This window comes from Panthera tigris, chromosome B4, assembly GCF_018350195.1.
Source record: "Panthera tigris isolate Pti1 chromosome B4, P.tigris_Pti1_mat1.1, whole genome shotgun sequence".
Classification (NCBI taxonomy): Eukaryota; Metazoa; Chordata; class Mammalia; order Carnivora; family Felidae; genus Panthera; species Panthera tigris.
This window is the reverse complement of record NC_056666.1, coordinates 133,043,143-133,187,321: the sequence shown is the minus strand read 5'-3', so window position 1 is coordinate 133,187,321 and position 144,179 is coordinate 133,043,143. Positions and strand designations below refer to the sequence as shown.

Below are 144,179 nucleotides of genomic sequence, written 5' to 3'. Positions count from 1 at the left end.
AGATGGTGATGACTTTTTTAACTTTTTTCTTCTTGAGAGACAGTGAGAGAAGGTAAGAGCACATGAGGAGGGGAGGGGCAGAAAGAGAAGGAGAAGAGAGAATCCTAAGCAGGCTCTGCACTGATAGCAGAGGGGATCAATCTCACAACTGTGACATGTTCACTTGAGCCGAAATCAAGAGTCAGACACTTAACCAACTAAGCCACCTAGGCGCCCCAAGATTTTTATTTATTTATTAAAAGTAATCTCCACCCATTGTGGGGCTTGAACTTACAAGCCTGAGATTGAGTCCCACGCTCTACCCACTGAGCCAGGCGGGCGCCCCATGGTGATGACTTTCTAGATACAACGAAGGCGTGATCCATGAAAGAAAGAATTGAGAAATTGGACTTCATTAAAATTAAAAATTTTTGCTCTACAAAAGACATTGTCAAGAGAACGAAGAGCCAGACTGGGAGAAAATATTTGCAAAGGACATCTCTGATAAAGGACCAAGATCCACAACATAAAAAGAACTCTTAAAATGCAATGATGAGAAACTGACCTGATTTTTAAAATGGGCCAGAGATCTTAATAGACACAAGAGGGGCGCCTGGGTGGCTCAGTCGGTTAAGCGTCCAACTTCAGCTCAGGTCACGATCTCACGGTCCGTGAGTTCGAGCCCCGCGTCGGGCTCTGGGCTGATGGCTCAGAGCCTGGAGCCTGCTTCTGATTCTGTGTCTCCCTCTCTCTGCCCCTCCCCTGTTCATGCTCTGTCTCTCTCTGTCTCAAAAATAAATAAAAACGTTAAAAAAAAAAATAGACACAACAGATGGCAAGTAAGCATATGAAAAGATGCCCTACATCATGTAACAAACGAGGTGCCAGTATACACCTATTGGAATCGCCAAAATGTAGAATACTGACAGCAAATGCTGGCAGGGATACGGAACAGCAGGAACTTTCATTCACTGGTAGTGGGAATGCAAAATGGTACATTCAATTTGGAAGACAGTTTGACGGTTTCTAACAAAACTAAGCATAACCTAACCCTACCATCCGGCAATTGTACTTCTTGGTCTCTACTCAAAGGAGTTGAAAGCTTGTATCCACACAAAAACTTGCATATGGACGTTCATAAGTGTCTTTCTTAGTAGTTGCCAAAAGGCAAATGGAGAGTTAAACTGTGGTCCATCCAGACAATGGGATATTATTCAGTGCTAAAAAGAAACGATCTAGCAAGCCATGAAAAGACAATGGAGGAACCTTGAATGTGTATAACTAAGTGAAAGAAGCCAATCTGAAAAGACTACATGCTGTATGAGTCCACTTATATGACATTCTAGAATAGGTAAAACCATGGAGACCATAAAAGATCAGTGGTTGTTAGGGGGAGGGAGAGATGAAGAGACAAGGGCACAGAGGATTTTTAGGGCAGTGAAAGTATTCCATGTGATGCTGTAATGGTGGATGCGTGTCATACGTTTGCCTAAACTCACAGAATGTACAACACCAAGGGTAAGCCCTAAGTAAACTGTGGAGTTAGGGTGATAACGATGTGTCCATGTAGGTTCATCAGTTATAACAAATGTACTGCTCTGGTGGGACATGTTCACAATGGGGGAGGCCATGAATGTATGCGGGCCAGGGGCGTATAGGAAATCTCTGTACTTTCCACTCAATTTATTTATTTTTTATTAAAATTTTTTTTCACATTTATTTTTGAGAGACCGAGCGAGATAGAGTATGAGCGGGATAGGGACAGAGAGGGGGGGGGACACAGAGTCTGAAGCAGGCTCCAGGCTCTGAGCTAGCTGTCAACACAGAGCCTGACACGGGGCTCAAACTCGTGGACCATGAGATCATGATCTGAGCCGAAGTCGGATTCTTAACTGACTGAACCACCCAGGCACCCCTCTTTCCACTCAATTTAGCTTTGAACCTAAAACTCTAAAAATTAGAAGTCTAATAAAAAATTTTTGTAGATCCTTTTGTGGGTCATAGATGTGATGATTGAGAGTTCATGCTGTTATTGTGTGAGAAGTGCTTTCCTCAAACCTTACTGTGGCACTGGCACATTACCTGTCTGATGTGGAAACAAATGTATCTAGAAGCTCATAAACAAGTTTAAGTGTCCCCATTAGAGCTACCCATTTAGTGAAGTAAAAAGAGGGCTGTGGGAATTATACAACTCGAAGCAATCAAAAAATATTTTAATGAGTATTTACCATGTGCCTTTTGAAAGACACAGGGAACTATAAAAGAAATATAAAAGGTTGTTGCTGGGATATCTGGCTGTCTCCGTTGGTAGAGCATGCGACTCTTGATCTCAGGGTCGTGAGTTCAAGCCCCACATTGAACGTAGAGCCTATGAAAAAAGATAATAGAGGCACCTGGGTGATTGAGTTAGTTAAGTTTCTGACTCTTGATTTCTGTCCAGGTCATGATCTTGAGGTCCTGGGGTCAAGCCCCACATGGGGCTCTGCACTTACAATAGGAAGCCTGTTTGGTATTCTCTCTCTCTCTCTCTGCCCCTCCCCCCTCTCAAAATAAATAAACTTAGAAGAAATAAAATAAGAAATAAAATCTTGGAGCACCTGGATGGCCCAGTTAAGTGCCAAATCTTGATTTTGGCTCAGGTCATGATCTTATGGTCGTGGGATTGAGCCTCACTCTGGGCTCTGCTATGAGCATGGAATCTGCCTGATCTCTCTCCCTTTCTTTCTATCCCTTCCCCCTCACTCACTCTCTCTCTCTCTCTGTAAATAAATAAATAAACATTAAAATAATAAAATCTTGTTCCTGCAAAGTTAAAAGTCCAGTTCTTTGTCCTGAATTGTGATAATACAAATGAACTTTAAAACTACCGCCCCCACCCCCTGCCCCCACCGCTCTGTTCCAACTCTGTATCTGTAATTCAGAGGTCGAGAAAAAGTGTTCATTGTTAATGGTGTGTTCTCTAGCAGATGTGTGACATCTTGTTTGCCTCAAGTGACAGAAGGAATATAAAAAAAAAATACTCTGTAAACTATAAAGTGCTTTACAGAAACAGATTATTAGCGTTGCTTTGTGAGATGAACAGCTTAGTTCCAGTACCTGTTGAAATAATACAGTGAGGGGCGCCTGGGTGATTCAGTCGGTTAAGCGTCTGACTTCAGCTCAGGTCATGACCTCACAGTTCGAGGGTTCAAGCCCCGTGTCGGGCTCTGTGCTGACAGCTGAGCCTGGAGCCTGCTGCAGATTCTGTGTCTCCCTTGCTCTTTGCCTCTCCCCTGCTTGTGGTCTCTCTCTCTCCTTCTCTCTCTCTCTCAAAAATACGTAAGCATCAAAAAAAAAAGCATACAGTGAAATAAAAGATGGCATAGAATTTGAACAAAGATTAGAAAGGAACCATGAGGGTTTTCACTTCTGGTCACTTGAGAATTCCACTACTAACCAGATCTGAGGAGGCGGATGGGAGCCTTTAAGCCCCGTGGAGAAGAACAGAGATTAAAATGTTTTTGGAACATGGAACCCAAGAAGAAAGATGAAGGGATTAGGACTGTGAAGCCCAAAGAAGATAAGGTGTCGTTATTTATTGGGAAGATAAAACTAAGGGGTGTCTTGTGTTGAAATAGGTCTGGGGGATCTGGAAGATTTCTCTGCCGCCACCGCTGGGAACACTGGGAATCGTATTTGGGTTCTGGGGATAAGCCCAAGGCCCTCTGAGTTCTCCCGGGCACTTCTCTGATGTGTCTTCTGCTTGAGAATATGCTCAGACGGCCGTTCTGAATACAGAACTGCTCTGAGAGCCAGGCTTTTAAGGTGGGTTGTGTGGGGAGGAAGGTAGCCAGCTATGCCCCTGAGGCTTTTCACTAATAGTGGTCTCAGAAAGTGTTAAGAGTTGCTCCCTTGGCTAAGAGTTCTTCAGGAAAGTTAACTCAAGAGGCACGTGATTCCCTGATTCCCCGTCACCAGGCACTCCTGGCCCCTTAGGAAGCTGTGACATTGGTAGTTACACCCTCTCTTCGGTGGCAGATGAAAACATACAGCTTTGTTTGGAGCAGTTCCTAGTGGTTAGCGTTCCACAGAGATGCCACCGGGACTTGGGCAGGTGGCTGGTGACTATTTCACAAACACGCAGGGTTTCAGTGAAGGCGCCGCGCAGGGGTTGGGGTGGAGAAGGGCAGAAATAAAATGGTTTTGGCACATGGGAACCCAGGAGGAAAGCTGAAGGGCTCAGAACCGTCCCTGCCACCTAGTGAGTCCTGTGTGTTTGTGGGAGCTCTTAAGAGGGGGCGGATTCCATGTTTAAATTGGGTGGCGAGATTGGAATCGACTTGAAGAAGGCGAGGGAATCTGCTCGACTGGTCTCTGAGGAAAGAGTATTCCAGGCAAGATAAACGGCCGTAGGAAAAAGTCTGGCAAGTTCCACAGCATCACAGACACCCTGGGGCTGGGTTGGGTGAGAGACTAGAAAGGAAGTGTTCCTGCTTACATGAGGCCCGTGAGGCCCTGGTGAGGATTTGGGCTTGCACTCTCAGTGAGGTGGAACCACACGGGTGGGTGGTTCACGGAGGAACAGCAAGATTGGGTCTTTCTCTCTGGCAATAACCGGGGAGTAGTGAGGGGGCAAGGGTTGGAGTAGGAAGACCTGGCGAGAGGTTCTGGCAAAATTGGACGGGATGTAGTGAGGCCCGAGTAGTCAGAGGAGGTGTGAGGAGAGTCTGATTCTGGAAATGTTGAGAAGCCAGCATTCACTCCTGAGGGACTGGTACAGGGCCGTGAGAGCGTGCCCGGCAAAGTTTGCGGTCTGTCTTTATATGCGTGGTGACCCCGTGTTGTTTAGTCTGAGTTGGAGGGATGTGGTTGCCATCGAGTGGTTGTGGGAAATAACAGATTGTTCTCTCATTCAGAGTATTTGTTGAGCACCCACTACGTGTTAGGCATACGATGATGAAAAAGACAAGCTAAGGTCATTATCCACATGGAGCAGCCATTCCAGTCAGTAGAATTAGACAGTAAATGTGTAAACAGTGCCAACCAGGGGTAAGGGCTATGCGGAAAATAAAATGGGGTAATGTGACCACATCTTGGGTTGCTCAATGTCAGGGGCTGGAAGAGCCCTCTGTGGAGGTGACATCTGCCCTGATGCCATTCATCCCTGAATATCAAATGCTTGCCTTTAGAATGATCTAGACCATTAGAGATGTGTCACGACCTCTCATGGAACGGCTTGAACCGAATTTCATTTTGTTGTTACCTCACAAGACCTTTTAAACTATAGCCTAGGGGCGCCTGGGTGGCTCAGTCGGTTAAGCGGCCGACTTTGGCTCGGGTCATGATCTCTCGGTCCGTGAGTTCGAGCCCCGCGTCGGGCTCTGTGCTGACAGCTCAGAGCCTGGAGCCTGTTTCAGATTCTGTGTCTCCCTCTCTCTGACCCTCCCCCATTCATGCTCAGTCTCTCTGTGTCTCAAAAATAAATAAACGTTAAAAAAATTTAAAAAAAAAACAACAAAAAAACACTATAGCCTAATGAAACTCCATGTGTAAACTCAGGGTATTGTTGAGAATTTTGTCCACCATTGAGGATCAGTGAGTGAATTTTTCTCATATCCCTGTTCCAAAAATTGTGGAAATACTTTTTTTTCTGATCTTTTGGCTGCAGTCATGTAACCAATTGTTTTCTATTCTTTGCTTCTGTGGCTAACAAGCCAAAAATCAAATCTGTAACCCCTCCTCTTGCAAGCATATAGGAGTAATGGCATACGTTCATATACTAGCTTAATCCCTGTTTCAACTTACTTTATTTTACTCATTCATCCAATATATTTTTATTATTTTTTTAAACATACCATCTCTTTTTTGTTGTTGTTAATGTTGTATTTTATTTTTGAGAGAGAGGGCGCAAGCAGGGGAGGGGCAGAGAGAGAGGCAGACACAGAATCCCAAGCAGGCTCCAGGCTCTGAGCTGTCAGCACAGAGCCCCACGCAGGGCTCCAACCCACGAACTGTGAGATCATGACCTGAGCTGAAGTCAGACGCTTAACCAACTGAGCCACCCAGGTGCCCCCATCTTCTTTTTTTTAATGTTTGTTTATTTTTTGAGAGAGAGAGAGACAGAGAGTGAAAGAGAATCCTCAGCAGGCTCCGTGATTTTAGCACAGAGCCCGAATTGGAGCTTGAACTCACGAACCATGAGATCATGATCTGAGCTGAGATCAAGAGTCGGCCACTTAACCAACTGAGCCACACACATGCCCCAGCAGTATATTCACGTTTATTGTGTAGTATTCCATTGTATCAGTTTATTTATCCATTTACCTGTTGATGGACAATTGAATGGTTTCCAGGTTTGGCTACTATGAATAAAGCTCTGTGAACATTCTTTCTGTGGACAAATATTTTCATTTTCTTAAATAAATACCAGAGGTAGAGTTGCTGGGTCAGAAGAAAAGTATATGATTGACTTTATAAGAAATGGCCAGGGGCACCTGGCTTTCTCAGTTGGTGGAGCATGTGACTCTTGATCTTGGAATTGTGAGTTCAAGCCCCACGTTGGGTGTAGAGATTACTTAAAAATAAAATCTTTGGGGCGCCTGGGTGGCTCAGTCAGTTGAGCGTCCAACTTCAGCTCAGGTCACGATCTTGCGGTCCATGAGTTCGAGCCCCACGTCAGGCTCTGGGCCATCGGCGTCGAGCCTGCTTCCGATTCTGTGTCTCCCTCTCTCTCTGCCCCTCCCCCGTTCATGCTCTGTCTCTCTCTGTCTCAAAAATAAATAAATGTTAAAAAAAAAAATTAAAAAAAAAATTAAAAAAAATAAAATCTTTAGGGGCACCTGGGTGTCTCAGTTAATTGTCTGACTCTGATTTCAGCTCAGGTCATGGTCTCACAGTTTGTGAGTTCGAGTTCTACATCAGGCCAGTATATTGGAATTCTCTCTCTCTTCCTCTTTCTCTGCCTGTGCTCTCCCTGTGCTAGCTCTCTCTCAAAATAAATAAACTTAAAAAAAAAAAAAAGATAAAAAATAAAATCTTAAAAAAGCAAAGCAAGAAATGGCCAAGTTTTTTCAGGACGGTTTTACTCTGTGCCAGCATGGTATGAGAGTTTCCATTGCTTTATTTTCTTTATGTTCTTTTCTAGAATTTCATCCAGTATTTAGTCTTTTGCATCTGGCTTTTTCCACTTAGCATAACGATTTTGAGATTTGGTCATGTCATGTTTATCAGTAGTTTGTTTTTAACCCGCCCTACCTCTACCCCTCAGTAGTGTGTTTCTTTTTCTTTCTTTTTTTTTTTTTTTTAAGTTTATTTATTTTGATAGAGAGAGTGCACACCCGAGCAGGGGAGGGGCGGGGAGAGAGAGAGAGAGAGAGAGAGAGAGAGAGAGAGAGAGAGAGAGAGAATGAATGAATGAATATCCCAAGCAGGCTCTGTGCTGTCAGTGCATAGCCCAACTCTGGGCTCAAACTCACGAACCATGAGATCATGACCTGAGCCGAAATCAAGAGTCAGATGCTTAACTGACTGAGCCACCCAGGTGCTCCAGTAATGTACCATGTGCCTATGTCACAGATTGGTTATACACTCACCATTTGTTGGGCTATTTCCATGGTTTGGCTGTTATCAATAAAGCACATGAAGGTCTTTGTGCCAACATGGAGTTTTTTTTTTTTTCCTCTTGGGTAAATACAAGTGGGACTGCTGAGTGGTGTGTTAGGTACATTTTAGCTTTAGAAGAAACTGCCAAAGTGTTTATGCCATTTTGCACTCCCACCAGCAGCGGGTGGGGGTTCCCGTTCTCCGTGTCCTTGACAAAAACGTGGTCTTGTCAGTCTTTTTTATGTCAGCCACTCTAATAGGTATGTAGTGAGACCTCACAGTGGTTTGATCCGCATTTTCATAATGTTAACCTTAAAAATAAAGTAGTTATTTTCCCAGCGAAAATGGGTTTATTCAGAAATGGAGAGACTTGCAATCTGGAACACGCAAGCTAGAGCAAAACCATAGGCACATCCACCAAACAAAGGAGAGGAATGTTATTTTCTGGAGAAGGAGGTGGTTTGAAGGGGCTGTTTTGAATGAAAGTCCATTGGAGACAACAGTTTATCATTGGCTGAGTCGAAAGGGTAGTTGATTTCTTGTAGGAGACGCACTGTGCATCTTTCCCTGTTGGGGCCTGCAATTGACAGTTCTTTCCTGTTGACATTCTTCTGTTGGGTCTGTAATTGACAGTTTTTCCTGTAATTGATTTTGAGTGGTAGGTTCTTCTAGCCTCCCCTCCTAGCCTCCAAGACTACTGTAGTGAGATTTCTCTATTAATTTTCGCAATAATTACTAATGATGTTTAGTATCTTTTTTTTTTCCTGTTTTTACCTTTTTTTAAAAAATTTTTTTTCAATGTTTTTTATTTATTTTTGGGACAGAGACAGAGCATGAACGGGGGAGGGGCAGAGAGAGAGGGAGACGCAGAATCGGAAACAGCTCCAGGCTCCGAGCCATCAGCCCAGAGCCTGATGCGGGGCTCGAACTCACAGACCGCGAGATCATGACCTGGCTGAAGTCGGACGCTTAACCGACTGCGCCACCCAGGCGCCTGTTTTTACTTTTATTTGCATGTATTTCATGCAGAATTTACTCCCGGGCCATAAGTTTTTGTTTCTTCAGTTTCTTCTGGGATATCTTTTTCTTCTGTGCAACCTCCTCTTCTGGTTTGGGAACAGTCTGCTCTTTTTCAGTAAGGATCATCTCAGTGTGGCAGGGAGAGCTCATGTATGGGTTAATCCGACCATGAGCCCTGTAAGTTCTATGCCGCATTTTGGGGGCTCTGTTCACCTGGATGTGCTCAATGACCAGAGAATCTCCATCTGAACCCTTTAAGTTCAGCATTACTCTCTGCATTTTTAAGCATGTGCAGTAAAAAGTCAGCACTCTTTTTGGGCCACCGACCCTGTGTCCAGCCCCACTGTTTGGCCTGGGCCCACCTACCAGCTCCACCATTGTAGCGTCGGAATGGCACACATTGCTTCTGCAAAGTGACATCTTTCAGATACTTGGTGGCTTTTCGGATATGCATACCCTTGATGGCCTGGGCAGTTTCCCGTGTGTTCTTAAAGTGAACACGAAGATTTGAACTTCTTTATTTGCATGATTTTGTCGGGTTTTCCGGGTCAAGTGAATAGCAAACCATTTTCAGAGATCACCTCAGGCCGCTTACGGGAAGAGGCTAATGATGTTTAGTATCTTTTAATGTGGTCATTAGCCAGTTTTATACCTTCATTTGTGAAATGTCCACAACTTTTGCCCATGTTTATAAATTGGATTGAAAAAAAAAATTGGGGTGGTCTTTTTTTTTTCTTAATTGAGTTTTAGGAGTTTTTAAAAAATATAACCTGATTGTAAGTCCTTTGTCATCATGAATATCTTCTCACAATCTAAGACTTACCTTTTCAGTTTTTGATGAGCAGAAAATTTTAATTACAAATTTTTTTTTTAGTTTATTTTTGAGACAGGGAGAAAGCACGAGCTGGGGAGGGGCAGAGAGAGAGGGAGACAGGAACTGAAGCAGGCTCCATGCTGATAGCAGAGATCCCGATGTGGGGCTTAACCCACAAGCAATGAGGTCATGACCTGATCCAAAGTCAGACACTCAGCCAACTGAGCCACCCAGATGCTTCGGAAAAATTTAATTTTGATGAAGTCCAATTTATCAGCCTTTTTTTTTTTTTCCAGCTTTTTCTTTTATGATTAGTGTTTTTGTGTTCTAAGACATTGTTGGCCATTCTAAGGTTGCAAAGATTTTTCTCCTGTGTTGTCTTCTAGAAATTGTATGGTTTTAGATATTACATTTAGATATATGACCCATCCCAAAATAATTTTTATATTTGGTGTAAGGTAGGGATCAAGATTAATTCTTCATAATGTGTATATCCAGTTGTTCCAACAATACATATTGAAAAGAATGTTCTTTATTCATAGAATTAATTTGATGCTTTTATTGAAAATCAGTTGATTGTATATGTGAGAATTTTCGACCTTTTTGTTCCATTGATTTAACTTTACGTCAATACTATACTGTCTTGAGTATTTACTTTGTATCCTGCCACTTTGTTAAACTCATCTATCCCAGTAGCTTTTTTGTATATTCTTTAGGATTTCCTATTTACATAATCATGTAGTCTACAAATAAAGACAGCTTTACTTATTTATATCCAATCTTTATGCCTTTTATTTCTTTTCTTACATTATATAGACTGAGACCATCGCTACAATGTTGACTAGACTGTGTTTAGAGTGGACATCTTTGCATTGTTTTTAATCTTAGGGGGAGAGCACTGACTGTTTCATCAATTAGTATGATGTTGTTACTATAGATTCTTCATAGATGCTCTTTATTAGTTTGAAGTAATCACCTACCATTTTTACTTTGTGAGGAGTTTGATCTTGAATAAGTTTTATCTTAAATTTTGTCAAATACTTTTCTGTATTTATTGAAATGGTATCTGATTTTTCTCATTTATTACATTAATATGGTGGAGTACATTGATTTTTCTTTCCTTTCTTTCTTTTTTTTTTTTTTTTTTAGATTTTATTTTTATATAATATCTACACCCAATGTGGGACTCAAACTCACAACCGTGAGATCAAGAGTTGCACGCTCTACCAACTGAACCAGCCAGGTGCCCGTGATTTTCAAATGTTGAACCAACCTTGTATTACTAGTATAAACTCCACTTGGATATGACTATCATTTTTATATATTGCTGGATTTAATTTGCTAATATTTTGTTTTACGACTTGGTAGTGATATTTTTCAATTTGTGAATTTTTTGGTCTAAGTTCATGAATGATATTATCTGCAATTTCCTTTTACACAGTAGCAGACTTTGGTATCAGAGTTATACTGCCTCATAAGACAAGCTGGGAAGTATTCCCTTCTCTTCCTCTTTCTGAAGGAGTTTGTATAAGTACATTCCCATTGTTGTGCTACCATCACCACCATCCATCTCCAGAATTTTTTCGTCTTCCCAAACTGAAACTTTGTACTCATTAAACACTAACACTCAATAGAATAGGGAGCTCGGGGCGCCTGGGTGGCTCAGTCAGTTAAGTGTCCGACTTTGGCTCAAGTCATGATCTTGAGGTTTGTGAGTTCCAGCCCTGCGTCGGGCTCTGTGCTGACAGCTTGTAGCTTGGAGCCTGGAGCCTACTTTGGATTTTGTGTCTCCCTCTCTCTCTGCCCCTCCCCTACTCTCCTTCTGTCTCTTTCTCAAAAATTGATAAATAAATGTTAAAAAATATTAAAAAAAATAGAGAGCTCAAATGATTTTCAACAAGGGTGCTAAGACCATTTAATGGGGAAAGGAGTCATTTCAACAAGTAGTCCTGGGGAGCACCTGGGTGGCTCAGTCAGTTGAGCATCTGATTTTGGCTCAGATCATGATCTCACAGTTTGTGGGTTCGAGCCCCACATCTGGTTTTGTGCTGACAGTGCGGAGCCTGCTTTGGATTCTCTGTCTCCCTCTTTCTCTGTCCCTACCCCACTCACTCACTCTCTCAAAAATAAATACACATTAAAAATTTTTTTGAAGAAGGGGCACCTGGGTAGCTCAGTAGGTTAAGCATCTGACTTTGGCTCAGGTCATGATTTCACGGTTTGTGAGCTTGAGTCCCACTTCGGGTGAGCCCTACTTCTCTCTCTCCCTCTCTCTCTCTCTCTCTGCCCCTCATGGGATTCAATCTCCCTCTCCCTCTCTCTCTGCCCCTTGCTCACTTGTGCTCTTTCTCTCTCAAAAAATTAAAAAAAATAAAATGTAAAAACACTACAACAAGTAGTCCTGGGAAAACTAGATTATTCACATGTAAAAGAATTGCCTTATATGATGTACAAAATTTAACACAAAATGGATCAAAGACTTAAGAGACCCCAGAGACTGAACTTTAGAGACCTGTGAGCTAGGGGCACCTGGGTGGTGCAGTTGGTTGTGTCCAACTCTTGATTTTGGCTCAGGTCGTGATCTCATGGTTTGTGGGTTCAAGCCCCGCGTTGGGTGTGTGCTCTTGGGATTCTCTCTCTCACTCTCTCTCTCTGTCCCTCCCCTGCTCTCTCTCTCTCTCAAAATAAATAAACATTAAAAAAAAAAAAAAGACCTAAGAGCTAAAACTATAAAACTCGTAGAAGGAAACATAGGGAAAAGCCTCAGAACAGTATATTTGTCAGTGATTTTTTTGACTCTGACACTAAAAGCACAGGAAACAATAGTAAAAATTGATCAATTGGACTATATAAAAATCAAGAATTTCTGTTTATCAAAGGACACAATCAACAGTGAAAAGGCAGGCAGCCCACATGGGCACTTGGCTGGCTTAGTCGGTAGGGCACGTGGCTCTTAATCTCGAGGCTGTGAGTTTGAGCCCCATGTTGGGTGTAGAGTTTACTTAAGAAAAAAAAAAAACAGCCTACAGAATGGGAGAAAATATTTTCAAATCCTGTATCTGATAAAGGGTTAACAACCAGTATATATAAAGAACTTGTAGGGGCGCCTGGGTGGCTTGGTCGGTTGAGCGTCCGACTTCAGCTCAGGTCATGATCTCACGGTCCGTGAGTTCGAGCCCCGCGTCGGGCTCTGGGCTGACCCCTCAGAGCCTGGAGCCTGTTTCGGATTCTGTGTCTCCCTCTCTCTCTGCCCCTCCCCTGTTCATGCTCTGTCTCTCTCTGTCTCAAAAATAAATAAACGTTAAAAAAAAAATTAAAAAAAAAAAAAGAACTTGTACATTCAAATGAAACAAAACCCAAATAACCCAATTGAAAAATGGGCAAAGTACTTGAATAGCTATTTCTCCAAAGAAGATATACAGATGGCCAACAAGCACGTGAAAAGATGCTCAACATCACTCATCATCACTCAGGGAAATGCGAGTCAGAACCACAACAGAAAATAACAAGTGTTGACAAGGATATGGAGAAATTGGAGTCCTTTTGTATTGCTGCTGGGAATGCAAAAAATTATGCAGCTGCTGCAGAAAACGGTATGGTGGTTCCTCAAAAAAACTAAAAATGGAAAAAATCCAGAAATTCTGCTTCTAAGTATATATCCAGGAGAATTGAAAGCAGGGTCGTAAAGATATGTATACGTATGTATACATATCCATGTGTGTGTGTGTGTATATATAATATATAATATATATATTAAAAATGTTTTTATTTATTTTTGAAACAGAGAGCATGAGCAGGGGAGGGGCAGAGAGAGAGGGAGACACAGAATCTGAAGGAGGCTCCAGGCTCTCAGCTGTCGGCACAGAGCCTGACACGGGGCTCAAACTCATGGAGTGTGAGATCATGACCTGAGCTGAAGTCGGATGCTTAACCGACTGAGCCACCTAGGCGCCCCTATATTTATATATATTTTTAAGAACTTATTTTTGTGGGGCACCTGGGTGACTCAGTCAATGCATTAAGTGTCTGACTTTTGATTTTGGCTCAGGTCATGATCTCACGGTTTGTTAGATCGAGTCCTGTGTTAGGCTCTGTGCGGACAGTGTGGAACCTGCTTGGGATTCTCTCTCTCTCTCCCTCTCTTTTTGCCCCTCCCCTGCTTGCTCTCAAAATAAATAAACTGTAAAGCAAAATTATTTTTGAGTAATCTCTACACCCTGTGTGGTGCTTGGACTCACAATCCTGAGATCAAGAATTGCACACTGTTTTTGTGTGTGTGTGTGTGTGTGTGTGTGTGTGTGTGTGTGTGTGTGTAGAGAGCAACAGAGCACAAGTGGGGAGAGGCAGAAAGGGAGACATAGAATCTGAAGCAGGCTCCAGGTTCTGAGCTGCCAGCACAGAGCCCAACCTGGGGCTCAAGCTCACAAACTGTGAGGTCATGACCTGAGCCAAAGTCAGGCGTTTAACCCACTGAGCCACCCAGGTGCCCTGCACAGTCTTCCAACTGAGCCATCCAGGTGCCCCCTGATGAGAGATTTATACACCCATATTTATAGCAGCATTATTCTCAGTAGCCCAAAGTAGAAACACCCAAATGTCCATTGACAGATGAATAAATTAAAAAATATGTGTATATAATGTGTCTGTATATATAACATTCCCACATGTGTATATATACACGTTTATATATGTCTATCATACGTATCTTACATATATATGTAAATGTGTGTGTGTGTGTATATATATATATGCAGAAGAATATTATTCAGCCTTAAAAAGGAAGGAAATTTTAACACATGCTACACTATGCATTAATCTTGAGGACATTTTACTAAATAAGCCAGTCAGGAAAAGACAAACTGTATTATTCCATTTATATGTGGTACCTGGAGTAGTCAACACATAGAGACAGAAATTAGGCTGTTGCCAGGGGCTGGTGGGAGGGGGGACGGGTTCGGGTTTAGTGGGTACAGAGTTGCAGATCTGCAGGATGAAATAAGTCCTGGGCATGGTTGCAAGATGATACGAATCTATCTAACACGACTGAACTACCCACGTGAAAATGGTTAAATGTTTAATTTTACCATATCCTGCCATGATTAAAAAAAATCTTTGGGAGAGAAAAAACACTAATTTCAGTTTCCTGTTTTTGATGATTATCAACAGTGCTGCTACAAACATTCTTGTACAGGTTTTATGTGAACGGAAGTTGTCCTCTCTCTAGGATAAATATCTAGGAGTACGATTGCTGAGTTATAAGGTGAGTAAGGGTATGTTTAACTCTATTTTTTTTTGCCCTCCCAACTCTTATTTTTTAATTTAAATTTTATTTTTTTTTAAGAGAGAGAGAGAGAGAGAGAGAGAGAGAGAAAGAATCCCAAGCAGCCTCCCTGCTCAGTGTGGAGCCCAAAGGAGGGCTGGATCTCACGACCCTGGTATCATGACCTGAGCCGAAATCAGGATTCCGATGCTCAACTGATTGAGTCACCCAGGAGCCCTATTTTTATTTATTTTAATTTATTATTTAAAAAAAAATCTTTTTTAACGTTTATTTATTTTTGAGACAGAGAGAGACAGAGCATGAATGGGGGAGGGTCAGAGGGAGGGAGACACAGAATCTGAAACAGGCTCCAGGCTCCGAGCTGTCAACACAGAGCCCGATGCGGGGCTTGAACTCACGGACCGTGAGATCATGACCTGAGCCGAAGTCGGCCGCTTAACCGACTGAGCCACCCAGGCGCCCCTTAATTTTATTATTATTATTTTAAAAATATGTGCTGTATTTTCTTTCTTTCTTTTTTTTAAAACTCTATTTCTTTATTTTGAGAGAGTGAATATGTGTAGGAGGGGCAGAGAGAGAGGGAGAGAGAGAGAGAGAGAGAGAGAATCCCAAGCAGGCTCTGCACTGTCAGTGCCAGGTGCCTGATGCAGAGCTCAAACTCCCGAACTGTGAGATCATGACCTGAGCCATGATCGAGGGTTAGACGCTTAACCAACTGAGCTGCCCAGGTGCCCCTATTTTTTATTTTTTTTAAGTAGACTTCATGCTCAGTGTGGAGCTCAACCATCAACTCTGAGATCAAAAACTGAGCTGAGATCAAGATTTGGACGCTTAACTGACTGAGCCACCGGGGCTCCTTGGGTATGTTTAACTTTATAAGAAACTGCCAAACTGTTTCACAGTGGTTGTACATTTGCATCCCCTAAGCATGAAAGTCCCTCATTCACATTCTCACTAGGACCCTATGGCCAGGGTCCCCTGCCCCCTCCATTCTAATAGGTGTGTTGTGATATCTCACTGTGGTTTTAATTTTCATTTCCCTAATGTCTAATAATAATGAGTCTCTTTTCCCCATGTTTATTTGCCATTTGTATGTCTTTTTTTGGCAAAGTGTCCAGATGTTTTGCTCATTTTGAAAAATTGGGTTTGGTTTGTCTTGTTGAGTTTTGAGATAGAAGTCCTTTATATGTTTTGGATACTAGGTTTGTTTTTTTTTTTTAATTGAGATATAATTGACATAGAACATTATACGTTCAACATGTGTACAACAGAATGATTTGATATAATTTATATATGGTGAAATAGTGAGAAATCATCACAATAAGTTGAGTTAATGTTCATTACCACACACAGTTACAATTGTTTTTCTTGCGATAAGAATTTTTAAGGTCTACAGTCTTAGGAATTTTTAAATAGGCAATATATTATTATTTTTTAATTTTTATTATTTAAAGTTTTTATTGAAGTAATCTCTGTGCCCACCGTGGGGCTTGAACTCATGACCCCGAGATCCAGATCAAGAGTTGCACGTTCTTCCAACTGAGCCAGCCAGGCGCCCCTTCAATACAGTATTATTAACTATAGTCACCATGCTGTGTGTTACATCCCCAGGACTTTAAAACTTCATAACTGGAAGTTTGTACCTTCTGACCCCCGTTACTCATTTTGCCTACACCCTCACCAACTCTATTAACCACCACTTTATTCTCTGTATCTGTGAGTTCAAGGTTTGTGTTTGTTTTTTTTAGGTTCCACACATAAGTGAGATCATATGGTATTTATCTTTTCCTGTCTGACTTCTTGCACATAGTATAAGGCCCTCAAGTTCTATCCAGGTCGTTGCAAATGGCAGGACTTCCTACTTTTTTATGCCTGAGTAAAATTCCATTGTGTGTGTGTGCGTGTAGGTATGTATACGGGTGGCTCAGTCGGTTGAGTGACTCTTAATGTCAGCTCAGGTCATGAGCTCACAGTTGGTGAAATTGAGCCCTGAGACGGGCTCTGTGCTGATAGCGTGGAGCCTGCATGGGATCCTGTCTCTCCCTCTCTCCCTCTCTCTCTCTGCCCCTCCCCCGCTTGCTTGTGTGCTCTCTCACTCAAAATAAAGTGGAATTGCTGGGTCATATGATAGTTCTATTTTTAGTTATTTCATAAAGTTTCCCAGAGTGGTGGTACCAGTTTACATTCCCGCCCACAGGACACAAAAGTGGTCTTCTTCCTCCACATCCTCACGAATACTTGTTATTTCTTGTCTTTTTGATGGTAGCTATTCTGAAAGGTGTGAGGGGATATCTCATTGTGGTTTTGACTTGCCATCTGTATGTATTTTTTGGGAAAATGTCTGTTTAGATGCTTTGCCTGTTTTTATTCGGATTTTTAAAAATGTAGTTGTAGGAGTTGTTCATCTATTTTGGATAATAACCCCTTATTGGACATAGGATTTGCAAATAATTTTTCCATTTAGTAGGTTGCTTTTAAAAAAAGTTTTTTGGGGGCACCTGGGTGGTTCAGTTGGTTAAACATCTGACTTTGGTTCAGGTCATGATCTCACGGTTCACAGGTTCGAGCCCTGCGTCGGGCTCTGTGCTGACAGTTCAGAGCCTGGAGCCTTCTTTGGATTCTGTCTCCCTCTCTCTCTGCCCTTCCCCCACTCACTCTGTCTCTCTCTTTCTCAAAAATAAACATTAAAACATTAAAAAAATTTTTTAAATACCTATTTATTTATTTCCAGAGAGAGCCAGGGAGGGGCAGAGAGAGAGGGAGAGAGAGAATCCCAAGTCGGCTCCACACTTAGTGGGCTTGATCTCACGAACCACAAGATCATGACCTGAGCCAAAGTCAAGAGTCAGCCACTTAACTAAGCTACCCAGGCGCCCCTGCTTTTTTAAAGTAAATCCTATGCCCAACGTGGGGCCCAAACTTATGACCCCAAGATCCAGCCTCACATGTTCTACCAAGTAGGCCAGCCAGTTGCCCCATAAGTTGCTTTTTCATTTTGTTGATGATTTCCTTTGCTGTGCAGAAACTTTTCACTTGGATGTAGTACATTTATTTACTTTTTAAAAAATATTTATTTAGTTTTGAGAGCATGCGAGTGAGCAGGGGAGGAGCAGAGACAGAGGGAGACAGAGGATCCAAAGTAGGCTTTGAACTGACAGCACAGAGCCCAGTGTGGGGCTTGAACCCATGAACTGCAAGATCATGACCTGAACCAAAGTCGGACGCTTAACTGACTGAGCCACCCAGGTGCTCCAAGTTTACTTTTGTTCTTGTTGCCTTTAATTTCTTGGATACCAGTTTTTGTTATAAATGTCATTTCCAGATATTTTCTCCCAGTCTGTGGTTTGTCTTTTTATTCTTTTTGCAAAGTGAAATCTTGATTAAGTCCACTTTATCATTGTTTTGAGGCCCGGTATAGAGTCCTATGTAAGAGTTCTTTGACTGACCCGTGTTTAGTTTTGTTTCTGTCCTATGTTTAGTTTTATTTATTTCTTAATTAAAAAAAATTTTTTTTTTAACGTTTATTTATTTTTGAGACAGAGAGAGACAGAGCATGAACTGGGGAGGGTCAGAGAGAGGGAGACACAGAATCCGAAACAGGCTCCAGGCTCTGAGCTGTCAGCACAGAGCCCGACGCGGGGCTTGAACTCACGGACCAAGAGATCATATCTGAGCTGAAGTCGGCCGCTTAACCGACTGAGCCACCCAGGCGCCCCTATTTCTTAATTTTTTAAAACGTTTATTCATTTTTTGAGAGACAGAGCATGAGCAAGGGAGGGGCAGAGAGAGAGGGAGATACAGAATCTGAAGCAGCCTCCAGGCTCTGAGCTGTCAGCAGCGAGCCCGATGAGCAGCTCGAACTCACGAGCTGTGAGATCATGACCTGAGCTGAAATTGGACACTTAACTGACTGAACCACCCAGGTGCCCCTATAGTTTTATTTTTTGCATTTACGTCTATGATCCACTTTGAGTTAATTTTTGTGGTTGATGTGAGGTGTAGGTTGAGGTTATTTGCATGTGGGTATCCAGATATTTCAGTACAACTTGTTGAAAAAAAAGTATACTTTGTCCTCTGAGTTACCCTTTGTGAAAAATCAATTGACCATATTTGTGTGGATCTATTTCTGGACTCTCTATTCTGTTCCTTTGATCTGTGTGTCTGTTCATTCTCCAGAAGCATGCCGTCTTGATTACTGAAGCTTTATAGTAAGTCTTAACATCAGGTGGCATTAGTTCTGACATTTTGTTTTTCTCTTTCAAAATTGTTGGCTCCTCTAGTTCCACATATAATTTAAATCTTTAAAAAATTTTTTTAATGTTTATTTTTTGAGAGAGAGGCAGAGTGTGAGCAGGGAAGGGGCAGAGATAGAGGGAGGGAGACACAGAATCCAAAGCAGGCTCCAGGCTCAGCTGTCAGCACAGAGCCTGATGTGGGGCTCGAACTCACAGACCGCAAGATCATGACCTTAGCTGAAGTCGGATGCTCAACCGACTGAGCCACCCACGCTGCTTTTTTTTTTCTTTTTCTTTTTTTAATGTTTACTTTCCACATATACTTTAGAATCAGCTTGTCTGTATCTACGGAAAGCAGTGCTGGAATAATCATTGGGGATGTGTTCAATCCACAGATCAGTTTGGAGTGAATTGACACCATTACTACGCTGCGTCTTCCAATCCGTAAGCCTGACATCTCTCTCCATTTGCTTAGGTTTTCTTTGATTTCTCTCACTGATGTTTTGTACTGGTGGCGCAGAGATCCTGCACACAGTTTATTAGATTTATATCTAGATCTTTCTCCTCCACCCCCTCCTCCTCCTCTTTCTTTTGGAGATATTATAAATGGTACTAGAAAAGATATTGTAGCTGTAAGATTGACTGCCACTTGAACTAATGTAACGATGTATATTAATTATACTTTTTTTTTTTTAACGTTTATTTATTTTTGAGACAGAGAGAGACAGAGCATGAATGGGGGAGGGTCAGAGAGAGGGAGACACAGAATCTGAAACAGGCTCCAGGCTCTGAGCTGTCAGCACAGGGGCCCGATGCGGGGCTCGAACTCACGGACCGCGAGATCATGACCTGAGCCGAAGTCGGCGCTCAACCGACTGAGCCACCCAGGCGCCCCTATTAATTATACTTTAATAAGGAAATAGTTTGATTGCCAGTTCCAGTATGGGTCTGTGTGCCTGTTTCTGTTGCCTGGCAGTCCTTTGCGGAGTGGATCACATTTTCCGATTTTTTTGTATGTCTCTTTAATTATTTAATTACATTTATTTAATTTTACATTTACATTTACATTTAATTACATTTATTTATGTATTTAATTATCTACTGGTCATTACGGATGACAGGTCATAGTGACTCCGGATGGGTGGTTGAATTCCTGGCGGGCCACTTTGATCTTGTGGCTTGTTTTTAGGGTTGACTGGGGCAGCCTATCATAGTTTTACCTTTAACGGCAGGATCAATCCCTTAGTCCTTGAGATGTTTTTACCCCTCCAGTGCAGCTCTTTTGGGGTGTCAGTAGAAAGCCAAGGTGTTTACTGAGCTGGCAGGGCTCCCACTCCAAACTGGTGTTCCCCTGCAGGGGGTGGCTGCTAAAACCTCTGTTTGGCCTTCCAGCCTCCCCCTGGGCATCTGGGGGTCTCACCAGCGAGTGTGTCGGGGCTCAGGAGTCACCCCGTGGCTGGAAGGGAGCCATTCCCAGACTCTAGGGCTCCTTCTGTGGCTCCCTCCTCCCAGCAGGGCATCCCCAGAGCTTGGTTGCCTTCCCCATCCCTTCTACCATTTTCTTATCATCCCCCGAAAACCTCTTTCCTGGGACTCAAGAGACGCTTAAGCAGTAATACCGTAGCAGTGGAGACGCAGATACACGATTTCTTCCGTAACCTCGTCCTGCAGCGAGCGGGCCACAGCGGTCGGATGTGTGCGGCTAGCTCCGTTCCCGTTCTTCCCCGACGGACGCCTCCCGCAGCAAGTCCGACTGATCTGTGGGCTTCCTCCTGCTTCCTGAGCTCTGTTTCTCCCCCATGGTCTTCTATTCCAGGCCAGCTTACTATCCCAGCACTCAGCAGGAGGAGTTGAGTTCACATCCCCCGAACTGATTTTCTCCCCAGGGGAGCATTACTGTACCTCCTTGTTCATGTAATAACTTTGCCTACAGAGGCACAGATTAAAATCCCATCTGCTCTAAACCCGAGAGGGCCGTGTGCCTCCGTCGTCCCTAAGCATGTGCTTTATGTGGTCCTCGCGTGTGCACAATCCCTGTCGCCAGCAGAGCGATGCCTCCACCAGCTGGGGCCCTCCCTGTACAGGTGGACATGTCGGCAGGCCCGCCACCAGCTCCCTGGCTTCCAGACAGCCCTGACATCCTGTACCTAGCGGGAAAGGAGAAGCGAATGGGAATTTTATGAGATACTGTCTTCTCTACTGTTATTCGTCTGAGAGGCGAGCTTCCCGTTCTGGGTGAGGGCACTGTGGTACAGAGGAATTTGTGTCATTCTATCACTGATTCTCTGCATGGCTTTGGGCACGTTCTTCAATCTTCCTGAGTCTCACTTTTCTCACGTGTAAAACTGGAGTCACAGTAGCACTTACGTCACTAGGGTTTGGGGAGTATTTTTAAAAAAAAATTTAAGTTTCTTTATTTTGAGAGAGAGCATGGGAGTGAGCAGGGGAGGGGCGGAGGGGTAGAGAGAGAGTGGGGGAGAAGAGGAGAGAATCCCAAGCAGGCTCCGCACCATCAGCACAGAGCCCTACGTGGGGCTCGAACCCACGAACCGCGAGATCATGACCTGAGCTGAAACCAAGAGTTGGGTGCTTAACTGACTGAGCCACCCAGGCGTCCCATGGTTTTGGGAGTATTAATGGAGGTTAGCAGTGCCTGGCAGGTCACAACTTCTCAGGAACTTTGAGCTATAATTTTTATTATTGGCGAAAATCACAGAGCCCAGTGGGTAGTAAGTAGAACCGGGACTTAATCCAGTCAACAGGATTGAAACAAACAATAAACAGGAAACATTTCAGTGACAGGGTTCTGGGGAGCTTGAACACGGGGCAATGTGCTGGGGGGCAAGAGCGTGCCTTCTGCAGCCTGAGTCAGAGAGCCTCTCTGGGCAGGTGAGACTTTAGCTGAGAGCTGATGACCAGGCGGAGCTTGTCACGCGACGGTCCTGGGCGAGGCAGGGCCAGTTTGTACACGCCTTGGCGTGGGTGAGCATGGTGAGCCCGGAAGACAGGCCAGCCTGGCGCAGGGTGACCAGGAATGTGGCAGCGTGTGTAGGGGGAACAGTGTGTGACCAGAGCTCAAGTGTGCTGTGAGAGTAAGGGTCTCTGTGAGTTGAAAGGAAAGGAGTCTGTGTGGGCCCGTGCTCAGGGCAGCTTTCTGGGAGAGGAGGGCCTCAAACCAGCACTGGGTGCTTCCTGCGCACCCTGGCTCAGTGCTAAGTGCCATGTACGGTTAACTGGAAACGAGACTGGCGGAAAAGCTGGGGAGTTGCCTGGGAAAGATCAGCTGGTCCTAGACAAATGGGCATCTCGCTAGCCAGCCAGCTGTAGTTGTCGGCCGGGATCTCCTGCAGGCTCAGAAACCCAGCTCAGCTCTGGGAGCGCACCTCCTGTCCTCAGAGCCCCCTCCCCCCACCCACGTGACCAGCAAGGGTGCAGAGGCCGCCAGAACAAGCACTAGGTTGTAGACTTACATGGAGAAACTGGGGAGAAATTGGGAGCTGATCGAGCACGCTCTTCTGGGAGACGGGCCAAGTGGGACACCTGATTATCATTAGGCCGTTGCTGGGGGATGTGGGATTTGTGCAGGGGGAATTGGTTAGCAATGCGTGTCCTTGAGCTCTGGGAGCCTGAAGACTTGTGGGCATGTCTGGGCTGACCCTTTGCCAGGGCTGGGATGTGTACATGTGGTGACTGCCCTTTGGTGATGGAGCAGGGTGCGTGTGTCTGACCATCCTTTTTCCTTATTGCCATTGTTGTCTGGCCCTTCTTCTGGTGTGTTAACATCAGTCATGGACGTCAGTGTAGACTTGGGACCTGCTTTTTTTCTTGTGGTGACCTTGTAGTGTTGAGCTCATCCATTAGGGGACCTTCCATTTCACGTTTCCGATGTCTCCCCTGAGTGGTTGGGAGAACCCTAATATTTCCCTTGCGTACCGATACAAAGACCTCACAAGAACCCTGGTTTATTCACTGGTTCAATGAGGATTATCATCCCCACTTCAGCGGCAGTTAGGGCTGTGCTGTGTGACACAGCAGCCACTAGCCACATATGACTATCCAAGTTTAAATAATTATAATTAAATAAAAAATCAGGGGGCGCCTGGGTGGTTCAGTCGGTTAAGCGGCCGACTTCGGCTCAGGTCATGATCTCGCGGTCCGTGAGTTCAAGCCCCGCGTCGGGCTCTGTGCTGACAGCTCGGAGCCTGGAGCCTGTTTCGGATTCTGTGTCTCCCTCTCTCTGACCCTCCCCCGTTCATGCTCTGTCTCTCTCTGTCTCAAAAATAAATAAACGTTAAAAAAAAAAAAATTAAAAAAAAAAAATCAGTTCCCTAGTTGCATCAGCCACCTTTCAACTGCTCAGTAGCCACCTGTGGCTGGTGGCTCTGTACTGGACAATGAAGAGCTAGAACATTTCCACCATCACACGTGTCCTCTCTGGAGAGTTCAGTGAAACGATGAATATAAAGCATAGTGCATGGTGCCAAGTTCAAGTGGTTGTTGGGATTGGTGGCCTGGTGCTGGGGCAGGGGGGAGGCTAGAGAAGGTGTGGCCCCTGGCCAGGAGGTTTGTCTAGATGAGATAAGATGGGACATGTCTATGAGTCAACTCATGATAAACTCTTAGCAGACTGGAGGGGCCTATGTGAGCTGAAAAATTCCTTCTAGGCTCACTGAATCTTGAAGAGAGCCAAGAAGGGCTAAGAATGTGTGCTGAGGGTTGGGGTAGGGGTAGGCTCCATGGGGACACTGAACCTTGAGCTGGGCCTTGCTTCACTCCCTTGAGAAGGAAACAATCCAGACTTGTCTTTGCACCGCCTCCTCTTCCTTTGTTGCTCCTTATGACTTCAGGATTTTTTTCCTAGAACTCATCAGTTGCAAGGAAAAATTAGGGTTCAAAGTTCTGAACCCCCCCCCCCACTGTGGGCTGCCCTCATTGATGTTCTCTGCACTCCTGCCAGCTGGGGGGAGGAGGAAGAAACAGCGATGATCTAAAGAGCATCAGGGGTCTCTAGAACTGCTTGTGCAGTAAGTCTCCTGTTTCCATGACAACTGCTTGACCAGGCCAACACTTCGTGATGGCTTGTATGAGAATTTTCAGTTTTTCATAAAATATAACAGGAAGGAAAAGAAAATCACAGGAATATTTAGAAGGAATGAATCGAAGATGGATGTGAACGTGTGCATATGGATGCATCATATGACAAAGTAGAAACCATTGGGCCAAAGAGCTTCCTTTTTTATTCATTTAGTCGTCCGTCCATCCATCCATCCATCCATCCATCCATCCATCCATCCATCCATCGGTCCAACATTTATTGAGCAGCTGCTCTGTGCTGAGCACTGTGCTGTGTGCCCTAGGCCCGGAGACAAAGATGGATGACAGTATCTAGGAGGTCAGTCTGGTGGGAGAGACACTCAAATGGAGAAAGTTATGATACAGTGTCATATGTGCTCATATGCTGGAGTCTAGGCAGAAATAGGGTTCTTTAGGGACATGGAGGGAGAGCCAGAGAATACTCATGGAGCAGGAATATGGAGCTGGGTCCTGCAGGATGAGTGGGAATTCCAGAGGAAACATCATGAGCCCAGGGAAGAGAGGACACGTCCAGAGCACGTTTTAATGAGAAATAATGTGACACCCTGCATGTCGGAGTTGTCACAACATGGTGTTGGAAGGTGGCGACATCGGAGAAGGGAGCGAGACTGGATTGTGAGTGTCATGCGAATTTGGAATTTGGAACCAGACCTATGGATAATTTATGTTCTAGAAAGTTTTTAGTCAAGAGGATGACACAGGTAATCTGGCTGTGGTTAGGGGGATGCATTTAGGGAGAAAAGCCAGACATTGGGAGACCAGTTTGGAAGCTACTGTGATAGAGTAGGAAAGAGTCTCTGAGGGCCTGACATATGCCAGTGGGGGTGGCCAAAAGGAAACAAGTTCTTGAATAACTTAGAGGATAGAGTAGCCAAGACTTGCACTGGATGGAAAATGAATAGGATGGAGGAACCAGGAAGACTCCATAGTTTCTTACTTGAGCTGGGGTTCAGTGGTCATCAAAGAGACACCGAAGTGTTTGGTGATGAGCCCAGTATAGGGCATGTGAAGTTGGAGGTGTCTAGTATATTCAAGGTGGAACTGTTTCCCTTGCCTTTGGGGAAAATGTGGGCCAGCGGCTTAGGGGGCAGATCTGGGCCCCAAATAGAGGTTATCAATTAATGTAAAACTTTGGGAGGTCAGCCAGGAAAGTGTGTAGAGAGAGCAGCAGAAATCTGAAAAAAAACAATACTCGAGAAATTGGCCAAAATTGTGAAACCTGTTTGGGAAAGGTTTAAGGTGTGTGGTTGGAGAAGGAGGAAGAAAATCAAGACAGATGATATTCAGGAAGTCAAAGACGGTGTTTTAGAAGCAAGGAGTGGGAACAGCATCACATCTTGCAGAAGGATGTGAAGAAATTAGGAAAAAAGTTAAATGTCTTTTAAATCAACTTTATTTCGATAGGACATATATATTATTAAGTGCATCCATTTTTTTTTTTTTAAGTAGGCTCCACATGCAACATGGAGCTTGAACTCGTGACCCTGAGATCAAGAGTCACACACTCTACCAACTGAGCCAGCCAGGTCCCCCTAAAATGCATCCATTTTGAGGATACAGTTTGACATGTAGCCACCAACCACCACAAAGAAGAGTTCTCACTTCTCACCTTGGCAGTCATTCCCACTCTCCCCCCAGTATCCTGGCCCTAGGCAACCACCATTTTGGTTTTTGCTACTGATAGATTAGCTTTGCCTTTTCTAGAATTCCACACACATGGAGTCATATAGTATATACTTTTATATCTGGCTTTTTCCACCCAGCATAAAGTTTTTGAGATTCATCCATGGTTTTTTTTGCACGTATTAGGTTATTTCTTTTCATTGCTGAGTAGTATTCCAGGGTATGGATATCTTTTTGCCTGGTGATGGACATTTAGGTTGTTTCCACTTTAGGGCTGTTGGAAACAAAGCTGCAGTGAACAGGCATACACAATGGACAGACGTGTGGGGTAAGTACCTCTGAGTAGAATTTCTGGGTTTCATGGTAAGGGTATCATCTACTTTATAAAAAACCATCATACTATTTTCCAAAGTTTGGTGTTTTACATGCCAAACAGAAATTTAGTTGCGCTTACATTTGGTATTGACCTTCTTTTTGATTGGAGCCATTTTAGTGGGCGTATAATATATCTCATTGTCATTTTAATTTGCATTCCCCTGAAGATGAATGCTGGTAAGCACTTTTCTTTCTTTCTTTTTAAGTTCATTTATTTTGAAAGCGAGCACGTGTGCATGCGCATGCAAGAGTGGGAGGAGCAGAGGAAGACCGTGCGGAGCCTGCTTGGGATTCTCTTTCTCCCTCTGTCTGCCCCTCCTCCTGCTCATTGTCTGTCCCTCTCTCTTTCTCTCTCTCTCTCTCAAAATAAATAAAGTCTGAGTTAATATTTTGTAGTTTGGTGTATAGATCAAAGGGGTTTTTGTTGTTTTGTTGATCTCTGTCTGTTGTTCCACTTATTCTAAAGATTATTCTGTCACTGTTGAATTACCTTGACGCCTGTGTTGCACATGAGTTGTCCATGAATGTGTGGTTCTCTTTTTGGACTGTATTCTGTTCCGTTGATCTGCCTGTTCATGCTTATGATAATGTCTTACTCTTTTGATTATTGTAACTTACGGTATGTCTTTATCAGGTAGAAGTCCTTGAACTTAGTCTTTCCTTCTCAAGATTGTTTGCTATTAAAATTTCAAAATTGGCTATCGTATCCTTTGCATCTCCATATACATTTCATAATCAGCCTATCAATTAAAAAACAACCCTGGGATTTTTACTGTGATTGCACTAAATCTATAATTCACGTGGGGGAAAGTATCATCTTAATAATATCGGATGGATATATTGGATAATATGGAGCATGGTATGTCACTCCATTTACTTAGGCTTTTAAAATTTCTTTTACTAGTGCTTAGTATTTTTCATTGTACAGCCATTTTACATGTTTTGTTAGATTTATTCTGAAGTACTTCATATTTTAATGCCATTATAAATATGAGTATTAAAAAAAACAGTTTCCTGGGTGTCTGTTTCCAGGAAGATGGAGTAGACATAGTTTTCCTTATTTTCCCTGCTAAGTACAGCTTAGAAAGCCCTGGGCATTCTATATACGGAGACTATACACTGAACAAACAAGAAAATTCTGAAAGGTGGAGAGAAGGTGGACCAGATAGGGATGTTTGGACACAAAGAATGACATGGCGGTGAGTTCCTGAATTTCCTTTTGCCTGACGCTTCCCAGACTGGATCTGGAGAAGCCTGGAACCTGGAACCATCAACAGACACAGACAGAAACAAATCCTCAAGTCAAAGGCCCAGGAAATGGGAAGCCTAGCAAGACAGGAATGAAGAGGAAATCCAGGCATTCTCAGATGAAGACTAAGAGAGTTTGTCTCCAGCAGCCCTAACCTAAAAGAATGACTAAAACAAGTTGTCTAAACAGAAAGGAAATAAAAGAAATTGAATTTTACAACATCAGAAAGGAAAAAAGAACACTGTAAGAGCAAAAATATGGGTAAATACATAGACTTCTCTTTCTGAGTTTTCTAAATTGTATTTGACAGTTGAAGCAAAACCTTTAGTATTACCTAATGTGGTCCTCAGCGTTTGTAGAAGATACTAGAATGAGGCAGGATAAAGGGGTGTGAAGATTTTAGTACTTAACTCAAACTGGTAGAATGTTTACACCAAGAGACTTTATAGGTTATGTGTAAATGATGAAATAGCTAGAGTAAACACTAAAAAACTTTACAAAGAAATGCACTAAACAACACTACACATAAATTCAAATGGAACTCTACAAATATTCAGGTAATGCACAGTAAGACAGGAAAAAGAAAACAGAAGTGAAAAGCTGAGAGAACAAACAAAAAAAAAATGGCAAACTGAGGCCTTAATATACTAATAATTACATTAGTGGAAATCTTCTAAACACACCAGTTAGAAGAGACTGGCAGAATGGATTTAAAAGCATGGCCCAATTAGGGGTGCCTAGCTGGCTCGGTCCATAGAGTGTGTGACTCTTGATCTTGTGGATGTGAGTTTGAGCCCAACATTGGGTGTAGAGATTACTGAGAAATATTTTTAAAAAAATTTTTAAAAATAGGGGCACCAGGGTGGCTCAGTTGGTTAAGCATCCAACCTCAGCTCAGGTCATGATCCCATGGTTCATGGGTTTGAGCCCTGCATCAGGCTCTGTGCTGACAGCTTGGAGCCTGCTTCAGATTCTGTGTCTCCCTCTCTCTCTATGCCCCACCTCCCCTTGTGTGCTTGCTCACTCTCTTTCTCTCAAAAATAAGTAAACATTAAAAAAATAACATAAAAACATGGCATAATTTTTAAAAATATGTCTTATTTATGTGTGTCTACATCTAGGCACTACTGGGGTAGCACAGAGTATTCTTTTTTTTTAATTTTTAAAAAATGTTTATTTATTTTTGAGAGACAGAGCACAAGCAGGGGAGGGGCAGAAAGAGAGGGAGGCACAGAATCCGAAGCAGGCTCCAGGCTCTGAGCTGTCAGCACAGAGCCCGAGGCGGGGCTTGAACTCACAAGCTGTGAGATCATGACCCGAGCTGAAGTCAGATGCCCAACTGACTGAGTCACCCAGGCACCCCAAAACATGACCTAATTATATGCTGTTTATAAGAAATACATTTTAAATATCACATAATGTTAAACATAATAATTATAGATTAAAAGTAAAATGATAGAAAAAAATATATGCAAACATTAATAAAAAGAAAGCAGGAGTGGCTATGTTAATATTAGACAAAGTTGACTTTATAACAAAGGAAATTACTAGGGACAGAGAGGGGTATTATATAATGGTGAAAGAATCAATATACCAAGAAGACAGAATCCTAAATGTGCACCAAATAACAAGATGCAAAATAGGTGAAGCGTAAACTGATAGACATCTCCACAGTTACAGTTGGGAGACTTCAACATCCTTTTCTCCCATCCAAGTACTAACCAGGCCCGACCCTGCTTAGCTTCTGAGATCAGACGAGATCGGGCGCGTTCAGGGTGGTATGGCTGTAGACAACACCCTTTTCTCAACAACTATAAACAATTAGACATAAAATCAGCAGGGATATACAATTCAATAACACCATCAACCAACAAGATCTGACGGACATTACAGATGTTCTAGAACAATCTACCCAACAACAGTGGAATACACATTCTGTTTTCAAGTGCCCATGGAACTAAGATAGATAATATTTGGGGCCATAAAGCAAATCTCAACAAGTTTGAAAGGATTGAAATCATATAAAGTAAAATCTCTGCCCACTGGAATAAATGGAACCAAACTAGAAATCAGTAACAGAAGGGTGATAGGAAAATCTCCCAACACCTGGAAATTAAACAAGACACTTCTAAATATTTCATGGCTCCAAGATGAATTCTCAAGGGAAATTAAAAAAAAGAAATGAACCGAATTTAGGTGAAATACAACATATCAAAATTTGTAGGATGCAGCTAAAGCAGAATGGAGAGGGAAATTTATAGCACTTACTGTTTATATTGGGAAAGAGGAAATGTCTCAAATCAATCAATGATCTTTACTCCCACTTCAGGAAATCAGAAAGAGATTTAAAAAGCCCTAAAGCAGGGGAGCCTGGGTGACTTCGACTTAGGTGATGATCTTGTAGTTTGTGAGCCTGAGCCACAAACAGCTCAGAGCCTGGAACCTTTTTCATTTTCTGTGCCTCTCTCTCTCTCTGCCCCCCATCCCACTTGTGCTCTCTCTCTGTCTCTCAAAAACAAACATAGAAAAATTTTTAAAAAATTCTAAAGCCAATAGAATGAAGGAAATAATGAAGCTAAAAAATTGAGATTGAAAACAGAAAAATAGAAAAAAATCAATGAAACCAAACCTGGTTCTTTGAAAAGATCAACAAAATTGACAAACCACATTACTAAGATCAGTAATGAAATAGGGAATATCACTACAGAATCTGCAGACATTAAAAGGATAATAGAATGCCACAAAATACTCTATGCACACAGATTTGATAATTTAGATGAAATGTATCAATTCTTTAAAAAGTATAAACTACCTCACTTCATCAAATATTAAAGTGATAATCTGAATAGCCCTAATAGCCCTATAACTATTAATGAAATTGAATTCATAAAATTTCCTGAAAAAGAAGTCTCCAGGTCCAGATGGTTTCATTGGAAAGTTCTAAAAAAATGTTTAAGGAATTAACACCAATTCTATACAATCTCTTTCAGAAAATAGAAGATGAGAGCTATTTCAGTCATTTCTCAATTCATTCTATGAAACCAGTATTGCCCTGATATTAAAACCAAAGACAGTAAAAAAATAAATAAAAAGTAAATAAAAGAAAAAAAGAAAATTACAGACCAATACCTCTCATGAATATAGATTCAAAAATACTTAACAAAATAATAGCAAATAGATTTCAGAAATGTATAAGAAGAATTGTACATCACACCCAAGTGAAGTTAATTCCAGAGATCCAAGGCTAGTTCAGTATTTGAAAATAAATCAGTGTAATTTACCAAGAAATACTGTATGATCGTATGAATTGATGGAAAGAATACTTGACAAACTTCAATACCCATTCATGATAAAAACTCAAGAGACTAGAAATGGAGGGGACTTCTTCAACTTGCTAAAAAACATCTACAGAAACCTACAACTGACATCATACTTAATGGAAATATTGAATACTTTTCCTCTAAGATCAGAAACAAGGCAAAAATGTCCCCTCTCACCACTGCTAGTCAACATGTACTGGAAGTTCATGCCAGTGCCATGAGGCAAGAGAAGGAAATAAAAGGGATATGGATCAGAAAGGAAGGAATAAAACATTTCTTTTTGCAGATGACATGATGGTCTATGTAGAAAATCCCGTGGCATCAACAGCAATAAAACTCAGTGGAACTAATAAATGAGTTCAGTAAGGTTATAGGATACAAGATGAACATATAGAAGTCAACTGTATTTCTGTATAACTATCAATGAGACTGAAATTAAAAAAAACACCTATATGCCAACTAATTTGGATGTAAATTAAAAAAGAAACACTTAAAAAATGAAAATCAAAATTAAAAGTAAAAATAGCATGTATAATTACAGGGGTGCCTGGGTGGCTCAGTCAGTTGAGTGTCCAACTCTTGGTTTCAGCTCAGGTCATGATCCCAGGGTCGTAGGATCGAGACCCGTGTCAGGCTCCACGGTGTGGAGCCTCCTTGGGATTCTCTTTCTCCCTCTGCTCCTCTCCTCTGCTCATGCACTCTCAATATTTTTCTCTCTCTAAAAATAAAAATGAAGAGGCACCTGGGTGGCTCAATCAGCTGAGTGGCTGACTTCAGCTCAGGTCATGATCTCTCGGTTTGTGAGTTTGAGCCCCGCATTGGGCTCTGTGCTGACAGCTCGGAGCCTGGAGCCTGCTTTGGATTCTGTGTCTCCCTCTCCTGCTTGCACTCTGTCTCTCTCTCTCTCAAAAATAATTAAACATTAAAAAAAATTCTTAAAAAATGAGATAAACAAAGTCATCACACACACACACACACACACACACACACACACAAAAGAAAAAAGAAAAAAAGAAAAAAGAAAAAAAATACTTAGGTGTAAATGTCACAAAACATGTACAGGACTTGCATGCTGAAAACTAAAAAACATTGATGAAATTAATCAAAGAGATATAAAGAAACATTCTGTGTTCCTGGACAAGAAGATACAATATAGTAAAGATGTCAGTTATCCCCCAGTTGATATATAGATTTAGCACAATTCCTATCAAAACTCCAGCAAGATTATTTTGTATATTTTGACAAGATTATTCCACACTTTCTATGGGGGAGACAAAGGAACCAAAATAGCTAAACATTTCTGAAGAAGAAAAACGGAAGAATCGCTCTGCTTGATTTTTAGACTTTGGGCTGCGTTGATCAGCACTATGGTGGTATTGGCAGAGGAACGCACATACGGTTCCATGGATCCAGAAATAGCCCCACACAAGTATGACCAATTTTTGTTCATTTGTTTGTTTTATTTTTGACAAAGGGATACGAGTCATTTGGGGGAGAAAGGATAGTTTTTGGAACCGAGGGTGCTGGAGTAACTGGATGGATATCTGTAGGCAAAAAAAAAACCAACAACAACAAAAAACAACAAAGCAAGCCTCAAGCCAAACCTCTCTGTACAAAAATAAACTCAAAATGGCTCTTAGATTTACTGTGAAACATAAAACTGTAAAATTTGAGATGATAACATAAGGGACAATCTCTAAGACCTAGGGTCTGATTGAAGAGTTCTTAAACATGATGCCAAAAGCATGATCCATAAAAGAAAAAATTGTATTACTGGACTTCATAAAAACCCTGTTAAGAGGATGGGGAAATAAGCTATAAGCTGGTAAAAACATTTACAAACCACGTATCTGACAAAAGACTCATATTTAGAATATATATTTTATTTATTTATGTATTTGCATGAATGGGAGAGGGGCAGAAGGAGAGAGAGAACGAATCTTAAGCAGGCTCCATGCTCAGCGAGGAGCCTGATGCAGGGCTTGATCCCTGGACCCTGGGATCATGACCTGAGCTGAAATCAATAGTCAGATGCTTAACTGAGTGAGCCACCCCACTTAGGCTCCCACAGAATATATGTTTCTTTTTTTTAAGTTTATTTATTTTTAAGAGAGAGAGAGAGAGAACATGGGGGAGAGGGAGAGAGAGAATCCCAAGGAAGCTCAGCACTGTGAGCACAGAGCCCAATGCGGGGTTTGATCCCACGAACTGTGGGATCATGACCTGTGCCGAGATCAAGAGTCTGAAGCTTACTCCATTGACCACCTAGATGCCCCTATAGATTTCATTTTCTAAGTGTTAATTGCTGATACATAGAAATGCTAATGATCTTTGTTTACTTTTATTGTGTCTTCTTTCCTTGATTAATTAACTTACTAGTTTGAATAGCTATTTTGTAGATTCCTAATGGGTTTTTTTATTTACACAATCATGACACTGAGAATAAAAACAGTTCACTTCTTTCTTGCTAACAATTTTGTCTTTGATTTATTTATTTATTTTTTTTTGTTTTATATTGCTGCCAAAAGCATCCAGTATAATGTTGAAAAGAATTCTTGAGAATGGAGATTACTGCCTCATTCCTGAGCTTAGGGAGAAATCCTTTGCTCTCATTATATTACACTTATAATGTAATAGCTATTCTTTTGGGTAGATGCTTAGGATTTTTACATCTATGTTCATGAGGGCTACTGGTCTTTTGTTTTCTTATAACTGAAAAAATTTTTGGTACCAGGGTAACATTGATTTCATAAAAATGGGTTGAGAAGTGTTCCTGCTATTTTCTAAAAGAATCATATATGACTTCTGTTATTTATTCCTTATATGTTTGATAGAATTCATCAGTGAAATAATCTTGGCCTGGAAGTTTGTTTGTGGGAAGGTTTGAATTATGAATTGAATTAAAAAAAATTTTTTTTCATGTATATTTATTTTTGAGAGAGACAGCAACAGAATGCGAGTGGGTTGGGGCAGAGAGAGAGGGAGGCACAGAATCCGAAGCAGGTCCAGGCTCCAAGCTGTCAGCACAGAGCCTGATGCAGGGCTTGAACTCACGAGCTGTGAGATCATGACCTGAGCCGAAGTCAGATGCTCAACCGACTGAGCCACCCGGGCACCCCTGAATTATCAGTTGAATTTCTTAAATAGATGTAGAGCTATTTAGACTTTTTATTTTTCTTGCTAGTTTTGGTAATTAAAAAAATTTTTTTAAACGTTTATTTGTTGTTGAGAGACAGAGAGAGACAGAACGTGAGCAGGGGAGGGGCAGAGAGAGAGGGAGACACAGAATCCCAAGCAGCTCCAGGCTCCAGGCCGTCAGCACAGAGCGCGATGCGGGGCTCGACTCACAAACCGCGAGATCATGACCTGAGCTGAAGTGAGTCGCTTAACTGACTGAGCCACTCAGGCACCCCAGTTTTGGTAATTTTTATGTTTCAAGGAATGTTTCCATTTTATATAAATGGTCAGATATATTGGCATACACATTAGGATTGCTACATCTTTTTGATGAACTGACACCTTTACCGTCAGGAAATCGCCCTCTTCATCCCTGTTGATGTTCCTTGTTCTGAAGTTTGCTTTTCCTGATATTAATATTGCCATTTCAGTTTTCTTTTAACATCTGTATGTCTATCTTTCTACATCCTTTCACTTTTAAACTATCTGTGTCTTTACATTTAAAATGGGTTTCTTATGGAGCGTATATAGCTGTGTTTTGGTTTTCTTAAAATATGAGCTAATAATGTGTATGTTTTAATTGGAGTGTTTGGAACATTTACATTTACTATAAATACTATGGTTGAGTTTAAATCTCACACCTTGCTTTTTTCTATCTGCTCTTTGTAATCTTTTGCATTAATTTAGTAACTTAAAAAAGTTTTTTTTAAGTTTATTTATTTTGAGAGAGAGAGAGAGAGAGAAAACAAGGAAGGGGCAGAGAGAGAGGGAGAGAGAGAATCCCAAGCTGACTCTGCACTACCAGCACAGAGCTTGACGTGGGGCTCAGTCCCACGAACCAAGAGAGCCGAAATCAAGTTGGACACTTAACCAACTGAGCCACCCAGGCGCCCCAAATTTAGTAACTTTTAAAAGTCTATTTGAGGGGCACCTGGCTGGATCAATCCGTAGAGCATGGAACTCTTGTTCTCGGAGTCATGAATTTGAGCCCAATGTTGGTTGTAGACTTTACTTTAAAAAACATGAGAAAGGGGCACCAAGGTGGCTCAGTTAAGTGTCCAACTCTTGGTTTCAGCTCAGGTCATGATCTCTTGGTTTTGTCTGAGCGCAGAGCCCACTTGGGATTCTCTCTCTTTCCCTCTCTTTCCAGCCCTCCCCTGCTCGTGCTGTCCCTGTTTCTCTCAAAACAAATAATAATAACTTTAAAAAAATACATGAAAAAAAGTCCATTTGAAAAAGTCTATTTATCTTTATATTTAAAGGTTATTTTCATTAGTTTTAGAAATCTAGGCTTAAACCTGTACATTATTTTTTTAAATGTTGATTTTTGAGAGAGAGAGAGAGAGAGAGAGAGAGTGAGCAAGCAGGGGAGACGCAGAGAGAGAGGAAACAGAGAATCCGAAGCAGGCTCCAGGCTCTGAGCTGTCAGCACAGAGCCCGACGCGGGGCTCAAACCCACAAACCGCGAGATCATGACCTGAGCTGAAGTTGGACACTTAACTGACTGAGCCACCCAAGAGCCCCTATTTATTTATCTTTGAGAGAGACAGAGAGCAAGAGAGAGAATCCCAAGCAGGCTCCGGGCTGTCCGCACAGAGCCTGACCAGGGCTCAAAGTCACGAAACCATGAGATCATGATCTGAGCAGAAATCGAGAGTCAGACGCTTAATGCTTAACTGACTGAACCACCCAGGCACCCTCTTCTGACTGTTTCTAGCATTTTTTTTTCTTTATTACTCATGGCTTTTTAGCAGTTTTGCTATTATGTGTCTTGGATTTATTTTCTATGTGTTTATCCTGTTTAGGGTTCATTGAGCTTCTTGGATCTGTGAACTTATGCTTTTCATCAAATTTGCAAATTTTTCTGTCATTTTTTTCAAAAACTATTTTTCCTGGGGAGCCTGGGTGACTCAGTTGGTTAAGCATCTGACTTTGGCTCAGGTCATGATCTCGCGGTTCCTGGTTTTGAGCCCTGCGTCGGGCTCTGTGCTGACAGCTCAGAGCCTGAAGCCTGCTTCGGATTCGTCGTATCCCTCTATCTGTCCCTCCCCTGCTCACACGCTGTGTTTCTTTCTCTCTCTCCCTCTCTCTCAAAAAAAAAAAAAAAAAAAAAAAAATTTTTTTCCCTACCCCCTTTTCTGGAACTTTAATTACACATATGCTTGATAGTGTTCTACAGAGGCTAGAAATACTGAAATACTGTTCAGTATTTTCGGTCTTTTTTCTCTCCTTTACATTTTAGACGGTTTGTATCGTTGTACCTTCTAAGTCACCAATCATAATTTTCTGTGATCTTAAATCTTTTGTTAAACCCATTCATTAACTTTCCCCTCCAGACACGGTGTTTTTCATCTCTGGAAGGGCCATCTGTTGGCATGAGTGCCCCCCCCCCCGCCCCCCGCCGGCTCCCCGCTCAGGACAGCACCCAAGTACTTGTTCTGTGTGTGTGTGTCCGATCCGATCGTACACTCCTTCTGTGGTGTGTCTTTTTTCTTCTTTTCCTCGACCACCTGGTAGTCCTGAGGATCGAGGGTACTGTTCTGTGCCTCGTATTCCAGGATGTCACCACCTACTGCTTCATTTCCTGTGGTTCTCATCACCAGGCCATATATGGAAAATCGTGCCTACCCTGTTGTTTTTGCCCCAAGGACGCAGCCGTCTTTCCCCTTCCTTTTGGCGGTGCTGTTCTGTCGGCCTGTGTTGCTTGTGTGAACTAGGAGGAGGGACTAGCATTCACGGCCAGAAATCTCGCCATCACAGGTAATAATATATAGTTGGCTCCTTTTTGGCTAATTGATTGACAGCATCCAGGAAGGAAAGAGAAAAATAGTATATGAGTCAGGGCTTTACAGTTTGCAGCATAGTTTCATTAACATGATTTTATGTAATCTTTTTATTGTGATGAACTATACAGAACGCAAAATTTACCATTTTAGCCATTTTTAAGTGTACAGTTCAGTGGCATCAGGCACATTCACGTTGTCGCACAACCCAAACTGAACTCCGTACCCATTAAACAATAATCTCCCAGTCCCGTGTCCCCAACGCCTGGCCATCACCGTCCTATTTGCCATCTCTATGAATTTGACTAGTTGGGTACCTCACACAGTGGAAGCATAGAATATTGGCCCTTTTGTGTCTAGTTTATTTCACTTGGCATCATGTCTTCATGGTTCGTCTATGGCGTAGCATTTGTCGATTTTCCTTTCTTTTTAAGGAATAATATTGCACTGTATGGATATACCCCGTTTTCTTTATCCATTACATCCATTGATGGACGCATGGGCTGTTTCCACCTCTTGGCTATTGTGAATAATGCATAATGCTGCCATGGACACGGGTGTCCAAATATTTGTTCAAGTCCCTGCCTTTAATTCTTTAGTGTATCTACTCAGAATTGGAATTCTTGGCTAATAGGATAATGTTATGTCTAATTTTTGAGGAACTGCTATCCCGTCTCCACAGTTGCCGTACCATTTTACGTCCCCACCACCAACACGCAAGAGTTCTGGTCTCTGCACATCCTCACCGGTACTCATTTATCTTTACAGCTGCTTGGTGAGGAGTGTGGACAACTTTCTCTCCATTTCACAGCTGAGACCATTGAGGTCGAGTTACTTGCCTAAGGTTACAGACTGGTGAGTTGTCTCCATAGTCATTAGTCCAAACCTTTTGATTTTTTTAAATGTTTATTTTTGAGAGAGACAGAGAGAGAGAGAAAGAGAGAGAGAGAGAGAGAGAGAGAGAGAGAGAGAGAGAGAGAGGGAGACCTTGAGTGGGGGAGGGGCAGTGAGAGGGGGACAGAGGATCTGAAGTGGGCTCTGTGCTGTCAGAGCAGAGCCCAATGCGAGTCTCGAACTCATGAACCGTGAGATCGTGATCTGAGCCGAAGTCGGACGCTTAACCAACTGAGCCAGCCAGTTGCCCCCAAACCTTTTGCTCTTTCTTTATTGAAATATAACTGGCATGTGGCACTGTGTCAGTTTGGGGTGGGCAATGCGTTGATTTGCTACACTTACTTATTGTGATATGATTACCACCATTTTAGCTCACACCTCTTATATCACGTAATTATTTGTTTCATTGTGGTGGGAGCAATTCAGAGCCAGCCTATCGGTACCTTTGAAGCTGATGATACAGAATTGTTGACTATAGTCACCGTGCTGTGCATCAGGTCTCCAGGACGCGTGCGTCTGCTAGTTCCAAGTTTATAGCCTTAAACAGCAGATGCCCCAAGTCTGTCCACCCCTGGGCTTCTGGTAACCATCATTTATTTGACTCTGTTTTTACACATTTGACTTTTTTTAGATTCCCCATATAACTGAGAGCCTGCGCTATTTGTCTCCCTCTGTGTGACTTACCTCACTCAGCATAACGCCCTTCAGGGCCACCGACGTTGTAACAAATGGCAGGACTTCCTTCTTTCTCAAGGCGGGATAGCACCCCGTTGGTACCTATCCCAGGCCTCCTCGACGCGTTCATCTGTTGGCACTTGTTTCCCAAACCTTTTGATTTTATGGTTTACTTTGGCTATCACTTCATTTGGGTTTTTTGTTTTGGTTCTTCCTTCTTCTGTCTCCAGGGGTTGTCACACACAGTAGGCCTTCAGTGCTTCATAAATGGGCAATGACTGAGCTGAGGTTTAGGGTTTTAGCTGGGAGATGTTATCTGCTGCTTTTTCTCCCTTTTGGGTTAATTTCTGCATAGCCAGGAAGAAGGATGACAAATTTCCCTCTCAAAAATGTCAGGCTTAGGTAAAATCATTTTATCACTATCGAGCATGTATGAAGTACATTATTCACTTTTTTCTACCCCTCTCTCTCTATTTTTAAGGATTGTATTATTAAGTTATCTCTGCACCCAGCGTGGGGCTCGAACTCACAACACTGAGATCAGGAGTCTTACACTCCACCGGCTGAGCCAGCCAGGAGCCCTTCTATCTGTATTTTTAATAAAAGACTCAGGCGATCTTAGAGGTCTGTTTCTTCCACTGAGTAGAAACTCACGTGCACCCCAAGGCAGCCCCGCTTCTCCTGGGACAGACTGCCCAAATCTGCACCTGACAACAGGTCTTCCTCTGAATGATCCCGCAGACCCACTCTTTCTGACTTTCCAGGCCTCCCGCCTGCCCACTGAACACCCCTGGAACTTCAGGTGGGGCTCTTGGGAGGCGGCTCGAAAGAGCACCGTCCCTCCGGCTGGTCTGTGGCCTCCTTTTTAATTGAGATCTAATTCACATATCGTAAAATTCACCCTTTGAAAGCTTACAATTCGGTGGTTTTTAGTACTTTCAGGGCTGTGCAGCCATCAGCACAGTCTAATTCCAGAACATTTTCATCACCCCAAAAAGAAGCCCTGTACCCCTCAAGAGTCTCCCCTCATTCTCCCCTTTCCTGAGCCCCTGGCAAGCACTGCTCTACTCTCTTTCTACGTGGATTTGCCCGTTTGAAACATCTCCTATAAATAGAACCATATAGTATGTCGTCTTTTGTGTCTGGCTCCTTTCACTGAGCACGATGTGTTCAACATTCAGCCAGGTTGTTGTGTAAATCCCTCCTTCCTTGCTTCCAGTGGCTGGATCCTATTCCGTTGGATGGACATTTGAATTGCTTATTTTTTCAGCCTTTATGAATAATGCTGCCGTGGACATTTGGGCACAAATTTTTGTGTGAACGTATGTTTTCAGTTTTCTTGGGTACATAACAAGGAGAGGAATTGCTAGGTCATATCGTAACTCTGTATGTAACTGCTTCTTAGGTTATGGACAGACATTTACTGAGATAAATTTTCTGCAGTGTATAAATCATTCCTACGCATACAGATATTTAACTTTTTAGAGGAACGGCTACAGTTTTCCAAAGTGGCTGCACCATTGTCCACCCCACCAGCGGTGGCTGAGATTCCACTTTCTCCACATCCTCGCCAGCACTGGTTATTGTCTATTTTCGATTATGGCCATTCTAGTGGGTGTGAAGCGGCATCTCATTGTAGTTTCGATTTATTTGTGTTTCCCTAATTACTAATGACGTTGAGTTTCTTTTTGTTGTCGAGAACTGACCTCTGTGCTCCTGCTCCGGAGCCGAAATAGAACACGAGGACAGTTTGGTGATAAAGAGCGACGATAATTGTATTACTTTGCCAGGCAGGAGAGGTTGCCACAGGCTGATGTCTTCAAAACTGTAGACCAGGGGCACCCGGCTGGCTCAGTCAGTGGTGGAACGGGCGACTCTTGATCTTGGGGTTGTGAGTTCAAGCCCCACAATGGGTATGGAAACTGCTTTAAAAAAAAGAAGAAAAAAGAAAAACTGTAGAGCCGCCTGGGGTGAAAGGCTGAAGGGTTTTATAGGAAAACACAGGATCTAGGCTGTTTTGATAAGAATCTGGTATGTGCTACCGGCCACGATCCTTCGTCATGTCTTCAAGGTGGTCTCATGACCAGCCCTGGCAACAGCTGTCTGAATCTTGTTACTAAGTATACACTGAGGTCACCGAGATGTCTATATTGATAAGGGGCTCCTGGAACAAAGGATTCTACAGAACAACAAGTGAAGGTGGAGGAGGAGGCTTCAAAAATGAAGAAGAGAACAATTCCTCAGTTTCAAGTCAGCCTTTTGCTGAAGCATTAGTGTGTCCATCTTTACGTCTATGCATCTGTACTTTTTAAAAAGTTTATTTTTAAGTACTCTCTACACCCAACATGGGGCTTGAACTCACAACCCTGAGATCAAGAGTTGCATGCTCCACTGACTGAGCCAGCCAGGCGCCCCAACACTTGTACTTTTATAGCCGTTTCATTTTCATGTGCTTATTACCCATTTGTATCTCATCTTTGGGGAAACATCTATTCAAATCTGGTGCCCATTTTTTCATTGGGTTATGTATCTTTTTTTTTTATTGTGGAGTATGAGAGGTTGTTTTTTTTTTTTTTTAAGATGATACATCATGATGATTCCATTTTTTATTTTTTTATTTTATTTTATTTTTTTAAACTTTTATTTATTTTTGAGACAGAGACAGAGCACGAACTGGGGAGGAGCAGAGAGAGAGGGAGACACAGAATCCGAAACAGGCTCCAGGCTCTGAGCTGTCAGCACAGAGCCCGACGCGGGGCTCGAACTCACGGACCGCGAGATCATGACCTGAGCCGAAGTCAGCCGCTTAACTGACTGAGCCACCCAGGCGCCCCTTTTCTTGTTTTTTTAAAAAATTTTTGAGAGACAGAGAGACAGAGAACGAGCAGGGGAGGTGAAGAGAGAGAAGGAGACACAGAATCTGAAGCAGACTCCAGGCTCTGAGCTGTCAGCACAGAGCCCGACGCAGGGCTTGAACTCACGGACCGCGAGATCATGACCTGAGCCGAAGTCGGACGCCCAACCGACCGAGCCACCCAGGCGCCCCATGATGATTCCATTTTTTAAAGTTTATTTATTTTGAAAGAGAGAGAGAGAGAGAGAGAGAGAGAGTGAGAGAGAGCAGGGGAGGGGCAGAGAGAGAGAGAGGGGGAGGGAGAATCCCAAGTAGGTTCCACGCTGTCAGTGCAGAGCCCAAAGTGGGGCTTGAATTAATCAATTGTGAGATCATGACCTGAGCTGAAACCAAGAGAGTTGGACGCTTAACCAGCTGAGCCACTCAGGTGCCCCTTGGTATCAGAGTTTTTATATAGTCCAGATACACAGACCCTTATCAGATAGAATTTGCAAATACATTTATCCCATTCCATGGGGGTGTCTTTTCACTTTCCTGATACTATCCTTTGATGTACAAGAGTTTCAAATTATGTTCAAGTCCAGTTTTTTTCCTGGTTGCTTGTGCTTTAATTTAGGTAATTATTGACTAATCCAAGGTTATGAAGACTTACACCTGTTTTCTTCTATGACTTTTGTAGGTTTGGCTGTTACATTTAGGTCTATGATGTATTTTGAGTTAATTTTTGTATTTGGCATGAGGTAGAGGTCCAACTTCTTTCTTTTACATTGTGGATATCCCATTGTCCCAGCACCATTTGTTGAAAAGACTATTCCTTCTGCATTGAGTTCTCCTGGCACTCTTGCCAAAACTCAACTGAAATATTTGGGTTTATTTCTGGACTCTGTTCCACTGATCTAAATGTCTGTCCTTATGCTACTACTGTTATCTTAACAACTTTGGATTTGTAGTTTATTTTGTATTACAATTTTTTACAGTGAAAAAATTTAAATTTGGCCAGTTGGACTCAGGTTAGATGATCCCAATTTTGTTGGCAATATCCAAAGCATCCTCCTAGTCAGGAGCCATTCGAACATATGCCGTCTTCTCTCTGTGCCGGGCCTGATCAGGGTGTTGGCCTTGGCCACATCAGTGTCATAGAGCTTCTTCACAGCCTGTTTGATCTGGTGCTTATTGGCCTAAACATCCACAATGAACACAAGTGTATTGTTGTCTTCTATTTTCTTCATATCTGACTCGGTAGTCAGGGGGAACTTGATGATGGCATAGTGCTCAAGCTGGTTTCTCCTAGGGGGCCTCTTTCAAGGATATTTGGGCTGCCCTAGGAGACGCAGTGTCTTGGGCCATAGGAATGCGGGTGACGTGCGGTTCTTCTTTTTTTGTTTTAAAGTGTATTTTTTTTTAATGATCTCTACCCCCAATATGGGGCTTGAACTTATAACCCCAAGATCAGGAGTTGCGTGCTCTTCCGATTGAGCCAGACAGGAGCCCCGGATCTTCTTCTTCTTCTTTTTTTTTTTTTGGTGACTGTGGACGCCTCTCAGCACCACTTCCTTGGCATTCTTTCAGTTCAGCTTTGGGAGGGGCAGGGGCTTCCTTCTTTGCCTTTAGCGCCATCTTCGTGAAGTGTAGATTTGTAGTTTAAATTTGAAATTTGGAAGTATGAGTCCTCCAAATTTATACTTCTTTTTCAAGATTGTTTTGGCGATTTGGCTCCTTTGCATTTCCATATACAATTTAGGATCGGCATCTCAGTGTCTTCCAAGGAAAAAGAAAAAAGCCAGCAGATAATTTGGTACGGGTTGCATTGAATCTCTAGATGGGTTTGGAGTGTAACCTTTGCCCAGCATTAGTGAGGTCTTCCCAGTCTTCTGATCCATGAACAATGTTTTTTTGTTTTTTTGTTTTTTTCAGTTTTCAGTGTACAAGTCTTACACCTCTTTTGTTAACTTTATTCTTAAACATTTTATTACTTTTGATACTGGTCTATGCTCTTTAACCAGGGTGACCTCATCACGAACGTAGCATTCCAGGACACCATCCATCTGGTTGTACAAGAAGTCTGGGGAACTTATCTTTATGATTCCTTGTTCCCTGCACCCCCTCTGCTGCCCTCCCCCATCTCAGGTTTTAGTCTGTATGTTGCATTTGCTTGGAACGGGGTCCCTGTGTCGTATGTAGTTAATTTGACGCCATCATTAGGGCTTCTCCCTATTAAGGGGGATGAATGATTCGGAGGAGAGAGGCTTTGGAGCTCCACAGACCTTTGACTCTGGGAAGCCATTTACTGGCTGTGTGACCTTGAGCGACTTGTCACTTTTCCTTTGTCGGTTGGGGCTGTGTGTAAGCAAGGTAAATGGAAGCAGCTGGAACACTACTCGCCCCCAATGGGTCCACTTCCTAGACTGATGTGTTATTAACAGCCCAGAGACTTGGGTCTTTCAGCTCTTCCCAACTTTTCATGGTGAGAATATTCAAACACAGAAACATTGAAATCAGCTTCTCGTATTCCTGATTCTGGATTCATCCTTATCTACCCCGCTAACACTGACCCTGGCCTGGGGAAGGACAGCTTTCCCCCCTTCCCGCTTATTTCGGCCCCTACTCCCTCTTTACAACATTGTAGTGAAAATGATTGAACACTTCAACCCAGCTGTCCTTAGCTAGAGGCTAGTATTTACTGCTTGGAAATAGCTTAGAATTCTGAGTTCTTTCCCTGTTGGGGGCTCCGATTAACCCTGGGCCCCTAGAACTAGGGAGAAAACGGGTGGGCGGGGGTCTTTCTGTAGCAGGTGTCCACCCTCTCCTGTAATCTGGTGTCAAGTGGACCTTGAAGCAGGTCGGGTTCTTCTCTCTCCTTACTCATCCTCCACCTTTTCCATCTTCCCTCCAAGATTGGCTTTTAAATTTTCTTTTAGTATCGTATGTATTGTAAACTGTACACCGCCACATGGGCTCGGCCTTGGGACCGTGTGATTAAGTCGCATGCTCTACCGACTGAACCAGCCAGGCAGGCGCCCTTCCAAGATCCATTTTCAGTACTATCCTTTCCAGACTTTGCCATCAGCAGGTTTTGCCGACTCGCACCTGTTCCCTGCTTGTACCATCAACGCTTTCTACTTTTATCCCCCTTAAGCATCTTTTTTTTCTTGCAGGGCTGCGTCCTGTCCTTGTGTGCCATCCTGCCTGGCACAGAACGGAGGTGCTCCAGGTCTATCTGCTGGACCAGCGAGCCGAGGCAGGTAGGTGCGTGACATTTTCTGGAGTGGTCTCTGGTTAATGCTCAGCGTGCGAGTTCATCTCACATCAAGATACTGGTTGTTTTTGTTGAGACAATATAAAATAGAATAGGTGTTTGAATTAAGCTACTCGAAGATCTTTCTTTAGTCCTTAGTGGACTGTGGTAAAGCTCTACGACAAAAACAAGGACTGCCCGATGACGCCAAAGCAGCTAACAGTATTCTGCTTTTTAAATTTCTCATGATTTAGTTGGAGACCTCTTCATTCTGTAAACACCTAGCGCAATACTGGACTCATGGTTGTAATCTCTTAGGTTTCCAGATTTTATTTCCACACATTTTCCTCTCTTACATCCTCACCCCGCGTCCCCTCTCATTGACTTACTGGTTAGCAGGTAGCAAAACCAAAGTGTAACAGAGGATAAGCACTTATGTCGCCCAAGGCATCAAGTGCTGTTTTCTCAAGGAGCTACTTCTGACTTAGGTATGATCCAGCTGAGGTGCTCACTCTTATCCCTGTAAGGTCCTATGTCAAGCTGTGAAAAGCTAATGAATATCAATTAAAATTGGTGAAATTGACATTTAGCTGGTATTTGGTTTTTCCCCTGAACTTTGGATAAATTTACCAAAATCTATTTGTGAATTCACTTTATGTAATAGTGTAGGAAGGCTGCAAACTAGTGCTTTTGTTTTTTCCTCTGAACCCCACGTACCAGACATCGAATCAGATCAATGTGTGCTAGGACAAAGATGTGATGGCAAGAAGTGAAACAAGGTCAGGTATCTGTCTCACACAGTTTATTTAACAATAGGTAATAAGAAATCAAATTTAACAGTCTATACAGTGATCCAAAGTTCATATTTATAAGTAATCAACTTTAATTGCATGATTTACAACAGTTGAGGGTTTTTGCTTTCTATTTTCAAGTTTTACAGAAAGTGTGTGTGTGTGTGTGTGTGTGTGTATGTGTGTATGGGGGTGGGGGCAGGGTAAGGAGGAAGAAAGCAAGCAAAGAAGAAACCCCAGGGATATTTTGCATGTTAAAATCATCCCGCTGGAATCGTTTCTTACCCTCTTTTTAATTTTTTCCTTTGTTAGATGTAAAAATAACGAAAAAAATTCTTTCAAGAAACAGAACCACAATATATAATACATCAATTTGGCAGCTGCCCCTGTATATTTTGAAAAAGTCATTTTTCTCTCTACATGTACAAATTATTTTAATACTTGAAGTTTTTACGCTCAGACTTACGGAATAGAAAATTTTCTGGAGCACAAAAGTTGACTTGAGGGGAGGAAAGGAGTTTTTTTTTTTTGTTTTTTTTTTGTTTTTTTTTTTTTTACATTTTTAAAAGAATGAACATCTTTGCACCCAGAGAAAAAAAATTGGTATTTTAATATATATTTATATATATTTATATATATATATAGAATGTAATTTTAAAGTAACATTAACCCCTTTTGTCCTCTGGTTTTAGAAATGTTCTAACTCTTCCATAAAGTGAGGAAAATAGGGAAAAATGTCAACCATCTGCACCAGTAAATAATAACTATTAATATTACATATTTTCATTAATTTAAAAAAAATAATAAAACCTATTGGAGGTGCAAGGCAGGAGCATATGGTTGGCTTCACGGACCTCAGCCTCCTCCCAGTGCACACTTGAACCACACACACAAGGGGGGAAAAAAAGGCTGGTGGGAAACCAGCCATAACAAAAATATATTCTTTGTATTCTATCATCCCTCAGGTTCATCTCGCATGTTTGCTTTAAACCACAAACAGCTACTGCACAGTTCTTATGTGTTCCACGGAAAATTGTCTTTTAGGCTAAGAAAGATTCAAAAAAATTGTTTTCAGTACAAAAAGTCTTGTTAAGAGAAAATAATTTTTTTGCTCCCAAAATACTACAAGGTGTCTCTAGTGTATGTCTAGTGTACTCTGTGAGAGGTTTGAATTCAAGTCTGAGTTATCGGTGCTGAGTCCCAGGTCCGTGGCGCTTGCACCATGGAGGTTTGCCATGCCTGGATTGCTAGCGAGCTGAGAAAGCATTGAACTCTGGTCCGGGCTGGCAAAATGCCCTTGTTCCATGGGGTTGGCCTGGGCAGCTACCAGTCCAGGATGTGGAGAACTGGTCTGTGGGGACACGTGGTGTGGAGAAGGCTGAGGCTGCATCCTCGGGGAAGGGCTGGAGTGGGGGGGCTGGGACTGTGGCCGCGGAGAAGGGACAGGCTGGGGTGAACGCACTTGATTGGAGAGAGAAGAAGGGATCTGCTGGCCTTGGAGGTGTGGGGACTGAGCCTGGTTCGGGAGCATATGCTGTTGGGGGCTCATGGGGTTGGGCTGAGCGGGGGACCCCATCTGTTGCTGGAGGAGTCGCTGCTGATACGCCTGCAGACTGGCTCCTGCCTCGGCTCCCAAGGCCTGGGGGAGCTGGCCCATCGGTCCCATGTTCCCTTGTTGCAGCTGTTGCATGTGATGCTGCATCCGCTGCTGCTGCTGCTGCTGCTGCGGCGGCGGGGGGTAGCCAACTCCCTGGGGCTGCTGGAACTGGTTGTGGTTGGCCATTCCAGGGCCGATCCCGGGCCCGGCTCCCTGCTGCTGCTGCTGCTGCTGCTGCATCATCTGCTGCCGTCTCAAGAGGTCTCGGAACTGTGAAGGCATGGCGTTGTGATTCATGTTCATCTGCTGAGCCTGGGGGCTCATCCCTCCCATGGGCGGCTGGAGTTGCTGCTGCGGTGGCTGCTGCTGCGGCAGGCCGGCCCTCTGGACGCCTGCCTGCATGGGGTTCATGTTCGGCATGGCCGGATTCGAGTGGACGCCCTGCTGGCCCGGCACGGTAGGTGGTTGCAGCCCCGGCTGGCCCTGGGGCATGCCAGGCTGCCCGGGGAGGGGCTGTTGGTTAGAGTTGGCGTACTTGGCAGCCCGCTGCTTGATGAACGCGGCCAACAGCTGGGGGTTGGCGTGAAGGATACTAAGCACCTGTTGCTGCTGTAGGGGAGAGCTGGGAGACCTGAGAGTCCGCAAAAGGTTTTGTAAGGCTTGTTGAGACACAGTGCCCGGTTTGAGAGGGCTCACGCCTACCTGGCCCAGTCCCGGTTGGGGAGCCATATTCAAGGGCTGACCGTGCTGGGCCACTGACATCATGGCCGGCCTTGGCATCCCGGGCTGCAGTTGCTGGGGTTGAGGCAAGCCTCCTTGGGCCCATGGCGGCTGTTGCTGCATGCCCGTGGGCCCCATCCCTGGCTCCAAATGCCCACTGGGACCTCTGGCCATGGGGGGTGGGTTCATACCCATGGGGGCCATCGGAGTCATCTGGGGCATCTGGTGCTGGATTGGCCTCTGGAAAATTTGCACGTGGGCCATCTGGCGCTGCGTCTCAGCCGCCCTCTGAATCTGCATTGCCATTTCCACTGCCGCAGGTGGGGGCCCCGGAAGGGGTGGCTGAGCAGTCTGAGGGGGGGTCGGAGGGGTCACCTGGCCCGCCGCCTTACCCTGGGAGACAGGGCCAGGAGCCTGAGTCCTAGGCAAGTAGGGGGGCATGCTGTTGGGAGGGGTAGGCTGGGGCTGAGAGGGCGGCTGGGGTTGGGGCGTCTGCGGGGTGGTGGGCTGCTGGCCGGTGGGCGTGGTGGGCGTGGCGGGAGTCGGGGAGGGCAGGCCTTGTTGCTGCCCCACCACGCCGGTCCGCTGCATGCTGGCCATCCTCCTGCGGAGCATCTGGGCCTGCTGCAGCCGGTGCTGCAGCTGCTGCTGCCGGAGCTTTTGCTTGATGTTGAGGCAGAAGGGCACCGGGCACTTGTTCTCCTGGCAGTGCTTGGCATGGTAGCAGCACAGGGCGATGAGCTGCTTGCAGATGGGGCAGCCTCCGTTGGTTTTCCGCTTGCAGCCCTTGGTGTGCTGCACGACCCGCTTCATCTTCTGGCAGGACGGCAGCGAGCAGTTGGCGTTGCGGCACTGGCAGGCGTGCACCAGGGACTGGATGCAGCGCTGGATGCTCAGGCGGCGAGAGTCTCCTGGGCTCTGGGTGGCCGCGGCCTGCTGGCTGTTGCTCTCATCGTCTAGGCCGAGACCTAGTTTCTCCATTTTGTGGTCATGGTTTTTAGTGTTATAGCAGGTGATACACAAATCGTAATCCTGGGGGAGAAACAGGCGCAGTCAACTCTCCAAGATTTGAGTCATTCAGAAACATTGCATGTATTCTGCTGGGGTCCCAAAGGCCCCTTTGAGAAAGACCCTTCAGCTCTACCATGAAAATCTGAGAAGCAGGCCCGTCCCACTCTGCGCGACTTTTCACCCCTGGCACTGGGCGCAGACCCGTGTGACATCTGCAGGCACTGCCTCTCAGGAACCCAGAACACCCCAGCACCCTCCGCTCCCCAGCCCTGGGGCCTACCTCGCACACGGTGCAGTGCCAGCGCGTCTCCACGTGGTGCTTGCACTCGTTGCACGTGTAGACAAAGCGGTCCTGGCTCTGGGTGTGCAGCTCCACCAGCATACACATGGTGGACCACTGGGCTCTGCGCAGTGAAGAGAACTCCAGGTGCTTGTCCCTTGCGAGGGTAAGGAAGGCATCCCGCCCATCCATCAGATCGCAGGGGATGAGGGGGTCAGGGTCAACAATGGGAGGCAGGGAGTTGGCGGCAGGGCCGGCGATGAGACGGATCACAAAGAAGACCTGTGAAGCAGACAACCTCAGTCTGACTCTGGAACAAGAGCGCTGCGTGGCACCAGGCCAATGGCAGCAAACAGGTGAGTCGAGCTGAATGCCCGTGAGGCCGGGGCCGCTGGAAGAGCTTACGATCACACAAGGTCCCACGACACAGCCCTTGCTTTCTCCTGCTCACAAGCCTCTCGTCTCTTCTCTGAGAATGACTACAATGGGCCTGAAATCGACAGCTTGTTACCTTCTCGTTAATAATCCCTTCAAAACAAGAAGGGTCTGGGGCAAGCACAGTGCACGGACAGTGCACATTTTGCCCCAAAGTGGTCTACTCTAAGACTGAATCCACGGTTGGACCTGAATCAAGAGGGGACAAGTCAGACAGATCCAAATTGAGGGACATCCTACGAAACACTTTTTGGCCTTGACTTACAACAAACGGCCATGTTATGAAACAAAAGAAAGCCAGGAACCGAGACGTGGCAGCTCAACCTGACACACAATCCTTAACTGGAGCGGAAGGGCCAGACATTAGATGGTGGCACTGGGGGAAGTCTTCTGAGTGTGAAGCCACAGTGTGGTTAAGCAAAAGAGGTCTTCTTCCTTAGCTGGAATGGGATAAAGAAAAGATGTAGCAAAACACGAACAACTGGTGAATCTCAGCAAGGGCTATAGCAGGGGGTCCATTATGCAACTCTCTGCAAGTTCGAAATGTCCGCAAGTTCGAAATGTTAAAAAGTTGGTGGGGATGGGAAAGAAAAAACAAAACAAAACAAAACCTTCTTAGCTCTTGCTGCAGAAACAGCAAAATTTTTGTTCATTAAATTCTGAAAGGACACAATCACCATGAACTACTATAACCATTAGTGTAAAGGCTGCAACAGGAAGCTGATATTGTAGGTCTATTTTACATTAACTAGTCTCTAAATGTGAAACCTCATTACACTGAAAAATGTACCTTTAAGAGATCAGGACCTTGTGAGCAACTGTGGTACTGGACACTATATTCTACCAGTTTCCCAGAGACCAGCGAACTGGCAGTAACACTTGTAATATACTTGGGCAGCAGTGTTTGCATAAAACAAGAGCCTTAAGACACATTTCCAGAAAAAGAACATACAGCAAGAGAGCACACTTAGTAGAGACACATCTCAAACAGATGCCAAAAGTTAAAAGCATCAAAGAACCTTGACGTGTGCTAGACCTTGTAATATTGTGGCTCAAAGAAAAGCATTCAAAGCGAGGAAGAGCATTTTGAAAATGTGACGCACAGGAAAGCATTGAATCTAACAAGTGGGGAATGCCCGTAATAAATCACTCAAAACGGAGGCAAATAAAACCATCTGGTGACTCCCTTGGAAATCTTTACTATGGCCAACCTTCCAGTAACGATCATGATTACTTCCATTGTATGTTACCCTCCAGCTAAGACAACAAACCCAAGTTGACGACCTCAGACTCTAATTCCCACTATTTACATCTTCAGAGTAAATAAAATCATAGACTACATCCACAACTTAAGTCAAACGTATTACAATGTACTCTAAGGGTATTTCCCAACTATCCTGTTATGCTAGAATCTTGTGACACAAAATATTGCTTGAAATAGTAACTATTAATGGTTGAGAATATCAAATGAGGCACCCACTAGAACTCAGACGTCCTGATGGTTACAAACAGAGTTGGACAGGGGGGTGCCTGGGTGGCTCAGTTGGTTAAGTGTCCGACTTCAGCTCAGGTCATGATCTCATAGTTCCTGAGTTTGAGTCCTATGTCGGGCTCTCTGCTGTCATCACAGAGCCCACTTCAGATCCTCTGTCTCCACCCTCTCTTTGCCCCTCTCCCACTCATGCTCTCTCTCAAAAACAAACAAACGAACGAACAAAAAAACCCCAGACAGGCTATGCTTATGCTTTTAATGTATGAGGCACGATCCAAAGCCATCAAGATTTCTAACACAGCTGCAAATCAAAGCATCCGTATCACTTCCTGTTCTTACCTCCTATTCTAGCTAGCCTCTTTTCTTCCTTCTTACTCCTCGGATGATTTCTTTCTTCTGAATTTCAAATGGTCTGTTGTGCTCGTGTTTAATGCCAACCATGGTAGGCAGTGTTTCAGAACCCCTGCCCTGCTTTTCCTCCCAAAATGGCCACACCTTACCTCTTTGTGTTTTTCCATCGTGGCATACAGCTTCTGCGAGAGGTCGTTGGACACATTGGGCATGCCTGGCTTCTTCTTGTTGCCCCTACTGAGGCTGCTCTTGTTTTTGCTGGTTTTCTTATTATTTTTCTTTTTAGCATTTTTGCTGTCTCCCTTTGTCACCTGCAGGTTAACAGAGGGGACAAGAAAATGTTAACATTTTTGTTAAGAAGTGATTTGAATGATACTAATGGTAGAAGGATCCTCCTTTTGACACTAGAGATTCTAATCTTATGCCTTCTGCCAACTTTTACACGTACCCTATTTTTTAAGCTGTTACTTACAGTGAACTAAAGGTTACTAAAGTTTTTGTACTAATTTTCTCCCAGTGAAGAATCCCTACACTAAGATCCCTCAATAAGGCAATGGCAGTCTTAGCTTTTTGATAAGAGCCTCACAGTTTGGAGATCCCTGAGATCTATCCATCCTATTCCAGAATTGAGGACAGGGAACAAGGAGTAGCAGTGTGGGATACTGAAGAATACACTGGAAGCAGGGAGCCAAACACCTTGGTTTCATTTCCTTCCACTCACATTCTAGAATTTTATGAGTCTACTGTAAAAAATATAACAACAGCTTGAAAAGACAACTCAAACTACAAGGCTATGAAGAGTTCAACAGGCTACTTAAAGGGTGACTTTAGTAGTTTGGACTCAACGAAGACCATTCTAGCTACGCTATGGAGAAATAACTGACCAGGAAAATCTCAGATGGTCCTCTGACAAAAGCCAGGTTGTGTATGGATGACTGGCAAACTCTGGCCCAGGCCTGTTTTCATATGGCTAAGAATGGTATGTACATGTATAAAGTAGTGTTAAAAAAAAAAAAAAGCCCCAAATATTCATGATCAGGATCTTTACAGGAAGTACTTTGCCACCTCCTGCTCTATATAGGTGATTCTTCTATCAGTTTTTCAGGGTTTCCTTCCTTCTGTTTTCCATTACCAGAAATCCAAGGTTCCATTTTAAAAGGGGGCGGGGGGGAGGAGGGCAACATCTGATGTTAAAAAGGTTTAAAACCATGGAAAAAGAACATTAGTAACTTATCTAAGCCAATTATTTCTTGACCAATTTAAGGAGCTCTTTCACACCTGAGAGCTTTAGACCTAGTCAAAACTTGAAGCCCGCTCCTGATTACCCATGAGAATCAAGGCAGAAGCTGGAAAGAAAATGCAAAGCCCTTACATCTGTGCTTTCGTTGCTGGTGTTTTCTTCTCTCTTTCTCTCTTCCTCCTCCTGTTCCAGTTCTTTAATGCTCTCTTCCAGAACATTGGGCCAGAAATCACCCTCAAAGTAAGGCAACTCCTTTGCACTTGTTAATCGATCTTCAGTAGCTTGTTTAAAAATATCCTGTGAAAATACCCAGGTACAAATAGTTTTTTTTTAAAAAAAGCATTTACCATACAAAAACAGTCATAGCTAATGGACACAAGAAACATGAAAGATTAAAATGTCATCTGAAAGAAAGGTGGCAGAGATTTTATACCTAAGCCCCATGGCCCGAGGAGACATTCAGTCATAAACAATGAAAAATCATGGTCTGCAGTCAGTATTTCTGGTTTTGTCTTTCCTCTTTGCCTGTGAGGACAGGGAGATTACCTGCCTTTATACAAAGTAGGAAATTATCCTGCTAGGACCAATGGCAGAGGCAGAGGCATCATCAATCACACTGTGGCCTTTACTACTCCTGATAACACAAGACACTGTAATGTGAGGAATGCCTGCCTTATACCCATCCCCCACCTCCTGAGAAATGTGTTCCAAACAACCTAAACTACAAATACTGGAAACTGCATGGCTACAGACCCGCTCTCTATGCTGCTCGGGAAACAACCAGTTGGTGCTTTTCTCCCCAGGAGTTAACAACAGATAAGAAACTTATCTGTTCAAGTTCTTATCGTGAGATGCTCTCTAATCGTGAATGGCTAAAATACATTTTTCGTCACATCTTTAAAAGAGATTTGTTGATCTAAGTCTCTTTTAAAACGGTTTTTCTTGCTTTGAAAAAGGGAGAACAAACAGAAGATTTTTGTTAAGATAGTCAAATGACAGAATACAGAGCAGCAGGATTAGTAAATTTCCAGTTCTGTCATCGCCCCTCACTCCTCCTGACCTTGTAGTCATGGACGATTCGCTCAGACACGGCCTTGTCAAGCATCTTTTTATACCACTCCTGCAGTCGCTTGGGCTTCGGTATCTTCTGGTCAGGAGGATGGCAATGGAAGATATAGTCATCTCCCTCGCTTGGGGGACATGCCCAAATATGCCCTGTTGTATATCTATCAACACAAATAGACGGAATATTCAAGAGAAAAATTTATCATCCATTCCAGAAAGAATGCTACAAGATGGAGTCAGTACAGAAACCAATGATTTTTTTTTTTTGTTTTTTTACAAGATAATACAAAAGTGTACAATTTAGCATCAGATCAAAATTCTTAGGCCAGAACCAGGCATAACCCTGGATCTAAAAATCCCAAAAAAAGACCCCAAAAAAGCTGCATTTGAAGACCCCAAAACTACAATGCAAAGGAATACGGGTCCATTCCAACAAGAGAGCTAAACGAGATGCAAAATGTTAAGAGTAATAACTTGCAAGGTGAAGTGGTGAATATTCTTAAGCACACACGTATACTTGAAGGTAAGGAACCAGTCTGATATATGTATCTCCTGACCTTAGTCTGTTTTTGGTTCTGAAACTCAGGTTTCAGGGATCAACTGCCGTTTTAAGATTCTGGCCTTAAGTAACAATCAACCTTCAAATCAAACTGTACCCAACAGCTTAAATGAACTAAATAAAACCAATCTGGGACAAGTACAACTAGGGTCAAAATATCCCTTACTGTCAGACTGGCAGCACTGAGAAAAGGGGCCAAAAAGTCACATATCTGTACGTTTTAACTTAGGTCTTACCACAACAACACAGTGATTAGTTTAAAACCTAGTTAGTTTAAGCTAATTGCTTTTAAAAAATAGCATTTATCAGGGTGCCTGGGTGGTTGAGTTGGTTAAGTGTCTGACTTTGGCTGAGATCAGGATCTTGCGGATTTTGAGTTCCACCCCGCATCAGGCTTTGTGCTGTAAGTGCGAAGCCTGCATCGGATCCTCTGTCTCCCTCTCTTTTTGCCCCTTAGCTGTTCCGGCACTCTCAAAAATAAATGATCAAAAAAAAAAAAAAAAAAAAAAGTAAAAATAGTATTGATCAATATTCTTACCCTAATTTCTTGACGTATTCTAAATATCCAATTAGAATTTCATGATACACTGCGGTCCTCAAGCATTTAGGACGGAAGAAATGAACACTGTCGAGGTATGATATGTAAACTCTCCTATACGAAGTGGGGAGAAAGAAACCAAGTCAAGAAACCAACTCCTTATGTGACTTGTGACATTATATTTTCTCTCTTCTGTTGTTTTTTTTTTTTTTTTTTTTTACCTCATTTGTAATGCACATCACGTAGTCACAGATAAATGACTAGACTGTGAACACTTCAGGGGAGTTTCATGAGCCTATGGCTCTATTCTAATCTCAGTACCCAGTAGAGCCTGAAGCAGAGTATATGAATCAGTATTTATGGATCCAAATGTATTCTGGCAGTGTTCTTATTCTGGCCTTTATACTATTTTGGAAACAAGAAATTCAAAACCATATCCTAACTTTTTTTGTGTGACATTCTTTCATATACCTCTCAGGCAAGGTACTTGTTAACACAATCTAGATTTAAGCCCACTGCTTCCCACTTCTGATTTGAGGCTATTGTTCATATCCCCTTCCTGGTATACTAAGGCCACAGAAGAGTGTTACTGAGCAGTGAGAATCCACATTTCCATTTCCAAACCAAGTACATCAGTTTCTTGCCCATGATGCTTTTTGCCTATTAAACTTCAAACTCCCATTTAAATTGGAAGGCAGATGTTTAATTCCTACCTCTGGTTGGGCGGAGGGCAGTCAGAGCCATACTCTTGAACGTGCATGCCAAAGAAACATAAGTCAACACCGTCTATCTCTTCAAAGGCAAAGAGGGCTTTGGTTCGGTATGGAAAGGATTCTGCCATCTCTCCACTATCTACAAACCTACACAATTCAGATTAGAGGGAAAAACCACAACACCTCATCAGAATCATCAGCAGTGACTGTATAAGCATTTGCAGAACCACAGGAGAAGAAAAGGGAAAATTACTAGATACCTTGCTTTCATGCCTGGTTTGACTTCCACGGTTTTGTCAGAAGCATGAACTACCCGAACAGTGACCTCTCCTGACTCAGGGTGATTTTGTCGCCTAAGAAAGTCATTCACACGATTCTCCAGAAAGGTGCCAAGCCTGGTAGATGGCAACCCTAGGAATGTAGAAGTGAAAAGTTCAGTTGTAACCACAGTGCAAATTTATTTCTATCAAGTCTTAGACTTCAATATCAAATATCATTTCTGTTGGTATAAATAGGATAAACTTTTATTAAAAGCTAGCAATGTGGGGGTTCCCGGGTGGCCTGGTCGGTTAAGTGTCGGACTTTGGCTCAGGTCATGATCTCATGGTTCATGACTTTGAGCCCCGTGTCAGGCTCAGTGCTGACAGCTCAGAGCCTGGAGCCTGCTTCAGATTCTGTGTCTCCCCTGCTCTCTCAAAAAAAAAAAAAAAAAAAAAAAAAAAAAAAAACCATTAAAAAAATTAAAACAAAAAACAAAAAACAATGTGGTCAATACTTGAAAACAATTTTTAAAAAAATATGGACTATTCCACAAATTTGTGTACCAACCTTGCACAGGAGCAATGCAAATCTTTATATCATTCCAATTTTAGTATAGATTTTAGTATAGGTGAGGCAGGCATGGTAGCCAATACTTAAAAAAAAATTTTTTTTTTAAAATGTTTATTTTTGAGAGACAGAGCGAGTGAGTGAGAGCGTGCGCATGAGTGGGGGAAGAGTAGAGAGAGAGGGAGACACAGAATCCGAAACAGGCTCCAGGTTCTGAGCTGTCAGCACAGAGCCCGACACGGGGCTGGAACTCACGAACTGCGAGATCATGACCTGAGCCGAAGCTGGACGCTCAACGGACTGAGCCACCCAGGCGCCCTGGTAGCCAATACTTTTTAAATGTTCTCCCCTAACCTTTTAGTTGAAAAAATGTCCAATCTCAGATGTTAAAACAAAGAACAGCCATATGCACTTTCCCTTGACTAGTAGTAATATTTAAAAATAACAATGGCTGGGTATTAGGAAAAACCGTGCAGGAGTAAAAGCAACCTGTCGGTCAGCAAAAAATTGCAAAGGCATCTACAAAATTAAATCAAATACTATCGCGAGATAATACCAACTGTATGATACAATCTTTGACTACCACTCCCCCAAATCCCCAATCAAGATTATAAAAGAAGCCCCAACTAATGGTATGGATAAAACCATGGGATGGCAACTCTGGACAAATATTTCCACATGTGGCCCCTGTTAAGAAATGCCCCAAATATGAAGAAATGTAGGAAAAAGAAAAACATGTATCCAGCGCACCTGGGTAGCTCAGTCAGTTGAACATCCGAATCTTGATTTTGGCTCAGGTCACGATCTCACGTTTTGTGGGATTGAGCCCTGCGTCAGATTCTCTCTCCCCCTTTCTGTCTGCCCCCCTACCCCCAGAGGTCTCCCTCCCTCCAAGAAACATTAACAAACAAACAAACAAGAAAACCACATATCCTCCACATGTACAATTTTTTCCCTTAAGTCTAATGAATTTCTCTAATGTTTATTTAAACATTTATTTATTTATTTATTTATTTATTAAAAAAAAAATTTTTTTTAACGTTTATTTATTTTTGAGACAGAGACAGAGCATGAACGGGGGAGGGTCAGAGAGAGGGAGACACAGAATCCGAAACAGGCTCCAGGCTCCGAGCTGTCAGCACAGAGCCCGACGCGGGGCTCGAACTCACGGACCGCGAGATCATGACCTGAGCCGAAGCCGGCCACTTAACCCACTGAGCCACCCAGGCGCCCCTATTTAAACATTTAAATAATGTTTATTGGGGGGCCTGGGTGGCTCAGTCGGTTAAGCAGCCGACTTCAGCTCAGATATGATCTCTTGGTCCGTGAGTTCGAGCCCCGCGTCGGGCTCTGTGCTGACAGCTCGGAGCCTGGAGCCTGTTTCGGATTCTGAGTCTCCCTCTCTCTGACCCTCCCCTGTTCATGCTCTGTCTCTCCCTGTCTCAAAAATAAATAAAACGTTAAAAAAATTTTTTTAAGTAATGTTTATTATTATCATGTGCACTATCAGCACAGAGTCTGATGCAGGGCTTGAATTCACAAACCATGAGATCATGACCTGATCCGAAGTCAGAAGCTTAACCGACTGAGCCATCCAGGAGCCCCAGGTCTAATGAATTTTACACCACAAAGTACATTTACTATTTACCTTTAGGTAGATTATAGAAAAAATTTTGGGTTTTGGTTCTGACTTTGCTTAATTAAATATTTTAAATAAGGTTGAAGGAAGAAAATTCATTTTGTATGGTTTATTCTTTCTTTCCTTCCTTTCTATGTATCTATGTTCTATCTATCTAAGTTCTTTCTTTCTACCTACCTACCTACCTACCTTTAAGTTATCTCTATACCCAACAAGGGGCTTGAACTCATGACCAGAGATCAAGAGTCACATGCTCTTCCAACTGAACCAGCCAGGTGCCCCTTGGATGGTTATTTTTAACTATGCTTCAGTGAAGTATTGCCAAGATTTACTTGTAAGAATGAAACTTACTTTTAGCAGAAAATTTATTCTCTTTCCTGGTTCGTGCAGATTTCTTTAAACAGCCATCGCAGACAAATCTAAAACGTAAACCAGAACTTTGCTTACACAGCTTAGAGAAACACTTAGAGTAACATATGCCACAAAATTTACCATATATATGTACCAAGTTAAATCCAAAAGACAACCTGAGAAAAATATTTCTAAATATTTAACGAGTTAATTAATATACAAAGAGCATTATGAAGAAATCACTAAAAGAGAAAAAAAAGTATAAAAAACCATAATTGAAAAACATGCAAAAAACCATGAGGAAATGTTAAGCATATAAACATATAAGCATATAAACTGGTTGACATGTGACAAGATGATGGATTACAGATGAAAACAAGAATTTGTTTGGCCAATCACATTGGCAAAAATCCAAATGCCTACTGGCAGGAATGTAAATAAGTACACTTTGAGAGGAGTACCAGTAGATTTATTTATATGTATCTATATATCTCTATCTACGTATCTATGCAGGGCTTGAACTCGTAACCCTGAGATCAAGAGTCAGACATTTAACAGACTGAGCCACCCAGGAGCCCCAGTACCAACAGATTTAGAAGGTACACTCTTTGTCCGAATTATTTAAGGACGTGTGCATAAGCAGAATTTCTTACAAAAACTTGAGAACATACAAGCGCTCATTAACCAGGTGACTGACCTTAAATTGCAAGAATCACTGCAAGTCTCTCAACTATTCCTACCTAGTCTGTAATTAAGGAGAACAGGCAAAAGGCATATCTAAAGACAAGCCATATACACATCAAATGACTGTGATTTTCCCTGTGTGTTATTTTTGAGAAATGTGTAGATTAGCTGCCTCTTTTCTGTGACCTCCAAACCAGCATCAACAAAGCGTAGAGCAGTGCAGACATCCCATCTTTAAGTTTTTATTATTCATTTAAGTAATCTCTATCCCCAATATAGGGCTCGAACTTGTGACCCTGAGATCAAGAGTCACATGCTCTTCTGACCGAGCCAGCCAGGCACCCCTAGATCCCATCTGAATGAGTCACTTCATGCATAGACACTCCCACCCTTGGAACAGAGCTGGGATCAACTCCCATTCCTGGAGAGTAAAAGGAGACCCAGAGTAGCAGACAAGTGTCAGAATGGACAAAAATCCACTCGTTGCTGACAAAGTCTTTGATAATATGAAGCTTGAGTAAATACATGGAGAATATTCAGAAACAGAACATGGGGCTCAAGAATAGCTTGTTTATTAAAGTCCGTACCTAGTCATTTTTATGAAACTCTGTCTTCACTGGACAATAGCCATGAAACTTACTGTCCAACCCCCAAAACATCAAATCCTAACCAGCATCACCATTTAGCGTATCATTTATAGCATGACATTTTCTCAGAGGTAACAACAAAGCTGCCCCATCGACACCCTCCAGATCTTCTAATTTTTCTACTGTTGCCAGTATAAGTAGCGTTCAAAACCTGGCAACTTTAATTGCTTCTAACACACCCCTTTGCTAGTTTTCAGGTGCTAGAGATTTCTTTACTGATTTTTCAAAAACATTTATTTTTGATATAGATTCTTTACAAGAGAACTTTAAAAACCAACAGAGTAAAATATCTGTATTTGGATTAAAGCAATGCATGCAAATTAAAAGACCTATATTTTTGGATTCTAGCTTACTAAATGTTTTAAAAGTGAATTTTAATTATCTCTTCCCATTCCCACTGCAAAACCAAAAACTTGCTAAAATGCACAATGAAAAGTAACTCTAGAAAAAATACTGCCATCTCACCCAGATGGCCAAATGATTTCATGATGAAGCACACAGATCTGATGCATCTTTCTTCCACACTCTGTACATTCAACAAACCTGAAAATGAAAAGCCAAGTCAAGATGAAATCCAAACTTTAACCAAATCAAAATTTCCCAACATTTCCCTTGATTTCTGAACAATTCAAAAGATAGCCAAACATCACATTCAAAGAAATGAATTAATAGCTATTTTTTTAAAAAGGTTTTCAGTTTTTAAAAGCTCTTTAATATTAACAGGCAGAACAAAATTCAAAAGCAATTAAGTTAAGCTACCGAATGGGAACATTTTTTTAATTGTTTAGATTTTATTTTTAAGTAATCTCTACACCTAACATGGGGCTCAAACTCACAACCCTGGGATCAAGAGTTGCACGCTCTACCGACTGAGCCAGCCCGGTGCCCCTGAATGTGACCATTTTAAATGGACTGTGGGCAGACAGTAATAAGTGAAAGTTCACTGCTGCTTTTTTAAACTTCCAAAGAAGTCCGACACCATCCTACCCATTTTAGGCGTGCCCAGAGTACTGGCACAGTTCAGTGCTCTGAATGGCCTGGCTACAAAGTAGGGGAGCATGAAGACGTTTGAAAATGCACCAGGAAACAGGGATAGAACACAGGACACCGAGCAGAGGTGTGTTGTGGCTTCACATGGGCCCATAAAGCACCAAACTATCAGTTGGATTTAGTGAAATCTCAACGAATATGGACTATAAAGCAAAGTTCCACCTTTCTACCATCTATGCTGCACGTATGTTATGTACAGGTATCCTCAGGATATAGAACCATCTCACTGCCTCTGCAAACCAAGAGAACGAAGGAAGAAGGAACACCAAAGTGTACTGATTATTCAAGGGAAATTACTTACAGTTCAGGATCCAGTGTGTCATTTTTTCTCTTGGAAAATTGTTCTTTATTTATTGTACTAAGGAGAAAAGAGGGACACAATGAGCAAAAGTGATATGGAGAGAGGAGCAGTCTGACCACTATTCTAACCAAAGGAACAAATCTTGTAAACGAATTATACTTCTAAGAAAATACTGAGGATATCATTAAACAGGTACGTTCTTGGCTCCCACAAAACGTACAATAACATAAAGGAATGCCTTTGTTTTTAGAAAGGAATTTATAGTAAATCTATTTCCCCTTATAGGAAATGGAGAACCCAGGAACTCAACAACTGGAAACATGAGTCTGTTCTTTTCTTTCTGGAGAATTTTAATATATATTAAATATTATAACTTATTTATATATATGTAATTTTATATTTATGTGTATGCATAGATGTACTCATTTATTTTGAGAACAAGCGAGGAGGGGAGGGGCAGAAAGAGAGGGGGAGGGGGGAGAGAGAGAGAGATGGAGGGAGGGAGGGAGGGGGAGGGGGAGAGGGAGAGGGAGAGGGGGACAGAGAGAGAGAGAGAAAATCCCAAGCAGGCTCCGCACCATCAGCGCAGCCTGACACGGGGCTTGAACTCATGAACTGGGATATCATGACCTGAGCCGAAATCAAGAGTTGGATGCTTAACTGACTGAGCCACCCAGGCACCCCTCTTCTTTTCCTTTTTAAATCTTGCCTACTACTCTTAACGTCAGGTGTTTATACCTTTTTTTTTTCTTTTTTAAAGATTTTATTTTTAAGTAATCTCTACAGCCAATGTGGGCTTGAATTCACAACACTGAGATCAAGAGTCACATAACTCCACTGACTGAGCCAGCCAGGTGCCCCTAGTATTTGTATCATTTAATAGTTGAATGTTCCTAGACTGAGCTATGAAAGATGGTGTATATGGGAGAAGCTAAACCACTAAAATTAATACTCTAGTCAAACAACTTTTTATATAAATAAAAAAAGCCTCAATATTAAGAATACCTATTTCAGGTTATTTACAGTTACCCAGAAAGGGTAATTTTAAAGGGTAAAAATTCTTCATTTTATAGTATTTAAGACTTTCACATGGCCTCCTATCCTGAAATCTAGCATACCACACAACTCCTAGCCTCACAAATACAGACGCTAACAGTCTTATTCCTTCTCCAACTAGAATAAACTTCAGGAGGCCCAACTGTGACTACTGCGACTCCCCTTCACAAAAATGAGGACATCTCCACCTTCAAACCGTTTCCTACTGGTTATGGTTCTAGACATTATTCTCTAAATGACCGAAGGCACTGCAACTCAAAGTGTGTTCTAAAGACCAGCAGCGCAGAAAGACCCAGAAGCTTGTCAACAATGCAGCCTCTCAGGCCCACTACAGACCTGCAGAATCGGATGGGGGTTTCTATAGTCTTCAGTGTAAGAGATGCACCGTCCTAAGGTTTAGGACATGTGGGAAGTCACTCAACTGTACCAACGGTAAGGCTGCCTTCCTTTCCACATCAGGGAAACTTAGTTAAGAGCTGTCAGCCTAATTCAATTCACCCAAGGGCAGAAAATTTCCTTAAGGCTAGACTCTACCACATCATATTTCAATAGTAACTGAAGGAAAAGTGCAACGTTAAGACTTAATTTGGAAAAGCGAACCAGTTTTTCCTCAGAAGCCCTATATTAACTAGTAATATAACAATTCCTTACTTTTTGGAATGTTCTGAACCGCTTCTGCTTATTATAGGTTAAACCAGGAAAGAAGGAACCCAAGAATATTAAAAGCACAGTAACTACATCTTAGCGATCAGAAGAACTATTAACTAATTTAGCCTACGTCTGAAATTTGTCCTGGCATTTAGCAAGAGCTTGTGAGACTGCAAACACCCAACCAGTCTCTCTCTTCTAGGTCACTCTAATAAATGGCTACGTGATGAAGGCTGTAAGGTAGTTATTTGTTCAATTCCCCTCAAACTTAAAACCGTTAATAATAAAGTTCTCTTGCACTACAGCCTTCCAGTTTTTAGGCGAAAAGCTCATTGTTTCCTTATAAAGAGAGATCGAGGGGCGCCTGGGTGGCGCAGTCGGTTAAGCGTCCGACTTCAGCCAGGTCACGATCTCGCGGTCCGTGAGTTCGAGCCCCGCGTCAGGCTCTGGGTTGATGGCTCGGAGCCTGGAACCTGTTTCCGATTCTGTGTCTCCCTCTCTCTCTCTGCCTCTCCCCCGTTCATGCTCTGTCTCTCTCTGTCCCAAAAATAAATAAAAAAAAAAACGTTGAAAAAAAAAAATTAAAAAAAAAAAAAAAAAAAAAAAAAAGAGAGAGATCGAAATGACCATCCAGTGTTGATATATTTCCTAGATTAGGGTTGACAGAACTTTCTGCTGTGACGGAAATGTTCTCTATCTGTGCTGACCAACATGGCAGCCACTAACCACAAATGTCTGTTTAGCACTTGCAACGTGAGTATAATGTTTTATTTCCTTTTCATTAATTTGTATTTAAATAGCAAACTGGCTAACGGCTACTACACGGGCCGTGTAACTCAAGACCACTTAAAAAAGCTTTAGCATCAGCACTTGACAACACACCAAGACAGCACTTTCCAAAATAATGCAGTTACTTACGTTTGAGGCTGGGAAGGGTCATCCCCCAAAGAAACGCTCTCCCCTTGGATTTCATTGAAACACTTCTCACAGAAATGATACCTGTCGGCAAGAAGGCCATACTGGGGTGAACTGTTCCGTTCACACAACACAGCCCAAGCCAAGCAACGAAGCCACCAATCACAGCAGGCCAAGGAGGGGGACGGGAGCAGAGAGCAGGTCATCAACGGCGACAAGGACATTCAATGATGCAGATTTATGGGCCCCACAGTTTGGGTTTTTTTGTTTTTTTGTTTTTGTTTTTGGTTTTTTTTTTTTGCAATCAAAGCCAAGTGCAGACAACGACAAGCATGAGGGAGAAAAAAAAAACACAAAACAAACGAAGAAATGAGGGATTGCAGGACAACAAAAAACATAAAAGCAAGACAAGACAACACAAAGCAGAAAGCCAAGGCAAAGCACAGATTAGCATTAAATATCTCAAATGGGATCACAAGCAGCAAATGATTACAGCAAATAAAACAAAAAAGTATCACTTACACAGACCTACATTCTTTCATTTTAATAATTAATGCTATTTGATGCAAATAATCAAAAAGGGGAAGGATAAACATACTGGAGAGAGAAGAATTGCTAATCTATTACTGAAACATAGCAATCACACACTTCTCCCCATTTCCAATAACAGCAAAATAAATAACAAAAAATTCACTACGAATACAAGATCAGGAAGCAATTACCTAAAACCAACCCTGGGTTGAAAAAAAACCCACAAAATTTCTTTTTGCTTCCCAAGGAAGGCATATAAGTTTAAAAAATTCTCTATTTTTCAATGAAAAATCTGCACAAGTGCTTAAATATGGATCGTAGCCATCAACTGACATAGTTTAAAAGGCAAGAAAGAAAGGCAGTGGTGTGTGCAGGCACATGATGACATGTTCTGGATACAAAGATTACGAACACTGTAGATTCATGTTAAAAACTCCAAACTGGTATAAATGTCAAGACTGCAGCATGAGAAGAACTTCATGCCGGTTGTTAACTTGTTTTTTTAAAATGCAAGTGCTTTTAACAACTTGAGGGTTTTTCCCAGGTATTAAGAATGAAAAACTATGGATTCTAATGATTACAACAAACCATTAGGAGAGTGCACCTTTTGGTCATCAAAACAAAAAGTTCAAGCGACTTTTTCAAAGCTGGAAATGCATCTGTAGCACACAAGTTCAGCAAAAACCACCACCATGAGCTTGGTTTTATTAAAAGATATTAACTGCCCAGCCTTGTTATTACCATTTCAGAGCCCCCAGTAAACATTCTGTGCATGTTATATTGTAGGCTAATTAATGAATCTAGGAGACAGATCTTAGTTAAAATAGATTACTGAATGCCATCTCTGGGATTACAGCCATTGTTTGGGCAGGAGAAGATAAAGCAGGGGCACCTAATTTATTACAACTCTACCATCCACTGTCATATGCAAGTCTTTTTAAGTAAGTCTGGTGCAGACCTATTTTTGGAGGTACTCCTTTTTATATGGTTAACCCGGGCAAAGCAGAAACTCTGAATCCTGTTTTCAAATGCTCTGAGAAGAACAATTTATGGAGAGGCTGCACACAAAAATGAAACATATCCCAAATGATACAGCTGGCTAACAAACTTTTGGTTAAAAGTTTGTGGATAGTTTTTGGGAAAGGCGATAGCAGCAGTTTCATGGACAAGAAAACACTAATTCGTTCACAAATTTTCTCAGTTTGCCTCAGGCTGTGGTAAGCTGTGAACAGAAATGGGAAAGAGAAGCGGGGGCCAGGATGTAATCCCATCTATGCCACCAACTCTGTGAGCTGCTTAACCTCCCAAGGCTTGGAGTTCCTGCCTTATAAAAAATAAGGGGCCAGATAACTGACAGAAGGCTACTTCCTGCTAGAAAACTACACTAATTCTGCAAAAAAGGCAGAATGCTAGGATCAGAACTTGTGCTGTACAGCTGTTTTCAAGCAAGGTACACATGACCACGAATGTATGTGTGCTGGTCCATCCGCATGCAGTCCCTGGACACACGGATACACGGACCATGGTCCACACATAGTTGAGCTTACCTGTTCTGGTAACTGTAGTAAGTGGCATCACGAGGGATTGTGCATAACTGTTTGCCATAGCAACAGAGTGTCTGTGGAGAGAACTCCAACTGCAACAGAAACCATTTGTTAAATAGTACACACACCTGCAAGACAAGCTAGAATATTTACACTGGCAAATCAGAAACAAAAGTCAGTGAATTCTTAGTTCTCATTTATGTAACGAGCTATTTCAGTTTCCAAGGCAATACACAGAACCACAACCATTCTAGTTGACTATACTATAGCAGTCCCACTGATCCACAGGCAGAGACCATTAGTAGATGCCTAAGATTGTGGACCGCACCAAACCCTATACATACTGTGGTTTTCCCTATACGTACGTAACTATGACAGAGTTAACTTACAAATTTGGCACAGTAAGAGATTAATAACTAGTAATAAAATAGAACAATTACAATAGCATACTGTAATAAAAGTTACGTGATTGTGGCCTCTCTCAATATCTTACTGCACTGTACCCACCCTTCTTGTGATGACAGAAGATATAATGCCTAGGTGATGAGATGAAGGGACATGAACGATGGAGGCACTGTGATGTAGCATAAACGATATTGACCTTTTGACAATACGTCAGAAGATGAATCTCTGCTTCTGGACCATGGTTGACTGAGATGGTGGGAAGTGAAACCACAGGTAAGGAGAGACTACGGTACAGTATTATGGCACCACTCTGAGGTAGGCTTAGCAGTCATATCCTTCAGCCACTTAGCAAAAAAACTCAATGGGACAAGAGGAGCTACATGTGAACTGGTGTGCAAGAAAACAACAGTACGTGCCAGGCACTGTGCACCCATAGATAAGTAAGATCCAAAGCCCTATTATGAGTTTACAATCTGATGATTCAGGATTCTATTAGTCAAGTTTTCAATAATTCTTACCATGCAAAAATTTCTTACCTTTCTGCCACAACAATATCCAAGGCTTTGCATTACTGGGTCAATTTCTTGTTCAAAGACCTCAGACAGCTTGGAGCAGTATTTGTACACCCGTGATGTTTTCCGATTATACAACCAGGCATTGTTGAACATAAGCCAAATGTCATCCACATACTGCCAGGGCTCCTGATACTGTCCAGTGTCTAACTTCCTCTTGATGGTGGAAAGATCCATGGGGCTTTTCACAATATCAAAGTAATCCTAGAAGGGTAAGTGACACCAAGCAACATTACCCCAAAGTCTCAGTATATTTAAGGTAGATGGTGTGTCTTCCTATAATCATTGATTTTCCAGAAAAGTTAAGTCGCTGTCCTGACTATATGTCCAAGGAATTAAGTTGATACCTATCACTTCTTTAAATTATTAGGCTACAGAGATATGAAGCAACTCAGAGGGCAGAAATAACAAGAGTCACTACATAAACTTTTCAGACAGCAGGCTGATGATCTACTAAAACAACTCCAGATACTTTACCACAGTGTATGTGTGATCCATTGAAACACCAAGAGGTAAAACAGCCTTAACATTTTAGTATTAAAAGGGGCCGACTCTTGAGAAAACTAAGCCCAGTGAACTTCAGTGATCTAAGGCCTCAAAAATATAGGAAAAAAGAAGTTCCTAATGAATTTTGCCCCTGTAAGCACTCCACTGCCTTATCCAATACCACCGACAAGCCTCAAATGAAGTGTCCCAGCGGTCTGGTGTGCAAAGGCAATTTTAAAAACAGAGGAAGTTAATTTGGGTCCAGCTTTTCTACCAGAGCTACTGCTACTCAGGTGATAAAAATAAATAAGCCTATGACCCAGTAATCACGACCCTAGGTATATACCCCAAAGAAACAAAAACATATACCACACAAAAATTTTATACATGAATGTTCATTCACAGCAGCACTATCCTCAATAGCCCAAAAGTGTAAACAACCAAAATGTCCATCAACTAATGAATGGGTAACCAAAATGTGGTATCGCCGTACAATGGAGTATTGCTGAGCCATAAAAAGGAATCAAGTGCTGGTTCATGCTACATTATGAATGAACCCTGAAAGAAGTCAGTCACAAAGAAACACATACTATATAATTCCATTTAATGAAACATCCAGAATAAAAAAATCCATAGAGACAGAAGTAGACTAGTGGTTGGATGGGGGAGGAAATGGGCATGAGGGCTCATGGACACAGGGATTCTTTTTTGGGGTGATGAAAATGATCCCAAGTTGACCGTGGTGATGGCTGCACAATTCTGTCAATACACAAAAATCAATGAATTGTACAGTTTGAGTGTCTTGAATAATATGTGAATTATACCTGAATAAAGCTGTTAACAAATTAAAAAAAAAAAAAAAATCAAAAGTACCACCACAGGGCACCTGGGTAGCTCAGTTGGTTAAGCGTCTGAGTCTTGATTTCGGTTCAGGTCACGATCTCAGTCAGGGGATCGAGCATGGCACAGCACTGGGGTCCATGCTGGGCATGGAGCCCGCTCAAGATTCTCTCCCCCACTTTCCCTCTGCTCCTCCCTCAACTCACCTGCATGAACACTAAAAAAAAAAAAAAAAAAAGAAAAAAGAAAAAAAAATACCACCACATACTTACAGGGATTCCTAGAAGTTGAGGGTCCACAGGTTGACGAAAGGGAAGGGATTCTGGATCCTGTCGGTAAAGTGCCTCCAATGTTGGCATCAGTGCCTGTCGTAACTCTTCTGGCTTAAAAACTTAAGAGCACAATTGAAATTAGTTATCAATTAAGTAAAAGAAAAAGAAAACGCTCAAGCTGAAGCTATTAAAACAAATCTCAAGAGCCACAAAACACAAAACTGCCTATACCGTCTCCACGGAAATACCACTTACAGCACACTTCCTATTTCTAATTTTTGGTCCACATCAGGTAGCGCCTTTGAATGGTGTCAGGTAGACACCATGTCTAGTCAGCTTTAAATACCCTAAACAGCTCAGCTACTTTTTAATCAGAAATTCAGTTAAAATAGTCTTGACCAAGTAGAAACAGCATCCTAAGCATTCCAGAAATTTATGAAGACACTGGTCAAAAAAAATTCCAAAATATATTAGTGATGGCAGGGGAGAGGGGAGTGTGCTGTCAAAGAAGGACAGAAAGAGGTCCTCACTCATGAGAAGAGTATATAACAAGTCAGAAGACCTGATACTGTCTCACCACTAAAGGAATCAGAACCCCTGGTGGGAAGAGTCCCTCATTAAACTGCTTGATGTTTTAGAGCTTAGGAGGAATACATATATTTATTATCTCAATGACAAATGGTAGGTTCAAGTCTAAACAAAGAGAGAACTAAATTATTATTGCCCAAATAACAGACTCAACTGATCAAATTTCATTCCAGTGTACTTGGGTATGTTTCTAAAGTCAGGAAAGATTTGCTGGTGTGTCCCAAATGGAATTAATTTAAGCTATTATTTAAGAAGCTACTCTTAAGGGTCCAGGTTTGAGCTTTAAAACACTCTGAGCAGAGGCCTTGTTATTTCTTCTGTTTACAAAATAATTTTATCTTCAAGATAGCTTATTTGTTAGTACTTTAGATATTTTTCACTTCATAGTGGGGCAGCCATGAAAAAAATTAAACGGATGGGAGAGGATTCTTTGTTTCTCATATCTGGTTGTGCTCAAAAGAACAAAGTTGAACAAACTTGTGAAATTAGCCGTTTTAAAAACAGATTCCTAACAGTGAGATTGGGTTCCTTGCAGCCTACCTTAAAATACACCTTGATTATATAAACCTTATTTAAATCCAAGTAAATTTTTAACCCCAACATTTTAAGTTGCATTGTATTAATGGAACACCTTTATATACAGCATCTTTAGGAGCCAGCAGATTCCTCCCTTGAAAGAAGCCCTACCTGTGCCATAGAGGGTGTCACTAGAGCCCTAAGAAGTCCTAGTCCCAAAGTTGGTAAATCAATTTCTGTGGGAATTAAACAGAGTCTAACACTCTGTACTAAGCTGAGCTGCTTGCTCGGTTTGACTCATTAATATTTAGGAGCTGGCTGGGAGCAGAATGAAATTGGTCTGCCTGGGTTCACTTAACCAGCTGAGTGAGCTGGGGCAAGCTACTTAACCTTGCGCAGCCTCAGGTTTTCAGTAACTGCCCAGGGTTGTTGTAAAGTTAGTAGATGGGAGAGTACAGGTGTGTGGCATGGTACCCGGCGCATACAGTAGGCTGACAATACGTAGTACTATTTATTATCGCTGCTACTATTTCTTGCGTTTTAGTCAAGGGTACGTAACAATTTCTTCCTCTGAAGAAAAGACAATTTTGAGAGGTTGTTAAGCACCCAACCCTGGAGAAAGGAAGGGTGTGACTGACCCAGTGACCGCAGGAAGCAAATATACCTACCACAGGAAAGACAAAGTCTTCTCCAACACCAGTAATAACACAGAGACCAGGCCAAAAGGGCTCCAAGCTTAATGAAATCACATCAAAGTCAATTTCTGAGACCAAGAACCCGACCCCATCTATTCAAAGTTTGTGTTTTTTCCCCTGCCTCCAGGACCAAGAGAGCCTAAGAGACCTACTCTTCTTCTTTGACTGTCCCGGGGCTGGAGATGACTGGGTAGCCGAAGTACTCGGCTGGTCTTCCTCTTCTTTTGTTTCAGTCTTTAACTCCGTGCCTCTCTCCTCTGTTTCTGTAGGTTCCATTTTACAGTCTTCTGCTTTAGTCTGAAAGACAAGGTGAAATTTTTATTATTCCAGAGACTTGTCACCAGGAAGCAGTAAGATCACCGTCTTATTTACTCTCTCCTGCGGACAAATGCCTTTCTCGTGTGCAAATCATGAAATGAGACCCAGTTACCAGAGTACTTTCCTGTAACAGGTTTCGTGGGGTTCCTAGACAGAGGTGCTACCCGAGTAACAGCGGCCACTGCCCTGCCCTCACCTCTGGGATGTCCTCCGGCTGCGCATCTGCCGGTTCCGGTTGGTCCACTTCCATCTTAGCCTCCATTCTCACTTCCTGTGAAGGCTGCTTCTCGGGAACGGTCTGAGAATTCACTTCTGTGCTGCTAGTAGATGGAGGGTTTGACACCTGCCCTTCAATGCTTACAGCGGGCTGGGAAAGCTGGACAGAAAAGAGGGGGAAAAAACACAAAAGTCTGCCACGTACACAACCAGAATTCAAGCTCCGCACCAGGATGGTATGAGTAACCACCTATTTTGAGGCTAGTATCATTCTGTTCGTTTACGGTGCTTTCGTGTACTCGGCCTATTTCACTCCCTTGAAGTAAACTGTGCTTAAGAACAAGAGACTGAGGACTCGCAAAGGCCGACTGGCTGCTGTACTGAGAGAGCCCGCACTGGCTGTCATTCTGTGGCAGTGCGGGAGGGATGGGGTCGTAGAGCTGACTGCCTCCGAAGAGCTCACGTTTACAGAGAAGTGGAAAGAAAAGAAGCATGACTGGCTATTTTGTTTTGTTTTGAACTTCTCAGCGGGAAAAGCTGCAAATGTACAGAAGTAGAATAAAATGAACTCCCACACTCACCACGTTTTAACGGGATAACTGGTAATTTCTTTATCCTAAGTCTTCCAATAAGAAACCTCATACCGGGTAGTTAGTATTTTCAGGAACTACCTGAATCAAAAGCTCCCTTTGTGCACTCTGCCGTTCCTCACCTATCAGAGGCTGGGATGAACCAGCTGCTTACTTATGGTGTTTTACGAAGTAGCTGTGACTCATGGGACTTCTTGGTTTACTAACAGGACAGAAACTAAAATATTAAGTATCAGTTAACAAGTAGAAAGTTCTATGCCCTGACACAGAGAATTGGTAACGATGTAACTATAGATGTGAACTTGCATTTCTGCTACATACATAATGAGCCTCTCACAAGAAAGTTACAGACTGTTTCAGACCCATACTTTTCTCATTTTAGGTCATGATTTTCTAACCTTGGCTCGGACCACAGACATTCATAGATCCATGGTTTTGTTCGTTTGCTCTCAAATATTACAGGTCAGACTGTCTGAAAAAAGATTCTTTAAAATATATAAAATTTACGTGGTGTACTAAAAATACTATGGATTCTTTCTGCTTGCCACCCTACTTACATGCCTGTAAGCCTTGGAGTATAAGACAAAACACACCACAGTCAACATCGGACCTAAACAAAACCTTTGAGCTCCCTCCATGCTAGGTACTACAATGGCAAGAACAGGAAGGAAAAGAAAGTCCCTAACTACAGAGAGATTCTGGTCTAACTGGGGAGACGGCACAATACAGAATACAAACCGCACATAAATAATCTAACACTAGGGTACAGCTAGAAGGATTCTGCCAAAACACATGTCTCTGCTTACTGGAGTTGCAGGCTGCGGAGGCAGCAGCGGTGCCGTTGGGGTGGGAACAGATGCTGCTGTACTCTGCTGTGACAGAGGCTGCTGCTGCGGCTGGTCGGCGGAAGGGGCAGCAGGAAGTGAAGGTTGAACTTGGGGAGGGAGTTGCGTTGGTGGCGGTGTAGGTGTCTGCCTTGGAGGTGGATGGAGAGCTTGGGTCTGTGGCCCAGGCGGCATGGCTGGAGGTGTAGGAACAGGGGCTGGAATTGCTGTTGCTGGTGGCTGCTGAGCCCCTATGCTTGGGGGAGTGTGGTGAGGCGTGGGGGTGCGACTAGGTACTGGAGAGGGTGAATTCTGATGCAGAGCTGATTGAGGGAGAGGGGGACAGTGAATGTGGCTCCCTTGAGACCCTGGAGGCATTATAGGAGAATTCACAGGGCAGGAAGAACTGGACATCTGTGCCTGTTAAATGAGAAACAGAACAAGATGACAACTCAGAACACAATGCAAGAAGTAATTACATAGGCAGCCTATATGCAATATGCTTCCACTTCAAAATATGTCAAAAATCTTGTTACTGGGGGCATGTCTTCAGATAATCCAACCAATGTAGTATTTAATTAAGTAGGCTTCAAAAAAACCCACTAGAATGGCCACAGCCACTGTAAGGGCACGGGACAGTTGAGTCCACAGTATTTTCTGCCTGGCTCTGCTCTCTTCAGTCACAGTTCTTTTGCATTAAAATTCTAAGATTTCATTTTAAAAAGTGTATGCTACTTTAACAAATGGTTACAACTATCAACTTAATCTATTTTGTTTGTAACAATTAGTAGCATTGCTATGTCATAGTAATCTCATGTTCAGAATTCATTTTAAAAAGTGTTCGCTACTTTAACAAATGGTTACAACTATCAATTTAATCTATTTTGTTTGTAACAATTAGTAGCATTGTTATGTCATGGTAGACTCATGTTCAGAATACCATATGTCCATAATTGTTCTTATTAAAAACTTAAAAAAAAAAACATCTATTTTGACCCATTAGTTGTTGTCAGATCAAGAGAAGTTTCAAGGATCACAAAAACAAGTAAAAAAAAACCCATCCGTGGGACATACTTGAGACACCGGTGCCTGACCGCCAGACGGAGCCAAAGGCATATTCGTTACATTCATTCCCTGTGTTGAGAACTGAGTCTGGGGAAGGAACTGGCTCTGGCTGGAAGGCTGCTGCATGCGAGGCCCATAGCCCATTGGCTGCAGAGGGGGAAAAGAATGAACACAGAGCACCAAATTGCTTCATTGTGGTTATTCTACTACAGCCAGAATCCCCAACTACTCTGGTTCTGCTGAGGGGAAGGTGGGGTAGGAAAGGAAGAAAGTGTGCAACATTGGACTCTCATGCAAAGATAGGGGAGAACACCCTCAAAGCTGACCAAGGCCTACTCTAAAGCAATTACAGGAGGTTACACACAAACCGATTCTCCCAATACACAAATGCACCTGACAAGGTACAGAAGTAACTGCTTTTGCATATTGTTTGTTAAGTGATCATGAACTACAACTTCACGAGGTCTTTGCTCATGTCATGATATTGTAACATCACAAATTATAAGACTCCATAATCGGTACAATTAAAATCTTACAAAAGTTGTGGCTGAACTTGGTAGCATTCATGGTCCACAAACACTTGAGGACTGTTACATCTCTTTCTTTTTATTTTTGGTGAAAACATGTTTATAGTAGCTTTATTCATAATGGTCAACAACTGGAAATATTCGAAATGTCCATCAATAGCAAAGAATAAACAAATTGTGGCACACTCACAAAATGGAATACTACTCAGCAATAAAAAATGGGATTACTGGGTGGCCTGGATGGCTCAGTTGGTTAAGCGTCCAACATCGGCTCAGGTCATGATCTCATGGCTTATGAGTGTGAGCCCCACATCAGGCTCTGTGTTGACCGCTCAGAACCTGGGGCCTGCTTTGGATTTTGTGTCTCCCTCTCTCTCTCTGCCCCTCTCCCACTCACGCACTTTCTCTCAAAAATAAATGTTAAAAAAAATTTTTTTAAATGAATTATTGATATAAACAACAGTGTAGGTGAACATCAAAACCATCATGTTGTGCCAAAAAGGTCAGACACAATACAGTACATCTGAATGATCCCATTTATATGAAGTTAAGAAACAAGTAAAGCTAATCCACGTTACAGAAATCATGGTATCCATTGTCTAAAGGGGATAGGAATTAAGTAGAAGGAGGCATGAGGGTAGTCTCCAGTGGAAATGTGCTTTATCTTGAGGACTGTTACATTTCATGTCTAAAATCCACCCCCCCCCAAATACAGGCCTTTAATAGAGAAATTATGAAATACCAAAGGCCAAAAACTTCACCAAACATTAAAAAAAAAAAAAAAAAAAGGTAACAATCCTCAAGTATTTGTGGACCATGAATGCTACCAAGTTCAGCCACAGCTTTTGTATACAGCATTGGCACAACAATAAGATATTTATCTTATAATGATGGCAGTATGGCACCAAGACATGCTAGACAACTCCAAAATGGCTCGAGGATTAGAGGCGCTAGCTAATTCTCAAAGGGCTAGGATTGGGGTTAACATGGAAAGGTGGACTGCATAAGGAGCAGTGAGATGCTCAGAGTCCCTCTTCTCCAGTGTCTAGAACCAAGCAATTGTTCCTCCATCGTTCTTGCAAAAGACAGTTTCCTACCTGGGTAGGCTGTATGTTTGATGAGCATTATAAAAGAGAGAGGACTATCAAAGTGTGCAGACTACTAAACAATGAGACTCCAGGGAAAGGTGACTGGATGCTGTTATGAGTTTTCTAGTACTAGGACTATGAATAGTACTTGGAAACAAAATTTTTTTAAGTGTTTATTTTACACAGATTATAATCAAGAGAGTTAACTATATTGGATCCTATAATACATACACTTTAGAAACTTGGTTTTTCATTTAAGGCTGTAAACAGCTTTTATGCCAACATGTAAGTTCTGAAATTATTGCTTGTAGAGCATTACAATTTATGAATGTACCATAATTTAACCATTGTGAATCCCCTACTGCACATTCAGGATGCCACTTCCCCCCCCCCCCCAAAACAGAGTATACAAGATCCTTAACATGAATTTTCCCCAAATGATATCCTTTTGGTATCTTAGTGATGATTTCTTTAGGATACATTTCTAAAAACAATTTATAGGTAAAAGAGATAGATAAAAATTAGGGATTTTAGTATTTACTGCCTGCCTAATTATGGTATATGGTTTAGTTTTTTCCTACTCCACTTTAAAAAAATAACTACCCTCAACTCCAAAACACATATATAATCATTTATTAAGTGTATAATAAAGGCCAAATACAATAGAATTAGAGATAAAAATCTAGATTAAAGTACTCACTTATAATTAGCTATTTAAGCAACTATAAGCATTGTTTACAAAGTACAAACAGATAAAAAGGATTTTTAAATGTTAAAGGCCAAGATAATTACCCAAAGATGTCAAACTTACTGGGTTGAGAGTTCCAGGCTGAGCTAACTGTCCATGGTGCTGAAGAGGAGAGGTTTGCCGGGGTCCAATTGGGGGCTGGGGCATACTCATCTGGCCAAATTGATTCATACCTGTGAGCAAGTACAAAATATTAGATCTGAATGCCTTCATGGAATTGGAGAACTAAAGACAGAATTCTGATTCTGTGACATTTTATCAGGACAAATAAAGGAACCGGTTTTCAACTGTGAATGAATTGGTTCCATTTACAGCCACACTGTTACTTAACATAAGGTCTCTGAATAAAATTTTACAATTTAGAATAAAGTCCATCTTGACTGGTTGTTTTTATTTTTAATAATTTTTTTTAAGTTTATGCATTTACTATTGACACAGAGAGCACAAAAGCTAGGCAGAGGCAGAGAGAGGGAGACACAGAATCTGAAGCAGGCTCCAGGCTCCAAGCTGTCAGCACACAATCCAACACAGAGCTCGAACCCACAGACCATTAGGTCATGACCTGAGCCAAAGTCAGACACCTAACTGACTGAGCCACCTAGGTGCCTGGACCAGTTGTTTTTTTAAAAAAAAAAAAAAAAAAAAAAAAAAAAAAATTAGCATTTATTTATTATTGAGAGTTAGAGAGAGACAGTGCATGAGCATGGGAGGGGCAGAGAGAGAGGGAGACACAGAATCTGAAGCAGGCTCCAGGCTTTGAGCTGTCAGCACAAGCTTGATGCGGGGCTCAAACTCACAAACCGTTGAGATCATGACCTGAGCTGAAGTTGGACGCTTAACCCACTAAGCCACCCAGGCGCCCTTGGACTGGTTGTTTTTAAACGGATGCTCAACCATTTCATGTCTTTGCCACCTGCCAGCCAAACTGTGTTCCACACCCTTCCTTTCTCCTTGGGCTCCAAATCCAAAATATGTTCTGATTTCTCAAGTAGGATACACGCTGCTGGGCTGAGGCAGGAATTAAGGTGACAAGAATAGTATTTAAAAAAAAATTTTTTTTAATCTTTATTTTTGAGAGAGATACAGAGTGCAAACGGGGGAGGAGAAGAGAGAGAGGGAGACAGAATCCGAAGCAGACTCCAGGCTCTGAGCTGTCAGCACAGAGCCTGACACAGGGCTTGAACTCACACACTGCGAGATCATGACCTGAGCCGAAGTCAGATGATTAACCAACTGAACCACCCAGGCGCCCCAAGAATAATTTTATAGTACACCAGAGACTGTTTTAAAAAGCCATGGTTGGGCACCTTGGTGGCTCAGTCAGTTGAGCATCTGACTCTTGATTTTGGCTCAGGTCACGATCTCACAGTCTGTGGGGTCGAGCTCCACATTGGGTTCCACGATGACAGTGTGGAGCCTGCTTGTGATTCTCTCCCTCAAAACAAATAAACTTTGAAAATAAAAAAGCTATGGTGAGGGGCACTTGGCTGGCTCAGTTGGTAGAGCATGGGACTCTCGATCTCAGAGTCATGAATTCAAGCCCCATGTTGGATGTTGGACGTGGAGCTTACTCTGAAAAAAAAAAAAGCCATGGTTAAATAAATATATGGATTTATTTCATAACTTACCAGGCTGTGGAGTTATCCGAGGCATCATCTGGTTTGGCACACTGCCACGGATCATAGATGGGTCAGGCAGAGGGCCATCTAGGGTAGAATAGAGAAATGGTTAGAAAATCATCTTTGGCAAGCGGCACTTTTGTTTAAAAAAAAACAAAACACAAAATATCTTTAGTAGTACCTTGAAAAATTCAGCCTGAATCTCCAAAGAATAAAGCTATGAATTTAGACAAGAACCTGAAGAAAACTGTTAGTTCTGGAATATAAGAAAAGCCTCCAAATAATTACAGTATATCCTATGCTTTCTTTCAGTGCTGACAAGAAAATAATGTAAATTCTTAACTTTGAAGAAAAGAGAAAGGCTATTATAGCATTTAATATGCTACTATTTGACTAAACTGTTTGAATTAAGCTGTTTTTAGTTGTTATGCAGGAGAATGTCTTCAACAGACAGCTACAGATTTTGTTCAGTGACCAGATTTGATTGTGTACCCCAATAATAGGTGTTTTTATGCGCACAAACCCACTGTGAACACTGACTTTAAATAATTCAGGTACTCTATTGCTCTACATATTGTGCACACCTCTTAAATACAAAAGTAGAAAGAATTAAAAAAGACATCAATATGTAAACACGGTTGACCCTTGACCAACATTTGAACTCTGCAAGTCCACTTACATGTGGACTTTTTTGGCAAATGTGTATTTCTTATGATTCTTTCCTGCAGCTTATTTTTCTATAGGAACACAGTATTTAACATACTTAACAGGCAAAATATGTGTTATCTGTTTGTTATCCCTGAGGCTTCTGGTCAACAGATTTTTTTGGGAGTCAAAAGTTTTATGTGGATTTTAAACTGTGCAGGGGTTGGAGCCCCTAACCCCTTGGTTGTTTAAGGGTCAACTGTATGTAATTTCTAGTGTTTTCATGGATTATTTGCACATCTTCTAGCATAGACCTTCCAACTTTTCTCCACATCATCGTGTAGATCAAATAATATTTCTATAGCACCGTGGGAAAAGACAGGATGCTTGTAGTGACCCAACTCTGCCTTGGACACCTCCTGACCCAAAGTGCTACTGCACTCAAATCTCAGACACACTTGTGACGACTACGCTCTAAAGAGAAGCCTACAGTGTGCTATACTAACTAGTAACAGAAATGATCACACAACTAAGTGGGTTAGTGCAATTCAAGTTAACTAAATCCATCAAGATTTGCCACTAATATTGCTCCTAATAAAACTATAATACAGTCAAATTGAATACTGGAGAGAATTCTGAACATTTATTCATATACTCTTTTATCCACAATTGTGCAAGATTTCTAAAAATTACATATATACCCTATGTTCACTATATAAAAATTAGAGAATAGAGATAAACCTGTATAGTTTTAATTTTCCACATGTATATTCATCTACACTTTACATAAAAGCAAAATTTTCACCTAATATACAAGGAACTTTTTTCCCTGTCAATAACACAGATAAGTGTTGCAAGCTAAATGCCAGCAGAGACCAGGCAGTCAGTACTAGTCAGTGGGAAAGACCAGGCATCTGAAACAGGAAAAAGGGAGCAACTGAGATGAAGTGGGAAAAGCACAACTATGATGACAAGCAGCCATTACTCTAGTGAGAGGCTGTGGTGCCGCTGTGGGGAAGACAGGGCCAAATATGCTAGATCCTTCCATCTCTAAAGAAACCAGGAATCTATGTATTTTTAAGTGTGTGTGTGTTTTTTTTTTTAAGTTTATTTATTGCAAGGAGGGGGGGTGGGGGGATGGTGGAGAGTAGAGACAGAGGGAGACAGAATCCCAACCAGGTTCCGCATGGTCAGCGTGGAGCCTGATGTGGGGCTTGAACATATGAACGGTGAGATCATGACCTGAGCTGAAATCCAGAGTAGGACACTTAACTGAACCCCCCAGGCACCCCTATGCAAAATCTTTTCAAATACATGAAAATATTCAGATGAAAAAACAAAAACCTAATTCTACTGCCTACAGCTGGCTCACTTTCATTTACAACTATAATGCACATGATGGTTTTTACTGACTGCATGGTATAAATGTGCAATGAAACCTACTGTGGGCCCAGGAGGCAGCTCTTAAATTTTATCATAAGGGGGGCACCTGGGTGGCTCGGTCAGTTGGGCGACTGACTTCAGCTCAAGTCATGATCTCACAGTTCATGAGTTCGAGCCCTGTGTCGGGCTCTGTGCTGACAGCTCAGAGCCTGGAGCCTGCTTCGGATTCTGTGTCTCCCCCTCTCTCTATCCCTCCCCTGCTCATGCTCTATGTCTGTTTCTCAATAATAAATAGATGTTAAAAATAAAAAAACTCTTAAAAAATTTTATCATAAGGAACATATGAACATTTGAAGAACATTTTGATGACAATTTTTATTTAGATAAAAAATATGTATATATACATATACACATAAAACCATTAATTAAAATGTTTATCATTCACATCTAGATAAATGCCCCAAGGCAAAATACACACCTAGATTGAACAAATTCCTTATAACACACAACACTAAATATATCCAAGTAAGCCTATCACCACCCCCTACCCCCCACCAAGCAACCAATATTAACAAATTAGCATTGGGGCACCTGGTTGTCTCAGTTAAGCATCTAACTCTTGATTTTGGCTCAGGTCATGATCTCATGGTTCATGAGATCAAGTCACACACTGGGCTCTGGGATGAGTGTGGGGCCTGCCTGGGATTTTCTCTCTCTCTCTCTCCACCCACACACCCACACACCCACACACACACCCACACACACACACACACACACACACACACACCCCGCTGGTGCATGTGCTCTCTCAAAAAACAAAAAACAACCCCTCCTCCCATCCAACCACACAGATAATATACATACTTGTCAACTCTCAAAGTTTTTATGTTTGCAAAAAAAAAAAAAAAAAAAAAAAAAAAAAAAATTGAGAAGTCAGCTACTTATTCAACCTCACTAATAATTAGGTTCATCATTTTCACATTACATATAATGTATATTGCTTATATTCACTTATTATAAACATCTTTCCAGGCCAATACAAATACCTACCATAGCCACCCTTTGATTATATAATGCATGCCCTTTACAAACAAAACAAACTTTACAGAAATATAAAAATTGGAAAGTTCAAGTCTTCTATATTCCTTCCTCTTACCCGTAATCATTTTCTCATGCAAATATATAAATGAGATAGAAATAAATCATACTCAGTATATCACATTAAATGAGTATGAAAACTGTGATATAATTGGTATTACATTCCATTAGTTTCAAGCGTACATGATTTGATATTTATATGTTACAAAAGATGACCACAGTACGTCTTTGTCAAGTTTTTTTTTTCTTGTGATGAGAACTTTTAAGATATACTTTTATCAAGTTTCAAATGCCCAATACAGTATTATTTTTTTATTAAAAACATTAAAAAATTTTTTTCAGGTTTACTTTTGAGAGACTGAGCACAAGTGCGGGAGGAGCAAGCAAGAGAGACACACAAAATCCAAAGCAGGCACCAGGCTCTGATCTGTCAGCAGAGCCCGATGTGGGGTTTGAGCCCATGAACCACAACATCATGACCTGACGCTTAACCGACTGAGCCACCCAGGTGCCCCTACGGTATTATTAACTACAGTCACCAAGTTGTATATTACACATCCTCAGGAGTTATTTATAACTGCAAGTTTGAACCTTTTGATCTCTTTTACATATTTCAGCCACCCCATACCGCTGCCATCCCTCCCTCCACCTGCCTCTGGCAACCACCAAACTGTTATCTAGAAGCTCATTTTTTTTAAGATTCCAAATTCTAGGGAAATCATATGCTATGTCTTCTTGACTGATTTCACTTAGCATAATGCTCTCAAATTCCATCCATGTTGGGGCGCCTGGGTAGCTCAGTCGGTTAAGCGGCCGACTTCGGCTCAGGTCATGATCTCGCGGTCCGTGAGTTCAAGCCCCGCGTCGGGCTCTGTGCTGACAGCTCAGAGCCTGGAGCCTGTTTCAGATTTTGTGTCTCCCTCTCTCTGACCCTTCCCCGTTCATGCTCTGTCTCTCTCTGTCTCAAAAATAAATAAACGTTAAAAAAAAAGTTAAAAAAAAAAAAAATTCCATCCATGTCACAAATGGCAAGACTTCCTTCTTTTTTATGACTGAATAGTACTCTGGGTGTGTGTGTGTGTGTGTGTGTGTGTGTGTGTGTGTGTGTGTGTGCCTGAGCACACATTTTCTTGATTGATGGATATATCTTGGCTATTGTAAATAATGCTGCGATGAACATGGGGGTGCAAATATGTTTACCTTATTAAACTAGTTTCTTCCTTATGGTGCATTTTGGGCTTTTTAACCTAATCAAATTAATCATTCCTTTTCTTTATAGTTTGATTTTATTTTCTGGATGTTTCATCATCTACTTTAAGACAGTGATAAGCTAGGTTTGGTTGGGCAATTGTCTTTTCTTTCAAGAAAACTTTCTTCTATTACTTTTTAATTACAATTTTCTTTATTTAACATATCTTAACGATTTACAGCAGACTGGGAAGACAAAATACCGGGGGGGGGGGGGGGGGGAGAGGTTTGACTCCTGATTCTGCCATTCACTAACTGTGTGACCATAGCAAGTTAGGCAACCTTTCTATGCCTTAGTTTCTTACTGGTAAAATGGGGATAATAGTACCTAACATTGGGTTTCTGAATCTCTCAAATTTTTTTCTATATATCTATCATCTCTCTACTGACTTAAAAAAAAAAATGTTTATTTCTGAGAGGCAGACAGAGTACGAAGAGGTGAGGGCAGAAAGAGAGAGGGAGACACAGAATCTGAAGCAGGCTTCAGGCTCTGAACTGTCTGCGTGGAGCCCGATATGGGGCTCGATCTCACGAACTGTGAGATCATCACTTGAGCTGAACTCAGACACTTAACTGACTGAGCCACCCAGGTGCCCCTGATTTTTTTCTTCTTAATTTAAGATCTAAGACCCAATGTGGGGACTTAAACTCATGACCCTGAGATCAACAGTCACATGCTGCACCAACTGAGCTAGCCAGGCACCTCATATTTAGTATCTTTTTAAGCCGTTTTTTCTTATCTTCTGTGTTTTGTTATTGCTAATCTGGTTTTAAACTCAGTCAACTCTCCCATTTCCTTTTCCATCCCCTGCTGTCTTTTTATGTCTGTGTGTAGTAATTTTTTCTTTTGAAAATTTTTTTCTGTAATAACTCTCCCTTGCAGTTGTAATTATCTACCTGGACCACAGGAGGAATTCCTTTATCTCTGTATAGGGAGGGATCCCCTCAGGGTGTGTGTGTGCTATGTGCTCAAGAGGGTAGGTGGTATTACTTTAGAGGGGTTTCTCTGGCAGCCACACCTTGCCCTTCACCTTTAAGTGGAGGGTTCCAGATGGTTGGTTAAATCTGTTCAATCTTTCAACTGCCTGGGTAAAAAGGGGATGCTCTGGAGAAGCCTCAAAATATTCTAGTGTATAGTGTATGGTTACTTTAGCAGTGCAATACTGGAGGCACTTTTAGGATGTTTCTAAACATCCTGTCAGATGTTTCAATAGTATAAATTACGTTACTGTGAATATTTCTACGCAACTGTACATTACTTTGTATTTCTAGAAATGTAACAACTGGATTTAAGGTAATGAAAAAAAACATTTAAATTCTTACCAACAGCATATTCCAGAACCATGTTACCATACAGTCATTAACACCCACTCTAACCTTTAGAGATGCCAAAAGGTCATATTGATTTTACTTGTTCTTTCCTTTTCCCATTTTTCATCTTTCCCCCCAAGTCATATACTAAGGAAATTATACCTTTAACACTGAAAATACTTTCCTTGGTTTGTCTATTAATTACACTAATGGTATCTTCTGTTGTCATTTTTTTTCCCTCAAAACTTCTAGGCAGTATCTAAAGATGTTTCTTGTTTTATTTTATATTTTCTTCTATACATTCTGTGTACTACTTTCAATTTTTAGCTTAAAATTTCAAACTTCTCATTCTTCTACAATTTGCATATGGGATAGGGTAGGGATCTCATTCTACACAAGGCCAGATTTAGTATAAGCTAAAGGTCAACATATCCTTAGGGCTATTCAGTGCCATTAGCACTGGTTCCTGCCTTCACCCCTACCACACTGCTTCCACCCCCACGAGACTACAATTTAGTATCTGTAGACATTCAACTTGGCTCCAATTTCTCCAGACAAAAACTACCAGAAAACGAACTCCAGAAAGCGCTACTGCACCCAAGTGTCTCAGGTTTGCCCACCTGTCTCTATACCTTAGGTGCTGTCCTGGTTTAGACCATCAGCACTGAATCCAGTCTTGACTTTCTTGTTTTTGAACATCTGCTCTCCTACCTACTCAAAACACAGCTGCTTTTCCTTTGTCAGTGGGCCTCCTTGTACACTCTTTCTCTGCCAAAAATGCTGTTCCTCTTCTCAATTCTTCTCCCACCGTGGCCCAATGAGAACACTGCAGTTAACAAACGGAGCTGCTAAAGGCAAGTGGCAACCAGCAGTTCTCCATTTTACTACTTTGAGGCCTGAGGGAGATGAATTTTGAGCCCACCAAAAATCCTGGCATATGAGTTGGTACCTATTCACTCAGCTGGCACTATCTACAGGTAATCGGCTTTCCCTGACTCAAGATACACAGAATTTCTGCTATCATAGCCTTTCTCACATCATTTAATATAGCCTGTGTTCTTCCTCATCACTGTGTACCTAACTCCTTATGTCACTGCTTGAAACCTTGTCATCAGTCAGTGAATAAGGCAATGCATAATCATCTTGGCTATCTGGTTAATTCACTAGGTTGAGAAGGCTGCTATACCAGAATACTAAAACTGTCAAGATGAATTTTATTTATTTATTTATTTATTTATTTTTTAATGTTTATTCATTTTTGAGAGACAGAGCATGAGCAGGGGAGGGGCAGTGAGAGAGAGAGAGAGGGAGACACAGAATCTAAAGCAGGCTCCAGGCTCTGAGCTGTCAGCACAGAGCCTGACAAGGGGCTCGAACCCACAAACTGCGAGATCATGACCTGAGCTGAAGTCGGACACTCAACCGACTGAGCCACCCAGGCGTCCCTCAAGATGAATTTTTAAATGCTTCTAGGGGCGGCACCCGGGTGGCTCAGTCGGTTAAGCATCTGACTTCAGCTCAGGTCATGATCTTGCGGGTCATGAGTTTGAGCCCTGCATCAGGCTCTGTGCTTACAGCTCAGAGCTTGGAGCCTGCTGTGGACTCTGTGTCTCCCTTTCCCTCTGCCCCTGCCCTGTTGATGATCTGTCTCTCAAATATTAACAAAAATTAAATGCTTTTGAAAAACAGTTCTTAGCCTTCAAACATTGTATCAAGAAGAAAGCGTGACAATGTTAAGGAACACAGTGTTGATCATTTGTTTAGGATGTATGAAAGCTGGTCAGGCCTCTGAACCTGTTCAGCACTGGCTGCCTACCAAATATAAGTCCATATAAGCCTGTAGGCTACCATTTTCTAGGTGTTCACTCAGAGAGAAGAGTATCTTGGGCTTCTAAAAATGATGCCAGACGATCAAAACACGTTAAGCACTATGACCAGAAATCTTAAACATACTGTTTAATTACTGCTCTTATGAAGGGTTGAATTATTTTCTTTGCAAAGGCAAAAAAGGATCATTCAAAAACTCTAGAAAAGTTATACAAGCTAATGCAAATTAGTGACTTTGGCTAGAAAACATTTTATTACCATTTTCTTCCCCAAAACAGCTATAATGAAAAGCACTTACTGGAAGTCATTCCTGGTTGTGGCTGCCCCATATTAGGCCCTGGATTCATAGAAACTGGTACCATGCCTGCAGCACTTGGTAGCATGTTTTGTTTCTGTAGTCTAGTCCTTCGTTTTTCTTCTAGTTCTTTCTGGATCTTATAGATTTTCTCAGCTAGCAGGTGGTAGTATTCGGCCTTTTTGAATTTTGAAAACAAAACACAGATAAGGAAAAAAGAGGAATTACTATTAGGTAACAGAAAAAATGAACAAAGAACAGATATTAGCTTCATTTACAGATACAAGGAGAAACCCAAAGAGGGGAAAAATCTATTCCCCTTTTAAAAGTTTTTATTTTAATTCCAGTTAGTTAATATACAGTGTTATATTAGTTTCAAGTGTACAGTGTAGTGATCCAAAACTTCGTATGTCACCTGGTGTTCATCACAAGTGCATACCTTAGTCCGCAACATCTATTTCACCCATCCTCCCCACCCTCGCCTCTCCTCTGATATAACCACCATAAAAATCTACTTTCTTAGATCATCCCAGATGTGAGTTCATGTTTGGAATCATCATGTGAAAAGCAGCTTTGTTATGAAGCTACATAGTAAAGCATGACCTCTCAAAGTAGGTTAATGAAATATATGCTGGCAATTTACGGCACATGCAAAGAATATGCTACATTTTGGAAAAGTGCCAACTTAGAGAAGAATGTTCAACTGATATAGAGAAAATGGAATACTACTTGAGATGAACATACCAAGCAGCTGATTCACCATTATTCTAGTGAAAATAGCACAGAGCTGGTAACAGTTCAACCACTTTTGAAGTTGACAGAAGGACAACCCAGATAAAGTGCCACACGAGCACACTGGATTATTAAGAGGAAAAACGTAAGATTCTTGATGACATACGCCTGAAGAAAATTGCTTTGTTATCTTGACTGTGCAGTGAGACTAAGGACAGCTGAAGGGTATCCTCTAAAGTACGGTATTGTTTGTACATGTTACGAAAAGAAACAAACAACTAGGATAGGTCTATTTCTGACTTTATGTAGAAAAATAGATACTCACCCGATTATTTGCAGATTCGTACATGTCTCCTTCCACTTTCCGGGCATACGCAACCAAGTTTTCCATCCGTCTGTCTTTTAAAGCAGCAGGATCCGGAGTAGGAAATATGGCTTGAACTCTGGGAACAGAAAATTCTACCACTATTATATCATGTCAACTTTTCATTCTCATCAAGGAAACGTCCAGTACCTTATAAACTTTTTCCTGGTTAGTACTTTCTCATTTCTGTGCAATGTACACATTATGTAAAACAAAAAATGGTGGATGTGCTCAAATATTAAATGATACAGACCAAATGAAATGGTCTCTGTGGTAAACAAAGGGTCTCCCCAATCAGAACATTAAAAAATGACACCATAATAACCCCCTCTGGTTCCTGTCACGCTAACATAGGAGCAAAAAAATTATACTCTGCTATTTGCATAAAGGAAGTGAGGAAACCTGACCTTTCTCATTGTTTTAAGTAGAGCGGCCTTCAGATCCTTCTACTCTCAATTTATTCAGCTTAATAAAACCTAATAATCACTACAAAATCTCTCAAGACCAAAAACTTCAAATGGAAGGGGCAGAAATGCATAACGATTCTGCCAAATTCAGTGTCTTTTACTTTCTAACAGTTCCCTACAAAATGTTTGGCACTAGGGTTCCTGAAGATTTGACCAACACTTTTCCAGCCTCTAATTTTATTATTTGGAGATTTCGTGTTCACTTGTGTAGGACTTGAAGAAAACCAGGTGGGGAAGAAATAAATGGAAGTTTAGAAGAATATTTTGAGTTGGTAAAAATTTCGCAAGCATATAATGTCAAGTCAGATGATCGATCCCAAATAATCCATCGTCTGCTATGAGAGAACAGGTGCTAAACAACTGGAGTATCGCAAAAGAAGTTTGCTTTGCTTATTCCTTTTTAATTCATTTTATTAAAACCTTAGGGTTTTCTTGTCAAATTCCACTTCTGGTACCATTGATTTTGCATTCCTAAACGAAAGTCAAATGTAACTGATACGCTAATGTAATATAAAAATTAGTTTAGATAAAAAATAGACCACACAGCTCTAAGCCAATAAAAAATATGGATGGACTGAAAGAGACCCTTCTATTAAGTGGAGAAAAAATGAAAAAAGACTGCTTTCCCCGAGGAGAAAAATGCTGGATGTCACTCAAAGTGCAAGTTCCATAGCAATGAGCAAGGTTCAAGCTCTGTTTTTTTTTGTAATATTGGGCACATTACATTTTACTGTTCTCGCTTTCCCCTCCTTCACCTGTTAAGACCTCTTTAAAGAAGAGGGTGGCTGAATGGCTGGCATCCATCAACTCCATAACAAACAATGCAGAGGTATCTCACCAACTACTGACATACACATCCGGAGGGCCAGAAGACCATAGAGGAGCCACTCTACCAGGTTAAACTTGTCAACATCATAAAAGCTTTAATAGGGATAAAGGAAAAGAGTGTTGCCACCACTATATTCTAAAGAGCTGAGAGAGACCTGGTTTTCCTTTTAAAATTTGACTTTTGCAAAGGCAGTGACACTAAAATGAGCAATTTTTATATAATATATTGAAAATTGCCACTAGGTAAAATAGTTCACACGCTGTTAAAGCCGTAATACTCCTACAAACGATGGTGGAAAGGCTCAGAAGCAGAACAAGCAGCAAGACAGTCACAGGAGCAGAAGCATTAGCAGCAATAGCCAGACTACAGAAAAATCAATAATACTCCTCTTGTGGTTAAGTGCCTGGCAGATCGGTACCATGTTGACATGGTAACTCTCTATGAATAAGACATGCCTATAATCTTACAGTTTGTGAACAAGATGATTTCGAAGATCCTGAGTAATATCTTCATGCCACTGTTTCCGAATTCCAGTATTAGATGGTTGAGCTGCTGTTGGCATAGGACCTAGGGAGGCCACACTGGCATTTTCACTCATCATTGGGCTTTAAAAAGATATTGTGAAATAGTTTTAGTGAAGAAGGCAGGAGAAAAAAGATCTCATTTAAAGCAGAGCTGACAGTGATTACTACAATGGGTCCAACATACTATGACAAATTTCTTTACATCAAGAAATCTAGGGGAAATTGTGTGTTTGTATTTGTATGAGGCAGAGTTAACCCACAACACTTCATCACGTGGAGGGGAGGAGGAAGTCTTGGGTTTAGAAGACTTACGTGTTATATTTTAAGACTAAACTTATTTTGACACAGCATATCTCAGGGAATCACTGGTAATGGATTAATTCTTACCACTGGGATAGAGCAAACTCATTTTTTAAGCAATTGCACACGTGCAACTTCCTACTATATTCGGGGAAGGTACTGATCACCCCAGATAATTGATATAATTTCACATAAGATTGTAGAAAGCCAAAAGTATGGCCTCCAATATACTACTTGTCTTTATCCATCAAGGATGGCTTCAAATCGGGGGAAAAAAACAAACAAACAAAAACAGAAAAGGAATTTGAACAGGAGTATGAAACATGACACAGGGCAAATATCAAGAAAAAAAAACTTACTTTTGAGAATTTATGGCTGAATGCAACATTGAGTCAGAAAGAAGATTCGATGTTTGAACCCCTACACCTCCATTTACTCCCATAGGACTAGCACCTAGGACAAAACAAAAAACGAGATTGAATATTTTAAATACCAATACCAAAAAGAAAGAAAAGCTATAAAAGTACTAGAAGAACTTATCACAAGAAATTTGTATCCTTTCAAAGACCCAAAACCCAGAAGCCATAAGGACAAGATTTAGAAACTGGATGAGCAAAACCTAAAACCGCAACCGTTTAAGTAACTATATACGCACATGTCCTTTCTTTCTTTCTTTCTTTTTTTTTTTTTTTTTTAACATTTATTTATTTTTGAGACAGAGAGAGACAGAGCATGAACGGGGGAGGGTCAGAGAGAGGGGGAGACACAGAATCCGAAACAGGCTCCAGGCTCTGAGTGGTCAGCACAGAACCCGACGCGGGGCTCGAACTCACAGACCGCGAGATCGTGACCTGAGCCGAAGTCGGACGCTTAACCGACTGAGCCACCCAGGTGCCCCGCACATGTCCTTTCTTAAGCACAACTTACGCGAGGACATAGGGAACCTAAGTGCGATGATCCCTGGAGGCTGGAATCAAAGACTGTGTTTTGGTAAAACATTTTGAATACTCCTTCAAACTGCCCTGAATAGTTCTATGTGCATACATTACCTCTTCAATTAGCAATTTTAATGAATAGTCTATTTCTTTAAAAACAAAAAACAGCAATATTGACACTAACCTAGATTTTCATGCGGTTAAAAAACTCTTCTAAAATACACAATTCTATTAATATACCTCTCAAGGTATATTAGTTAAAAACAAGGAAACAAAAGAAACTTCCCACTAAAATGCCAACAGTTGGCTAGATCTATAAACGACATTTAATGGAGAAAAATGCTGTTGCTTTCCTTCACCATGTTTCCTAAATAGTAAGGCACAAATTTGCTTCTGACAGCATCAGCCTGGCTCTGAAATGTAGTTACTGGAAATGGTCTTTTAAAACAGAATTGTATTGTTCCTAATTCTGTATTTGTCAATGTAAATACTCCATGTGTAAACACTCCTTTTTAGCGAAACTATATACCTATAACATTGATTCGCTTTACTGATGGCAACCATATGAAGAGGTAAAAGAAAAACGATTATAATGTACACCAATTTGCTTATCTCGTTGCCTTCTGATGGCACATGAAAACAGCAAAACATTCTCTCTGAAGTCTCCAGGTTCATCTAATATTTCACTGACTCTAAGAAATGGCTCAACCATAACCTGAAAAGGAATACCCTTACACCGGCCTGTATTTAAGATCCTAAGAGGGAGCATTCCCTTGAGAATACAAAAAATGACGGAAGTCAGAAATTATTGGCACTGCCGGAGAAGAAGTCAGAAAGAAAAAAAAAAAAAAGGAATCATTAACACCTAAAACTCATCAAGAATACATTTTTGGGGGTGCCTGGATGGCTCAAGTCAGTTAAGTGTCCGACTCTTGATTTTGGCTCAGGTCATGATCTCATGGTTCGTGAGTTCAAATCCCGCGAGCCCGGGGGTCTGTGCTAAAGGCACAGAGACTGCTTGGGATTTTCTCCCTGCCCTCCCCTGCCACTCTTAAAATAAACAAACAAACTTAGGGGAAAAAACACGTGTTTTTTGTTTTCTAAGCCCTGGGAGGAATCTCATACTAATAAGACCTTTATAGAGTAGGTGAATTCAGTAGGTACTAGAAGATTAAGAACATGGTCAAATACAGTCAAGGAAGTCTTATAGTAAAAAATTCTAATTTAGGGCTCCAGAAAGGATTCTCTCTTCTTGCTACAGAATCTCTATAACCTGATATCTGTTAACAGATCCTGTAGTTCTGTCTACTTAATGCCCATCCAAACTAGAGAGGTCTCGAAGTAGAGGCCATGCCCCTTTCCTATGTGCACCCCCGCCCCCAGCACATGGCATATCTGAATGAATGCTATTTCTCATTTATTCAAATATCCGCATCAATCAAAGTACCTCCAATCTATAACTGAGAACGTTCCAGCATTACAGCTAGGTCTGCCACAATGGGTGTTGTATTCATACTACCAAGTCGTTACTATGAATGGGTCTTGGTATGCTTAGTATAAATGTTTGCTTAGGGTACTTCATCCTATTCAGTACTCCACACCTCAGGTAAAGATGGTATGATACAGACCCATAAACATAAATACTACTTTTTCTAAACATCCAACAACCTGGGAAAACAACTAGCACTCATATCTACCAAACAGGTGAGATATGAGACCTTCAGAAGAGAGTACATAACAAAACCCAGGAGTTCTTGACAGTAATAGGGCCAGAATTTCCATAACATAGTTGAAAGATAACTAACCAATAATGTGAAGGTCAGTAATAAAACAAGAGAATAGGCCAGCTAAAGGCAAATAAAAAATCCTAAGACATTTTTATGCTGAAATTATTAAAGCCTGATCACATACACACAACCATACACGGCATATTCATTCCAAGAGTGTTTAATCTGGATTTAATTATAAGGATCGCTTCTCAGCCTTTTGGCTAAGATCAAGTGTGGATTTAATTATAAGGAAACAATCAGACTAATTCAAATTATAGGACAATCTACAGTGTTCATCGAAAGTCAGTGTGTGCTGAACAAAGAGAAGGAAGATGACTTCTAGATTAAGAGACAAAAAGCACGTAACAAACTGAATGGAAAAGCCCTGAATGACTGTGGGGGACAATTGGAGAAATTAAAATATAGACTGTACATTAGATGACATTATTAACAAATATTAAATTGTGTAGGCACAGTAACAGCACACTGTGGTTATGGAGAAGAATGTCCTTATTCTTAGGAAATACATGCTAAACTAGCAGGATATCTCGAGTACTCGAGTGCAGGATATCTCGAGTGTCAGGATCTCGAGTACACGAAGAAATAAAGCAAATGTGGCAAAAATGTTAAAAATAAATAAATCTAGGTAAAAGGTATGCATAATGAACCAAAATCAAGAGTTGGATTTCAACCAACTGAGCCACCCAGGCACGCCACAAAAAGTGTTATTATGTTCCAAATTTCCTGACGAAGTTTTCCCCTCAATTTCTAATTATATATCCAATCTGCCCTCTTGGTAGGATCCCCAACAATACTTTAGCATTAAAATAATATGGGTGAGGGCACCTGGGTGGCTCAGTCAGTTAAGCATCCAACTCTTGGTTTCGGCTCAGGTCATGACCTCACTCACAGTTTCGTGGGTTCAAGCCCTGCAATGGGCTCTACACTGGCAGCATGGAGCCTGTTTGGGATTCTCTCTCTCTGCCCCTCCCCCACTCATGCTCGGTCTCTCTCAAAAATAAATAAATAGGGGTGCCTGGGTGGCTCTGTGAAGCGTCTGACTTCAGCTTAGGTCATAATCTCATGGTTCATGGGATGGAGCCTGATGCGGGGCTCCATGCTAATGGCATGGAGCATGGAACTTGCTTCAGATTCTGTGTCTCCCTCTCTCTCTCTCTCTCTCTGCCCCTCTCTTGCTTGTTGCTCTCTTTTGAAAATAAATAAATGAATTAAAAAAAAAGTATGTGTGTATATATATATGTGTGTATGTGTGTGTGTGTATATATATGTATATATACGTGTGTGTGTGTATATATATATACGCACACATATACACGCACACACACACAACACACACAGCACTAACCACTTGGCAGTCCAATCTTTGCAAAACATAAAAGATAAACATTTTACGTTGCTGAGTACATGGAAATATACTCAAGTAAATTGCTTTTGTTTACAAATGTGATAAAAATCTTACACTGTTAGGGGACACAACATAGTCCCGTTTGTGGATATAGTCTACCACATCAGGTTGGAACCTAAAATATCCTAAAATAAACACCATTAGTGGAAGAAAACAGAAGTGAAAAAAGCTTGTTTTAGTATTTTAAAATCACGACACATCAAAAATTAAGAAAATACAGTTAACGCTAATTTGAGTATTGAACCATGTATTTCTTTGATAATATGGCACTAGGCTAAGACCAAGATGCAACTTGAGTTACATTTCTGATCATCATCAAAATTTTTATATTCCTAGGTAAAATCCATTATAAAACTCTAATAATAACAGAAGCCTTAAAGGATCACTTTAAATACCCAATAAAACAATTTATAGTAATAACTTTTAGTGCAAACATCACTCACACTCACAAGTATAAAGTTTGGTTAAAACTAATTTCATACGATTTTGGTGTGAAGTGAAAAAGCAGTCCCACATTCATAATATGCAATAAAATACTTTTTTAAAACTCTCTTAAAGACTGCGGAGAAAATTACACGTCCTAATCATGGTGATTCCATTTTGATATTCAGTTCTTTTACTCTCTGAGTTTTAGGGAACTCAAAAATATGAAAACAGAGCGCGCACCCTTCAACATAAACACACAAGATAATTAAAAAAAAAAAATTTAACGTTTATTTTTGAGAAAGAGAGAGAGAGAGAGAGAGAGAGCAAGGGAGGGGCAGAGAGAGAGGGGGGGAGACACAGAATCCGAAGCAGGCTCCAGGCTCTGAGCTGTCAGCACAGAGCCTGATGCGGGGTAGAACCCACAAACTGTGAGATTATGACCTGAGCTGAAGTCGGATGCTTAACGACTGAGCCACTCAGGCACCCCACAAGATTATTTTTAAAAGGGCTTTCATACATGGGGCGCCTGGGTGGCTTGGTAGGTTAAGCATCCAACTCTTGATTTCAGCTCAAGTCATGATCTCACGCTCTGTGAGTTCGTGCCCCATACCGGGCTCTGTGCTGACAGTGCAGAGGCGGCTTGGGATTCCCTAGTTTCCTATATCCCTCTGTCTCTCTGCCTCTACCCTACTGATGGGCGCTCGCTCGCTTGCTCTCTCAAAAATAAATAAAAAATAAATAAAAATAACATAAATAAAAGGGCTTTCATATGAAAGAAAAAACACTTCATATGTAAGTCTTTGCCTATCTGGGTTGGGCCTGATGAATAGAAAGCATGAGGCTATATATAACATGCCAGAAAGAGAGTGTATTCATATTAGTTTTTAATATGGGATTGAATACAACAAAAGAAATAAATGAGGTATCTAGAAGTTTTGGTTCACAATGATTATCACTAAAAAGGCACCACTGATTGAATTAACAAGAAATAAATGGAAACTTTAGATTAATTTTTAATCCTAAAATAAAGCCACTAAAAAAGGAAAAAGATATCTCAAGAAACTAACTTTTAAACAATTTTGTGGCTATATACAAATGTACATACACAGATGATACAAAGGAGACAAAAAGAACAAAATTAGGAATTAAAACAGAAGTTTGAAAAATTAACAGGGAATAACCAGTTACAAAAATGAAAATCCAGGCCAGGCAGTAGAAAACCCAGGGGTAGAAAACTGCACTGGGTCAAGATCCTAAAACTCAAGAAGAGTCTGGGTAACTTTTTGGGTAACATGGAAAGAGAGAAGAAAATAAGCAATCTTAAGTAAAAAAAGGTGAAGGGGCAGGGGAAGGAAGTCCTCAGATCTCTATTTTTGACCCCTTTTCATGTACTTGAATACATAAGAATTTGAAAACTAGCCTGAAGGGGTAGGATTAGCTCTTCATCCCAGTTTCTGGTCTAGTTTTTTAATAATCTCCTCACTCAATGATTATTTAACAAGTTAGCACTGCTTGTCAAGAAACTGTAATACATTCAAGTTAAAACCAACAAAAATCAACAAGATTACATTTCTGTAAGAGTAGCATGCTCAATTTTGCTTTCTCATTTAGAATCAAACAATAATGGGCAGAAACTAAAGGCTATTGCAAATATTATCCAGAGGATGACAATGGACTTCATAGGAAAAAGTATGATGCATTACTCAGTACCAGACTGTTTTCTAGAAAGTTATGGAAGAAATCATCAACAAGGACAAGCAGCTGCCTCTGTATTATCTATATGCATAATCATATAGATTATGATGAGACCTTTACACTACAATCTTTAAAAAATTACTCCAAGAAATTAATCATGTAACAAAAAAATTAAGAGATGGGGAGACACACACATACACACACAGACCAAAATAAACCAAGAAGATAATTCTGCATATTACATGGCATGTATACACATAACCAACATCACATCCGTCACAAGGGAAGACACAAACTTACTCATGTTGCTCATGGGCCGCATGCCTTGGGGAGACTGGCCAGACTGCTGAGTCTGCTGGCTCTTTGCTTGCACCTGGGGTTGCGTCGGCATCTGATTTACTTGATAGGGCAGCCCAAGAGCTGCATAGGCCCTTTCTATAGAGCTGGGATCAATCTGACTGACAGTGCTTAGGCTGGGGGTAGACTGCTGACCCACCCCTAGAGAGCTAGTATTTCCAAGTCCAACTGGTGCTCCAGTCAGAATTGCTAGAGAAGACAAAAGAGATGGGATTACAACGTTAAAGATGTGAGAAAAATAGACTAACCTATCTGAATGAATTTAGAAGACACAAAATTGTTACGTGATAATGAAACATCTCATATGAAACATCTCATTATGAAACAACACGCATCTTGTTTCCTGTTATTTCCCTGAAATAAATGTCTAGATGCAGAACTGAATGGTCAAAGGGGATCACTCTCACTGGCATGAAAGGCTTTTGATCCAGAGTACCCAAAAGCCTACCTACAGGCTGTATCAGTGTTCCCACCAACTATGTATGAATGACTCAGAACCATACAAATGCCAATACCAGGTAGCATTTCTGCTCAAGTGGTGAGAATGTCCTCTCTCTATTGAACTATTCCCTTATCCCAATTTTCTACTGGGCTATTTATGATTTCTTAATTAATTTATGGCATTTAATTACTTCTTCACATGTTGCAAGTTTCCAAATCTGTCATTCACCACAAATGCTTAATATTTTGTTTCTAGAGAGGTATGGTAGCTCCACTTACATCTTTCTACTTTTGTCTTTGTCTCAGAAAAGCTCATCATCCTAGACTTCTAAAAATAATTTCAAACTTTTTCCCTTTCTCTTTAAATAACTTCAAAGTATCTAAATATTTAGACCACAGGTATAAAAGAGTAACTTGGCCAATGTCAAAGCAATGATCTTTTAAGTTTTCATGAATGTAAAAATGGAGCATTAATTCACCCTTTTTATACAGAGTAATGATTTAAAAAGTTTCTGGATCTTACTTTAGGCAATAAGCAGTTCAATCCTAACCTCATTAATATGAAGTTCATGGGAGTGGAAACAACCTAGTATGACAGCACAGGGCAGTCACAGAACTTCAAATAATCGAGAAGCACTTAGTCTAAATCCCACCAAACTGCACCGAGAATAAATAAAATAATAAATAAATAAAAGCTTTAAAAGACTTAATCACTTACACTGTTGATTTCTCTTATCTCCAGCATTTTTAAGGGGGAGACACACAGGACAATCATGCCTCGTACAATTCTTCCAGTGTGAAATGATTTGTCGAGAAGATGCACAGTGTGCCACTAAAAAGAAAAAAAATAATTGTTCGCAAATGTAGCTTATACTTTTTTATATCAGTATCCACTAACCTGTTGATCACTTAACAAGTGCTACAAATGTTCACTCATTTCATCTTCCTAACATCCCTGTAGGGTAGCTATTGGCACTCACATTTTATAGTTAAGAAAACAGGCAAGACCTGGTTAACTAATTTGCATTAAGTCAGAGTACTCAAAATGGGATTCAAACTTAAGCAATCTGCCTCCAAAGCTCATATTTTTCACCAAGACATGCAAGGTACTCTATAAAAACAGATTTCTAATGACACCATACACACATAAATTGTATTAAGTTGGGTAACATTGTTTTAGCGTTTGCCTATATGATAGCAAATCCTCAATAGTATTTAAACTATGCTACGCGGGGGCAAATCAAAGTCAGTAAGGGTCATCACGAGAGGAAAATCCTTAAAATTTTCTACCATAGCCCTACATAATCACAAAATGATACTGAATTTTATCACCTCCTAACATGGACATTATCGGTAAAGAAGTCTCAAAACAGAGTAGAACACACTTTTTTTCTTCTCTCGGACTATAAATATTCATTGCTAAGCACAGAAACCCTCTGAGCCCACTCACCTTGGCAGGACTTGCCTGACTGGCAGTGTGTCATGTGGTTCAGGACGTTCTTCATCGTGCGACAGTGGGGAAGGTTGCACTGCCTTACTTCCCCATTAGCCTGCTCGCGGCGCTGGCACTTGTGGGCGTGCAACAGGAGCACGAGCTGCTGCTGGATGAGCTTGCGCTTCTCTGGATCAGCCGTGTGCGCTCCAGAACCCATCCCTTGGGCTACCGGAGTCACGAGGCCTGGCTGCTGGACCTGTGGGGCCTGCTGTTGACCCTAAGAGAGAAAACAACAAAGGTACATGTAACATTAGGTGTCATAGGGTGCTTTTTAGTAAATACAGACCTGGACATTTTCAATTAAAACCTTTAAGGACATCCACCACGTGCCACAGGGGATTCCAAGGTAGATAAACATCAGTCCCACCATCAAGAAGTTCAATAACAAAGTTACATCACCAAGTAATATAATCAAAGTATATGTAATATACAGAGAGCAAACCAAAGAGGACACCATAAGCTCAGGCGGGAGAGGGAAAGGCAAGGAATCCGTAGTGAAGAGCAAGTCCAAGTCAGGTTCTGAAGCACAGTAACAAAAACCTCCCGGGAGACTGAGCAGGGGCCTTTTAAGTGGGTGAAAAGTTAGTTTCTGTAATTATGGAAGAAAGCGCTTTCTCTTCCCTGATAAAGTAAACATTTCTGGGGTCACAGATGCCATGTTTTATTCTTTTTTGAAAGATCTGCAGTACTTAAAGTATCTGAAATATAGGCAAAAAAATAAAAAACAAAAAATCTGAAAGAGAAATGGAATTTCTATAGGACAATTTTTCCCAAAGGTAAACAGGAACTACTCAACAAATTTACAAGTAGAAATAGTTTTACTTTTAGAAAAATAGCAATGTTAGAAGCTTTGGAGATTTATTCAAAACAAAAATCACTGTTTTGTTTTTTTTTTTAAACATTTCTTATTTTTGAGAGACAGAGACAGGCAGAGCATGAGTGGGGGAGGGGCAGTGAGAGAGGGAGACACAGAATCTGAAGCCAGGCTCCAGGCTCTGAGCTGTTAGCACAGAGCCCAACGCGGGGCTCGAACTCAGGAAGCTCGAGATCATGACCTGAGCTGAAGTCAGACGCTTAACCCACTGAGCCACCCAGGCGCCCCTGGGGGCTCGAACTCAGGAACCTCGAGATCATGGCCTGAGCTGAAGTCAGATGAACCGACTGACCAACCCAGGCGCCCCCCACAAAATCACTGTTTAAAACAGTGTTTAATTTTGAGAGGGAAATTACTTTTGTGTGCTGATATCAGATACAAATGTGTAGATATGGTCACTGAGAGTTGGAATCCTTTGCTTGAGAGTACTTTCCAAGAGAGGTTCTACTTTCATATTCTATAGAAATACTCACAAGAAGAAGATGTGTAATATGGCAGGCTACAAAATTTTCACTGTAGCAGCCCCACTTGCTCCCATTTGGCCCAACACCCTTACTGAACAATACTACAAGAAATAAAAACCCATGGGAAATGGAAGGTATCAAGCCTCCTTGATCACAGGGTCCATCCTCACATCCTAGTGTGTACAGCAGAAAGCATTACAGTTTAACAGTTCTTTTGTCAAAACGCCAGTTTAAAGACAAATTTGTAGACAGATTACTACCCACCATGTTGGGCATTCCTCCACCAGGAACTGCCTTTTTGTCCATTGCAAATGGAGGTAAGCTATTTGGTAGTACAGACTTTGTCTGAATCTGGAGACCAAGGCCACTGGCTCCAATCTGCTGTCCAGAATTCTGAGTGTATGGTGAACCGTAAGGATTAGGGTTGTTCATCATTCCCATCTAAGAATTAAAAAAAAAAAGATGAGAAATTAAATCTTATTCCTTACATTAACAGAACATTACTATTCTCTTTCCTTTTTTTTTTTTTTTTTTAAACGTTTATTTATTTTTGAGAGAGAGAGAGGGAGACACAGAATCAGAAGCAGGTTCCAGGCTCTGAGCTGTCAGCCCAGAGCGCAACGCAGGGCTCGAACCCACGAACTATGAGATCATGACCTGAGCCTCAGTCAGATGCTTAACTGACTGAGCCACCGAGGTGCCCCTCTTTCCTTTTCCACTTCCTAATTTAAAAAAACAATTTTAAAGGAACTCCTCTACAATTATAAAAAAGACTAGAAGTATGTTCATGAAAATACTCACTTTCAAAATTGAGGAGCCTCAGCTCAGGTAGAGTAAATTTACAGCTATTTTCTGTAAATACTTGATATAAATGTGTTTTAGAAATTTTTATAAGCATTTTCATTAATCTGCATCTGCTAAGGTTTGCCATTCATCTTCACTTTTAACGCGTTAAATATATTTTTATTTAATGTACAATATATGACTTAATAAATTCAACTCAATAAATGACCTAATCCCTAAATTTGTTAGAGAGTTTGATACGTGAAAAGCATCTGAATGCTTGTTCCAGCATTTTGTTTACATAAAAGGTAGCAAACTGATAGTTCAGGGGATAATTTTCATTTAGGAACACAGCGGCAGAGTGATTTTGAAACTTTCTGAATCTGAATCCTTTAGACAACATGTAAACTTCAGAGTCCATATCATTCCTTGCTGTCTTAAACCTAGCAGCTTTGAGGCGCCTGGGTGGCTCAGTGGGTTATGTGTCTGACTCTTAATTTTGGCGTAGGTCACGATCCCAGGATAGTGGGATCAAGCCCTGCACTGGACTCCATGCTGAGCGTGGAGCCTGCTTAAGACTCTCTCTCACCCTCACCCTCTGCTGCTCTCCCCAGCTCGCATGCTCTCCCTCAAAAAGAATAAAAAAATAAATTTAAAAAACCTAGCTGCTTTATTCATTAAATTACCTGCTTGGATCTTGAAGTAATTTAAATTTCTTTGTTAACCCCTATATACTTAAGAAAGGAGGTTTTTGTCTGTATTTATGAAAGTCAACCTGGAGTGCTGGACAGTTATTAAAGAACAGAGTATTAATTATTCAGAAGCCAAATGTTTTACAGATAGCAATGATAAAACTTACAATCCTTCCATATAAGAAACCACTGTAAGTCAAACACCACCTACTAAAACATATAGCAAAGCTCTCAGAAAACTAGGGAAACTACCGCTACTGCCCAATTAAAAGGAGTCATACTAGATTTTCATCCCTCTCAGCTAGATCCAATTCTACCAGGGGAGCCTTCAAATTCTATCTCTAAACACACACACACACACACACACACACACACACACACACACACACCCTACAACTGCTCCCAGTCCACTGTCACTGTCTTAATTCAAGCCCCTCAATCACGGCTTGTGTAGACTGTGTCCAACAGGTTTCCTCGCCTTCTGTCTATTCTATTTTCTACCCAGAGCCTTCATGATCTCCATGAGGCCTATCTATCCATGGTGTCCTACTGTATCCTGTACCAACTAACTTGCAAATCTGAGGAGCAGCTTGCTTCTTGAATCTCTAGCATTTGCTTTAAAGATTTTCCTTTTCCCTATAACTAGACAGTGGCACACCCTCCCTTCCTGTTTGACTCCTGAACGATAACGTGTAAAAGAAATAAAATACTAAGTTCACAAAGAGGCAGTCCAATTTTTCTTTTTGTTGCCTTACATAAAGATACATTTCAAAAGCTACCATCTCTATGAAACATCTGTCTATAGTCCTAGAGAGCTAAAGAACTCTTTTTCTACCCTGACATAAATGTTTGTGCCTTTCTTTATAACACAACACAGATGATAAAATAAAATGCCTGCCTCTCCTATCCCCCAAGACTCTGCACAGTAGGGGAAAGAACTTAGTTCATTTCTCTTTGTAACCCCATTGTCCTAAATCTGATCAACAAAAGGAGCCCCTTGACTCAGGGAAACAGAAATATAAAAGTCATAAAATAAACACATAAGCCCCTGTAAATAAAACTGTTCTTTCAGCCATATGCAGTACCTATTCTCTGGCAAATTTATACGAATATGACATCTTTATCAGTTCCAAGGTTTGCCTATAGTGAAGAGGCAAAATAAAGAAAAATTCGAGAACATTTACAGTTTCCAGATGAGATCAGAGACTAGGATGGAGTTCAGTAACTCAGGAATTGAGCCTGAAAGAAGTGGCAAGGTTTGGAGCAGCCTGAATGGGAAGCATCCAGAGTAAAAAACTTACTGCTTGAGTCTTCAATAACTGGAATTTCTTAAGTGAATCTGGCCAATAAGACTGTAGGGACGATCAAATACAGAAACAGGTTTAAACCCAAGTTCAGGTTTCTTTTGGTAGTTTCATGTGTGGCTGCAGGTGTGGGGGCTACAGATGCTTTTCCAGTACTAACATTCATACTACTATAGTTCCAATAATACACGAGCCTGTATCTGGGAGAGTTACAGTTCACTTAACTGTGTTTCCTATTAGCGTGGAAATTCATGATAGACATAAAACGAAAGCCATTCTAACACAGAATCTGCAAGACAGACCATAAAAGACCAACAGACAATAAATTAAGCTTTTAGGAGTCCATTATTTACATAAATAAATAAAATACTGGGATCTGCAGGCTGTTTTGAGGTCTCTTAATAAGTATGTCTCTACTCAAATAGATCAGAGGAGAATGTGGTCCTTCATGTTTGTTCACACAGACACTGCCTTACCTGCTCACACCAACTGAGTTTCAACCAGTTCCTGACATTGCTTACTTTCTCAATCACGATGCCTTAGCTAGGAACTCCAAAGTGGACTATGGCCTCAAATAGAGAGACTGCACTGACCACTGGTCAGCTGGCAGCAATCATTCCTGACACTTCTCGACACCCTGACCAACAAAGGCTCTCAGTCTTTTTTGGTTTTGCCATCTTCATCAGAGTTCTGCCAGTGTTAGATAAAATACAACCAATCTCCCTATCCTTACCCTTTCACTCTCCCCAACCTCCAGTACTCCCCCACCAAATATAACAGGAAGGGAATATACTGCACTTAATTTCTGCTACACTGTAGTCCGTTACTTGATCTTGTTCCCCTTCTCTATACCTAATGTGATCCAGGTGTCCAACTACTCACCACCTACCTGCATCACAAGGATACAGATAACTAAACTCAAAATGCAGAGGACCAGGAGACCAGGAAGCTAGCTATAACAGCTCTGGGCAACTAGAACAAAAAGCACCTCAGGGGATTAGCCTTTCTTTCTTAAAAAAAAAAAAAAAAAAAAATCTCACTCTACAGGTTGTTTCTAAATTTTCAGTATATTAAAAGCAGAAACTTACAGAGCACAGGAATACAAAAAGATACCTGAGAGCGGCAATCACTGGCAAATAAATAGGAAAAATAAAAAGTGGTACCTCATATAAAGAATATAACTATTTGGGAATATTTAATATAGGGGGAAAAACTCCTTTAATAAGACTTGCAGGCACTACAGTAACACAAACCAATAAATACCATGCAGGTGACTCCAAAATTCATCAAATAATAAAAACAAAATTGAACTACATTCAGACATTTCCTACTATCTACTGGAGTTGATAAATGCCCATGTTATGTACCTGTATACAAGTTATATGCCAGACATCAAGTTAATCACTGAGGGTACAATGATAAACAAGGAGGACTAGGGATCTCTCAGAACCTACACCAAATCCTAAACATTATTTTTCTTTATTTCTTCCCATTACTCTTATACTAATACCTTAGTTTAACTGATATTGCATACCTAAAACTGTATCCATCTAGATTGTAAATTTGGGTTTCTAAAACCCATCAGACGACAGTATTTAAGACAATCTTTCTCTCAACATGAATTCTTTCTCCTTGCCTTACGCTTAATACGCGCTGCCCAACTGGTCCTTCCTACCTGCTTCATTCCTTGCCAATCCAAGTTCAATCACTGCTCTTACTTTAAAACTTCATAGGTTAAATACTCTTTAATATCATATGCCAAAAACCATCACAACCTGATCTTAATTTTAAAAGAAGAGCTCCAAAAATGACATTACTGCTCCTACCTCCTCAAAAATTTTTTTAAAATGTAAGTTTTTTATTTATTTAAGTCATCTCTATACCCAATGTGGGGCTTGAACTCATGACCCCAAGATCAAGTTGCGTGCTCTTCTGAGCCAGCCAGGCACACCACCCCCCACCCCAAATTTTTTTTGAAGAGAAAAGAAAGAAAAGGGGAGTTATTCCCAAGGCTAATACTCATTTAAAAAAATTTTTTTTAATGTTTTTATTTATTTTTGAGACACAGAGAGACAGAGCGTGAGCAGGGGAGGGGCAGAGAGGTAGGGAGACAGAATCTGAAGCAGGCTCCAGGCTCTGAGCTGTCAGCACAGAGCCTGATGCGGGGCTTAAACTCATGGACTTCAAGATCATGGCCTGAGCTGAAGTCGGACGCTCAACAGACTGAGCCACTTAGGCGACCCAAGGCTAGTATCCATTTAAATGAAGTTCAGAGTTGTTGTTTTAAAATAACGAATTTCATTAGTCACAAAGCATATAAATTTTGTCTATGAATCGATCCAGATAGCAAGTAACACATGTCTTCATAGCATGTGAGGTAACCAGAGTCACAGAAAAGGAGGGTAGGATTTGTCATCTCCCAGATCTAGGACTACAGAATAAGAACTAAAAGTAGTACATAAAGATGTTCCAAGGTTGTGTCTGTATCACTAAGGCAGAATTAGAGAAAACAGGTATGGTTCCCGCTCTCACATGTCTTAGTCTAGCAATGATCACCCCTATGTAAGGTTACAAGCAAGTGAGGAGGTGACTGCTGCTGTAAGAAACATAAAAGCATCGTATCTGTTTTTAGCTGTGGATGTTTTATCAATACAGGAATCGTTAATAATAGAATGACATTATACTACAGTGATAAATAACATGCACTTTTATTTCAGAAAGACAAGAGTTCTCTGTAATACCCACTCCCTGATTTGTCTCCTAACCTGTATAATGGGAATAAAATCATAGGGTTGATGTTAGGAACTAATGACCCTAACACATATTAAATACCTATTAACATTCAGTAGTAGCTCCTTAGCTTTTGGAGCCTAACACTAATTTAGATACAATTATACTGTCTGATGTTGCTATTTGATAATATTCTGGATCTTGTCTCTTTAACTGTAACAAGCGCTTTCAGAGAACAGGTTTTTTTTTTTTATTTTCTAAGGGAAAAAAAACAAAAACAAAACAAAAAAAACCCCTCCAGAATGTTAATGAACACTTCCTGAATAAAAAGTCCTCATTTCCAAAGAAAGTTAATTTTCTGTCAAATTTATAGAATATTAATCCCCTGAAGTCTCTACTGGTGGGCATTCCCTCCAGCCAACAGCCATTTCATGGGGTTGTTTCATCTCCCCTTATAGCCGTCTATAATCTTAATCTATAGCTCTATAATCTTATAGAGCTACGTCTCTAGAAGATTACAGCTTCTCGATTACATGATTACAAGATTCTACGTCTCTAGAAGATTACAGCTTCTCCATTACAAGATTACATGATCTCGATTTGATTTCTCCCCCTCCCCCACAAAAATGTTTTTAAGAACATCACTAGGGGCGCCTGGGTGGCTCAGTCGGTTAAGCGTCCAACTTCGGCTCAGGTCACGATCTCGCGGTCCGTGAGTTTGAGCCCCGTGTCGGGCTCTGTGCTGACGGCTCAGAGCCTGGAGCCTGTTTCAGATTCTGTGTCTCCCTCTCTCTCTGACCCTCCCCCGTTCATGCTCTCTCTCTGTCTCAAAAATAAATAAACGTTAAAAAAAAAAAATTAAAAAAAAAAAAGAACATCACAAAATGGAAACTACAATAATACTAAGCACTTGCTACCACTATTACCACTCTACAAGTACGTCGTTACTACACACCCTTCACAAAGGGCTTACTTCTACTAATCGTTTATAGTTCCCTGACAATCCCATGAGGTAGGTTACATTCACTCTTATTATTTCCGTTCTATAGGTGGGAGAACTGAAGTACAATAAGCAACTTGCCCATGGTAATATAGCTTACTCTGTGAGTGACTGAGTTCATTTTTAACACAGGCAGCAAAGCTCCACAGTCCACACCATTAACTATGATGCTTTTATTAACTTGACCTTTCTTCATACACAGAAGGTAGCTATTAGGGAAAAGATTTTCAAAGTTTACTTCTTTTGTCACCAGCATTTTTGAGGAGGCAGATATAATTTTGTGAAATTATTAGAGAGTGAAATGACTTCACCAAGCTTTGCCAATATGCAGCAGAAGAGGAGGATGCTTATGTTAACAGCCCAGATTCTAATCCAGGTAGTATGGTTCAAAAAAAAATGTGCACTATTCTGCCCCTCACTGAACCCTCCTGACAACATTTGTCTTTATTTTATGCTAACTGCAAAATCAAAGGCTACGTTAAAAGGGTGTATGATCCAAGTTTCCTTCCATAAACCAGTTTGCCAGATTTTTGGAAGAATGTTGTAAGTAGTAATGTCACAACCTGCCTGCACACTCTGAACCACAGATTCATCCATAAAAAGAACTGTATAAAAAAACCACTGCCATTTGCCAACAGGGTTCAAATCTTCAAGTCTCACTGAAAGCCTCCTTAATTCCTGATTCTTAAATATCACTGGAACTCTTAGGAATTTTGGAAGAAATGTAATGAATATAATTGACCCTTTGAGGTAATTTTAGGACCTGGTCCCATGGAAGGGGAATTGCTAGCCAACAATTTTAATGCCTTGACTTGCATTTATTTTAATCTTCAATAGGAAAATATAGAAAGGGCTTTTTTCCCGCCATAAAGAGAAAACTCATTTTATAAAAGTACATTTTATATTATACTTGTATACTAATCTGTATATTAACTGGGTATCTCATCCTAAACCTCCACAATTCGCCAAAACTCATTTGCTAAATAAACATTTAGGGTTCTTACGCACTGTGCTAAGTGCTTGACAAATATCAACTTACAAAATATAAGCGCGATTCATTTATTTAATTCTTATTGGTTTTTAAATACTTTTTAAGAGGGAGAGAGTGCGCGAGAGAGCGAGTGGAGGAGAGCAGCAGAGGGAGAAAGAGAGAGAATCTTAAGCAGGCTCCACATACAGCAGAGCCCCACGTGGGCTTGATCCCACAATCCTGGGATCGAGACCTGAGCTGAAATCAAGAGTTGGATGCTCAAGTGACTGAGCCACCCAGGTGCCCCTATTATTATCACTGTTTTAAGTAGGCTTTATGCTCAGCACAGAGTCCAGCATGGGGCTTGAACTCACAACCCTAAGATCAAGACCTGAGCTGAGATCAAAAGTTGGATGCCTAAGCCACTGAGCCACCCAGGTAACTAGATGGGGCTCATTTAAATAACAAAATATTTTAATAATAGAATTTTTATATTTCAATTCCTCCACCCCAGGAAAACAGAAACTCCACAAGGACAGGAATTTTTGTCTCTTTTGTACACTGCTATATATCCAGTCCCTGAAACAATGCTGATGTAAGAAATTGTGATTTAGATTTTAAATAGAATAGTGCCCCAATCCCAATGAGTCTTTCCATTTTTTTCTTTGCTTCTAAAGATTTTATTTTTAACTTATCTATACACCCAAAGTGGGGCTCGAACTTACAACCCCGAGATCAAGATGCACGTTCTGGGAGCCTAGGTGGCTCAGTTAAGTGTCCAACTTCGGCTCAGGTCATGATCTCACAGTTCTTGAGTTCAAGCCCTGCTTCAGGCTCTGTGCTGACAGCTGAGAGCCTGGAGCCTACTTCACATTCTGTGTCTCCCTCTCTCTCCACCCCTCCCCAACTCGGGCTCGGTCTCTCTCTCTCTCTCTCTCAAAAATAAATAAAATTAAAAAAAAAAAAAAAAAGAGTTGCACGTTCTACGGACTGAGGCAGCCAGGAGCCCCTGAGACCTTCCTTTTTAAATTTTTCTTCATAGCAATACTTAGAATACTATAAACTTACAACTTATGTACATACTAATAAAAAAGTAAGATCTATGAAGTAAGTTTAATCACTGCTCTATCTGCAGCACCAAAGCTGGGATGCAGTAAATATTTGATCAATCAGTGAAGGTTTAGTGTGTCACACCACCTCTCCCCACTGGAGTATAACAATAATGGAGGGTAAGGACTCCTCACAACTATGTTCTAGAACCTAGAAGAGGTATCTAATAAACATTTTACCTTCTTGCTTCTGGTTTTCACTCCAAATACTCTAAACCATATCGACACAGCAACATGAAAGCATCAAAAAGGGATAATCTACAGAGGAGGTAGGGATTTCCCTAAGAGGTCAGTATTCTGTCTGTATAGCAAAAAAAAAAGGGGGGGGGGGCCTTTCACATATCTAACATGACCTCAGTCTCCCCATTCCCAATTCACCCCTGAACTCTCTCTCATCTCATCACAATTTTCAGGAACACAGAAGTCCCAATGCCTGCTCAGTTATTCCTTTTACAGTGAAAGCTTGCTCCCAACTCCTTGTGAAAATCTTGCCTATCCCCAATATCCCCTTCCAAGCAAAACCATCTCTTTCATTCAACAAATATCTACCAGCCACATACCAGGTGCTGGCAACTGTAGTGTGATACCACTTCAAGAAAAAATAAATAAAAATGCAGGAAAAATATGAAGGAATAAGCAACAAATATATGCTTATATAAATTCTATATATAAAGAACACATTTAAAAAGTTTTACAAAATGTATTTAGCCTGCTCTACTTAATAAAGCTAAAAAAAAAAAAGTAGGCTTTTTAAAGAAAACCCTTTCAAACAATGGCCAAAATCAGGTTAACTGGACACCCGGAATGTCAGTTGAGGCTTCACAGTAAACTAATGCACCTTAACATCCATCAACTAACAAGGAAAAGTAACGTTTAATAAATCTTTTAGGGTATCTCTTGAAAACCAAGGACATTCGAAGCAGTGGAAGTAAGTGATGTCTATCTGAAGACAATATAAAGCCAGCTGGCTCAAAACTATTTTTATTTATTTGCTTGGTTAGTTGGTTTTTTGAGAGCATGTGCGCGCGGGGAAGGGACAAAGAATCTTAAGCAGGCTCCACACTCAGAGCAGAACCCTACAAGGGGCTTGATCTCACGACCCAGAGATTATGACCTGAGCCAAAATCAAGAGTCAACTGCTTAATCAACTGAGCCACCAAAGCGGCCCCAAACTACATAAGGAGGCTATGCAGGCTAAAGCAGGCTTAGAAATGAGATGAAAACACAGGGTGCCAGGGTGGCTCAGTCGGTTAAGCATCTGACTCTCAGTTTCATCTCAGGTCATGATTTGTTTGTGGGTTCAAGCCCCAGGTCTGGCTCTGCACAGACAGCATGGGGCCTGCTTGGGATTCTTTCCTTCTCTCTTTGTGCCCCTACTCTGCTCATGCTCTTTCTCTCTCTCTCTCTCTCTCTCTCTCTCTCTCTCTCTCTCTCTCTCTCAAAATAAAATAAAACTTAAAAAAAATTAAAAAGAAAGGATATGAAAATATTCTGGTATTTGTGAAAATATTCTAATATTTATTCTAATATTGAGAAAACAGGAATTAGCTAACAATCATTTAGAACTGAAGTATTATTATACAATACCCCTGAGCTGTAAATAATTATTTTACTTAAAATTAATGTAAGAGCTTCATAAAATTCATGACAACATGGGGCACCTGGGTGGCTCAGTCGGTTAAATGTCCGACTTCGGCTCAGGTCATGATCTCACAGTTCGTGGGTTCGAGCCCCGTTGTCAGGCTCTGTGCTGACAGCTCAGAGCCTGGAGCCTGTTTCAGATTCTGTGTCTCCCTCTCTCTCTGCCCCTCCCCTGTTCATGCTGTCTCAAAAATAAATAAACATTAAAAAATTAAAAAAAAAATTCATCACAACATAGTAGATCCTTGGCATCCATGGGAAATGGTACACCACGTAAGAAGACTAAACATGAATAGTAAAGATAAGTGAGTAACTGACCTCAAGCCCTCCCTCCATCATTGGGATAATCAAAAACATACTGATAGTGCATACAAACCAAAAATGTACTTACCTTAAGAGGCTGGGGGCCCCTCAATCCTGTTTGTCCTCCCATCTGAGGAGAGCCTTGCTGTAGTGGCTCAGTCATTAAATTGCCAGCATTTCCCATGCCTGGGTTTGGGTACGGCATATTAGGTCGCCCTCGGCCTGCTCCAATTGAACCGTTCATGACTTGATTGGGCATCATCCCCTGTCCATTGCCTGCATTCAGCATTCCAGGATTCATGCCAGCATTCATCCCTGTGTTCATTCCCATGGTAGGTTGATTTACTGGACTGTTCATCATGCCTGCTGCAGATGGCGTAGGACCCTGATTTGGTCCACTAGTGCCCATTCCCATGTTGGGAGAAGTCAAGCCTGCCTGTGCCATTGGGCTTTTGACCATGCTATTTATCAAACCTAATCCAGGACTGTTCTGTTGGGCCTGGCTGGCCATGCCTTGGCCTGGGCCACCAACCCCCATATTGAGGTTAGGGGAACTGCCAGACCGTAGCAATTCTGACAGTTGTTTATGTTTAGAGGCTGCATCTTGAACTATGCCAAGACTTGTCTGAAGCTGACTAATATCACCACCATTGGTTAGTCCCAATTCTGTAGAGTTGATTAATTCATCTGGTAAGTCATGCTCCAAGTCAAAGAGAGAGCCAAAATCTAAAAGTGAAGAAAAAAGATAAAGGTTAAAGTTTGACCAAAATTACAAATTGCTCTATGTTTTTGCTCTTGGTAAGCATTAAGTATTTCTAAACCTCACTCCATGGGATACTATCCATTTGTATTGAGGTTTTTCACATTACGCTAAAAAAAATTGTTACGTACGTATTTAAAAATTAGAGAATATTTGGTTTAAACACTTACGAACTGTACCTAAAGGCCAAGGAAAAAAGGATTAAATCTTAGAACAACACCCATTATGTGAGTTGCTGGGTTTGTACCGATAGTCATGAAAACAAAATATATAATTGTTTAATATTCTAGAATTCCTTAGAAAAGGTTAAAATAACCAAACTAAGTACAGAATGAAAAAGAAGTTTAATGTTATAATAACAAAGACAATGAATACAAAAGATTCACCATTTGCATAACGTTCGAAGTGAGCTCCATGAAGACATGGGCTGTCTGCCACTCTTTACCCAGTGCCTATCACAGTGCCTGCCACAAACCAATTCCTTGATCTGAATGAATTCACTTTCACCTGACGTCAGCCTACAGATTAGTTTTCCTTGATCAAAATCTAGCTAGAGTAAGATACAAAAACCATGCCTCTAGCTCTTTCAACATACAAACCACCCCCACTAAAAAGAGGATGCAAATTATGGATTAACCCAGGGTTTCTCAATCTTGGAACTATTAAACATTTTGGGCTGGATACTCTTTGTTGTGGAGGAAAAGGGGAATTGTCCTGTGCATTGTAAGATACTCAGCAGATCTGTGGTCTCTCTCAATGCCAGGAGTACCCCTTACATTTTGTGACAACCAAAAATGTCTCCAGAGATTACCAAATGTCCCCTGAAAAGTAAAAATTGTCCCTGGTTGATTTGTGGACTAACAGTATTAACTCAATATACATAGGAGGTGTTTTGAATTTTCTTTCCTCTTGATTCTCTAAGTAGTTTTCACATTAACAAGGCATTATTGGGTATCTAATAATTAGATATACTTGAATCTACAACTGATTATACTATCAAAAAATAGTCCATCCCTTGAAGAGAAGATACCACTTGATAATGACCTACTTGGTTCAATTAATCGTGGTTTCTAAGCACAACTCTTCCTCTATGTGCCCTTCTTGTTCTTACAGCATCCTATCATGGCACTGAAATTATCTGTGTGTGTGTGTGTCTCTCTCCTCCCCCGCTGCTATCTCTTCCTATCAGGACCCCTTACCCCACTGCTGCATCCAGACTGTAACTCTCTGGGAAGGACAGTCTCACCACCTATACACCAACTCTCTGCCTAATGTCCCAACACACTTAAGCATCTGGTCTTATTTTAATTGCCCTGAATCACACCCCAGGATCTCAGGGCATGATTCAGAGTCCAGACTTCTATAGTATTATTCTTTCCTTTTGAAAAATCATTTTGTGCTCCACCATCATAAAAACAAAATGTGTCTTAGGTGTTTTGGAATACAAATAAGGTTTCAAATAAAACTTCCCTAATGTATCACTACTGAAAGACAACTGCTTAATATATGGGTATATTTCCTTCATTGTTTCCATTTACATAATTCACAAAACTAAGATCATACATATTTTACGAACAATTTTGCATTCTACTTTTCCCCTGGAGTATACAAGGAAATATCCCATCATCAGTTTAGTTATAGTGTTTAGGAAAAAATAAAAATGATCTGTGCTCATTTAGAAATTTTTAAAGTATATATATATACATGTAGTGGGAAGGTAAAGAGGAAATCACAAAAGAAACATTAATAATAAAATACATTTCAAAACTTAAAATAAAGCTAAAAAGTAGTTAAGTAGCCAAGTTATGTTAGAAAAAAATTAATAGCAAGATGATCAAAGATAAAAGCAATTATCAATGGAAGAGAAAAACAGCTGAGAGGGTACCAACAAAACCAGAGGTTGTTTGTTTTAATGTTTGTTTTTGAGAGAAAGAGCTCAAGCAGGGGACAGGGGTGGGCAGACAGAGAGGGAGATACAGAATCAGAAGCAGGCTCTAGGCTCCAAGCTGTCGGCACAGAGCCAGCTGAGAGATCATGACTCGAACTGAAGTCGGACGGTCGATCAACCAACTGAGCCACCCGGGCACTTTTTTTTTTCTTTTTGAAATGTTAAATTTTGAGAGGGAGAGCGGCAGAGAGAGAGGGGAGACAGAGGATCCAAAGTCGGGTCTGTGTTGACAGCAGAGAGCCCGATGCGGGACTTGAACTCACAATCCCTGAGCTGAGGTCGGACACTTAACTGACTGAGCCACCCAGGTGCCCCAGAAGTTGGTTCTTTGAAGAAAAGTAATAAAAAACTGCAAGGGCCAAAAATAGATACGTTCCTGAGAAAATATTCACCAAACCTTAATTGAAAAGAAATTATATAGGATAAATGTCCCAGTTTCTGCAACCAATCAATGACACAAAAGGAAAAATACCAGATCCAGCAACTAGATATAACTTATTTGGGTCCTGCGAACCAAATGTAAAAACAAACAACCAAAAAAACAAACAAAAAACCCACACATTTTAAGAAGAAAATCAGGAAAATAAAATATGGCTGAGTTGTCGGTAATAATAAATCATCAATTTTGTTGGGTGTGATAACAGCATAGTTACTATGTTAAAACAAATCCTTTTAACTAAGAGATACATATTGAAGTATTTCTGGTGAAATGACTGGTCTAGGATTTGGTATAAAACACTTCAGCAAAAAAAGAAAAGAGGGAGTATGTATGTGTGTGCAAAAATATCAGTAACTTAAAGGAAAAGGCACAGGGGAGTTCCTTTACACTATTCTATTAAGTTGAAATTTTCCATTTAAATTAGTTTAAAAGAAAGAGACATAGCCTGAATGATCCTATTACTATTAAAGAAACAGTCTGTCTTAATCATTGGCTAATCTTCCCATAAAGAAAACACGAGTTCTAAATGTTTTTACCCCCATGTCCTACTGAACTTTCAGTAAAAGACAATTCAACCGTTTACAAATACTTCTATAAAATAGAATACTCTATAAATCATTCATGGCCAGTATAAGAAAAGAAAATCATGAACATAGAAGAGTCCAACAACAACAAAAAACAAAAACCACACAGACAAATCAAATTCATTAACATCTTTAAAATGTAATTTAATGAGGGGTGCCTGGGTGGCTAGTCAATTGAGCATCAGACTCCTGACTTTGGCTCAGGTCATGATCCCAGGGCCATGGATTAGGACACTATGCTGGGCTCTGTGCTGAGGGTAGAATCTGCTGAAGATTCTCTCTCTCTCTCTGCCCCCGTTTCCCCACTTGTGGTCTCTCTCCCTCTCTAAAAAAATAAAAATAGGGGCGCCTGGGTGGTTCAGTTGGTTGGGCGACCGACTTCGGCTCAGGTCATGATCTCGCAGTTTGTGAGTTCGAGCCCCGCGTCGGGCTGTGTGCTGACAGCTCAGAGCCTGGAGCCTACTTTGGACTCTGTGTCTCCCCCCTCTCTCTACCCCTCCCCTGTTCATGCTCTGTGTCTCTCTCTCAATAATAAATAAACATAAAAAATTTAAAAAAAAATAAAAAAATAAAAATTTTAATGTAATGATAAAGTTGGGATAATGTCAGGAATCCAGGGGGGACAGGTTTGCATTAGAAGCTTAGAGTATCTATAAATGCCATTCATCATATTATTAACAAATGAGAATGAAAATGTAAGATTCATCTCAATGGCTGTAAGAAGAACACTGTATAAAATTCAATGCCCAATCACACCAAAAACCTCCCCCCAAAATGACAGCAATTAAGAAAGTGATGGGAACTTCCTTAAATTGATGAAAAGTCTTCTTCCAGAACCTAAAAACTGAGAGCAAATATGCATTAAAGGACCAACATCAAAAGTCTCTTTAGCATCAGAATAAAACAAAGATACCATGACAAATGCTTCTAATTCAACACTATACTAGAGAATCTAGCCAAAGCAATAATACAAGAAAAATTACACATTCAATGCAATGTCAATCAAAATCCTAAAAGCTTTTCAGAGAACCAGACAAGAGAATTCTCAAGTATACACAGAAGAGCCTAGTTTCCACTTCTGTAAAACAGGAAAGTACCTACCTTCATAGGTTATTTGTGAGGATTAAATGAGTTAATATATGTAAAGTATTTAGAACAATACCTGACACATATTAAATTCCATGAAAATGTTTCCTCTATTATTATTATTACTCAGTGGAATCATTACCCAATTAGAAGACAAAGCAGTCTTCTAATAATGAGAGGAAACTTTTATCAGGTACTTTCAACGTGTCAAGCATTTTTCTTGGCACTTCAGTAATTGTAAATTTTCACTAATCCTTTCAACAATCTCAGAAGTAGATAATAGCGACATATACAGAATGCACGGAAGTAAAATCAACTTCAGTAATGCAGAAGTCTTGGGGCGACTGGGTGGCTCAGTCGGTTGAGTGTCCAACTCTTGATTTTGGCTCAGGTCATGAACCCAGGGTAGTGGGATCAATCCCCGCTGAGCATGGAGCCTGCTTAAGATTTTTTCTTTCTCTGGCTCCCCCCCCATCCCCCACCTACACGAGTGTTCTCTCTCTAAAAAATAAACAGAAAGTAATATGGAAGTCTTACTTTAGGCCCTAGAATCCTAAGGATTTTAATTTAATCCGGTACTACAGCCAAATTTGCTGCATGTGGTTGTTATGTGTTTGTGCAAAACATTTAACATCACGTTACGAAGTTACACTCCATTGTGAAGCCAGACAGGAGGGTTTACATTGGTAGAACCTGAAAATAAAAGTTTAGGATTGTTCTTTTTTTTAATGGCAATCCTGTACTTTCAACAGACCTAAATTGCAGTTACTACTACATGAGATTACTCAGGTTTCAACTCAAAGACTGATCCCAATACTCCTGTTTCCCAAGATAGCTCTCAACCTCAACTATGCACTTCCTATCTTCTATCTTTTGTTATGGCTAAATACTTGTGCGCATCTCACTACCAAACTATGAATATCTGAAGGACCAGAGTTGCACTTAATAAATATTTACATTTCTCACAGGATCTAGCATATACTCACAGACCAGCAATTCTAAAATTGCATCCTATAATTATTTATATCTGACTGGGTATTTAGAACTTAAATTTTTTTTTTTTTTAAGCAATCTCTACCACTAACGTGGGGCTCGAACTCACAACCATGAGATCAAAAGTCGCACTATGAGCCAGCCAGGTGCCCCCGGGTTATTTATAAAAAGTTCTCTTACCTCTACTTGTAAAACATTTTCAACAGCTATACTGATTAAATGTGGAAGACTATGTAAAAGTCATATATACTTTGACCTCTAATCAAACGGACCCTATTATTTCATCTAATATCACTATCATTATTATTCCTAAGCTATTTTGATTGTGCCTCAAAGCTCTCATTTATGATTCCTAAACGCCATTAGTTCTATCACTAGTATCTGTAACTTTGCACTACTCAAGGAGTCCAAATACTTGGATTTAAACCCAATTCTATAAGCTGACTTCATTTACCAAGCTCAAGTTACCTCTTCCATCAAAAGATAATAAAACTTCTACCTCCCTCATGGAGTTTTGTTGTTGTTGCTGTTGTGTTTTTAGGGCTAGCAAGTATTTACTGAGAAAGGTAAACTCACGCAGAAGATTCTGGTGTCCCTGGCTAAGTGATAGAGAATCTGAATGCTTGGTGAGAGATTTCAGAACCTTCTGTCCAGAGGGAAGGGCCAAGATCACTTCCAGAGCGCGTCCTTAGCCACGACTTTGTCACAAACAGCAAATGAAAACCATGGTCTAAAACTAGTAGAAAAGCAAGTCCCAAACTAAAAGTGGTATGTGTGAAGATGCAAGGGGGAAAAAAATTATCAAAAATTTACTGTCACAATTTAAAGAAATCCTACTGAACACTGGGATTAGTATTGATCAGCCTCAATTTCATGCCGCTTACTGAGCTCTACAAATTCTTTCTTTCCCTTCAAGGAAAGGGAAAAAATAAAGATTCAAATAAGTCATCTTCTCAGGCCCCCATCTCAAGTTGCCCTTCATAGGGATTAGTTCAGATAAGGAGAATAAAATTTAGATGTTCAACAAACATAAGAAATTTAGAGGGTCCTTTAACAAGAGTTTGGGATTTTTACTCTAAAGAGAAAATTGATGTGCTGAAGAATTTTAAGCAAAAATATGATATGAACAGATTTGTATTTATTTTTTCCTTTTAATTTTTTTTTTTTAACATTTATTTATTTTTGAGACCGAGAGAGACAGAGCATGAACGGGGGAGGGGCAGAGAGAGAGGGAGACACAGAATCGGAAGCAGGCTCCAGGCTCTGAGCCATCGGCCCAGAGCCCGACGCGGGGCTTGAACTCACGGACCGCGAGATCGTGACCTGAGCTGAAGTCGGACGCTTAACCGACTGAGCCACCCAGGCGCACCCAGATTTGTATTTATTAAAGCCCACTCAGGCAAACAGGATGCAGAATGAACTAGACAGACAAGCTAGAGTCAGAGAGACTGGTTAGAAGGCTGCTGCTGGAGAATAACAAAAACTAGCAGTTAATTCTGGAGCAGTACTAAAAGGGCAGAAGCAGCAAAGGAGCCAAACAAAAGAACTCTTTTGGACTACAGGTAATGGGTTGAGAAAAAAGACAAGGATGACTCCTAAATTTCTGGGGTTAGACAACCTAAGAGGATATACAGAGGTACAGCTATCCGGATGGACAATCCAGAGAAGTACTCAGTGATATGAGAAATGCCACTGGACATCAATGAAGAGGATCATCAGATAAACAAGTATTTAAGGGACAATGATCTTAACCACCAGAAGATGTTGAAACCGAACATTCCCAGCCCACCTACCAGGAATACTGTCCTGGAAACCAGGTTCCAAGAAGGAAATATTAGTGGTGCCCGTGCTTCAGAGAGAATTTACTGAATGTAGATATTAGAAGATTATTTAGCAAGCTAGGGAAGAGCAGTTCAGTGCAGTTGTAAAGTAGGAGGTAAGAAAGTAAAAGACAACAATGACCTTTTCTAGATACTAAACTAAGCTAGTAAATATTTGCTTAATTCCCCCCTTTCTCTAGGAGTAGAAATTTATAAATCTGAAATTTATTCTATTACCTTTTAAACTATCCTAAGGCGAATATTACAAAACAGTATCAGAAACAACTGGTCAATCAACTCACACTATCTCCAGTAAGACATTTCCTGATTACTAAAATTATCAACCCATCAACACCATTAGCGGGCTATTTCTACCAAATAGCTTGTTGACAAGTTCCCATATACCTTTAATGATGCACAAATACAAAGTAACTTGGAGTAAAATGCTTCTTTTAATTTTTTTTGAGAGATGGAGAGAGACAGAGCATGAGTGGGGGAGGGTCAGAGAGAGAGGGAGACACAGAATCCCAAGCAGGCTCCAGGCTCTGAGCGGTCAGCACAGAGCCCGATGTGGGGCTCAAACCTACAGCCTGCAAGATCATGACCTGAGTGAGCCAAAGTCGGGCACTTAACTGACTGAGCCACCCAGGTGCCCCGAGTAAAATGTTCCTTCCCTTCAGTGTATATTCAATCTAAACACAGTGATACAAATGTGACTGACAGGACATATTTAAATCTGACTCGCAAAGTTTAGAATACATGAGTTTAGAATACAATGGATCAAGTATTAGAAATGCAACAATCTAAACAAAAATGAATTTGGACTGAATATGTGGAAAACTGGTGTTGAGTCAAAACATCCTTTCCTTATTACATACTGATTTTGTAGGTTACCCTTGGTGTTTTCTATATTGGTATATGGATTTAGCCATATAATCTCTTATAAAATGAATACTTACCCTTTCTAAAAATCAAGATGATCCCATAATATATGAGGAATTAGACAACTATTACCCACCATGAAATATATAAATGAAGCATAACCTTCAAAATTAGAATTATTAATATAATCCCACACACTGCACTGCGAGCATAAAAGGCTTTTTTTAAAAAAGTTACTAACTAGGATGTGAAACTTAAAATTGAAATAATTGTGGCTCAAAATCTATTCTACTAAATAGCACCTCTTCCTAGTTATACATCTTCCCCCGCCCCATTTAGAAAGCTCACACATTTGTCGGATAAACAGTCATATTTTTGTGCTTCAGATAAAATGAAGTCAAATAAAAACTCAGTTCTGCTCTTAAACTGTACACATTAAGCAAAACACCCATAGTGTTCTGAAACTAGTCAACTCTAAAGTATCCACGCAGAAGACAGAATTCATCCGTTGACTCTCATTTCGTTTTCTCTATGGCATTCAAATGCTTTTTAAAAAACGCACAATCCTGGGGTGCCTGGGTGGCTCAGTCGGTTAAGCGTCCAACTTCAGCTCAGGTCATACTCTAATGGTTCATGGGTTCAAGCCCCGCGTCAGGCTCTGTGCTAACAGCTCGGAGCCTGGAACCTGCTTCTGATTCTGTGTCTCCCTCTCTCTTGCCCCTCCCCCGCTCACACTGTCTCTGTCTCTCTCAAAAATAAACATTAATAAATTAAGTAAAAAATGCACATTCCAGATCTCAAAACCTTTCTTTCCTCTCACTGGTGAGGCCAGAGGATAAGAAGGAGCTGGACAGGTGAATTGTGGAATTAAAGAGAGAGAATAGGTTGTGAACATGCAAAGCTCAGCCAGTTCAGTAACTGAAAGAATTCAAAGTAGGGGGAGCAAAGTGAGTGACAAGGTGGGCAGACATCAGAATGCTCAGAGCCCCTATTACAGGGGAGGCACCCAGGATTTTAAAAAGTAAGGAGGGAAACGAAAGCCAAATCTTCAGAACTTTAAAAATCTGGTAACAGTCTGGCTAGACATTGACAAGCTCATAAAGATCTCTCATTCTTATTGGTTTAGGATACTCCTACATTATTAATTCAGCTGTTTGGGGTGCTGAAGAAGCATGATATTTAAAAACACTGCAGTCTTTAAAATGAGAAAAATTTTGGGAATGCAAGCTGGTGCAGCCACTCTGGAAAACAGTATGGAGGTTCCTCAAAAAACTAAAAACAGAACTACCCTACAACCCAGCAATTGCACAACTAGGCATTTATCCACGGGATACAGGTGAGGTGTTTCAAAGGGACACATGCACCCCCATGTCTACAGCAGCACTATCAACAATAGCCAAAGTATGGGAAGAACCCAAATGTCCATCGATGGATGAATGGATAAAGAATATGTGGTATATATACACAATGGAGTATTACTCGGCAATCAAAAAGAATGAAATCTTGCCATTTGCAACTACATGGATGGAAGTGGAGGGTATTATGCTAAGTGAAATTAGTTAGAGAAAGACAAAAATCATATGACTTCACTCCTATGAGGACTTTAAGAAACAAAACAGATGAACATAAGGGAAGGGAAACAAAAATAATATAAAAACAGGGAGGGGGACAAAACAGAAGAAACTCATAAATATGGAGAACAAACTGAGGGTTACGGGAGGGGTTGTGGGAGGGGGATGAGCTAAATGGGTAAGGGGCACTAAGGAATCTACTCCTGAAATCATTGTTGCACTATACGCTAATTTGGATGTAAATTTTAAAAAATATAATAAAAAATAAAATTTAAACAAAGTTTTATTATAAAATAAAAAAAGCAAAAACAAAACAAAAACAAAAAATAAGAAAAATTTGCAAACTTCAGGAATTAATTAGGTTGAAACAACTTTCCTAACCTTTATTTGGTACTTTATTAAAAACAGTATTTGATACTCTGTAAAGAAAGCAGGATTAATCTAATCACAAACAGCCCACCTACTGAGAAAAATGGACAAACACTTAAAACTACTTTTGAAAGACTAAGAAAATTAAATAAAATATCCATGCTGGAAAGACAGATATGACTTCTAATACATTTCAAAACAATTGGCAACAATTTGTGAGTTATACACAAATTTGGATAGAAGATGGTAATATTAGGTTATACAGGATCACAAAGCCATCAAGTTAGCAACGGTTAAATTTTGAAATCCAACAGGGTCAAAGGGCAGAAGTGCAAGCAAATTTCAAAATATGCATTCTTAACATTGTCCTGCAACCATGACATCAAAAGGTGCAACTATACTTTGGCAAGTGACTTACTTGAAGTTGATTCTTAATCCCACCACATTTATTTAAGTCACAACATTTAAACAAAGATGAAGTGCTATGACTGATCAGATGTGTGGCCTGCCTTGCTCTTTATCAATTTATTAATATAGTGACACTTCCTGGTGTGAAATTAATTCAAAGGTGAGGACACTTTTATTAAAATCCTACCTTAAGAATCAAGTAAACAACACGTTCATATTAAACCTAAACCACACACTCACTTATCTAGCTCTGATCATTTTATTTTATTTTTAACATTTATTTATTTTTGAGAGAGAGAGAGCAGGGGAGCGCACACGAGCAGAGCAGAGGACAGGTACAGACAGAGTGAGAAAGGGAATCCAAAGCAGGCTCCACACTGTCAGTGCAGAGCCCCACATGGGGCTTGATCTAACCAGTCGTGAGATGACCTGAGCTGAAATCAAGAGTCAGGAGCTTAACTGACTGAGCCACCTGGGCGCCCTTGACAATTTCTTGATTTTGAGTAGTGGTAACATCTTGGGAGAAGCTTTGCGGTGAGGCTAGGATTTGTTTGCTTGACTGGGGTTTGCTCTAAAGGAATGAAATGCCTATAGGGGATCCTAGACGATAGAGCTATCATACCATCTCTCCAAGAACAAAAACAAAAAAATTCTGAAAGACTGCGTATCTGTAAAGAAAAAGGGAAGAGTGATTGGTTTTTGAGTTATCTGCTGTATTTTCTACATTTAGGACAACTGGTAAACAAAACCTGGGACCTTAAATAAACAATTCACATCAATAATTACAATCTACCAAAAAACTTCCAAGGCAAATGAAGTGCGCTCAAAACACAAGCGACATACCCCTAGTATTCCTGCTATCCCTGCCTGCTACTGGATCCTGTACAGTGTCACCAGAATTCATCTTTCCCCCTTCCCTGACCATGTCACTCTCTTGTTCATAAATTTTTTTTTCCTGATGGTAAAAAATGTCAAACTCTTTATCACATTTTTGTCTTTTCATAATAGGACACCAAAATCCTTTTCCATCTGTCTCACATGAAAACATACCACCACAGTCTATGTTTCTAGTCACACCAGAGCTACCTGTATTTGTTCCACCTGACACAGAAATACTCTTCCAACTTTCTCTACTTCTAAGGGAAGTTATCTTCAAGTTCTCCTGCCTCTGTTCAAACACACATTCTCTCTGAAGTTTTCCCCCAGTCCTCCAAACACGGCCTGTCAGAAACAATCCCTATCCACTACCTTTATCCACAACCTTTTTTTTTTTTTTTTTTTTTTTTAAACACGTATCAGAGTATAACTCAGGAAAACTGTGTGGACAAGTATGCCAACCCCACCAGATCCTAAATGCTTTGAGAGCAGAAAGTGTACTTTGATTCATTTTTACATTTCCAAGGGTCTAAAACTTGGTGGGCAGTCAATGTTTGTTGGCTGAAAGGAGAGAAAGGCACTAAATGAATACTGACTACTCCACTCAGGAGAATCACACAACTTCAAAATGCTCAAAACTTAACTCATCACAACCCCTAACCCCCACCACATTCACACACAAATACTTCACTTCCTATGTTTGCTATCTCAGTAAATGGCAACCTCACCAACCCAACTATCCAAACTTGAAACTTGGGAATTATCCTTGATCCCTCTCTATCACAATATCCTAACCTGTAATTAATCAACCAGCTTCCGTTGGTCACCTACCTTTCTCTAATCTTTTCATTGCTTTCCATCTACCAATTTAGGCCACACTCATCACAGCTAGAATCCTAAAACAGCCATCTCTCTGGTGTTCCTGCATCATATGTTCCCTGTTCCTTTCCAAAGCATTCCTCACTTTAGTCGATCATCACGTACAATTCTGCCCCATCCATTTAAAAGTGCTAAAATGTAAAGTCTAAACTCCAGTAAGCGTTATAAGGCAAGCATAAGTGGCCCCATACTCACCTCTATGGTCATATTTCTTGCTATCCCCCCAGCCAGATAGAATTTAATAGGTTCCCTGAACAGGCCATACTCTTGTTCCCAGCCTGGGCTCTCTCTTCCTAACCCTATTACACCTATCCTTCAGATCTCAAGATCAGACACCAATACCTCTAAGACAGTCACCAGAGGAACAACAGTTACAGGTTATAGGCCCTCCAGTTTCTCCCACTGTACACAGCACTTCTCAATATAATGCTGGTCACATCAGTCTTGAATGTAGCTCTTCCACCCTTATCTATGAGCTACGGAAGGAAGGGTCTATGTCTGTCTGGATTACCAGAGTATTCCCTTCTGATGATAAATGCCTAGTATACAGAAAGTGTTGGCCCAATAGAGACAAATGACAGCTTGTCAACCTTTCTAAGCCAGTATTTTTCAAATTGTGGGTCACATGCCAATAGTGGGTCATGAAATCAATACAATGGGCCACAACCAGCACTTGAGAGAGAGAGAGAGAGAGAGAGAGAGAGAGAGAGAGAGAGAGAAAGAAAGAAAGAAAGAAAGAAAAAGAAAAAATAGAAAACATCATACATAGTATACTACAAGTAGTATGGGTAAGTTTGTCCACTTGCTGAGACAGGGTCTCTGGTACTCATGTAAAATACAGCTCTTACTGGGTGTGGTCAAAAAAATTTGAAAAGTACTGCACTCCCCCTCCCCCTTCTTCTCTTCTCCCTCTTCTTTTTTAAGAAAGCCCTTTAAAACACAGAGAAGCAAATACAAAACAGAAAAAATGGTGCTCAATCACACAGTTCTTTAGCAAAAAGCCATTCTTAACTTGAGCATTTACAGTAAGAACAATCTGCTTTCTGATTTCTCATTATGCTTTAAATACTTGATTTCCACTTACATATACAATTACTTACATATACAAGACACCCTATGTGACAGTACATACAGTACTTCTGGTCTTATTTTAATCTCTGCTACCATGTTCTTATACTCTTTAGAAATTTAATCTTTGCACCATAAGCTTTACTTCTAAGGCTTCTCCTCTCTGAACTTCATGACTTGGCTTTCTCTTTATCCAGTCTATCCACAAATTCATTAAAAAAACCTACCACTGCTTTGTTGTTGTATATTTAGTAGTAAGGTTAAAAACCATCAACAGAATTAGCACATACTATGCTGCAACAGGCACTACCCTAAGCACTGGATAAAGAGAATTTTCATTTACTCCTCCCCACAATCTTGTAAGGTGGGTACTACAGGTGAGAAAGCTGAGAAAAAGTTCAGTAATTCGCCCAAGGTTCACAGTTAATAAAGGCAGGTCTGGGATCTGAACTCTAAAATAGACTCCAAAACTCCTTTTCTTTAACTGCTCACTTTTTTTCAGTAGTTTTAGTTTTCCTTTCTCTCTCAACTAAATTATTGCTAATTGCCTTTTGAAGCATTTATAAAATAAGATCTATATCTAAACTGTTCAGAAAAGGCTTAACACCTCAGTATTCATTCTCTTAAACCTTTGAAAACTGTGCAATAAAACATTTCCTACTAAAATTTCAGAAGAAAACTACCACCCATCACATAAAAAAATCATCTGCAAAATTCAGTGTTTTAAAATTTTTACACTTGGTATAATTTCAGTTTCAACTTGCCCATTAATTTCCCTAATGTTTGCCACACTAAAAATTTCAATTTCAGCAATTCTCAAAGGATGAAACACTAAAAGCGCAGAAAACACAAAGAAGCATGTCGTATTTTTCTATTAATTGTTGGGTGGATGAATTGGCAGAACAGCTCCTGAACTGTTTTTGTAAATACACCAGGAAGAGGTATTTTACACTCCCACTTGTATCTGCAACATTCTTCCTACTCTTTTCTTTTTCCTTTCCTATTTACCACTTAATGTCCCTACAAACACCATGAGGCACCAATTTTTAACTTCTTGTTTCAATTTATCTCTCTTTTTATAGAATAGACTAAGGAGAAGGTGGAAAAACAAAGTAAAACAGAAAATGCCAAAAGGCAATCAAGGCAGAAGCTGTTTCCTCTCTCTCCTCTATACATTCACTGGACAAACCCGATACATTTCTCAGCTCTGTGAGAGAACATGAATTTCTGCTGGAAAAGGGCACCCATATTGTATGTAACACATACAAGATTTACAACTTAACAAAAGTCACTTCATCTCACTATCAACCAGACAGCCTTCTTAAAGCCCTATAAATGAACTTACAAAGCCTTGAAAATAAGCAATTGACAGAGTTCAAGGCACATAATAAAATGTTTTGCAACTTAACACTGAGATCAGCAATACCTCAGTGAACCAAGGAGCCATAACTGAAAAACTCCAGAAGCTGAACTCTAATCTAAACACACATCCCTAAAAAATAAAATTAAAACATAGCATCACAGCTTTAAGAGCTGAAAAAGAAATAGCTTCCACCAAAAATATCGTGGTCAGGATAATAAACCACTAATCCACAGGAGTGTTTTGAGAAATAATAACTGACATTAAAAAAAAATCCTTGCCACTTCTCTATTATGTACAGTAATCTAGCGATCAAGATGATATAGTTTATATACTATCTGCGCTGTGCCTCAAATGAAAAATAGGCATAAAATCCAAGCCAATTCTGACACCTGAGTTCACAGTAGGGCCACAAAACTGTACCAAGACCAGAAGGATCTTCACTTAAATGCCAGATCTTCGCACTGTCAACCATCTTTCCAGAGTCTGATCTTTCAGTGCATATAGCATTAAGTGTTACAAAGCAGCCACAGAATATATCCAGTGAACAACGGAGGCAACAGTATCATCCTCATCATGCCCATCCCTCAGGTTATTAGAAATAGGTTCAAGAAATATTTTCAGGACTTACCTGTCAACCTTTCTGTTCAATAATTTTAGCAAAATATTTTTACATGTGGCTTTTATCATTTTCGGGGGGGGGGGCATAAAGTCATTTGATTTATCAAATAGTTCTGATCTAACCATACCAACTTAAATTAAATTTTCAATGGATCAAATGGATCAACTACAAATATTGAAACAGGAACAAAAAGATGCACAAGCTAAAAAATAAGTCTCTTCCTCCTCATTCCAACACATAAAACTTGAACTTAATTCAAGATATTTGAATCAATCTGGAAATGTTTTAGAAGAATCTTCGACTATCTAACGAGAAGTCATTTTTATTCTGCATCAGTGGCCAACCTTAAAAATTCAGAAGGTGGGATTTAAACACTAATTTGTTTTGTTAATACTGTAGTATGTCAACCCAATTGGGTTCCAGTTTGTTTTCCTATGAAACTGGCACACACAAACACTCTTGTTAGGTACACTTATGCTACTAGAACTGCAAGCCCTGATCATTAAAAAAGTTTCTAATGTCTAGAATGTTGGGATCATTTTGACCCAGTTCTAGATAAAATTCATTAATTGAGGACCAAAGAACTTACTTTCACATTTATGAAATATCCAGGTAATGACTCAAAAGTCAAAACGTAGAGAGTTACATGTTTGAAAATTCAAAGTTTTAAAGTGAAGTGTCTCTGTTAAAAGTTGCCTGCAAACTACACTACACAGTGCTGGCTGCAGGGGGGAAAGAAAAACAAAGGGAAAAAAAAAGGTCACCAACCTGAATTAAGTTCACAAGGCGACAGTGACAGTATTTTCTTAATAACCACCTCCCTCCATCCCCCAACAAAAAAAAACCAGACTGATTAGGATTAGAAACGGGACACCAAAGAATTCCTGGAGTACAATCTTAATGGGGGGGGGGGGGGGGGGCGGCAGGGGAGGTTGAAACCCTCCCACAAAATTTAGAGAAAGGTAACTTTCTGTAAATACTAATATCAAGTATAATACTAAAATAAACTCTTAGTACTAAAATTGACTGAGTTCATCTCAAATGTTGAGGAATTTTTTTTTTTTTTTTTTTTACTCTACTAAACCCACATGATACATTTAGGACTCATAATTATCCAAAGATATTTCAAGTAGCAAAAAACAGTTTCTGTGTACCGGACAGGTGAGATACTACTGAGATGAGTTAGCTCAGATCAAAAATGGAGAATGCAGCACTGCACCTGAACAGAGGTGTCTGAACAACAGAGCACAGCCTGCCTTCCAGGCCTTGCGTTACTCCATTTACTCCAAGACTAAGCCGCTCAAATCAGGAGTCATCAAAATGACACACATTAAAGAAGTTTTCTCTATAACATCCCAAGTCTCTGGCGAACTCCAACGTAAAACCCACTACCACACGACACAAAAACTAAAGAAAACAACACAAAAGCTACAGGTGGAAATATGTCTAAAGGTGATCTGAAGATCCTCTGGAACATCTTAGTAAGTGCAAAGGAATACAACGCTTGATATGTGTAATAATGTTGAGGGGGAAAAAAAGGCAAGTAAGAGAAAAAAATCCGTGAAGACTACAGAAAGTCCAGGGAATAAGAATAGATCAAAGTTCTCACACTGCCAATTTTACAAGTCTAAAGTAAAGAACTTAGCAAAATCCTCAATCTTTGCAGGTTATCTGAAACTCAGGACACATTTTTCCCATAAAAGCAAAGAATCCAAAGCATTTGCCACATCCTTACATTTTCACCCTCTGAAACGAAGTCTACTTAGAAACATGCTTTAGAAGTTCTCTACAAACTCCTAGGGTACATTTAACTCCATTATGCACTCTCACTGGCAGATGGAGGGATGACGTTGAGTTAAAGAGATGCTCCGGAGTAAGGGGGAACATCTTGTGGACTGTCAGATGGCCAGCCATTCTTCCTCTTCATTATCCCGGCACCTCAAACAACTACGACGGCAAAAGAGAAGATCGCTAGCCATCAAGACAGCACCAAACTAATTATAAGAAGGGGATGACGGAGGGAAGTCTCCCCGAATTTCCTTTGACAAAAGGGTTTTAGTCCACAACTGAGTGAAGTTAAGAATTGTAGAGCTTTTTTCACACTCAAGTATGGATCTCCAAATAGGTTTAAAGCATAAAAAGACAAACACACACAACTACCGAACCTAACACACATTTTAAACTTTTGTATGATCAGTTTATCTTTGCAGTTCATGACTGGGGTGCTTACAACTTCTAATTTTGATTTCCAACTACAGAACTCCACACAATCGGGTATCTCCACCCCCCTCCCCCCCCAAAGAGAAAGTGACTACAAACTGCAAAGAAAATGCCTCTGGTCTCTCCCAACCTAAAACCCCAGTTTCAGACATTTTGGTCTCACACGAAAGAAACGGGAGATGTAAAATGAACTGCGCTCCATATTGATTCTTAAGGCAAATAAAAAGGGGGGAAAAAAAACCCCTAGGGATGGTAGGTAAAATAATCGGAACCAAATTTCAGCTTTGACATTAAACCTTATCACACCAAACCTGAAATCCTGGATCACACACACACAACACACAAATAAAACCAAGATTTTTTAAACCCTCATCCTCAACAGAAAATCTTGTGCCAAAAAGAGAAAATTTTGAAAAGGAAGAGTGAAAAGTAGAGAAAACAGAATAAGTGCAATCAAGGAGAAAGGATTCGCAATTCCTCATTTCTCAACAACAACAAAAAAAATTCAAAGTAAAATTGCAAAAAAAAAAAAAAAGCCTTACACACAAATGCACCGGCATTTCAAAAATTAAACTGCACAGAAGCAACAATAAAGGCTATTTCCATAGCACCACTCAAGAGCTCTAATTCCAGAACACACACCGATATGACATAGTGTTGCAACGAATGTATTAGGAAGCAAAGAAAATGGTTGGGCTACTGGACGTCTTCGACCAGCTCATTCAAACACCTTTAAAATTAACCAAGAGGCAGACAACTAAGAAGAGAAAAAGGGAGAAAATATGGAAGAAGAAAGGTGCACCGAGCAAAAAAGATGAAGGGGGGGGATGTGGAAGGCCAGGGCTCCTGGGACTAACCTGTGCCATCGCTGGCCGACGCCGAGAGGGCCGGAGATGAGAGTTTAGGCCGCTTGGCTGAAGGCGGCCCCGGTTCCACCACATTCTCGGCCATTTTTAATTCTTTCGGAGATACAGGCGAGGAAAACGAGAATCCTCGGGAAATCTCTTCTTCGGCCGGGGCTCCCCGCCCCGCTCCCTGGGGTGGGCTTGGGGGGCTCCGCCGGCCCCCGAAGGGGGTGGGGGGGAAGTTCCTTTTTCTCTTCGCCGGGTCGCGGTGGCCGAAGAGGGATGCGGACTCGATAGAAAAGGTAGGGGCAAGTGCGAGGGGCCGGGCCTGGGCCCAGGCCCGGAGGGCACAGGAGCACAAATCCGCCGAGCGCGTCCGCTGCGGCGAATTCCCGAGAACTCGCGGCTCTAGAGGCGCAGTCCCCGGCCCGCCACGGCCGGCCCCTGCCCAGCCGAGGTCTCTCGGAGCTCCGCCGCCGCCATCAGCCTCTTCCTCCTCGGCGCTGTCCTCCTCCTTCTCATCGCCACAAGGAGGCGGGGGCGAAAAGGGGGGAGAGGAGGAGGCGACGAGAGACACTCACCTCCTCCCGGTGCCCCCTCCCGGACCTGCGCCCCCACCCTCCGAGCCCTCCTCCTGCCGCCGCGCTCCGCGCCGCCGCCGCACCGGCCCCTAATGGCCGCAGAGAGCTCGCCCGAGCCGAGAGCCAGGCTGGCGCCGCCGCCTCACATCGCGCGGCGGAGGCGCGGCGAGGACGCCGGGCGCGGAGCTCGCCGGTCCAGAGGGCCGAGGGGGCCGGGCCGAGCAGCGCCGCCCGCCCGCGCCGACGCCGAGCCCACCGAGGAGGCCCCGCTCCGCCGGGCGGCGCAGGCGGCCTCTCCTCGCGCCGCGCTCTCCTCCTTCGCCCTCCTCTCCCGCGGCACAGAAATAAATACGGCCGCCGCTACGGCCCCCACCCCCGGCGGCCAGGTGCCGGGAGCGCCCGCCCCCCGGGGCTCCGCTCGGGGCCGCCCTCGGCGGCGGGCGAAGGCGCCGCGGGGCGCGGGGTTATGTAATGGTCCCCCCTAGGCGTCGACGCCGGCCCGGCTGCCGGGCCGCGGTGGGGGTGTGTGCGGACGGGAGGGGGCTAGGGGTCGCCTCAGCCCGTGCGCCCCGGGCCCCCTGCCACTGTCTCGGCCCCTGCCGCCTGTCTCCGGCCCGGCTCGCCTCCGCACTCTGGCTCCCGCAGTCCGCACTCCGCCCGGCGTCCCGCTTGCCCACTCTAGCCCGCTCCCTCTCGCCCTCTCTCCCCCCCAGCCTAGCACACAAACAAGATGGCGGCTGTTGTTTCTTCCCTCTGCCGAATCCTCCTTACAGGCTAGCGGTAGCAGCGGCGGCCGGAAATGAGCCAAGGGGGGGTGAAAAAAAGGGGAGGGGTTGGGCCTCCGGAGGGAGGTGGCGAGGGGGCGGGGCCTTGGCCCGAGCCGCTCACACAATGGGGGAAGAGGACCCGGGGGCGGAGCCAGTTCCAATCACGGGATCCGCCCAAGGCCCCAACGCGGTTGGCGCTTCCGCAAACTCCCCCGGCGTCACCCGGTGGCTCCCTTTAAAGGGGAGGACTTGAAGGGAGGGGGGGGCGGTTTGGGGGCCGACTCGGGATCTATTTTCAGTCGGTGGACACTTGCGGGGGAAGGTGCCTGGGTTGGGTCTCTGCGTAGGGGAGCGGTGGGAATTGGGGGTGACGGAGTCCGGGAGCTACGCCGGGGAAGGCGCCAAGTCACCGCGCAGGTGGCCGAATAGGAGTGCGGTGGGGGCAGGGCCCTTGGGCGGTCTTCCGAACCCCGGTTGAATCAACCAGGCAGGGGGTACTCCGTCGTCGGCCAGTGTCGTGGGCCAGAGACCCAGTGCATCCTCTCTCCTCCATCGCTTTTCCGGAGGGAACGTCTCACATCCAAAAAATCACACTGATGATGAGTTGTTTCCCTTTTCTCCAAATTTTACAATTTGTTTTACAATAAGCCTATATTATTTTGGTAATCAGAAAACAAAAATCGCAGCAGTGGAAAGACGCTTTAGGACCAGACCTAAATTTGTTTCTTGCCCACCACGTGTCCACTCGCTCCTACAGGGTTGCACTCTCACCAAAGGAGACTTGAATTCTTTTTCTGAGTGCATGTGAGACCTGAAGACATTTTATGGTACTACTTTTCACCCACCTCCAGTAGGCTAGCTTAATAAAAGCCCACGTCTAGGTAGTACCTTAAAGATAATGTAGATATGGACAAGGGCAAAAACGTAAGGTGCTAAAGATAATCTAAGCACGGACAAAAGCAAAAATGTAACTACGAGGAAAATTCTTGAATATAAATAAAGTGTGTGTGACAACACAGTTTTGCAGAGGAGGTCCTCGCTAGCATGCTTTCACATTCCTACACATCACAGGATTCCGCTGTGTTTGGCCTTGGGTAAATTGGTACTTGAGGAGGTGGCAAGGTTGTTAGTGTTTCCCCAAGGAAACCCCCAAACCAGTATCTATGGAGATAGTTTAAAGCGTTTCACGCATTTTAAATCTCATGCTCCTTAGTTGGTGTTTGCTTATTGTTGAGTTTACTTTGTTGTTGTTTATTCTTTAAAGTGAACGATGAAGAGAATCAATGAGCCAGGAGTCAGGTATTACTGGAGCAACCCAGGTTGCCAACAGGGATGACTTCTGTCCTGTGATGTTCAGGCGTAATTCACCCCTACTGCAGTGGAGAAGCATTTACTGCGAAGATTAAACATGATCATTTGTGGATAACACTTACCACAGTATTTGGCACACAGTAGCACTCAATACCTCAATACAGCTTAGCTGTTCCTAGCCATTCGTTCTAAAATTAAATAGAAAAGGGCTCTACTAGGTGTGGCCACAACAAAGTTTTTCCCAAGTGCTTGTTATCAAGGGAAGAAGTCTTCACGAACTTGGGTTGCTCCTGCAAATGTGAATGTGGCCGGGTTTTGAAAGTGCCGCATATCCGCGCAAGGAATTATTGATTTATATACACTTCCAAAATGTTCTCAGTGTTTGTAAGAAAATACTTTTATTTCTATTCTACATTTAATAAAATCTGTTCCTGAAAAAAATTTTAGTAGCCCATATTGGCAAGAACATGGAGAATTGGTATTTTCATACACTGTTAGTGGGGATAGAGTAGAGAACAAATATTTAGATTCATGCCAAATGCTTATAGATTTTGAAAATCCCAGTATCTCTTGAATGTTTTCTTTTTTTTTTTTTTTTTTAACATTTGTTCTTGAGGGTGGGGTGCAGAGAGAGGGAGACACAGAATGAAGTGGGCTCCAAGCTCTGAGCTGTCAGCACAGAGCCTGACGCGGGGCTCGAGCTCACAAACCACGAGATCATGATCTGAGCCGAAGTCAGACTGAGCCACCCAGGTGCCCCAATTTTTTAAAATGTTTAAGATATTTTTTACCACAAAACAAAACAAGCAATGAAACAGCCTTGCCATGATGGGATATCATGCCGTCATTTAAAAATGAGCAGGTATGAGGTGCCTGGGTGGCTCAGTTGGTTAAGCGTCTGACTTCAAGTCAGGTCATGATCTCACGATTTGTGAGTTCGAGCCCTGTGTTGGGGTCTGTGCTGACAGCTCAGAGCCTTGAGCCTGCTTCCAATTCTGTGTCTCCCTCTCTGTCTGCCCCTCCCTTGCTCATGCTCTGTCTCTCTTTCAAGAATAAACATTAATAATAAAAATAAAAATGAGCAGGTAGGTGTTGGGTTGGGGGGATGGGCAAAGGGCATTAAGGAGGGCACTTGGTGGGATGAGTACTGGGTGTTAACTTTAAGTGATGCATCACTAAATTCTATTCCTGAAATCATTACTACACTATATGTTAACTAACTTGGATGTAAATTTAAAAAAAGAACAGGTAGGTATGCACTATCATAGAAAGATATCCCTATATTGCTAAGGACAAAAAAAAATTATAACACAGCAGGTCTAGAATGGCTCTACTTTTATAAATGTAATTAATATTAATAATGGATTGATTGGAAGCTGAGAGGATATGCACCAAACTTTCAACAGTGTTGGAGTAAGAGAAGTGTTACGGGGAGCTTTCACTCTACGTTATATATGTTTGTGGGGTGTGAAATCAGAACTAAAAACATTTTTTTAAAAAGCCGTCAATGGTTCCTCTTTGCCCATAGGATAAAGGTTCATGTACAAGCAACGGCCCTTGTCTACCTGTCTCATTTCTCTCAACTTCCCTCCTTGCAGCAAAATGGAATTATTTCTACGCTTCTTGTGCCCATGCTCTGTCTTTGGGACATTCACACATAGTCCTTCTGCCTGAAACACCCACCACCCCCACCTCTTTTGTCCACCTAATTCCCAATCACTCTTCAGGTCTCAGCTTACACATCCCTTTTCCTGTAAAGCCCTTCCTGATCTCCTTGAATCCTGGTTGCAGACCTCTCCCCTGCCCTCCCATGGCAAGCATCCTATACTTCTGAATCGCCTCCATTTCACACTGTGTTATAGTTCTTGTTGGCCTTTTCTGGTGACATCAGGAAGGGTGACCGTGTTGTCCATCTCTCCCTCTCCCAGCTCCTAACTCAGGACGTGATGCATGAGCAGGAGAGGAGCAGAGAGAGGGGGAGAGAGAATCATAAGCAGAGGAGGAGCAGAGAGAGCGAATCCCCAGCAGGCTCTGTAGCCCAGTGTGGGGCTGGAACTCACAAACCATGAGATCATGACCTGAGCTGAAGTCAAGAGTCGGACACTTAACTGACTGAACCACCCAGGCACCCCTCAACTCAAACTTCTTGAACAAACAAGTAGATACCATCAATTTGTCAATCTGGTCTGAGTGTGTGGGTCTCTCTGTCCATCCTTTTATTCAACTGCAGCGACAAGGACACAGTCTATCTTACCTGCCCATCAGTTATAGCCAATCTTCCTCTCTCCTGGAATCTTATGAATATCTTGACCCAGGTTTTTTATAATTATCACAGAAGGAGAATAAGTGTTTGTATTCATTAATGATTTGGGAAACTGAGACTCTGAAGCAAATAAAATGTCCTTTGTGAGATCCCAAACTGAGGCAAAAGGAAGACTTGAACTCAGGTTTTCCAACATCACATACAGGCCTCTTTCCACTGAACCCTCAGGGCAGGAAGCCGGTCTTATGCTTTCTCATGCCTCTGGTACCTAGTATAGGAACTCCTGCAGGATTCATAGCCAATGAGTGTCTGTTGAATGAAGGAAGCAAGGAAGAAGGAAGGAAGGAAGGAAAGAAGGAAGGAAGAAGGAAGGAAGGAAGGAAGGAAGGAAGGAAGGAAGGAAGGAAGGAGGAAGAAGAAAGTTATACACATAAACATATACTCAAACACACACATTCACAAAACCTTTTCTATAAAATTGGAACATACAGGGCCAAAACCACCAAAGCAGCCACAGAACTTGTAACTTTCTGTGTTGAGCCTGGTGTCCCACCATAAGGACTGAAGTAAACTGCCAGCAAGCAAGAATTTGCAATCTTTACACCCCGAAACCAACCTTTCCTGAGCATCTTCTCTGTGCCCAACATTTTGCTGGGTATTATGGATTCCAAGATGGAGAAGACATTATTCCTGTCCTCTGGGCACCCCATCCAGTTGGAGAGAAACCCATAGTGATAGTTACCAAACAGAGTGATGACGGCTCTCTCAAGGCAATCGAGGATGGATAATTCATGAGCAACACACTTGTTACATTGGTTACTAAGACTGGAGCGTATGCTAATGAGAGGGCCCCGGGTAGGAGAGGACGCTGCAAAAGTGGCCAGGCCAGGCCACAAAAGACCATGTGGCCATACTGGGAAATTTGGACTGAGACCTGTTTTTTATTTGGAATATGTGGTCATTTGATCTACAAATTAGAACATCTGTACAGTAATTCAGTGGGATATTAAAATATGTTAGCAGTATTATAAATAAAGACCTGGTTGACTTCAAAATAAGAAAACCATGACCTAAAATGTGGTCCTTTGTATTCTAAAAGGGTTCTCCAAAGGATGGCAAAAACGACAGACATGCAAATAAGATGTTTTCAATGCCTTGTACCCCTAAGCTGATGGTAACTATCGCCACAATGTGTGGGCCTATCAGACTGTGACTTTACCTAAAGAATCTCAAAATAGCTCTGCTCTGCTCTCTGCGGCAGGCAAGCGTCTGCTCTATTCGGCAGTAGCTCATTCTTTACTATTGTTGCTATGTGACAAACTATTGGCTCTCACTGTTAATCTAAGCCTGCCAGAGAAGGAGGGCGGGCTGAGGGCTTTGGGAGAAGCATCTTTCCTAGAATCTAATGTAACAAACGTGTCCTGAGAATTTCCCAGGTACTCTCATGGTACCTGGTCCTGAAGATACAGATATCCAGTTCGGATGACTGAATATTTACTGCGTAGTTCCTATACGGAGGCACTTGACTGGGCTCCAACAATGTAAAGATAAATAAAATTCACATGGTTTCTGCCCTCAGTTTCTCACTATCTAGTGGTAGAGATAGTCTTATAAACAGGAAACTATGATCTAGTATACCGGATTAGATAGATAGAGGGTCACGTGGGTGGCTCAGTCAGTTAAGTGTCCAACACTTGATTTTGGCTTAGGTCATGATCTCGTGGTTTGTGAGATCAAGCCCTGCATCGGACTCTGTGCTGACAGCACAGAGCCTACTTGGGATTCTCTCTCTCCCTCTCTCTCTGCCCCTTCCCTGCTTATGCTCTCTCTCTCTCTCTCAAAATAAATAAATAAACTTAAAAAAAAAAGATGCAATAATAGAATGTTGAGTGCTATATGAATACTCAGATGGGTGCTTTGGATGGGTTCAGCTTTGGACATAGTGATGTTCTTGTGGGACACCCAGATGGACAGATGGACATACAGGTCTATAGGTAAATGAGACTCAGTCCTCGCCCTGGAGGGTCTTGTTATTGAGTGAAAGAGACAGAAATGTAAATACAAAGATCAATTATAATGCTCACAATTCACTCAAAGATGATGGTACAACTACCTTGGCCTGGAAGTGTTGATGTCTCTCTAGGAGACAGCCTAGGAGCTGAGTCTTGAATGAATCAGAGTGGCTATCCTGGTAAAACAAAACAAAACAAAACAAAACAAAACAAACAAAACAAACAAAAACCCCTATGGGAAATAATCGAACAACTCTTTGGCTCTGCAGTCCAGGCACAGGTAAAGGGAGAGTGCCCAGAGGTGGCACAGCAAATACCATAAAGCCCGACCCTGGACTATGGGCACTGTGGCTTCCTGGGAGCTACATGTATGGCATCACCTGATGACAAGAGATATCTTAGGGTGCTGAGGTCATTAGAGGCATACAAAGCAGCAAACCCAGCGTTCGACACTCTGCCACCCTGAAAAACATCTCCTTCTCCAGGACTTCAGGTGCATCTCCCCGAGACACTGGAGGAATATTTGCCTTGTCTTCCTACCTGCAGGTTTCTTCTTTGGATTACTGCTTTCACTCATCTTGGCATAAATCAAAGTCAGAGCAATTACATGTCAGTCTAAATCAACATTCTTACCCATCCTTGAACCTCAATTAAATTCTGTGTTTTGACCCAGCTCAGCTTTCCAGGTAAGGGAAACAGACTCTACAAAGGCTTGATGAAGTCACTGTTGCTGTAGCTAATAATGTATGGAAAAGCTGGTAGGAGATTCATGAAGTCGTTTTTTTTTTTTTTTTTTAATTTTTTTTTTTAACATTTATTTATTTTTGAGACAGAGAGAGACAGAGCATGAACGGGGGAGGGTCAGAGAGAGGGGGAGACACAGAATCAGAAGCAGGCTCCAGGCTCTGAGCTGTCAGCACAGAGCCCGACGTGGGGCTCGAACCCACAGACTGTGAGATCATGACCTGAGCCGAAGTCAGCCGCTTAACCGACTGAGCCACTCAGGTGCCCCCATGAAGTCGTTTTTTAATTTTTCAAAAATGAGAAAGGGGCACCTGGCTTCAGTTGGTGGAGCATGCAACTCTTGATCTCAGTGGTCATGAGTTTGAGACCCATGTTGGCTGTAGGGGTTACTTAAAGTAAATACATAAAATGTTTTTTTAAAAAAAAAAAGGTGTATTTTTTTTTCTCCTACTCTTGTCCCTTAGTCAATTAGGGCCCCACCCCAATCATCGTTACCACTTTCTCCCATATGCTTCCAGACCTAAGCAGTACATGTTTGAGCAAATAAGTTTATATTTCTTTATATTTTATTTTAAATGTTTATTTGTGAGAGGGAGAGAGAGAGTGAGGGAGGAGCAAAGAGAGAGAGGGAGAGAGAGAGAATCCCATGCAGGCTCTCTGTGCAGAGCCCGATGCAGGGATCCATCCCACGAACCGCGAGATCCTGACCTGAGCCAAAATCAAGAGTCACTTAACCGACTGAGCCACCTGGGCCCCCAACTTTTTTCTTTTTATTTAAATGGTATATGTGTGCTCTTCTGAACTTTCAAATTATTTTTTTTAATTGTGATATACATCATACATACAGAGGAGTGTGTGAAACATACATGTACAGTTTAAAGGCAAAGCTAACCCTTGTGTAATCATCATCTAGACCGTGTAATAAAATATACCCAATGTTTAGCTGTCCTGCCCAGGGCTGTATGGCCTCTCATCACATACCCCTTGCTTCTCAGAAGCATAGCCACTACACTGATTTCAGCCATGACCATTCCCTTGCCTTTTTAATATAGCTTTCCCTCCTATGTATGCATCATCAGGCACTGTAGCATAGTTTCACCCAGTTTTGACCTTTATATAAAGGAAATCATACTCTTCAGGGGGACAAAACATAAGAGACTCTTAAATGTGGAGAACAAACAGAGGGTTACTGGAGGGGTTGGGGGGGGATGGGCTAAATGGGTAAGGGGCATTAAGGAATCTACTCCTGAAATCATTGCTGCACTATATGATAACTAACTTGAATGTAAATTAAAAAATATATATATATTAAAAAAGCTGTAAAAAAAAAAAAAAAGGAAATCATAGCCTTCTTTTGTGATGTACTTACTTAGCCGAACATTCTTATGCAACCCAGTCATGTTGATGCATGAAGTTGTGATTTGTCTATTCTATTGCTTAAATGGTTTTCCACTCTTTTAATAAACCACAATTTATTTTTCCATTTTACTGTGGATGGACATTCAAAGCTTTTCATTTTTGTTCTATTAGAAACAGTTCTGCTCTGGGCGCCTGGGTGGTTCAGTCAGTTAAGCCTCCGACTTTGGCTCAAGTCGTGATCTCATGGTTCCTGGGTTTGAGCCCTGAGTCAGGCTCTGTGCTGACGGCTTGGAGCCTGGAGCCTGCTTCGGATTGTCTGTCTGTCTGTCTGTCTGTCTCTCTCTCTGCCCCTCCCCCGCTCGTGCTCTGTCTCTCTGTGTCTCTCAAAAATGAATAAACATTAAAAAAAATTTGGAAAAAAAAAAGGAAACAGTTCTGCTCTGAACTGGTGCACACGGGCAAGGAGTATAGGTCCTAGGACTGGAATTGCTGGCCTATGTAGTATTCATAAATTCAGTTTCTCTGAGCAGTTACCCAGTTTATATTCCTGCCAACAGCGGATGAGAGCTCCTATCATTCTGCTTTGTTGACGCCATTTGGTATTGTCAGATTTCTTACTTTTTTTAAGTTTATTTATTCTGAGAGAGAGAGAGAGGGAGAGCTCGCATGTGAGCAGGAGAGGGACAGAGAAAGACAGGGAGAGAGAATCCCAAGCAGGCTCCACACTGTCAGCGCAGAGCCCAATGCAGGGCTTGATCCCATGAACCACAGGATCATGACCTGAGCCGAAACCAAGAGTCAGACACTTAATGGACTGAGCCACCCAGGCACCACTAGATTTTTTTTTTAATTAAAAATTTTTAAATTTATTTAAATTCAAGTTAGTTAACATATAGTGTAATATTGGCTTCAGGAGTAGAATTTAGTGATTCCTCACTTACATATACCACCCAGTGCTCATCTCAGCACCCTGATTTCTTCATTTTAACCACTCCAGTGGGTATGCAGTGCTGTTTTAGTGTGATTTTAATTTGTATTTACCTTAATGTCCATTTGGAGTTCTTATGAAGTGTCAGTTCGAGTTTTGGTTCAATTTTCCCATGGTTTGTTTGTCTTTGTCTGATTGATACGGTCTATAATTTCCTACTTTGTCACCTGTCCTTTATATGATAAGGTGCTCACCCCCAATTTCAAAAAGAGGTGACAAAACTCTGATGGCATTTTTAAATCACTGTCAGGTTGGCCAAAAATCCAAGAGCTTGATGATACTTTGTCGGTGAACATGTGAAGAATGTATAATAATATACATTGGTATATGTACTATACTAGTACATTATACATGGGTGTGTAAATGGGTGAGCTTCTATGGAGATCAGTTTGGCATGTCTAACTCACTATGAAATGCACATACGGTTTGATTCAGCCATTTCATTTCTGTGTATTTATTGTAGAGATATATTCCCTTATATGTAAAATGATGTGTTCAAGGATAATCAGGGCAACATTGTTTATAATAGCAAAAGGTTGAAAACAACTATATACCCAGTGGCTGAGGACTGCTTAAGTAATTTATGATACAAATTTACAAGGGAACACTAATGCAGATTTTTTGTTTCAGTTCTATACAGGTTGAAAAGGAATATATTCCAAGATATATTGTTAAGTGAGAGAATTGGCAGGTGTCGCCTACTGTGTATAATTGCTACCACACCCACAGTGAATATGCATATATACTTGTATTTGCATAGAATGTCTTGGAAGGATCCTCAAGAAAATAGTTACAGTGGATGTTTGGGGAATCAAGGTGGAAGGAGACATTTTTTACTGTACATTCCTTTGCAACTTTTGGATTTTCTACTAGTTGCATGTATTATCTATTAAAAGTAAATTAAATAGTTTTAAAATGTTTTGAGTTCCTGTAATGGGGCAGACCTATGCTAATTCCTAGAGACATGGTGGTGAACAAAATAGAGACTCTGCCTTATGGAGCTCCCAGTCCAGTGACGAGAGACAGTCATTAGAACCATCATTGTGGTGACATGTGATAGGTGCTAGAACAGGGGACATTGAGGCACTTTGGAGGAAGGTGACACATAGCAGGGACATCCATCTGAGTCTTGGAGGTAGGCAGCCAGTGTGACGTTTGCATGGGGAGTAGAAAGAAGAAGGAGCCAGCCCATGGAGGTGGCTAACAGAGAGCAGAGGCCCCAGCAGAGGAAACGGCATTTGTGGAGGGAGAGTAGAGTTCTGTCCATTTGAGGAACTGAAAGCCGGAAGTTGACATGAGCTGAGTTGGTTTTTAGAAAAAGCCACATTAGAAATCTGGAGAAAGGATTGAAAGAGGGCAAGAGTGGAGTCAAGAAGACTGGTCAGGGAGCTTCTGTACTCATTGGATAATAGAGGACCAGAGGCTGGATTAAGAGGGTAGCAGTGGGGACAGAAAGGGTGGAACAGATTCAAGAGACATTGAGAATATAGAATATACAGACTTACTGGTTGGATGATGGGGTGAAGGAGGGACAGGATTGTTATAATAATACAGACTTTGGTAAGTATTTTCTAGGTGGTAGTACCTGCCCAACACTTGGTGTGATTTTATCTATCATTCAATGGGGAGGTAGGTACTGCCGTGATGAGAGTACAGATTTAAAGTCTAAGAAGGTTCAGGGGCACCTGGGTGGCTCAGTCGGTTGAGCGGCCGACTTCAGCTCAGGTCATGATCTCACGGTCCGTGAGCTCGAGCCCCGCGTCGGGCTCTGTGCTGACAGCTCAGAGCCTGGAGCCTGTTTCGGATTCTGTGTCTCCCTCTCTCTGACCCTTCCCCGTTCATGCTCTGTCTCTCTCTGTGTCAAAAATAAATAAACGTTAAATAAATAAATAAATAAATAAATAAATAAATAAATAAAGTCTAAGAAGGTTCAGGAACTTGCTGGTCACATAGGTATGTGGCAGAGCTAGTATTTGAAGCCATTTTTTGGCTACCACATTCATTCTCTTAACCTGTCTCTCTCACTTTTTAAATGTTTATTTATTTATTTATTTTGAGAGAGAGAGAGGCAGGGAATGGTAGAGAGAGAGAGAGAGGGAGAGAGAGAATCCCAAGCAGGCTCCACGCTGTCAGCACAGAGCCCAATATGGGGCTTGATCCCATGAACCGTGAGATCATTACCTGAGCTGAAATCAAGAGTTGGAGGCTTAATTGACTAAGTCACCCAGGCACCCTTAACCGGTCTCTTAAAGGTGACTCCCAGTTTCCAGGTTTGGACAACTGAGTGGTGGATGATGCTATTTATTGAGAGAAAACACAAGAGAGGAAGATGGTTCAAGGAGGAAAGCACACATCTGACTCTTCTAGTTCCAGGTCCCTGCAAGGCACGGGAGTAAGTAAGCAAAATAGGAACTTTTGTATCGAAAACTAGAGAAAATTCTGGGCTGGCATTTGGGTATCATCAGCATACAAATAATGCCTGAGGTCAAAAGAGCGGATGAAACTAGACAGTGACAAACTAAGAGGAGTCCGTAGAGGTTTTTGTAGCAGGGAAGTCACATGATCAAATCTTGTTCCCAGCAGGAGAAGCCCGGCACCAGTGTGGAAGATTGGCTGATTTGGAGCATCACCAAACACGTGTGTGTTTGTGTGAGGTACCACTAAGCCCAGGGAACTCAGAGACAAACCAGACCTTGTCCTTGACCTTGTGGAAATTTGGGGCCAGGGAGGAGTAATATTAGTCAGACTTATCAGAAGGATAGGTGGGCACAGGGAACTGTGGGAACACAGAGGGAGAGGAGACTTAAATCCACCTTGGGCAGGAAGTTCCTCAGTAGAAAATGTGGCTGGAGGTAAGTCTTTTTTTTTTTTTTTTTAAGTTTATTCATTGAGAGAGAGAGAGAGGGGGAGGGAGGGAGGAGCAGAGAAAGAGAATCCCAAGCAGGCTCCATGCTCCTCACTGAGCCCAATGCAGGGATCGATCTCATGACTGTGAGATCATGACCTGAGCTGAAATCAAGAGTTGGATGCTCAGTCGACTGAGCCACCCAGACGTTGCCCCTAGAGGTTAAGTCTTGATGAACAACTAAATGTCCCCTAAATGAGTAACAGGCAAAGCATTGCAGTCAGAGTCAGCAGTGTGGGTGAAGGTACTGCTAACTTAAAATCACATCTTCAGTAACTGCAAAGGGGTTCAGTGAGACTGGGGCAATGGGTGGATGTGTGGGGAAGGGAAATAGATACAGCTGGGGATCTGGATAAGCTCCTGAAAAGCTGGCTTCTTAACCGAGGAGTTTGAATTTTATCCTGAAAAGAGTGGTGACACTTTGGAGGTAACCAGGGAAATCATGTGATCAGATTTGCCCTTTAGACAGATCCCTGTGACTACAGTGTGGAGAATGGGCAGGAGGAGGCCAGAAGACAAGCTAGGAGGATGTCGCAGTGAGAGTAAGGAAAGAATGGTTGCAGTGATCCAGGTGGAAATATTAAGGATCTGAACTGAGGTATATGTACTACTCAGCTTTCTCTATGTTAGGCTGTATAACAAACAGCTTTAAAATCTCATGGCATATGGCAATGCATACTTATTTTTTGTGTTGTTCATATAATAAGAAGGTTGCAGGTTGGCTATCTCTCTGCTAGACTCAGCTACACATATCTTTTCATTCTGGAATCTAGGTTGAAGGAATAACCAACCACTTTCTGGGACATTTTTCATGGCAAACAGCTGGAGCAAAAGTCCCCTGGCCAAGCCCCACAATTGCATTTAAAGCTCTGATTGAGCGTGACAAAGGTCACATATACTCAGCATCCCATTGGCCAGAGCATATCATGTGGCAAAATCCAAAATCAATAAGCTAGGGAAATATGTTAAGGGTTAGAGGAAATGAATGCTTGTGAACATATAGGATAGTTTATAGCAACTGGTTGTCGAGGACAGAAAGGAAAAATGGATGGAGTCTTGGGATTTGATTGGATGTGCCAAGGATTACCTCAGGTGGTTAAACTGAAGGTGGATCTACTCAATAAGAAAAGGATAGAGGAAGAGGAACCTTGCAGTAGATGATGGCCAGCATCAACTCTGCCTTCTTCTGATAATGGTACCCTGGTAACAATTCTTTCCCCACTCTCAACCATCATGCTTTGGGAGAAACTTCTACCTCTTTACCAAGGGTGCCCGTGATCTCATCAAAAGCCAACAAGAACCTACTGTACCCTTGAACACACTGATAGGTGCAAGTAGGGGTTCATGACACAAACATGACCAGTCACAGCCAGTGAGGCTCAATTTTAGGTCTTTAATTTGTGCACTTGAGTGAGAAGGGCCCAAGTTGTGGCAGCATGAGGAGAACAGAACCTAGGAATCTAGCAATGGAGTCAGCACAGAGGAAGTGGAGCAGGGAGGAGATATGAGACTGGTTTCAGGTGACATCACCTGAACTTTGACCAACCCATCTGTGGAACAATCCCAGGGAAATATTAATTCTAAGCATCAGAAACCCAGAGGAAAATGCTAGAGAAAGAGTAGTTCATGGAGGTCAGAATAGTCCAAGCAAGAAATAATGAGGGATTGAATAAATCAGAGGCTTCAGAGAAGCATATCTGAAGACCATGGAACTTGTTGGCTCACAGTATTTGAGGGTTACTGGAGAGAAAAGTGAAGATGACGATGTGCTAGTATATAGTAAGGAATATTTGGGGAGACGGTGAAAGCATTGAGATCCAGAGTACAGGAAGGGGGGGGGGCATACTTGAGGATCAAAGAACAGATTTCATTTTGGACATGTTAAACTTCGGATGCCTATTGCAGACAGAAGTACTGATAAGGAGCATGATAAGTAGGTCAAGAATGGAGATGTAAGCATGGAAAATGTTAACATATAGTGAAGAGTTGCAGTTAAGGGGTAAATGAGCCCTCCTTTCTTGCCCAGAAAGCACTGATAAAGACAGAATGGAAGAGGGTCATGGACCTTGGAGAAGCACAGCCACTTAAGGAGCTGGCAGTGAATGTACAGTGATGAAAAGACTGGTCACAGAGAGGGGAAGGCTGAAAGCCTGTGGAAACAAAGGAATTAGGGAGTCTCTAGCAGTAGGGGGTTTGGGTAACACTTCCCTCTCCCATGCACTCTACATCCAAACCATTGGCAAATGTGATCCATCCTATTTGAAAAACCTGTCTCAGGTCCATCCACTCATCTCCATCCCTATTACCAGCATGTTGTCTAAGCTACTGTTCCCTCTGCATCACAAGACTTCTCCACTGGTTTCCCTGCTTCTACCCTTGCCCCGTTTCAAATCCGTTCTCCACACAAAGGCTAGAGTGATCTTTTAGAAATGTGAATTGACTCATATCACTCTATAGCTCAGAGCCCTCCAATGGCCTCCTACTGCTCGTAGAATGAAGCCCATAGGTGATAAGGAACGATTAAAGGACTTTAAGTAGGGGAGTGACACAATCAAATTTGAGGATTTGGAAAGCATTTTGAAAACTCTAATCACCTGGGTCTAGCATAGAGAGAAGAGTGGCACAGAGTGCAGTGAGGAAGCTATTGCAAGGTGACAGACAATGAGAGGGGGTGGGCTTGAGGAATAGTTAGGTAATTGAATCTCTAAGGTTGATGATTGACTGCCAGTTACATGTGCGGTTGAGGTTTTCCAATTAGGGGCACTAGTGTCATTAACCAGTAAAAGGAGACAGAGAGAGGGGGCAGTGATGCATCGAACTGCTGTACATGGTGGAGGCAAACCGGTATGACTTAAAATTCAAGGTGACCCATCTCCCTGGACTTTCAACAGTACTGAGAACATAACTGACCATCTCTGGTCAGCTCTCTTTCCTGCTCTGCACAGAACGATTGTTAACCTTCTCTGCTGAACTGTGTGCTCCCCTTGCCTTCCTCTTCCTACCTCACAGAGCAAAGATAAAGCTTCAGAAGACAACTTTCACGTCCCTGCTACCAAATCTCCAACCCCTATGCCTCTGGTGCCTATCCCTTCTTCCAGTTTCAATAGTATGGCAGAATGAACCAAACCCTCCCCAGATTAGAGGAGAAATCTTGCGGATCAGAGAAGACCTAGTTCAGAATGGGGCCTTCCTTCCCTGGTGGCTTACTTAGTTGGGGGCATTTTCACACAATCATTTTTATTAACAAGTCCCCAGGGGGAAAGCAAATGCATTTCTGGGACCAAAAAGACCGGGAAATCTTTATTATTTCTCAAGGAACAGGGCAAAATCCTATCAATAGGAGGAAATTGTGTTTTTTCATATAACTAGACAGTATGGAGTTGGAAGAAAATAAAGTCTGTGGTGAGTTTGTCCTTTGGTAACTGAGAAACAAAACAGCTACAGCAATTACTGATATGGAGCAATCAAACTGAAGAGGAAATGCCTAAAATTTTACAACCCTGTAAGAGTCTAGTGCTCCCTCTTGCCCCAATCTTCTTGGGAAGCAGTAGGTGCTGAAGCAGAGGAAGGTTCCAATGACATCCAGTGGGACTGTGCCACCAGAAGGCAAATGGTGTGGCACTGCTCTCCTGCCAGGGGGGATGGGGAGTCTCAAGGAGCAGAGGGGGGCTCAAAGTGAGGAAGGGCTTATGGAGGAGGCTCACAGAAGGACCAGAGAAGTGAAAGAGGAGAATGAGGGAGGATCCACACGCCAGGAAGGGGAGGATTTTTGCTCCTCCTCAATCTCATTTTCTGGGTCTTCTTCCTCTGCTTTTAAAAGGCTGAGCTCCCCACATCTCAGTCCCTGGCCCTCTAATACCACACTCTACCCCCTGGTAGGCTGTGAGTGCCGTCTCTACATTTGTTCAGCAAATGTTTGTTGAGGGATTCTGTGAATAAATGAATGATGAAGATTTCTGGAGCAAGATGATATTATGGGCTTAATTGTGTCTCTCCTAATTCATAAAGTCCTCACCCCAGTATCTCAGAATGTAACTGTATTTGGAGATAAGATCTTCAAAGAGGTGATTAAGTTGAAATGAGACTGTTAGGATGGGGCCCTAACCCAATGTAACTGGAGTCCTAATAAGAAGAGAAACAGATACCAGGGATTTGAGCACACAGAAAAAAGGCCGTGTGAGGACACGGGGAGAAGGCAGCTGTGATATTATATAAGAAATACATGTTTGGTCTTTGTCCCCAGCTCCTGGCACAGAGCTCCTAAAACCGTTGGAATTTCCTGAGTGACTGGGGTTAGAGGAGCATCTTTTGTTATTCATAATTAGCCCCTTTCAACCACACCTGAATTTCTATGAATAAGGTGACTCTTGGTGCCCCCTAGCCCCTAAATAGCTTCAGGATCACCAACCATGTGATTGGAGGGTTGGAACTTTCAGATCCACCCCATCCCCCACTTTTGGGGAGGAAGGAGGGGTTGGAGATTGAGTTGATCGCCAACACTCAGTGATTTAATCGAATGTGTCTCTGTAATAGAACTT

The 144,179-nt window shown here is 41.6% G+C and overlaps 1 protein-coding gene, 1 non-coding gene and 2 pseudogenes across 2 annotated transcripts; 1 reads left to right on the top strand and 3 right to left on the bottom strand.

Moving 5' to 3' along the window:
* The first annotated feature begins 1,964 nt into the window (after positions 1 to 1,964).
* On the top strand, positions 1,965 to 2,071 carry LOC122240686. Its single transcript, XR_006220457.1, has one exon. It is a non-coding gene; the product is annotated as a small nucleolar RNA U13 (small nucleolar RNA).
* A 6,483-nt stretch (positions 2,072 to 8,554) lies between these two features.
* LOC107179378 lies at positions 8,555 to 9,111 on the bottom strand (annotated as a pseudogene).
* A 36,666-nt stretch (positions 9,112 to 45,777) lies between these two features.
* Positions 45,778 to 127,245, bottom strand: EP300 (E1A binding protein p300). Its single transcript, XM_042993363.1, has 31 exons — positions 126,724 to 127,245; positions 108,070 to 108,707; positions 97,714 to 97,890; positions 96,067 to 96,328; positions 95,335 to 95,448; positions 94,119 to 94,364; positions 87,927 to 88,020; positions 87,211 to 87,348; positions 85,409 to 85,526; positions 84,355 to 84,529; positions 76,554 to 76,631; positions 74,989 to 75,098; positions 72,572 to 72,709; positions 71,480 to 71,917; positions 70,064 to 70,243; positions 69,702 to 69,846; positions 67,751 to 67,869; positions 66,117 to 66,356; positions 65,179 to 65,267; positions 63,104 to 63,184; positions 60,482 to 60,538; positions 59,596 to 59,673; positions 57,800 to 57,867; positions 55,242 to 55,392; positions 54,982 to 55,128; positions 54,269 to 54,382; positions 53,167 to 53,332; positions 52,239 to 52,403; positions 51,016 to 51,177; positions 48,589 to 48,870; positions 45,778 to 48,329 (listed from the first exon to the last, which is right to left on the bottom strand). The coding sequence occupies exons 1-31, from the start codon at positions 126,815 to 126,817 to the stop codon at positions 46,116 to 46,118; spliced, it is 7,278 nt and encodes a 2,425-aa protein (XP_042849297.1). The 5' UTR covers positions 126,818 to 127,245; the 3' UTR covers positions 45,778 to 46,115.
* On the bottom strand, positions 55,774 to 55,868 carry LOC122240654 (annotated as a pseudogene).
* Positions 127,246 to 144,179: the final 16,934 nt, after the last annotated feature.

What these genes read in the sequence shown, in the direction of transcription:
- EP300 (XM_042993363.1), bottom strand. Translation starts at nt 126,817, where the DNA reads ATGGCCGAGAATGTGGTGGAACCGGGGCCGCCTTCAGCCAAGCGGCCT. An exon ending in CTCAACTTCTAGGAATCCCT is followed by an intron (nt 66,357 to 67,750) that starts GTAAGTATGTGG and finishes TTACCCTTCTAG; the next exon opens with GATTACTTTGATATTGTGAA. An exon ending in GAAATCATTTGGCCATCTGG is followed by an intron (nt 57,868 to 59,595) that starts GTGAGATGGCAG and finishes TTTACGTTTTAG; the next exon opens with ATTTGTCTGCGATGGCTGTT.